Genomic DNA, 144,179 nt, shown 5'->3' on the forward strand with positions numbered 1-144,179 from the left:
GGGGGGGTTCTGTTTGGTCACGTAGAGGGAGGGAGAGGAGAGAAAGAGAGAAGGGAGAGGGGCTATTAAGTGGGGTTGCTTTGAGATTCGTGCTGTGTGGAATCCAAGGGTTGATATAAATTTCAAATTTTAAATTACAATCTTTAAGATCCGTGTTAGATTTAATCGGATGGTCCCAATAATTCAGCATTTCATTATGGTTTCTTTTAATTGGTTTTAATTCCGTTTCTTTCATAAATTCAAATCGAATTTTCGTAAAATTTTACAATTAAATTCGTATGTATATTTCGGACCTTTATTTGTCAATTTAAAATCTAAATAATGCATTATCAAACAATATATATATATATATATATCAAATCAAATATCTAAAATTCATAATTGAATGAAATTCATAAGTTTTATATTAATCTTATTGGTACAATAATTTTGTATATTTATTCTCCTAATTAGAACTCAATACAACTATTTATTTTATGTTTTAACCCTCTAAATTTTATTATACTTAATTTCATACACTCTTTATATTACGAAATTTTAGTTTCATTTTAGTCGGTCAGACAATTTCTGAACGATCGTTAAGTTAATTAAACTTTTTATTTAAGTCAAATGATCGTTTTATCCATTTAATCATGTTTTAAAATTTCGGAATGTAACAGCTAGCTTTACTCTTATATTGTTGTAGGTAATTTTTAAGTTTTCTGATTTTGTAAATACGTCCCTCAAGTAATTTAACATAAAAAATTTTCAATGTTATCTAACTTTCATTTTCAGTGCTAATATCCAAACATTTAAAGCTCTGTTTATAACATTTTATAATACTTCTGTAAATAACATTTTTTATATCAATGAATTGATAGTGCCTTTGGTACACTGTCCTTCAAAAAAAAAAATTACAATACTACTCGCAAGCATTTAAACCTCTATCTGCAAGCATTAAAATTTTAAATCTGTATAGTTTTAACTCCTAACTAATTTTGTTTTCAAACCAAAAACGGAAAGATTCATTTCACCATTTTTTTATTTTTTTCTCTAATCATTCTCATTCATTTTCTCGATGATCCGTGATGAATTTTGCGAATCTAAAATTATGAACTTTTTCTTACTTGATTTTCTCTTTTAAATGAGATCCATGAAGAATATCTTTCGAGTTATATTTGTGTCATAATTTTTTTTACCACTTTAAATCTCTGTGTCTTTTAGTTTTTTTTTTTGCTTCAAAATAATTTAAACCTCTGTTTACAAGCATATAAACGAGTTTGGTTAATATAACATTAGTGTCATTTTAGCCTATATAACACCAACTCTAAAACCCATCAAATCAACTTCGAACGACTAATCCAAACCGTTCAAACCGATTTACATTATGAGTGATGCGTTTACATACAATTTTTTATATTTTCGAGTTATTTTAGTATCAAATCAAGCGGTAAAAATATTGAAAAATGAATATATTAAAATTAACTTAAAAACTCACACATTTGACCGCTTGACTTAATACTAAATAAATTCAAAAAGTTATAAATTTTGCATGTAAACGCACAACTAATGAAGTAGATTGGTTTGAACGGTTTGGATTCACCGTTTTAAAGTCGATTTGATAGGTTTTAGAGTTAGTGTTATATAGGTTGAAATGACACTGATGTTATACTAGCCAAACTTCATATAAATCTCATGTACAAGCATATAAACCTCATTAATACCACTTTAAATCTCTAGAATAAAACATATAAACCTCATGTACAAAGAATTTAAAACTCAACAATAACATTTCAAAGCTTATAAACCTCAACAATAACACTGCATTTATAAAGCTCATGTACAAAGTATATAAATCTCATGTACAAAGCCTTGAAAATTTAAAGTGCTCATGAGTTTTACTTTAAAATTATTCGAAAGTATTTCTTCATAGATCTTATTTGAAAGATAAAATCGAATAGAAAACATTCGTATTTTTAGATTCATAAAATTCATCACAGTTCGTCGAAAAATAAATTATAATTATTAGAGAAAAATAAAAAAGAGTGGTTGAAAAAAATCTTTCTTTTTTTGGCTTGAAAACAAAAGTAATTGAGAGTTAAAACTGTATATCTATAAATGTTTTCAGACAGAGGTTTATATACTTGCGAGTTACATTTTAAAATTTTATAAATATAGTTTTAAATGTCTCCATTCTTTTCCAGCGAATTGACCAAGTCAAAAAAGCATGCCAGCAAATAGACCGATTTTTTTATTTATATCCAAAAAATAAATCAAATTACAAAAAATAACCGCCGTCGAAATCTATCCAATCCGGTTATTTCCGGTTACCCAATTCCCAGAAATGTGAAATGGGTCCGGTTATTGGTTAACCGGAAATGAGCAAAATTGGTATGGTATATGTCCGGTTAATGGTGCACCGGTTTTTTTTTGTATTAAAATATTAGAAATGTTGAGTATATTTCTTTGAAAATAGATGGAATACAATATAATTTGATTTACTAGAAAGACTGCAACAAATAATCCGGATCAATATTTTTCAAACCGGATTTTTTGCGGATGTAAGAAAAATTAATATATTTCTTTATGTGTTATTGGAAAAAAAATAAAAATGTTTAGAGTCTGAGTTATTGATTCCGGTTCAAAAGTCACTTCTAGGAAATCCAGAAAATATTGTGATCATTTTAGTACATTTAATTTATAAAAAGTTGTATTTATTTTTGAAAAAAAATAAAAACTTTAATTTATTTAATGATTGTTTTTCAAAAAAAATTCTCAAAATAGATACAACTTTTTATAAATCACAATATTTTCTAAATTACATAGAAGTGACTTTTGAACCGAGATCAATAACTCAGAATCTAAGCATTTTTTTTTCCAATAACACATAAATAAATATATTAATTTTTCTTATAGCCGCGAAAAATCCGGCCTGAAAAATATTGATCCGGGTTATTTGTTGCAGTCTTTCTAATAAATCAAATTATATTGTATTAAATCTATTTTCAAAGAAATATACTCAACATTTCTAATATTTTAATACAAAAAATAAAAAAATAGAAATTTCTATTTTCTTTTAAAAAAAATCCACAAATCCGGTGCACCATTAACCGGACACATAAACCGGTTAACCAACAACCGGAAATTCTCCTCTTTTCGGTTAACCATTAACCGATCCAATTCTCAAATTCCGGGAATTGGAGGACCAGAAAGAATGGATATTTTCGGTTATTGGATAACCGGTTTGGGTAGTTTTCAAATTTCAATTGGGATTTGGATAATTTTTAAAATTTTATTTATTTTTTAGATATAAATAAAAAAATCGGTACTTTTTGAATTGAATTGAATTGAATATTTGTCTTTTTTTCTTTTGTCTTTTTTCTTTTTTCCACTACTATTTTGAATACATACATACATACTTACATACTCTTTGGGGATTGATATATTTTTATGCACACTAACACCATGTTTGGTTGTGGCCTAAATGGTGGAATAAGGAGTTTAGGCCTCGTTATTCCACCAAACGTGTCTTAAATGAGCCGGCCTAAGATGGCATAAGCCGATCTTTAGGCCGGCCTAAATTAAGCCACCTCACATGGTGGTTTAATTTTTATTCCACCTCGTGGCCTAACTTGAATGATTATAATAATATTTTATTTGTATATAATTAGTATATTATTGTTAATAATTATTATTAGTATATAATTATATAATTAATATCTTATATTGTTAATATATTAAATAATAATTATAATAATATTATATAATTAATATCCTTTTATTAATAATTATTATTAATAAATAATTATATAATTATTATGTTATATTGTTAATATATTAATACTTTGTAATTAGTATCTTATTAACGATATATAACTATGTAATTAATATGTTATATTGTTAATATATTAAATAATTATTATAATAATATTATAATATTTTATAGTTATTATTAACATATTAATATTATATAATTAGTATCTTATTATTAATAATAATTATTAATATATAATTAATACCCTATATTGTTAATATATTAAATAATTATTATAATAATATAATAATATATTAATATTATATAATTAATATTTTCTTATTCATAATTATTATTAATATGTAATTATATAATTAATATGTTATGCTGTTAATATATTAAATAATTATTATAATAATATTACAATATATTATAGTTGTTATTAATATATTAATATCATATAATTAGTATCTTATTATTAATATATAATTATATAATTAATATTTTATATTGGTAATATATTAAATTATTATTTTAATAAGATTATATAATTAGTAATTATTACTAATTTATAATTATACAATTAATTTTTTATTATTAATAATTATTATTTATATATAATTAATATTTATATTGTTAACATATTAAATAAATTTTATAATAATATATAATATATTACAATTATTATTAATATATTAATATTGTATTATTAGTATCTTATTATAAATAATTAACCAATTTAGGCTTTTAAAACTTTAGTCCTCCACCAACTCTAACCAAACAAGGAATAGTTTAAGCTATGATTTAATTTTAGGCCTCAACCAAACATGAATAATTTAGATCGGTTTAGGTCTCCTTACCTTTAGGCCACAACCAAACATGGGATAAAGGACTACCCTGCTGATATTTTATTTAATGTTTAAAAAATCTATATTTAATTATGAGTGAGGCTAAAGTACTATGCATAGCGTTGATTGGTCCGTACTACAGATTAATTATTGTGGACAATTTTCAACCCGTAACAAAACATATGCATAATAAAATATTATCTTTCAATTTATTATAATTTGAATTATAAATCGCCATGTATACTCTATTTTAAATTAATTCTAAGCTGTAATATTAGCAAGGAAGTGAATGACTTGTTTTTTCTTACATGTACCGATAATTTGAGAATATAAAGTAAGGCTTACAGTTACATTATTTTTTTTTTCATATATAGTCAATTGGGAAGGCTTTCGAGACATTTCGTTGTCCAATTCGAATTTTATAAACCAGCACCAAATTATGCTTTGTGTCATCGCTCTATTTCTCTTTTCTGCCCAAGGCCAGAATTACGAATTGCAAAAAAATCAAATGATGCTATTAATTTTAGAGGGCGTTTGGTTTGCGCTTTCGGGAGGGGATTCCAGGCTATTGTGATTCCATTCCTGCGTTTGGCAAAAACAGTCGGGAATAGAAACGGGAATATAGGATTCCCTCTGTAATCACAATTCCCTGCTTAATGGCTATCCCGATAGCCAAAAAAAAGGTGGATTTTCTTGATTCCCGTCGGAAGGAAATAGCGTTAGCGCTCTTTCTTCGCTCTCTGTTATTACAACTCTCTCCTCTCCGTCTCCAACATCTCTCCTCTCCTCTCCGTGTCTCCAACTTCTCTGTGCTCTCCTCTCCGTCTCCGTCTCCGACTTCTCCAACTTCACAGGTTTTCTCTCTCTTCTTCGATTTTCTGTCTCCTGCTTAACTCCTCTCTAGTATTAGTAAAGTCACACCTTTGTTCTAGTTTAATGGTAGTTGCTCCTTCAATTTCTAATTTTTGGTTAATCTCTAGCGGTATATAACTTATTTCTCTCGGTATATAACTTATTTCTCTCATCAATTTGCCATCCGTCAAGGTCCCTTCTGATTGTGCACGCACAATCAAAAAAATTAAATACTGTAGTTTCTCTAAATGGGCTTGAATTTGCATGCACAAGGTCCATCAATTTCCTGTCTCATCAATTTCTAATTTTGTAGAGACTGTAGTTTGGACATGGACACGTGGTTGATACATCTCTCTGTTTGTAGTTTTCAATCAATGGACAAACCGACAAATCTTTACACAATTCCTGTGACAATTTCTGTTACCGCTTCACTTAAGAATAAATCAGGTAGCACAATCTAGCTACTTTGACAACTAATACTGTACTGTTATGGTTCGGTAATGTTCATGAATAGGTATCTATTCTTGTATTCGGTACTGTTCTGATTCAATACTGTTCTAAGATATGTATGTATTTGGTACTATTCTGATTCTGGTATTTGGTGCTGTTCTAAGATATGTATGTATTCGATACTGTTCTGATTCTGGTATTCGGACTGTTTTGATTTGGTACTGTTCTAAGATTTGTATGTGTCGGTACTATTCTAAGTTATGTATGTATTCAGTACTTTTTGATTCTGGTATTCGGTACTGTTCTGAATTGGCACAAGCTAGTACAATCTAGCTACTTTGACCACTAATACTTTTTTTTTGTCTAACATATATGTATTCTGGTGCACGAAAGGATTTCTATATATAATACTGATTTTGGAAGTAAATTTCCTTTGTACATACAATAGCAGAATAGCTCATTTATCTAAGATATATATTGTCTCTGTGGTATTATATCCCTCTTATGTTAATTGTTTAGATTTGCAAAAAATTGAACTTATTATAACACTGAATTTGTTAATTGTTTATATATCTCTCTTTTTGAGGTATGTTACCAGTAAGTTGGGCTCCTAAAATTTTGATAATTTTTCTGGGCATATATGTAAAAGTGCCACTGACCATGTAGTGCTTCCTTGAATAATTGTACTTAAATTCGTTTTGAGGCTAGATGTTTCGACACAAGCTATTGATGAAGCACACAATTAAAGCATGGTATGTTGATTAACTTAATTATCATAATTTTGTTTTATTCTTTCTTGTAGGAGGCCCCGGCTTTGGTACCCTTACACAGCTTGCCACCTGAATCCTCACTGGATGATGAAGAGATTGAATTTAAAGTCTCAAAATTAGTTAGTATACTGTAATAAAAATATATTGTTGTGTGTAAACAATTAAATATTAATATGCTAGTTTAGGAATTAGTATTTTTCTTAAGCTTGTGTCATTAGTAAGATCTATTCATGTATAATTTTACTGGTAAATGAAAGGGCCATCCGGTATGAGATTTTAGTATATTTCTTAGATTTAAATAGACCATATATAGATATCAGTAATGCATCAGATATAGATTTAACTTTATGGTCTAAATTTTGACTCGTGTCGACTGTATAATTATTCATATAGTATGTACTGTGTAGGCACATTTATAATCTTGTTATACATAATCTTCTAAAATTAAAATAACTTCTAAATTAAATTAATCTTTAAATAATACATAAGCTTTCACGTTATGTGATTTTTTTACATTAATTTAATTTATAATTTATAATTTATAATTTATAATTTATAATTTATAATTTATCTTTAACAATATATAAAAAATTGGTAAAGTAACGTTATTTAGTTAATAATTAATAAATAATGAAGTTATGTCCATTGTAATAGCTATGCGCGAACCAAACATGGGAATGACTCATTTCAGGGAATGTTGAAGCAATAGCCATGCGCGAACCAAACATGGTAATGACACATGCCCTGGCATCTCAATTCCCTGACATTACATTCCCTGGAATTCTTCTATTCCCTGGAATGACCTATAGAGACTTATAACGGGAGCGGAGTAGGTCTGATATTGTTCGTTAGATTCAATTTGGATTTGATGAGCAATTCTTTTTTCCGATTCATTTCAAGATATGTTCATGCTACTTAAATAAATACAGGGGCGGATGCACATGATGTCGGGGGTGCTGTTGTTGTTGTTTTTTTTTTTTTTAATTTTGAGTTTTAGCGGAGACTATTGGTCCCAACTAATTTTGTCATTCTTTGAATTTTTTTTTGTTCTTCTCTGAAATTCTAATTTGTAATTCGGTTAAATTTAGGATTAAAATTAAAATAGTTTTTTGAATTATGATTAATAATTATTATGATGAGTTAGAGCATCATAAATTATAAGTTAGAGTATTGAAAAATATAAGTTAAAGTATTTTTTTATTGAATACTCAATTAGTTAATGAGTTTAAATCTGATTAGGTATATTTAAATCTGATTCGGTATTATTTTACCCCTAATAAAAATTCTAGATCCGCTCTTGAATATATATATATATGAGGTAGTCTACGGTGAGTTGCGAAGTAAAACGCGTTTCTACTTCACGCTGTATTTTTATTTTTGAAAGTCCGAATTACCGATCCGAACCGTTAGATATTTAATCCATCTTGAAATGTGCTTGGAGACCAAATTTTACATTTTTTGAATTTTTTTTACTATTTATTAAGCATTTTTAAAAATTGCTGTTTTGCTGTGAACAGTAAAAAACAGTAAAATTTTCTGGACCATCAGATCAGCGACTTTCAAAATTGCTTAATAAATAGTAAACAAATTCAAAAAAATGTAAAGTTTGGTCTCCAAGCACATTTCAATATGAAGAACAAGATGAACGGTTCGGATCGACATTTTGAACTTTAAAATCGCAAAATATGAGCGTGAAGTAAAATAGTCGCTTTACTTCGCAACTCACCGTAGCCTAGCTCTATATATATATATATATATATATAGGACTTGGCTACGGTGCTATGGGTTGCATAGAGGCCTCCCGTGCTACGGCTCAATATTCGACTTTTCAAAATCAAAACGGTCGATCTGAACTGTTCATCTTGTTCTCCATATTAATATGTGTTTGGAGATCAAATTTTACATTTTTTGGAAATTTTTTACTATTTTTTTAGATTTATTGAAAATTGTTGTTTTTCAGACAAATCTGAACCATAAAAAACAGCGATATTCAATAAATCTAAAAAAATAGTAAAAAATTTCCAAAAAATGTAAAATTTGGTCTCCAAACACATATTAATATGGAGAACAAGATTAACGGTTCAGATCGACCATTAGGATTTTAAAAAGTTGAATATTGAGCCGTAGCACGGGACGCCTCTATGCAACCCATATCATATTAGCCAAATCCATATATATATATATATATATATAGAGTTAGGCTGGGGTGCTATAGATAGCATAGTGGCCTCTATGCTACGGCTCAATATTCGAGTTTTCAAAATCCAAACGGTCGATCTGAACCGTTCATCTTATTCTCCATATTAATATCTGCTTGGAGACCAAATTTTATAATTTTCTGAATTTTTTTACTATTTATTAAGCCACTTTGAAAATCGCTAATCCAACGGTTTTACTGTTTTGTGCAGCCACCGTTGGATCAACAATTTCGTAAAATACTTAATAAATAGTAAACAAATTCAGAAAAATGTAAAATTTGGTCTCCAAGCAGATATTAATATGGAGAATAAGATGAACGGTTCGGATCGACCGTTTGGATTTTGAAAACTCGAATATTGAGCCGTAGCATAGAGGCCACTATGCTATCCATAGCACCCCAGCCTAACTCTATATATATATGTACATATCTAGTTCAATATTCGTGCAGATCAAACATGCACATATCTTGAAGCAAATCGAATGAAAACTCAAGTTATTGAACCTAAATAACAAATAGATGACATCATGGTTAGACTGAGAATTTGAAGGAATGAAGAGAGATGACAGAAGAAGTGACTTTAGAAGTAGGGGTGACAACGAGTCAGAAATTTTGAAAATTAAATACAGGTATAAATGTATGTATGGCTAGTGGTACGAATATGATTTTAAATTTTAATTATGCATATTTGAATAGTAGATAATCAAATAATTTATATATATTATGAAAAAAATATGTTATATATCATTAAAATTAGATAAATATTATGAATATTTATATATTGTTAATAAATAATTGTATTAAAACATAATGGATATGTGATCTGTATCTGATTTAATATCCAATCTGAATTTGTAGCAAGAAAAAAACGGAATACAAATATCATTTTACCACTATCAGATCTGTATCCGATCCATTTTGACCAGTGTTTTTTTTTATAAATGACATACAAAATAAATAAATAAAATTAAATAACATAGTTTTCAATCATTTTTCAGAAATAACACTTCTGCTGGATAATACAACAAAATTGGAGCTGGAATTGCGATTCCATGGATTAATCAGTGGAATTGGATTTAACTTGTGCAATTTTATTCAATTCATTCGTAACTTAGAAATTCCGTTGGATTATCCTGCAGAGTTGCAATTTCGCTGAATAATCTAACATAATTTGAGCCAATTCAATTCCGCTGAATAATCCAGCAAAAGTATTATATTTACAAATTCCAAAAACATGATGTCTTTTTCTTTAATTTGATTGATTTTAATGTTATTACCAAAAATTTCAGCACCCCTGGTAGGGGTGTTCAAATGGTTCGGTTTATTTGGTTTTGAACCGAACCGGTAAGATTCGGTTTAAATGGTTCGGTTGTTCGGTTTAATTGGTTCAGTTCGGTTGATTTTGTGACTTAGTTCGGTTTAAATGGTTCGGTTCGGTTTTGATTTCTCAAAACCGATTAAACCGAACCGACCGATTTTATTGATAGGGTCAAGACTTCTAGTATTATTTTGGTTCATTAATCAAAATCGAAGTTTAAATTGGTTCATTAATCAAAACCAAAGTTTAAATTGAGTATTATAGATGTATTGAGTTTTGATTTTTGAGAAAGTTCGGTTCAACCGAACAAACCGAAGTTTAAATCGGTTTAAATGGTTCGGTTTTAATTTAGTTTGCTATTTTAGTTCGGTCGGTTCGGTTGGATTTTCAAACTTCGGTTTTAAGTTCGGTTTGATTATTTTAGTTCGGTTTAAACCGAACCGACCGTTTGAACACCCCTAACCCCTGGTGAGAAGGTACTTTGAGATATATAGGTGACGGATAATTCTATGAATATTGTTCAAAAGTCTCAAAATTATATATTTTTTCTTTTAAAATTGATAATATTATATTTGTCTTTGTAAATTTTTAATTCTAACAAATTTATATAATTTATTGTCTTTATGATAAAACTCATTTTAAATTTATAAATTCTCATTTTATTTAAACAAAATATATGTATTATGTTTAGATAAATATCTAGTTTTCTAATTGACTGAGTGAGAGAGCAAATAGTTTATTTTAAACATGTACTTAAATGCAACTTTGTATGCATTACAAATAGAATAATCTTCGGAAACCAATCAATTAGTAGACTGAATATTTTTCTAACACATAGTATATATTTTAATTTTTTAATAATGAGTAAAATAAATATTTTATAAATATAAAATATTTTTTAATAAAAAAGAAAATAATTGGAGTATATTCGTGAATTTTTATATTCAGGATAAAATACATAATTTTCGAAAGGTATACATAAAATTTCCCCATTGGAGAACACGGGACCAACACAGCGTAACAATGTAACGGCCACATGATATAAACTCTGATCGTTAAAACAATTTAGACGGAAAGGGATTAAATAAACTCAGGCAACAGACTGCTTGTCTTCGACAAAAACATAAAGATACGAACGCAATGATGTCATTGTCTTCGATAAAAACAGAAAGATACGAACGCCATGATGTCATTGTCTTCGATAAAAACAGAAAGATACGAACGCCATGATGTCATTGTCTTCGATAAAAAACAGAAAGATACTTACGCCATGATGTCATTGTCTTGGAGAAATGCAGGATTGAAATATTTGTTGATAACACCTGGCTTGGTTTCGAAGCCATACTTTCCTATATTCTCCTCCCTTTATATTACCCACTTCGATCCTCTCAAAATTACAACCAGTAATTCTATAATCACAGTTCTTCAGTTGTAATATACCCATAACCACAGTGAAAGATGCACCAAATATTTTCACAATTTGGATCCAACCCCAACCTGTGGATATGGAGTGTTTTCATAGGCGCATTTTCCATGATTCTCGTATGGGGAGCGACCCAAGTCCATTCAACGTGGCTTAGGCCGAGGCGCCTGGAACAGGCGCTTAGGAAGCAAGGTCTGCGGGGTACTGTGTACCGGTCCCTTGATGGTGATATAAAGGAGAACACCCGGCTCAACAAAGAAGCGCGCGCCAAGCCCATGCCATTTTCGCACGATATTATCCCTCGTGTTTCGCCCCTGCTTCATCGTAGCATGAAAGAATTTGGTGCGAACTGAGAATACCAGCTCATTTATTTTCTCTTACTTTTCATAGGTGAATTAGGAGGGAATTATCTTGTTCCTACTGTGCTTCTCCCATCTACTCATTTATTTTAGTCTAAAGAACCTTCCAAAAGTCAAAATTATCAATCAGTCTTCAAATTGCAATATCCCAAAATAACGGATGCAATATCATTGGCATAATCATTCATTGATACTCTTTAACCTGTTCAATGAAAATTGATTTCACTTTTACAAAATACAGGCAAACAGTCTTTTACTTGGTTTGGGCCCATCCCAAGAATTACAATCAGGGATCCAGAATTGGTGAGAGAAATTCTATCCAATAAATTCGGGCACTTTGAGAAACAAAAAGCAAACCCATTCAGTCGGCTATTAGCTGAGGGGCTTGTGAGTTATGAAGGGGAGAAATGGGCTAAGCATAGAAGACTTCTCAACCCTGCCTTTCATGTAGAGAAGTTAAAGGTAATTTATGCCATAAATAAAACATAGGAAAGTACTAAATTCTTTCGACATGTACCTGGTTCTTACTTTTGTGATATATATATAGGTGCTTTGCTGCTAAGTTAATGAAACCTTCCACATAAAATTTTTTCATTCGAGAAACTTTGGTTGGCACCTTTCTTGTACTTGGTGGGAAAAAAATAGGAGCAATGTTGGTGGATAGTATTAGGGTATGTTCGGTAACATGAAAATTTTGTGGGAATGATAACTTTTAATATAGAAACGGAAATTTATATTGTCAAAATCAAAGTCATTTTACCTATGAAAATTTTTAGAATATAGGTGTTCGGCAAATGCATGAGATATTTGTTAGGATGTTGGTTTATTTTTTTTTATAGTAGATGTAATACTATAATTTAACTATACTAAGTGTATTAATATTAATTGCTTATTATGATCAAAATAATTGTACATATCGTATTCTAAAAAAATTAAATGCGTGAACTGGCCACACACTGCAAGGTTGCTAGTTTAATTATGCTTGTTTAATAATTAATTAAAATTATCTTAATCTATTAAAATTAAGTGTTATTAGTTTAATTATGCTTGTTTAATAAAAAAATTTCCCTCATAAAATCTGAAGAGGACAAAGGAAATAAATCTATAGGAATTGGAAATAGGAAATAAAACTTGAGCACTGAACGGATCATTGGAAAAATACCTACGACCTTACTTTTTTCCAAAAAATTACTATGGGAATTGAGTTGCTGAACAGGCCCTTAGTGCCATGGGAACCAATAGTTTGCTCTCGGATTGGCATTGTAGTGGTTTATGATGTGTTCTATATAATTTTGTATTAAATTGGTACTGCTGGTCTCAGTTTATCCTTTGAGATCAATTAATATGTAGGAGACAATGTCAATTTATTAATGTCATTTTTAGCGATTCATGATTAAAAAAAAAGGTATGATATCTGTAGCAACCATTCAGTTTTAGGATGTCAAGTTTCACACCGCAAGTTTTAGAAATGGAATTATTAATTTGATGTTTTAAATATTGATTGTGGGGATATTACATTTTAATTATTCTTAATGGGAAGACAATAAAAACCTTTTCCTTTTCAGATGATGCTGCCAGCATTCTCTGCCTGTTGTGATGAGCTAGTTGACAGATGGGAGAACTTACTGGGGCCTGATGGATCATTTGAGCTCGATGTTTGGCCAGAGATGCAAAATTTAACAGGAGATGTCATTTCAAGAGCAGCATTTGGCAGTAGCTACCTGGAAGGGAGACGCATTTTTCAGCTGCAAAGTGAGATGGGTGAGCGTATCATCAAAGCTGTTCCAACCTTGTTCTTGCCATTCAACTGGTATGAGTCGCTTTACCTCGGTATTTTGGCTTTTATTTAGAAAATAATATTGTAATTTGTAATCAGTTTCGTGATTCGTGTACAAGAAAAAATGAAGTGCAGCAGTTGACCAATTTTCCTCTGCTGGATTATGCCTTTCATGTGTACTATTACTATAAATTTGTGGATATTATTTAACTTAAAAATAAACATATAGTATCTTTTTTTCTATGTTCTGATTTTTTTTCAGATATTATAGCAGTATTGTGTAACCAGGTTTAAGATCTAAATTAAAAACAAAAACAAATAAAAATGCAAACAAACAAACAAAAACAAGAATGGTTACCACTAAATATGCTCCTCGTATTTCTAGTTCCAGTTTAAGCCTTGCCAAGTTACCAGGGTAAGTGTCAATATTCTTTGCAAAATTATGAAATGATATTGGGTCTTGTTCACTGTTGTTACAGGTACCTACCAACTGAAAACAATAGGAGGATGAAGCAGATCGTAAGAGAGGTCCGAGCACTACTCATGGGCATTATTGCGAAAAGGGAGAATGCTATCCAAAATGGAGAGACCACAAAAGATGACTTGCTTGGTCTTTTGTTAGAGTCAAACATGAGGGAAATCGGGCAAAACGGAAAATCGGACTCAAGTCTTGGGATGACAACTAACGATGTGATAGAAGAGTGCAAACTATTTTATTTTGCGGGACAGGAGACCACGTCAGTGCTGCTGACCTGGACTATGGTCGTGTTGAGCATGCATCCTGAATGGCAAGAAAAGGCGCGTGAGGAGGTCTTGCAACATTTTGGGAAGAAAAAGCCTGATTTTGATGGCTTAAGCCGACTAAAAATTGTGAGTTTTAAATATTAATTATGATGCAAAGAGGTCATGTTTTCACAATATGAGAATGGCATTTACAATTATGATTCCATCCCTACAACAGTTTCTGATAATACCAAGGCATACGTGATACATGTATACCATTAAACCTATTTTATTATTTTCTTTGGTGATGGGTATTGGACAATTACGATACCTTGCCTTACAACAGTTTCTGATTGTGCCAAGGCATATGTGTATCCCAATAAACATATCCCAATAAAGTCATAATAATAATGGTTATGGACTAAGGGATAGAGTTGCTCTAACTGCAAGTTAATTGTCTTAGTTTTTTTATGAACTCAGAAGGGGGGACTTCTTACTATAATGATACCTACAATAGTTGCTCTAAGAACTCACCTTTACATTTTGTTATTCATGTTCTTAATTAATATCAATTTTAGGTGACCATGATACTATATGAGGTGCTTCGCCTCTACTCTCCCGTAATTATGCTTAACCGTCAAACATACAAAACCATGAAACTTGGCGATGTAACCTTTCCACCTGGTGTGCATCTAACACTGCCAATACTATTCATCCATCATGATCCTGACATATGGGGCCCTGATGCAACCGAGTTCAAACCAACACGATTTGTTGAAGGTATCTCAAAGGCAACAAAGAATGGGCAGTTAGCCTTCTTTCCCTTCGGGTGGGGCCCACGTATATGCATTGGCCAGAATTTTGCACTTCTTGAGGCTAAGATGGGGTTGAGTATGATTCTCCAGCATTTCAAATTTGAGCTGTCAGAAAAATACCAGCATGCTCCATACACTGTTCTTATGGTACATCCTCAGTACGGTGCACCAATTAAGTTCCACAGGATATGATTGAGACCGATTTTACGTATTATATTGTATAATGTAGGAATAGTTAATCTGGGTAGTTTGGAATAGCTTGTTGAAAATATAATAGTGGAATGTTATAACTCTGTACTAGATATGAAAATATGCAACTTTTTTGTCTCCCGTTTTGCTCAGTTCTCTTGATATTGGCCTCTATTTTTCATCCTCCAATGACCGCCCCAGAAGTAAATCTTCATTTAATAGATGAATAAAAAGAAGTAATGAGACTTCTTGATAATTGTAGACTTGTAGTGCCTAACATTTTCAAAAAAATTTGCAACTTAATTAAGAAGTAGAGCAACAGAAGTACTTTAACGAGGGATTGAATATGGTATTAGATATATAGATATACTAGTCAAGTGCCCACGCGTTGCTGTGGGTTGAAAGTTTGTTTTGATCACTTTTTTTAACGGTATGTTTGAATAATGAGGTAACTAATAGTGCTAATTCGGATTAACGACTATTCCAAACTACTATTTTATATTTGGATGTGTTTGAGTTAGCAAAAATGACTATTATTTGTTTGTCTTTTATGGGTTAGCAGGCTATTTTAATAAAAGTTGGGTTAACTCACTATCTCAAATTTGAATTAACTTATTATTCTCACTAACTCAAGCCTTTATCAAAACGCATCCTCAATGAGATTAATTTAAGAATTAATAGTATTACATATTATAATTTTTTACTTTCAAGAAAAAATTGATGACAATAGTTCAAGACATCTAATTTGGCAAAAAAAATGAACTTAATACTTTAGTTACTTTGTATTAGTGTGTTTGTTCGGTCTGAAAAATTACATAAGCTGACACATTTTCTTAGTTATTTTGTTGTGGCTTTCCTTTTCAATTTCTTTAATTTTTTGTTTTATTAGCATTTTTGCTATATGATGTTTAAAATAACATTTCTGTATCAACTGAAATGTATTTTTAAACACCAGATTTCTAGTGATGTATTGTCCTTTGCAGTTGAGAATTGAGCATTTCATAATATCAAGAAAGAAATATATGATCGCTTACAACAAATTGACGGTAGTGAATTATAAACACAGGAGAAGGCAAAGTACACTTATTCTCCTTAGCCACCTATATTATTAAGTATAAAAGCTTCAACAATACAAAGTTTGCTTTAGTTTTTTTTATCAAGAACCAAATATAAAGTGAACGTTGCTCTCATCATATGCTCACCCAAACTGGAAATGTATCACCTAAACAAAAAAACAAAATAATTGCCACACTTTATACACCAAGTTTTTCAAAGCTGTTCATGTTGCCACACTGGATCCCATTAATTTGTCTCCCAGTTCCTTAAGTTGTTTCTCAGTTTGGTACACTGATTCAGCCTGGTTCTTGGTGTCAATTTCTTCTCTCTTCTCCTTGTCCTCCTTTGCAAACTTCTCTGCTTCTTGCACCATTTTCTCAACCTACGCATTTTCATAAAATATTGTCAGCAAACAACTATCTAAAAGTTAAGGATTCACGAGCAACCTATTTGGTACAATAATCGACCTCTTCAGCTATACACCTGAATTTTCAGCTGAATTCACTACAAGAACCTCAAGAAATTCCAAATCAGCTTAAAAAAAAGTAAGCTGCTGATCTGCTAAAAGGCCCAAAACGGAAACCGAAAATAAGGAATGGTACTAAACAGTTAAATGTTGCAAGGTATGTGTCAATAAGAACCATCATTGTCAGGGCTACTACCATCCTGCTTTGTTGCCACAATTTTCATAATCTTATATTAACTTTAAGACATCATACCTCATCCTTGGGCAAAGTCCTGGCACCAGTGATGGTGATATCCTGCTTCTTCCCAGTGCCCTTGTCAACGGCTGCAACTGAGAGAATGGTTCTCTCATTGGCATCAATGTCGAATTTCACCTCGATTTGCGGCACACCACGTGGGGCTGGGGGAATGCCATCAAGTCTGAAGCTACCAAGGGACTTGTCTCTGACAAATTCTCTCTCACCCTGGAGGACATTAATCTCCACACTTGTCTGGCCATCATCAGCTGCAGTCGAGAAAACTTCTGACTTGGATGTTGGTAGAGTTGTGTTCGTCGGGATGATCTTTGTCATGACACCACCAAGGGTTTCAAGGCCAAGGGAAAGTGGGGTCACATCAAGCAGAACTATGTCACTTACATCACCAGCCAACACTCCAGCCTACAATTTTCATAAATAAACAGAGAGTCAATAACACTGCTAGAAATTTCATTTGCAAAATGAGGGACATTTCTAATAATTAGATGCAGTGGAAAACTCCCACACAGCACATTGAACAGTTTCATCCTACTCAACTAAACTGCTGCCTTATTTTGGGAAAGCTTACTGGTAATTGGAAGATTGTTGTATTTACTGGTAATTGGAAGATTGTTGTATTTACTTGTAATTGGAAGATTGTTGTATTTACTTGGAAAAGAAGCCTAATTCATATAATTAAGTGAAAATAATGCATGAGAAGCCTAATTTCAAACATTTCAGAGGCTTCTCTGCATAAAACCATGTTCTAACATTTTTAAAATTGATTTAAAATGATCAAGTTGATGAAATTTGAAGTCTGAATCTCTTTTCTTTGATTACTGTCACATAAAACAGTGATTAAATGCTTTAAAATAGGTTTAAAATGGTTTAAATGATTAACCACACCTTAACCAATGTACATGACCCCTTCAATTGACCTCTGGTACATTACCAAGTCCAAACTCAGCACTTGAATGCCATACAAACACCACTGGTACAGTGTTGTACATCAAAATGCACTGTTTTGACCTACATGGACAGATCAGCCAATATTGACAAAGGAAAGGACCAAATTGTAAAATAAAGTTCACAGTCAGATAGAGCACAGAAAAATACATGAAATAGACTCAAACTTTGCATTTTTCTGATTTTCCTACATTAAGATATGAATTTTCAAAGTTCAACTTTTAAAAATAGAAAAATACCGAGTTTTCTGACAAAATGACCATCTGTGCCCTTCACAGTGCAGAACCCTTTAGACTGGGAAATCATGCTCAGAAAATTATGAATTGACACAAAAATCCTTGATAAATTATGAATTTAGGCATAGACTCATTTTACATGTGCTTTTGGGTGGTTCTTGGATGGCACTTGAGTTTAGTAGTGTTGTTATAGTGGGGACATAAACCCAAGGCGGTCGGATCAATCTGACTCCATATGAGGTGTTTTAATGAAATGTTCTTCAGTGCAACATTAGGGTATTTCTGCCCTCCGATATTTACCAAGTATATCTAAATATATTCATTTATACATGCTTAGTCTGATCTGTTTAGTATGCAATTAGCACGACTAACTTTTTATTTGTCAGTAGCTGGGCATCTGTAATTACTGATTACTAAAGTAGATCAGTTAAATTAGTGTTCAATCTAATTTTTATATTGTACTGTTTTTTAACCATGAGTCTTGTTTGGTAGGGAATGTAATGAGGGTTTAAATGTCCGCCTTTCGTACTTCATTGTGCGTCACATTTTAATATCCTGTTTTTGAAGTCTTAACTATTGATTTGAATTTCTCAATGTGATATTTACATTAAAATATATTTGAAGACTGAATTATATATATATTTTATTAATTTTTAATTTTTTAAGATTTAAAATTAGTACACAATTATTATTTCTAGACCATATATAAATAATGATTTTGTATCTATTTCAAAAAATTATCTAAAAAAATAGTAAAAAAAAATTCAAAAAATCATAAAATTTGGGTTCCAAGCATATTTTAATATAAATATTATATTGAGCATTCGGATTAATTATTGAACTTTGACAACAGAGATACATTATGCATGAGGTATTTGATCCTATAGAAGGAATAAAAAAAAATAGTTCATTCTATGGGATTTTTATATTATTTAAAATTCTGATTCTGCAATTGGTCCAGAGTTCAAAATTATACAAGTTGCCTTCTCTGAAACTGCCAAGTTGACTGGTACGATATACTAATCAGTCTCCATCAAACAACAGTATGCTTTTGATAACATAAAAGGCAAAGCAAGTATAGGTCATGTCGGCCAGCTCAATCAGTTTAGTAACCCGACAGATAGGAACAGAAAGGAAAACAATATTGTACCTGGTGATCTCTCGCTTTGATGAAACAACAAGATTATTTTATGCTCTCTCAACTTCACCTTAACTCTGGTACAAAAAAAGAATGTCAAATTAGTAATTAGTAATATGCTAAAATGGGACATATTAGTACTGATGTTACGGTACAGCCAATCAATAAGGAGGTTTTCTGAAATTCACATTTTTTGGAAGAAAAACAATGAAAACAATAAAAACAATGAAAAAGGAATCTAATTTACTTTTTTGGCAGAAAAACAATAAAAACAAACAATAATAAAATGTGGAAAATTTACTTTGGCAGAAAAAATTGTCACTGACAAAACAACAGTAGAGTAATAACTTGATTAAAGTTCAACAAAAAAGGCATCCAACAAAAAAGGCATCCGACAAAAAAACTACCACATTTGAGAAAGGAACTAATACCACAATTATAATCTAATTCTATCTCCATTCAACCTTAATTAAAACCTATACAGAAAAGAAGGTTCTCAACAATACACATTTAAAAACCTGGTTCTTCCTCTATTCTCCCAATTAAAAAGCCCAACAGAGTAGAGGGTCTCAGCAACTCAACACTGGTTCTTACCCTATCACAATTGCAACCACACAAAGTTCATGCATTTTTTCAAACAGAACAGATTCAAACTCAGCACAGATCATCACAAATTCAGACCATCATTTAACACAAATAAGACCACACAATTAGGTTCAGCACATCACAAACTTAAAAAAATAGATTCAGATCAGCAATTAAGCAAAGGCCAAAACTAAAGAAATGGGAATAGAGCAACTGCAATTTGAAAGGGGTTTTGAACAGTACCAGTGGTTTTTAGTGAAGAAAGGGGAATAGAGCAAATGCAATTTGAAAGAATGGAGATTTCATTGATATATATAGAGTGTGATCTGTTATATTTTAAAAAAATTTGAAATTCTAATTGGAGGGAACATTTACCTTTCTTATCAATGCTGGAGGACATCCAGAAGCAAAAAGGAGTTTTATTTCATCCTTTCAAACAATTTTGACCATGGCAGAAGAATTGGAAGAGGAGTAATGGATACCTGTCCAAAAGACATATAAAAGTTAACTATCAGAAATTCAGAATTAACTTAACTTGAATTAAATTTCTAACATTCTTGAGACTGCCAAAAAAAACTTGAATTAAAATTCTACCATTTCAGGAAATACTAACATTTCTGTAAAAAAATCTTACATTTGAAAAATAATCTAGATAAATTAACATTTCTGTAAAAAATTCTAACATTTTAAATTAACATTACTGTTGACAGGAAATTCTAACATTTATGTAAAAAATTCTTACATCCTAGCTAGGGTTTACCTCTGACAGCGGAAGTTTAGGCATCGGGCGCGGAGAGAAAACGGCGACAGCGGAGAAGAGAGAAGAGAGGCATCTGAATTTACGCGGCGCCAGCGGAGGAGAGAAAAGATGATTCGGAAGACGATCCGCGCGGCGCCAGCGGAGAAGAGAGAAAAAAGTATTTAGCGCTAGGGGAGAAAGAAAAGGCATCTGGCGGCTAAGGTTTAGGATTCGAAGAGACGATCTCAGCCTCGAAGAGAGAAGAGAGGATCTGTTGTTTGAGGAAGGATATCGATTTAGATCTGAAGAGAGAAAAGAGGAGGTGATGGAAGACGGAGGAAGAAAATCCGCCAGATGCCTTAGCCGTGTGGAGAAAGAAAAGGAGAAAGAAAATTAGTAAAATATTTGCTGATTAGCGCTGGCTAGTAAAGGAGAAAGAAAATCTGTGTGGTTTTGTATGTAGCAGGTTGTATTACAATTAATTACAGACTTGTACACAAATGAATACATAGAATACATATATAATATCTCATATTCAACACAATAATTTAGAATGGTTGGATCTGATTATTGAATGGCTGAGATCGTCTCTGGACAGATACACCATTCAGTCTCTTTTATACCAAGGTGCTATTATAGGAGTCCTGGTATGTCATCTATATATCAAATACCGATTTTTTTATTTAATGGTTAAAATATCTATATAAATATGAATGAGGCTATGGTACTATGCATAGTGCAAATTGGTATGTAGTTTGTACTAAAAGTTTCAACAAGTATAAATTCTTCTGGAGAATTTTCAACTAGTATAAATTCTATCAAAATTTTAATCTAATTAAATAGGTTAATATTCCTGTGAACAAATTTTCTCTTCCCTTTTCTTCTATCCGAACTCAGAAGCAAGCATTTCAGATATGTTACCATTTGTTGCGCAAAAGAGTTTTACATACTGTCAAACTTAATTAACAATGATATGTAGTAATTAATTGGCAAAGACACGTCAAGAATCCAGTTTCTCTGTGTCTGACATGGACATATACCAAGAAACGGTGAACAAAACTATGCATGCTGATCCGCTACCATGCATGCCAAAATTAAGCACTACCGCAAGCTAATATTCTTTTGTCCAAGTAACAAAAACATATGTATAATAAAATAACAATTGTCAAACTTAAAAAATTATATTTTTTTTCAATTTATTATAATTTGAATTATAAATATCGCCATGTTTACGTCTATTATGTTCGTGAAACTTGAAAAATCACGTCGTGTTAATGTGTTATGGAATACTATATCTTTATCTCTTTCTTGAGCATCAACTGCTATGATATATGGATCAAGTAGATGTATTTCATGGAATGGGAGTAGATCTGATGCCCATCGGACATAGTTTCAGTTTATGGGCAGGGATACCGGCCGGAGCTATTAAAAGAACACGACTTGCCGCTGGGTCTATTTCCAAAAAATATAACTAGCTATTACTTTGATGTGAATACAAAAAAAATTACAGTCAACGTGCCCGGTATTTGGACGTCTTTGCGGTTTTCAAACACTGTTACCGGATGCCTTGAGAGAGGGAGGCTAAACCATATAAATGAAATACGGACGGAGAGTCTTACACAGGAAGAAGTTCATTGCATAGAGATCAAGTCAATAAAAGGTAAATTACACCTTCATTTAACTGGTAAAGTGGACAAACTTAGGCGCTTTGATGAATTTGCAACTCTCACTACAGCAATCACACTATCAGCGACCGGTTTTCCGTTCAATTTCATTAATATTTATGATGATATGTGAGAAAATTTATAAATCTAAAACCATGGACGTCTTCTACGTAATTTTCTCTTTCAAATGAGATCCATAATGACATACTTTCGGGTTATCCGTCGTGCAAGTATTCATATCTCGTCATACAAATATTCATACGTTGTCGTGTAAGTATTCATACCTCGTAATGCATTACCTGTGGGGACCGCTAATTAAGTGGGGGATCACTAACTACTTAGGTAACCACCTAATATTTGATAGATTTTACAACTGTCATGTGTAAATATGGATGCATATGCGCGCAGGTGTTAATATATAATATATCAAGTATGAATACTTGTGCGGCAGACAACTCAAAAGTACTTCATCATGGATCTCATTTGAAAGATAAAATTACGTAGAAAATATCTGTGACTTTAGATTTGCAAAAAAATTCACAGATTGTCAGAAATATGGGCGACATTGAAGTAAGAAAAAAAACTATAAAATGTGTAAAAAATGAGTATGTGATAAGAAAGATTGTTTAAAGAAATACTTGATATCTTACATATGAATACTTACTATATTAGATGTTAATACTTGCGTGTATAAGTATACATATTTATGCGCATCAGTTGTAAAGTTTTTCAAATATAAGTGGTCTCCCACATTATTAATGACTGATACACGTTTTCTTTTGTCTTTTTGTACTGGAAGTTGTGGTCTCCTCATATAATTAATGATTGGGGGATGGATGGGAAAAATAAACTGGGGGAAAAAAATATTTATTCTAAAAAAAATCAACTCAATTAGTGAGCTAAACTAGACACAAAGTTGTCATGAAAGAATAAGTATAAAAGAACAAATATGTACATATTGGTGCACTTATAAAAATTGCAACTCTTTTAGAAGTTTAAGAAACGGAACTTTTTTTTTTTTTTTTGCAATATAATAGCATTCTCAAACACAATCTTCCAATCTAAAGTAACATTTCCAAATCTATTATTTCTGCACCATTTTTGTCCACATAGGTCAAATTCAATTAGAACTATAGTAACAAGATTTGCGAATAATTCAGATTTGAGCTGTTGGCGAATCAATCTGCGTATTATTTAGTTTTCCGAATTCTTTCACATTTTTTTTTGCTCTCTTGTAGGAATTTTTTTTTCACTCAATGTATAATTCCGAATTATTCATGAATTATTCTCGAATCACAAATTTTTAACTCTGCTGAACCTTTTTCAAATCATTAAGTTGTCACTATAATTAATAATTAGAACCACTCATGGAGTCAGTCATTCATTGGACTACACAAACCCCAACATCAGAACAGAGCACAATTGGCAGTGTTGATTAAAGAACAAGCTCAACAAGAATATTACACATTTACACTGATGTAATAATAAAAGAAAAATACAATTGGTAGGGTTGATTAAAGAACAAGCCCAACAAAGAGGAACAAGTTAACCAATGCTTTCTTTCTCCTTCGACGCGCCAACGTATAAAGAAACCAAGCTCTGCTGCAACTAGGGGTGAGTAATGAGCGAGCATGAGCGAGTTAGGGTATGCTCGTGCTCGCTCATTTAATAAATGAGCGAGTTAAAGTGAGCGAATAAATGAACGAGTCAGAAATGAGCGAGTTATGAGCGGCTCACGAGTTATGAGTACTAAAATTTAATAAATTGTCATAATTCAATTAAATAGAATAATAACAAAAAAATCAACGGTATTAAAAAAATAGAATGATAACAACATAAACTAACAATAGCACACTAATAAGAATCCAACAAGTTATGAGTACTAAAAAAATGAATGTATAAACTATGAGGCGTCTGTTTTGAGGCTTATGTTTTAAAAAAATAAATAAATGTATAAACTATGAATATTTGGAATTGAATGTGTCGGCGGAATTAGATGTGACAAATTTTAAATGAGCGAGTTATGAGCGAGTTGGGACATGCTCATGCTCGCTCATTTAATAAATGAGCGAGTTTAAGTGATCATTTAGTGAGCGAGTTATGAGCAATCTACTCACCTAGATGCAGTTCAGTGCTCTTTCTCTAAGCCTACAGTCGTCCCCGAATAGAGCCCATAAATAAGATGGGCTTTTGTGGGCCTCCCGTGCCGAATTGAGGGGGTATTGATGCCCAACACGTAAAGCTCCATATATTAGCGACACGTATCGTGTAGGAAGTGGAGAACATCTTCTTACTGAATGGTGATGTAAAGTGTCTGACCTCATCATTGCTAGGTGCTTACTCAGGAGCCCGTGTCCCCCCCCAGGTACCTGATTTGCAATTGAAACAAATGAACGGTCTAGATTAATTTTATTCAAGTCCAACTCAATCCGGTGGCTGATGAGACCGTAGGGGTTTGCTTTAAGATTCGTGCCAAGTGAATAACGGTCCAGATTCATCACTTGCACCTCAGGTACCTGGGGTGATGCAGATTCCTTACTCATGAAGTCATCGGTGGATCGCGTGTGTTATCTTGTGCGTTACATATAAAGACCAGAAGTAAAATAATTTCTAGTCACCGACTTGAGCATCTTCGTTTGGACGGGAAGAGATGGAAATTTGAATGGGCATGAAAAAAATTAACTTAAGAGCTCTTTCAAATGTCATCTCTTTCACCATGAGATTGATTTTTTTTATTTTTTTTTCCATCTCTTTACAAATTTATGAGAAAAAAAAAATTAGATCTAACCAAATTATTTTTTATCCACCATCTCTTGTTTCATTTCTCTGCTTAAAATATTCTAATAAAAAATATTGTATGCATTAATACCAAATGTTGATTATTATATTTATTTATATTTGCATCCAAATCTTATAAATTATCACGCAAATCACTTAATTTAATTTTATAATCGTAAAAGATGTTTTTAATTATCGAAAATCATAATGTTTTTGTTATTATTTTAATGTCATTCATACACGACTAACCAAAGATAAAATTATAATTTATTATGTTTGTACAATTTTATTGTATGTTAATTATCACACTTTAGATTATTATAATTAATCACAAAGTTAGTACTAATAAAAAATCTTTAAGAAATACAGTTTCAATGAATATCTTTCTATAATTAGAATATTTTCACAACTATTTCTATGGTACAACCGAACACTCATTCCCTACATTCACATAATCATTATCGTGCGTACTTATGAGTATGAGATCTCGCAAATAAAAAAAAAATTGAGTTTTCAAATCTATCAATCTCACCCCACACAATCCCGTGACAAAACAAATTTGCTCTAAAACCACTCCACGCAAATAATTTTTCATTATGAAAATAAAACTAATTAAATAATATTGAAAATACTGTATGTTTTTATCAAGGTTCTAAATAGCGATTATAGCGGCATAGTGGGGAGACAAAAAAAAAGCTATTGCGAATAGCGTAGCTATAGCGGAAGCTATCATACATAGCGATTTTCCCTTTTCAAACTTTATATTATATATTTCTACTAATTATCAACATAATCAATATTAGAGAATTGATGTAACAACTAAATGACAATTAATCTAAATCTATACTTTTTATCAATTACGCAAATCAAAAGAAAAAAAAAATCTAAAAAGTGACATTATTTAATAGTTTATACTTCATAGTATTACATATTATAATAGACAAAGAGCAATTAATTTTTGAAGGTAAATGAAGTCAATATACACTTTTAACATTATTGAAATGAACGACAATAATTTTACAAATGAATACTATGCAAAGAGCAATCAAAATGAAGAATTAGTATTTGAATATTTCTCGATATAGAATGATAGAATAAATCACAAATAAAAATAGAAGCATATAGTTTGGTTTAGTATACTTATCGTAGAAGACCATGTAGCATTAGAAATAAGAATAGAAGTACAGAAGTCCATATAAATTGTAAAAAAAAAAAAAAAAAACCCATGTAGCATAGCGGTAGCTATAGCGGGTCTCATATAGAGGTAATAGCGGTCAGCTATTATAGCTATAGCGGTCGTAGCTAAGTTAGCGCAATTTTATCTCATAACTTAGCGTTTATGGTTCGAAAAAACTATAACGTAACTATAGCGCCGCTATAGCTAGCTATTTAGAACACTAGTTTTTATACTTGAAAAGAATCAATATCTATTCTATTTCCGAACAATTAATTCAAAATTCAAATGTTTAATTAATAAAAAAATATTAAATGAGGAGGACTAAAATATTGCATGAGAGACAAAGAAGAAACTACATTAAAATTTAGTTAATGGGTTGGAACAAAAACCAAAAACGTAAAAATATATAATTAATGTGGTAGGTGAGATTTTTACTCAAATATTTTACATTCACAACGAGTAATTTTAATTACTGGACTACAAGTACTTAGTATTTTACGAAGAGAAGTTGAATTATATATAAAAACTTAAAGAAAAGAAAATTTTAATTAAATTTCAATATACATAAGTAAAAAATGATAATCATAGGAATAACTGAAATATAATATTGAACGAAATATATATTATTATTTTTTAAGTAAAGGTCGGAGGTCTAGCCACCCACTATTTAATATCTACAAAAATTATCTCTTTCAGATTTTGATCTAGCAACTTTTCACATGAAGCATTACATTTGCCACTATACCAAAAAATAGTTATCGAATATATATTATTAATTAAGATGAAAAACGGTTAACTATATAGAATTAAAATATATTTGAGCGAATTAACGCTGCTTATCGCATTTGGTCAAGGCGTTGGTCTTCCATGCACTAAATAATGCTGCTAGTTCTAGCATCTGACTTAAACTAAATAATGCTTACATAAATCATAAACACGGTAATAAATAAAAGTGTAAGAAACCACATTACATTAATTGATTATTGCATGGACAAGATATTAGATTTCAACAACTTGAACTTGAAAATTAAAGCATAGCCTCACATGGTGAAAGAAATATTTGGAATATGATTTCTTCATTGATCCTATCCTAGAAAAATCCCTATATTTATAGGTTACAACTTACAAGTACTTGTATACCAGGTAATTTTTGTTGTCAAATAAGGTATCTGTCAAAAATCTCTAAATATTTGATAATTCGGTACATGCCTTCAAATTCTTCCCATAATTTGCTTCTTCAACAAATCCAGATTTGCTTCTTTGTACAAATATTTACTCAGGATATGTTCCGATTTTAGAGATACTTAAAATATAAAAGTTGTAGATTTCGTTGTCAGCTTTTCATAGAATATTTATTCATAAACCCCACTTGATATGAGAAAGATATGGCCAGAATACCATGCAAACATTCCTAAAACTATCCATATTGCATGATTTGTTTCCTTTTTCACCAAACTTCTTCATCTCTTTCTATAATTAAAAAAAAATCAACTTAGTGAGCTAAACTAGACACAAAATTGTCATGAAAGAATAAATATAAAAGAACAATTATGTATATATTTTGCACTTATCAGAAATATAACTATTTTTAAAAGTGTAAGAAACAAAACTTGAATTTTTTTTCCCAATATAATAGCATTCTCAAACGCAATCTACCACTCTAAAGTAACATTTACAAATCAATTTCTGCACCATTTTTGTCTACAAATATCAATTAGAACCAGTGTTTTAAATAGCGCGCTATAGAGCCGCTATAGCAGCGCTATAGTATTTTTGGACCATAAACGCTAAGCTATGGCATAATAACGCGCTATTTGAGCTACGGACGCTATAGCGGTAATAGCGGTCCGCTATAGCACATAGCGTGTAACGCAAATAGCGCCCGCTATGCAACATTTGCTGATTTTTTTTTTCAATTTATATGAGCTTTAAATAAATGCTCAGATTGAATTTTTACCGTAATTTTTTTTTGCAATTGATGTACTAAGCTTTATATTAAACTATTAAATATTTAATGAGAGATTCATCAAATGAAATCAAAATAAGGTAGCTACAACGCGCTATGCAACATAAGCTATTTTTATTTTCTTTTCAATTTATATGAGTTTTAAATAAATGCTTAGATTGAATATATTAAGATATTTCTTGAAGTAACAAAATGATACTTACTATACAGTAGTTTGAATATTTTGAATATATTAAGATAGTTAATTATGCCATGATGTCTAGGTTATTTTGAAATTTAAATAGAAAAAAAGATAGATTATGTCATGCTGAATATATTTTGAATAAAAAAAATTTGATAGTTTATGATATTAGTATTATTATGGATATTTTGAGTCGCAATTTGGACTTTGTATTAGTTCAATATGAATATTATTATTTTTTAATCAATTTAATATTATTTATTGTTCTATAAAACTTAGATAATGTTGATATTTAGTACAAATATATGATATATTTTTTATAAAAATAAGAAAACGCTATGTAACATAGCTTTTGTTATAACGACGTTATTCACTATAGCTTTTTTTATAGACTTCCTGCTATGAGACGATAAATGCTATTTAGAACCTTGATTAGAACCACCTATAGAGTTAGCGTCAGTCATTCATGCAATAGACTACACAAACCCCAACATCAGAACAGAGTACAGAAAACCCAGACTACACTTCAGCAGCTGGCCTATTGCCAGATACTACTGTAGCCAACAAACCAGATTACAAATTTATTCTATATCTGGTCTTTATACACCCGGATACAAAACGAACTTCCTAGAACAATACTTTACCAGGTGATGGAACAACACCAAGTCCATTCAATAGGAAGTGACCCAGACCAGACCACCACACTCCATCATTCATTCATTCATTCTGTGGACCTAATTGGTGCGGCTCCCGCACGTGCGAACAAGAGGCGCTGACCCTAGGCGCAGTCATCCACGCGTCACCCGATTGAACGCTCAGCGTATATGGGTAGATCAAATCACGACCGTATAATTTCCAACCTCAACCTGCCCATCCAATCACTACTGTTGGCCCCACTTATCATTGATAATTCTTCATGAACCATCCAAACACCGGGTTCATATGAAGATGTCAAATGTGACTCCCGATCTAGTTACCGACTCAGAGTTAATCATACGGATACATATGGTGTACAGGACCGTAAAGAATAATTCTCTCGGGACCCATATTAAAGTGAAACTCTATTTGATGGAACAAACTGGACCAGGTTTATATATGATCGAGATATTGTTTTGCGAAGTCTGACCTTGTCTTTCTTTTCTTCCCGACATAGGTCTTAAGAAGAAACCGTGCGGGATCCCAATACCTCTATTTCTCTCTCTCGGTTACCCTTCCCTTTTGTTCGATTTCTCCGTACATAATTTAACCTAGGTTTCTTCAACCTCGATTGAAGTTCAATTTTAGCTAAGTCGGCTAATTTCTTGAGTTGCTAAGTAGAGAATTAGAGCTTGAAGGAAGAGAGAAGGAAGTGGGAACTGCGCTTTATCGGTAATAATTTGTAAATTCTGTTGTCTGGATTTAGATTGAAATTTCTTCTTTTTTAATTAAATCACTTGATGAATTGATTTCTTTTCAGGTTTTAGGTTTTTCTGGGTTTTTGTTTTGTTTATTAGTTTGTGGTCGTTTTCATAGTTAGTGTTGTTGGATCGTTGGAATTCAGACTATTTTCGGTGAATTCTACTATAATTCGAGCAGTAGAATGTAGTTTTAGTTGAAACAAATCATTTCTCTTGCACTAAGTTAGGTTATTTGGGTTTTGGGTTTTGCAAATACGAATGCTATTCCACTGTAAATTTAGATAATCGTTCTTGCTACGCTCATCCATTGGGCGTAGATAGCAATATTGAACAATTCTTCTCTCTTTTTTTTCCTTTTTAGTCTATAATTTTTTGCCTTCTAATTTGAGTCTGTTGATAAAACTTGGCGAAGTCACTGATAGAAACTTTAATCTTAATGAATACTTTTTTGATGAATTAATCTACTGAAATATATGTTAATTTTTTGTTTCAATTTTTTTTTTTTTTTAAATCTAAACATTGATTAGTCCGTTTCCAATCAGTTATCGGATCAATTATCTACAGTTCTGTCGCAGATAAAATCCTCACCATAATTATTTTCCCCTCTTTTGGTTGGAATCTGTTTCTCTGTGGCACTTATCTGTGCAGAAACCTATGTCACATGTTGGTCAGCATGTGATTAGTTTTTTCCTTGACTCATCAGTAATCCACGGCACTAATTGCTGTACTGGATGCCACACAAAAATCTGGATTAATTTGCAAATAGGCTGTAGTAGGCTTGTGAAATAAAGAAATTTTAGTTAGTTTTAGACCAATTGAGTTATCGGGTGGCATTGTATTTTTATTTAGTAGTGAATGTCAAAAGGGACTTGTAAATTTTACATTTTCTTCAAAAGTAGGAATTTCGCAGTTGTTGTGTGCGAACTTAGTTTTGGTTCGGAAGCAATTTTACACATACAGCATAGGTTCGCATTCATTGAATGCGAACTTCTTATTTATAAAAATTTACACATTTTGCATCTCTCTCTCACTTCCTCAAATAATAGTACAAAAAGTAGACTGGTGCACTTAAACACTAGTACCAGAGACCAGAGCCAGATGTCTTTTTTGTTTGAACTATAAAAGATTGGTAAATAAACAAAAAAAATGACATTTAACATTTGTTCATTTCCTTTTTCATTGTTTCAGGTTTGTCAAATAAAGGTGCTTACTTTATCTGATTAAGTCTGATCATATGATGGTATGCATTTATTTCTCTGCAATTCCTTTTAATTTATAATCAAACAATCTGTGTAGTTTCCTGATTAAGTGAATACTGAAAGGTTATTTTGGGGATTCTTGATGTGTGGCTAGGGTATAGTTGATATTTTGTTCCCAAGTAAAACCCTAATCTGTACTTGCAACATCAATTTAGCTAAAAATAAGGAAAGAAGAAAGAGGATCCATGAAAATTGACTAGACATGTGGGCAACTAAACTACCTTTTCTTTGGGGTTGCTGTAAACCTCATGTAGCTTGCCAATATAAAATAAGTTTATCTTATTAATGATCTTGTCAAATACTTTTGATACCTTAGGATCCAATACCAGGCTACCAGTTCAGTCCTTCTAACGAAGAAACTATCTTCTCACTGAACTTTCAACATACTGATTCCCAGTTGAGAGCAATTAATGAGACAAGTTCAGGTAATTGCTTTTATTAATATATATTTTATTTATTTTATAGCTCTTAGACTTTCATTATTATGGTTATTTCTTTGTGTTGTTGTTGTTGTTATAATGACTTTGATAATAATATTGGTTCTGCTGTCCTCATTTTCTTTTCCATTTTTTCCTCTGTGGTGGTTTTGAAAATACCATTATTTAATTCTTTGTTTTAATGTTTGTTTACAATATTAGAGTGTTGATCATTCTCTTGTTATTAACCTTAGCCAAGAGTTCAAAAAAGAAAAACAAAATATTAGTAACCGATGATAAGAAAGAATTAAGGCAAAAGCAGAATCTTGGTATTGGTACTATTGTACACAACCTTGTCAGATGTACCAGCTGGTATGGTACGATAATTACTGTTTCAATAACTGATTCCTCCAATCTCTTATTGAAATGCAGTTCGAGACAACAGCTCAGAGCGGCCTTACCTCATCTCTGATGTTGGTGCTGACATCAGCATAGAAGATGCTTCTAGTAGCAACCCTTCCTCTTCAGATCTCCACATCTGCAGTGTTCTTGATTTTTACCTCTCTGAAAATGTCTCTGCTTTGCATTTCAATAGCCTTATGGGTTTTTCAAATGATACCACCTCATATCAATCATACCAGTACCCCCATTGGGATATGAACATGTTCTTCGACATGGATGAGAGAAACACCTTGCTCCCTTTCCAAAATGGAAATGGTTCTAGTGGGAATGAGGAAGGAGTCGATGACACGAGTTTGTATCTCCAAAGTGGAATTGGAATTGGAAGCGGAATTAGTGGTTATTATGGGGATTTGGAATTGATTCCTGGAGACTTGCCTGATTTGATGGAGGTCGACTCAGGTGCTAAGAGTGTGGGGGGGAAGCATGTCACGCTTGTGCTCGATTTGGATGGTGAGCAGATTGTTTTATTGTAGTAACCCACTTGTCTTTGTTTTTACCTTGGACTTGAGAAAGAAAAGAAAACAATTCAGTTTGTGCAAAAAAAAAGCAGATACTGCTCCCAAATTATATCTTAGCCATATCTTAATTTTATATTACTGTTATTTCTCGTTGACCATTATTGAACCCCTTACTAGATCAGACCTTACTTGATAATAATGCTATAAGCTTATTTGTTCTCTGCATTTATTTTTTTCTTTTGTGCAGAAACCCTAGTGCACTCAACCCTAACCCCATGGGTAGAGGCTGACTTCTCATTTGATGTAATTGCTGACATGAAGAAACACACAGTCTATGTGAAGAAGCGGCCCCACCTCCAGCAATTCCTCGAGAAGGTTGCACAAATGTTTGAAATCGTGATTTTCACTGCCAGCCAGAGTGCCTACGCCTCAAAGCTCCTCGATCAGTTGGATCCTGAGGGACGGCTATTCTCACGAAGAGTTTATCGAGATTCGTGCATTTTTTTCGGCGAGGGAAACTATACCAAGGATTTGACAGTATTAGGGGTAGACTTGGCAAAGGTTGCTATAATTGATAATCTTCCTCAGGTAAATAATTTTCCTTGTCGTCTTTTATACTTTTTTTGTGATTCTTTTGCAGTTAGATTTGCAGGAAGTTTGCTTCTCTAGTTGTTATGGCTTTATTGAGATAGAATTTTTTAATTTTTGGTGCCATCTGATATGTATGGTGTATTGTGCTGTGTACTAGTAGGAGCACCAGCACCGGCAACTGTACTGTGATAGAAAATATGCTTTACCTTACTTTTCTATAACATTTCTACCCTCCCCACCTATTTCAGGTTTACCGGTTGCAAGAGGATAATGGCATCCCAATAAAGAGCTGGTTCGACGACCCGTCAGACGATGCATTGATTCAGCTCCTCCCGTTCCTTGAAATCCTAGCTGATGCAGAGGATGTTCGACCCCTCATTTCCAAGAAGTTCGGTACAAATAGGCAACAAAATATCTAACAGAACAATCTCAACCCAACCTCTATTATTGATCATTTCTCGATTTATCTGATTATTTTCGAGCTATTCGATCATGCTTCAAAGAAGCCATTTTTCATAATTAAGTTTAGTTATATGATTAACAGCCAGCTGGCTGTTGTAGGTTAATGTGGTTGGTAATTAGGGATAATTAGTGCAGAGTTATGTATATAATTAAAATTATCATTATTATTGCTTTCTCAGCTGGGTTTAGATGTCTATGTATATAACAGACATAATTATTGAAATAAAATTGATGTGCTTTCCTGATCCTGATTTATGTGCAATTAATTATTGTGATGTGATGTGATGTGAATGGTTGAGCTTTGTTTGTGTAATTTTGGATGATAAGATTTTAAATTGCAATTAAAGGATCTCTCTCCTTTATATTTAAACTTGTGTAACTTGTGCAGTTACTGGCACAAGGGAAGTCATTTCTTGGAAGAAAAAGAAAATGACATTAATGTCCTTTGTAGAAATTATTAAGTTACAAATAAGTCATGGAAATGCAACAATTTCTAAAAAAAATAAGTCCAAAACAAATATAAGGAATTATTAATCCTCTAATGTTTCGTAGTTGTGACAATTATATTAGAAAGAATCATTTTCATCAAAGATGTTTTTTAATTAACTACTTTTCTTTTAATTTTTACTTTTAATTTTACGTTTGGAAGTTGTATTCTGAAATTAGCGCTAACTCATATCTTGGATGAGCGCTAACTCAGATAATAGCACTATTTTTTATGTGATCCAAATAAAGAATAGCAGAAAAAATAATGCACTAACCAGAATAACGCTATTCTCACGCACCAATTATTAGCTATAGTTGTTGCATGGAGTTTGAATTCAAATTTAATTGATGATTCATTTCATTTTTGTTTTTCGCCTTTTCATATTATTTTAACTCCAATTGGAGTAATTCGCATCTTGATAGAAATCTAGCGGCTGCGCTGCGTTCTTCTAGAAGATAACCGATAAGGATCTATAGCCAGTGGCGGAGTCACACTTGAACAGGAAAACTGGGAAAGGCACTGGCTACACTTTTGTTTAATTTAAAAAGATGTTTTAAAAATATTTAGTGAACTACGCAGCTTATGACTGAAAACGGAGCGAATTCGGAGCGGATAATGTCAATATCAAATTCGTATTCATTTTTTAACAAGTGGATATAAATTAAATGGATGTCAAAATATAAAAGTAAAGACGAGAATTCAAATATTTTTATTTTCTTAGATCTTCATCATGTCTTTATTTTAAAAAAGTTAAAAACTCAAAATTTAGGTCATAACTATCAAAATAAAACCGTTATATGTGATCTATATTATTTTCTCTATGTGCTCATAAGAAAATATCATATCTAGATTTTGTTTTTATGTGAGTCAATAAGTTGAAAAATCAACGTCTAAAAATTATCCACATTAGTACGTTTTTACAACCTCTTGATGACAACCAAAACAAAGTTGAAATGTCATAATTTTTTACACATGCATAGATAAAATAATGTAGGCCATATCCAACTGTTTATTTTGACTTTTAAGTTTAAAGTTTTGAGTTTTTAAAGTTTTAAAATATGGAGGCATGATAGAGGTACCAAAAATAGAACATTTGAACTCTCCTCAAAATTAAGTTTACATTAAATGGATATGTACATTGAGCGGATAATTTACGAATATGAATTCTAATACAAATATGCAACAAATAATTACCGGATAATCGAGTTATATGAATTTTAAGATATAAATATTAATAATAAAATTCAAATATGAAAATTAATAAATAATATAAATTTATAATTTATTAGTTTTTCCAAATATGAGAAACATGGACTCAGTTTTGAAATAGTTCGTATAGCATAATGAAACAAGTCCGGACCATTTATTAGTTTATTAGTTTATTGTGGACTATTTATAAAAAAAACAATAATCCGGTCCAGTTTTCAAATTAGTCCCCCAAAGTTGTCAACTGGCTTGCTGCCTTGTCCTTCTGGAAGAGTTAAAAAATTATAAAAATATTAAAAATAAGTTTTAATATAAAATAATTATAAAATTAAGTCTCATACTAAATTATTGTCCTCTCCGGAATAATTTCCTGCTCCTTCACTGAGTTAAAATAATGATCTGTTCTTCCTTAGTATGATGTTGCCTCATAATCCCAGCATCTTGTTATTAAATCTTAAATGGTCGCTGATTTTTTTTTTTTTTAAATGATTTCAAAAAAATTTAAATGGTCGCATCATCATACGTGGACACTTTTTTTTTATTATATTTAATTTTATTTTGTTTTGTTTAGGCCATGTGGTTTTTATGTGCCTCCTGTTTAGTTATTTAGTGATCGATTCTTTTAATCATTGTTTAATTTTATTTTTATCCGGATTTTTGCAGGGCCCTGTTTGGAGCAGTTATTTTTCGATTGAAATATATTTGTATTGAAATATTATTCTAACATAGGATTATATGTAGTTACATGAGAAATCCAATCTTTCATTTAGTTATATATAAAAGGAGAAAATATTTCCCACAACCTAATTTGTTTTCTAAAAAAACCAATACTAAATTTTCTAATATTAAAATTATATAATTGCGTCACTATTTGAACAACTCAGAAAAATAGTAAATTTTCAATCATTTTATTTATTTATTTATTTATATATATATAGAGCTAGGCTACGGTGAGTTGCGAAGTAAAGCAACTATTTTACTTCACGCTCATATTTTGCGATTTTAAAGTTCAAAACGTCGATCCGAACCGTTCATCTTGTTCTTCATATTGAAATGTGCTTGGAGACCAAATTTCACATTTTTTGGAATTTTTTTACTATTTATTAAGCAATTTTGAAAGTCGCTGATCTGATGGTCCAGAAAATTTTACTGTTTTTTTACTGTTCATAGCAAAACAGCAATTTTCAAAAATGCTTAATAAATAGTAAAAAAATTCCAAAAAATGTAAAATTTGGTCTCCAAGCACATTTCAATATGGATTAAACATCTAACGGTTCGGATCGGTCGTTTGGACTTTCAAAATAAAAATACGGCGTGAAGTAGAAACGCGTTTTACTTCGCAACTCACCGTAGCCCACCTCTATATATATATATATATATATGTTTCATCTTGGTAGAAAAAGGTGGCTCGTGGCTTAGAGTTCAAAACATGAGAGCCACGTGCGAGTCAACATTAGAGTTCAAGCTAAAAAAGTAGTTTGTGGCTCGTTCGTTTTCGGATCGAATTAAAAACGAGCGAGCCACGAGCTGTTTGTTTTTTCGCCACCTGGTTGGTAATGAGCTGAGTTAGATGTAGTTTGTGGCTCACTTATTTTTACAACAAATGAGTCACAAGTGAGCTAACATTAGAATTCAAGCTAAAAAAAAATGGCTCGTGTCTCGCTCATATTTGGACTGAATCAGAAACGAGCAAGTTTTTTTTTCTGAGCGAGCCACGAATTGTGTGCTTTTTTTGCCACTCGGCTGGTAACGAGACTAGCTAGACATAGCTCATGGCTTGCTCATTTTAAAAATAAAGGAGCCACGAGCAAGCCAACATTAGATCAAGCTAAAAAGGTGGCTCATGACATGCTCATTTTCAGACCGAATAAAAAACGAGCGAGCCACAAACTGTGTACTTTTTTGCCACCCGGTGATAAGCCAAGCTAAACGTAGCTGGTGCCTGGTGGCTCGCTCATTTTCAAAACAAGAGATCCACGAACAAGTCAATATTAAAATTCGAGCTAAAAAAAGTTGCTCGTGGCTCGCTCGTTTTCAAACAAAGCTTGAGCGAGCCACGAGCCGTGATCTTTCTTTATTTTCACCCCTATAAGTTGGAATTCGTATCCCCTCAGGTTACCTGACTGAGTAGACTTGAATCGGACGGTCCGAAAATGAATTGGCACGCATCTCAAAGCACAAATAATCATGCCCCCTCTATCATCCCACATCCCAACCGGCTGAGAGTAAATCTGAGCCGTCCGTTTCAATTGTCTTGAGTCAGGTACCTGGGAGGATACGGATCCTACAAGTTGATCAAGTCTTCCGTTTGAGCTCTACGGCTAAAGCTCTTGGCAGATGTTATAATCTGATTTAGATCGGACGGTTCAGAGCAGTTCCAACAAAGAACAGCGCAGATCACTGTCCCATTCTGATTCAATTCTCTAATTGCGGGAACTCAGTACTGATGAGTGAGGATAGTGAAGGAAATTAGTCAAAAGCGTTATTGCTTCCATTCAGGTACGTCATGTCATATTTGTTGTTCACGTGATATGATTCTAGAGGAGGGTTCAAATGCACCTAAATTTTTGTGCACCTAAATACATCATATCTTTCAAATCCTTTTTCTCTGTTTTCAAAGTCCAAATAGTCAATCATAATCATTAGATGCGATCTATATATTAAGATGTTTTTGGAGACCAAATTTTACAGTTTTTGGAAGTTTTTTACTATTTATTAAACCACTTTAAAAATCGTTGATCCAATGGTCCAGAAAATGTAAAATCAGTGATTTTCAAAGTGGCTTAATAAATAGTAAAAAAATTCCAAAAATGTAAAATTTGGTCTCCAAGCACATCTTAATATATAGATCGCATCTTACAATTCGGATTGACTATTCGGACTTTGAAAATAGAGAAAAAGGATTTGAAAGATAGAGTGCATTTGGATGCACAAAAATTTGGATGCATTTGAACCCTCCTCATGATTCTAAATCATGTATCTTAATTTCTTTGATCGAAAATTACACAGTACATTACACTACATGATAAGCCGTGTGACAAATTTTTGCAGCATTGTTTCTATATTTTAATTAGTTATATAAAAAAATTCATATCTTCTAAGAATTTTTTTTATTTTCTTCAATGAACTAATTTAAAATCCGAAAAAATAATTACATATGACTAGTTATGTTAGATGTGATGACGTCACGAATATTGTCATCACATGTGACGTGACATGATTATCAATTCGCTTGACGTTACTATATTCTGAATTTTTGTCCCAGTTGTAATTAAGCCTCCGGTATTAATTTGAATCAAATGTTGGAAGAGGAGGTTGAATTGAAGCATGCAGTTAATTCATAGTGTAGAGAAACATAATTGATGACATGAATATGTTATACTTAGCCTTATATAGTTGCAAGTTTATATCCAGTAAAACAAGAACTTTACTAAACAATAAAATTCCGACTATCATTTTATACATAATTTCCGGGCTATTTTTTGTTATATTAAATTAATTTACTTAGTGCAGAAGCAACGATCGATGAAATTAAATTCTCCTATTTGAAGGAAAATTCTTATTTTTATCGGGCCCACATAAGTTGGTTTAAATACTGTTTACAATAAAATTGACAAGCTTTTTTTATACTATTTTTAATGTTTGAATGAAAATAGAATAATTACTGCCTTAAATTCGAATCCTGGTTAACAAAAGATTATAGATACAATTTTCTTCTTTTTGAGAGGTATGATTTCCTTTGTATTGTACTTTGTATATATCAGTTATATTTCGATATTAATAATTAAGTTTATTTTTTTTTGATGAATTTTCCATTAACTTCTTTCCATTCTATTAGTAATTGGAAGCTGATGAGTATTTCTTGTTGATTTTCAAAAGTGCTATTACGTGATATATAGGTTGTGTGATGAATTTTTTTTTACATTTTAGCATTTTATTTTCTTCAATTAACTAATTTAAAACCCGAAAAAAAAAATAGTTACATGCAACTAGTCAAGTTAGGTTTTGATTATGTCACATTCGTTTGACATAATTATTCTCCGAATTTCTGTACCAGTTGTAAACCTCTGATATAATTTGCAACAAATGTTGGAAAAGGAGATTAAAGTGAAGCAGTTAATTCATAGTGTAGAGAAATCAATCAAAGGAGAGCTCCATTCTTATTTTTCCTCAAAAAAAATTCATAATATAGAGAAACATAATTGATGACTGTGAATATGTTATATATTAGCTAGCCTTATAAGTTAGCAAGTTTATATCAAGTAAAATAAAAACTTTACTAACAATAAAATTTCATACATAATTTTCAGACTATTTTTTGTTATATTAAATTGTATTACTAGTGCAGAATTAAGCATGCAACAATGAAGATTGAATTCTCCAATATGAAGAAAACTTCTTATTTTTATCGGGGCTCATATAAGTTACTTTAATTTTTTTTTTTGCAAAAATTGACAATTCTTTTTTTTTTCTATTCTATTTTTAGTATTTAGATTGAAAATATAATAATTACTGCTTTAAATTCAAACCCTGGTTAACAAAATTTCTTAAGATACAATTATCTTCTTTTTGAGAGGTATGTTTTCCTTTGTATGTTTGTGTAATAACTTTTCTGGAGAACTGGTTAGCACTTGGCAATGATTTTTGAGTCAATAATGTTTGCCTATATGTTTATAGTTTATATCATAATTTTTTTTTCTGAAGAGCTAAGGGAAATATTATGATAATTTAATTATCTTACTTTGGTACTTTGATACAAGTCTTTTGGAAATTTATTTACTACAGTCAAGATATCATGTAATTCAGTAATTAATCAACTTAACATTGGACGAACAGTCGTTGTGATAGATCCAAGGGGTATATATATACTACAGAATTCCATTAATTTAGCAATTTTTGTAAAGAACGCATATTAGAAAATTTGCAAAAAGCAAACTGAATTTTGAAATTTTGGTGCTTGAGTAATAGATCAATTACAACTAGAATTAGCTTACTGCTTACATGAGTGTTTGGAAAATTCGTTCAGATTCGTCACATCAACTCTATTAGCGTAAAGTGTGAACTCTGTATAATTTCCATAAATATAAATTTGAATTTTATACGTAATTTATATTTTTGGAAAGAAGATGATGTGACTTGATAGAGTTGATGAACGACCCTTTACGTTTAAATCAAGTAAAAATGTAAAATGTTTCCGTAAAATCCGAAAATTTTCGTATGGATATAAATCAATCTACTGGTTAAATACCAGTCTGAATCAGTTGAAATAAAGGTTACTATATATAGAGGTATAATTCAAATTGATTAAAGGTACATATTTTCTAGATTAAAGATAAATGAGTATAAATACTCAGTTCGGTACGTGGTACCAAGTACCAACAAGGTATATATTTATTCTTCTTTGTTTTTTTCATTTACGTATCAACCTGAGGATTGCATTGGTTTTAGGTTTCTATAACATGCTGGCATCATTTGCCCTCTTGCCTGGGTTGTGCCTCTCCAGTTCCAATCAGGATAAAGCAAGCTTTTGCCTTTTTATTTTTGTTTCGTACCTATCTACCGTTTGAGTTACAATATTGTGGGGAGTTGCAAAGTAAACAACTCTCTGCTTGATGAGATGTGCAAGTTATTTGAGAAAATGGTTTATAAAGGAATTCCTGTTTCAACATTTTTTTTTAACACTTCATTACATGGGTTTTTCGAAAATGGCCAGCTGGTTGATGAATTCATACTGTTTTTGTGAATTAAAGAAAAAGAAAGGGACATTTTGTTGATGGAAAGATCATTATACATCGTTGTTCCCTTTTTCGGGTAGTTTTGACTTTTGATGATGTAAATAAGAGTTCAATCAGCCTCAAAATTGGTAAGATATAGGTGGTGCCTCCTTAGATCAAGATCGGTAAAGGATGGATGATCTTCCCTTGCACAAAATGCAGAGGGGGTAAAAGAGTTCACGGATCAGGGTGTCGACATGGTCAATACCTATCTGTCGATATTTTTAATTAAAAGGGAGGCAATAGCACATACAACTCTTTCATGAGTTCCTTTTTGAAAATTTGAAATCAAACAGTGAAGCTCAGGTAATATGGATTTCACTTTATCATTTGATTCTTGAGTGAGTCTATGGTACTATGCATATTACGATTTGTTACCGTGCTATGGCTCTATATTCGAGTTTTCAAATCCTAACGGTCGATCCGAACCGTTCATCTTGTTCTCCGTATTAATATGTGTTTGGAGACCAACTTTTACATTTTTTGAAATTTTTTTACTATTTGTTTAGATTTATTGAAAATCACTGTTTTTGGATGGTCCAGAATTTTCAGATCAAGTGATTTTCTAAATATCTAAAAAAATAGTAAAAAATTTTCAAAAAATGTAAAATTTGGTCTCCAAACACATATTAATATGGAGAACAAGATGAACGGTTCGGATCGACCGTTAGGATTTGAAAACTCGAATATAGAGCCGTAGCACGGTAACAACCCGTGATATGCATAGTACCATAGACTCACTCTTTGATTCTTATATTGAGAGCAACTCATTTATCTTGCCATCTTTTCTATCTCTACTGTTTTGCTACTTGCCAGTCATATCTTCTGTTCTCCCGTTAACCTCAAAAATAGTATTGTGATTATTCTCCCAAAACTAAAGATAATTTTTAGGTCCATTATTCCCCCCTTAAATTTCATATAATATTTACAATGTTAAATGTCTTTTCTACTAAGATTATATTTCGGTATTCACTTAAAAATGATTATTTCCCAAATTTCAGTGTCATTCATCAGCTGCATTCATTCAAACCAGAGCATGTGACACCCTCAATGCTTGAAGAGTTTAAAAAAAAAAACCCAACTATGACCTAAAGAAAATATACTCATCAAAGCTAAAAATGAAAAGCTTCCTATTTGCCATGACATATAGTATAGACAAAATATAGTACTACAACTTTCGACAAACAAAAAAAATGCTTTAACATCTTAGGTACACTAAAACAGAAGGCATATACAGTGAATTGTATAGCTTTTAACAAAAAAAAGGTCAAAGAGAATTTTGTCTTCAATTCTTCATCACATCCTTTAGTTCGCCATGGCATGCAACAAATGAAAAGAAAATTCGCATTAACAAAATTAGTTTAAAATAAAGAGAGAAAACTTGCATAAATGAAAGTAAATTAACATAATCTTGTTGTTAATGATGGGAGTTATCACTTTCAACTGAGGGCAATTGCGCTTGTCATGACCCTCTTTCTTGCAAACCAAAGAAAGAGAAAGAAATCCAAAGAAAGATAAGAAAATGTACCATAAAGAGGAGATCCCTTCAAGGTTTTGATGAGTATAACTAAACACTTAGCAATCTGTACACAGTAAATAAAGAAAGAGACAAAAATACAATGTTAAATACACAAGTGCACAAAAAAGTTTAACAAACAATTAAAAAATAAAAGTACATACTTGATTAGCAGTAGATACTTGTGCTTATAATTCACAGCTCTTACTTCTTTTCTCTCCAAAAATATACTCTCCATGGTCAAAATCTTCATTTCTTTCACTATGCCTATCACATGACCTTCTTCAAGATTTTTATAGCTGATGGAGAGGAAAAATGATTTAAGAAGCTAGTAGTGTAGAAAACTAGAAGAACAGAAGAACAGACTTGTCTAATGAAAGAACTGAACCTGAAATGCAATCCACCAAAGACTTCACCATTTCACAACACAGTTCTTTGTCATCTTCCTATAAATAATTATCCAAGTTTTCTGTTATTTTAGTAAACTGGTGCAGTGAATAAAAGAAAATTATAGGAAAAGCCTTGTGTAACCTCATGCATAGCTTCAATTAGAGAATTAGATATCACACAGAGCAGTTTAACTGCCACACATGGTTTTTCCTTCTGAACCGCCAATTTGGCTGAGCATAGGAGCTTTGACATTGCTAAATGAAATGTTGAATAGAAAAATATCAGTCTACAAAGCAAGCAATTCAGAGAAATATAAAGATGAACAGGCAATACAAAAAGAACAAACCTGAAATAGTAGCTTTCCTGACATTCTTGTGGAATTTAATTTTCAGAAAAGGTAATAAGAGACGAGCAACCTGCATTTAAATAAAAACTATTAAGAGTAGTGTAGTATGCAGAGATCAGACTACTGTGCTAATTTGCATTAAAAACAAAAGAAAAAGGAAATAAGGAGAAAAACCTTGTCTATCCAAGGATAGAAATCCTCCTTGAGCTCATCAGCATAGCACCATAGCATGTAACATGCTGAGGCTTTTTCATCCAATAATTTTTCACCAGCACCTTTGCCTGTTTTAACCCTGTATCCATTTAATTGTATAATCAATATCTGCAATAATCATATCATCCATTATACCACCAATTGTGTATTTAATGTAAATATGAGTTATTGTTTTGTACATACTCAGTATTATCCATGTTAGATGAAGAAACAATTAGTTCTGAATCTGACTGAGCATACTGAAGCAAAGGAGGCATGACAAGCTCCATGCAAGGCAAGAAATCCCGGCCTAGACATTGAAGTAGTCTCGTCCATGTCTAGATAATATTTAAGTATATAGTTACATCATTATGTGTTATTAAGATAAATGCCACCTAAATCCTTTGACTTTTAGTTAAACAGAGGTCGGAAGGATTATATATTTCCCAAAAAATAGAATAAAACAAAATTAGAATTGACAGTAGGATTAGTTCCAATAGATAACTAGATTTTGTAATCCAGTAAGACATTTACTCCTGGTAATCACATGACGTGCTCTATTCAGAAAGTCAATTTATGTAAATATTTGGCAGAGATAGGAAAGAAAGTAACGGAGTATACTATGAGCAGGGAGCCTGTAGCTGGATCACGTGCCTCCATCTTAGCACCTTTGAATGACATCATCTCTTCCATCACCTGCAAGAAAATAGCACACTGGATTTTAGAATAATTAATGTTTGTGAAAAGAAGAAACTATGAACATAATCTGGCTGCATACCTCTTTGGCATCATTCCTGAAATGACCCATTCCTAGACCTGTACCAATATAATAGATGCATTGCCCTGAACTGGCACAAAGCCTTCTGTCGGGATCAGCTTTAGAGATTTCAGCTTTGAGAAAATGTTTCAGCTTTGGCATAATATATTTGTATATAGTTTCAACATATAGATGTGTGTGCTTTAGTAAAGTAGCAAGAAGTCCTAGAATCAGTAATGCATTGTGTTGCACAACCCTGTTTCCTGTCTGAGTAAAGCAAAATGGTGGAATACAATTATATTGTTAAGTATTTAACCAAAATGGAAAAAAACTCATAATTCTTCACAGAGTACATACCTGTATCACCGTATATGCCGTATCAAAAAAATTATGCAAGTAAATTTTCAAGATATCTTCACTGCACCAGCACATAAAATTCCAAGCAGCCCAGGTGGCTTCCACCTGCAAATATAACCGCTACTCATTATTCAGAAATATCATGAGTAGCACAGAAAAATCTTAAATATCACATGTCCAGGAAAAATAAGATTCGCCATTTATACTGCTTCTAAATAATAAGAGATAACAAAATTTCCTCAACTAACCCTCCATTTATGTGCACATGATGAGGAAGAGAAGAGCTCAATTTCTATTGTTTGCATTAAAAAAAAAAAGAGATTTTTTTAAAAAAATAAAAATAAAAAATAGTATGCAAATAGCCCACTAGCACATAGGAGATATTTGACATGTTGACATTTTACAGTCATGAAATAAATTAATTCCAATATACAAATGTAATAGCAGATGCAAAAAAGTATGGCACAACTACATTCCTGAATATGGGGACAATCAAATCTCATGGCTTGGAGTAAAGCGGGGAATATTTTTTCATGGTATTGGTCCTCCAAATCGGGTTTCAGATCTACTAAAAGTTCACACATCGCAAATCGTGCAGCCCGCATGACCCTCGGGTGTTTGTCTTTGAACGATGCCACCATCATTTTCACAATTTGTTCCAGGTTCTTTTTCAACGCCTGAATTCAAAAATTAATTTCCAACAGAAAATTGTTGAACTTTTGTACTTAGTAAGGCACAATAGTAATTAGTCACCCACCTAATCAGACCTAACACCATATCCAAATCATAGAACTACTAACATGTTACTAACCTCAACACATCCTTTAGCTATCTCCTTGAGGAAAAACAAAGCCGCGTGCCGCTTCTTCCAATCAGAATCTCTCAGGTATCCCGGCAACAACTTGATGAGCTCTAGTACAAGCAAATCTCCGCCCAGAGCAGCTGAAAGAACGTTGGAGAATATTTTGGCATCCTTACCTGTATCCTTATCCTCATCATCCTCCATGTCTGACAACATTTTCAATAGTATTGCAACAAGCCGATCCAGAAAATGTACTAACTGTTGTTCTACCATAACTGTTAGCCACAATAACCCCGCCAGAAAAAAATAAAACAAATATGTGAGAAAAGAGAAAGAAATGGGATGCTATCTGTCAAAGCAGTAAGCAGGCTGCTAAAAAGAAGAATGAGGAACAGAAATAACACCAACACAGAGGATGCTATCTTGCCAATTTGCATGGCTTCAGATGTGATTGGTACAAGAGAAGTGCAAATAGACATTTCAAGATAGTACAATTCAATAAGAGAAAAAAGAACAACTAAATTCATCACAAGAAATCACAGACACTTAATTTGCTGAGAAGACACTTAATTCATCACAAGAAACACATAGTTACAAATTACAAATATAAGCATGCAAGAGTTATATACATCATTATGTTTGTGAGATAAATCAGTCTACTGAATAATGAATACAACAATTAAATATGATAAACATCAAATTAGCAGTACCCGGTTCCTTCTTGACAAGTATAAAAACGAGCTTCACGGCCTCGCATCTCAATTCTTTGTTTACCTTATCAAACTCTGCAATATACAACATGGCCTCCAGGACCTTCGACAAGCAGGGAGAAATGAATTTGGGTTTTAAAGAGATTAAATTGGTCAACCCTATGACAGCCTCTTTGGCCAACTCTTGGTCGTTACCAGCAAATGCTTGTCGTAAAACAGAAATGATGTCCGATAACAGGCATTGTAACATTTGATAATTCTCATCATCAGGAGGTACAATACGAATCAAGGCAATAGCAGCAAGTAAAGCTGCGTCTCTCTCATTCGGTGCATCCCGACCGCTCAATTCAATTTTTAAAGAGCCGCGAATAATTGAGTGTAGCGAATCAAGGCGTGGAATAATGAAGTGCCATTTTATGAGGTGGGCAAGTTTGGAAAAGATAAAGAGCGCCGATTCTCGCACCCGGGGCGAAGTGGACTTCACCGCCCGACATATGTACGAGAACAGTTCTGGCCAAGAATCGCTAGGTAACAAATATGAACCGAGTTCAATCACGGCACCTCGGAAGTTTCCAAGAATACATCTTGTTTCTTCGTTGACCTTGTCGTTAACAAAATTGATGAGGTCATTTTTCAAGCGGGATTTGAGATCGGGGTTGAGGTGGGGCCAGAGTTCGGGGATGCGGCGGAGGTAATGGCGGAGGATGATAGCAGTCTTTAAGCGGAGGTTGGATTCCGCCAGAGAGCAGATGGTGTCAAGGAGACTTCTAAAGAATCCATCTGGATTATTTTTGCTCTCCAAATCTAAACGCGGCATCGGGAATGGTACGTCTACCCTTGACACAAAGTCACAAGTGAGCTCTTTGCTCTTTGCACTTGGCAGCCGATGATGAATTAAAGAGTTACTCTTGGAAGAGTGTTTGTTTTTAGATTTAAGTAGAGTCCGAATCTGCTGAGCTATTCCGAATATTTTGAGTTATCCGACCGTTGGTAGAATGCACGGATCCTTTAAATTTTCTGTATAACTTTTGTGTATAATTGATACTTTCAGGGTATGTTTGGATGTACTGAGTATAGCGAGAATAGCGCTCTTCTGGTATATTCAAACATATTCAACTATTTCTATAAAAAGTCGGAATAGCAATGGGTGCTCTCTCAAATGTTCAATCTCTCTATCGCTATTCTAAATGTTTAATCCAAACAATATTTTCGCTATTCCGAATAGCACCACATCAACATTATTTTCACACTCTTCTAAAAATCATTGTTCTCATCTACTATTCTCAAATAGTAACTGTTCTAGCTATTCTAGAGTGCATGTACCCTCAATCTTTTGTATAACTTTTGTTACACTTTTAACATTCTATACAGTTTTTGTTACGACCCTTTTATATACCAAACAATTTTTATAACATGTATCAATCGTCACTGCCAAAACGAAACGAGGCTCTCATCTAGTTTAGAATCATTTATGTCTATTTTTTACTATGAGAGCAATAATAAAGTAGGAGTGTAAACGGAGCGGATAATGTTGATATCATATTCGTATTTGTCTTTTAATGAGCGGATACGAATAGTAAATGAATATCAACATTCAAAATTAAATCCGTTTTAAACAGATACAGAATGAATAATCCACGAATACGAATTTGAATACGATCGGATAATCGAGTTATATATACATGTACTAATTAACCAATTTTAAATATTAAAATAAATAAATCATTTTAGTTAGTTTATAATTTAATTAAATACAACAATATAATTTCAATGATCCGCCTAAATTAAGTGCCACTGAAGCACTTGAATAGTATACAATAATACAAGTCTTTTTTGTGACCCATTCCAGATATGTTCTTTTTGTGTTAGTCCCACAACGGTAGAATAAGCAGGAGGCAAGACTATATAACTCTCCAATTAAGTTATTACCTTTTTGTTGTAGAGAATGGAGAGGAGAGAGAGTAGTAGTTGGAATTGATGCCTTTGTTAAAAACCCACGTGAAGCAGCTAAATAGTACACTCTATGTGAAGAGCCGAAATTTTTATTAATAGAAAAATAATTAAATAAATATTGATAATGGAGAAAGAAATTGTGTGTGTATTTTTTTTTTTTATATATCTAAGAAGAACGTGATTGTTTATCACGACCTTCTTAGCGAAATCTAATTACAAACTCATTAAACCGGGGAAAAAAAATTGGCATTCATAGACCATCATAGCCATGGAAATTCTGGCCTTCATACTCCATCACAGCCAAAGGGGCATAAACAAAACAAAATAAAATCACCGTCAGAGGTGTTCATGGCATTTGTATGCCGTGTCCAGAACTCTCTTTTTGTGCCCTTTAGCCATAATAGACTATGAAGTCATCTGACTGTGATAGACTATGAAGTCCAGAGTTTTATTTTTCCTCGCGGTTTAGTTAAGGGAAATTAGATTTTCGCTAAGTTGGCCGTGATAGTTTATAACGTTCTCACGTTTTTTCTAGATATCAAAAAAACACAATTTCCTTCTCCATTATCGATATTTATTCATTTATTTTTCTATTAATAAAAATTTCGGTGTGAAGAGCAGACAGAGAGTATCATTTTGAATATAGTACACAACCCACGTGAAGCATTTGAAGTTTGAAGAAGGGGAATGGATTGGGTAATGAATATATGCTTCGTTTAGTTCCGGATAGATTGGATATCCGCTCCGTTTGTGGATGGAAAACCGAATCCAGATCCATCTAAATTAGTCTTCTTTAATAATTATCTGAATCCATTTATCCAAATTTGAATCCGATCCGAATATGGAGCGGGTTCGGACAGAGTTTACCGAATCTGTTTTCACCCCTAATATTAATGACCCATTTTTCTTTGAAAACAAAAAAAAATGCACTTGAGATATGCAGAAAAAAAAAATTGGGATTTCATTGCTTTTAATATATTTTGTAAATATTTAATATAAAAATGTATACTTTCTAAATAAAAAAATCGGCGGATTAACACAGAACTTTAACTTATCCGGTGGAGAGCTGCATGAATTAAGATCACCTATGCTAACAGAAATTTCGAGTTTAGATCCAGATCGTCTGATATGCTTAGTCACGAATATTAAAGAATGTGTGCATTCTATTAACGGTCCGATCTAAACTCAAAATATTTGGTTACCTCAGCAGATTCTGACTCACTAAGAGTGTGCTCCACAAATTTCAAATAAAAAGAAAGAAAAAGAGAGAGATGGAAGAAGTAAGAGAGGAACTACTCTCTCCAAATATTCAATTATTTAGTTTTGTATCTTTGTTTCTCTTCTTTTTTTCTTCCCTTTCCTTGACTCACACACTCCTAAGGGCCTGTTAGGTGAGTTGATTCCCATGGTTATTATTTTAAAAATTACTTGTCTATAGAAATATTTTCTAATACTTGTTCGGTATATAAATTTTATTTCCTATTTCACTATAATATTTTGTCCTTGTTCTCTTCAATTTTTATGGAAAAAATACCGATTTTTTTATTTATATCCAAAATAAAATATAAATTTAAAAAACTAACCAACTAGCTAATGAAATTGCAAAACTACCCAAACCGGTTAACCATTAACCGGACTCAAATCAAATTTCCGGTTATTGGTTTCCCGGACCCATTGAAATAGTCCGGTTAACCATTAACCGGAAATTTGATTTGAATCCGGTTAATGGTTAACCAGATTTGTGCATTTTCCTTTTCTTTTTTTCTTTTTTTTTTAAACAGAAATTTTTTTTTTATTAAAATATTAGAAATGTTGAATATATTTCTTTGAAAATAGATGAAACACAATATAATTTGATTTATTAGAAAGACTGCAACAAATAGCCCGGATCAATATTTTTCAGATCGGATTTTTCGCGGCTGTAAGAAAAATTAATATATTTCTTTATGTGTTATTGAAAAAAATAAAAATGCTTAGATTCCGAGTTATTGATCCCGGTTCAAAAGTCACTTCTATGTAATCTAGAAAATATTGTGATCCTTCTAGGACATTTAATTTATGAAAAGTTGTATCTATTTTTGAAAAAAAAACAAAAACTTTAATTTATTTAATGATTGTTTTTAAAAAAGAATTCTCAAAATAGATACAACTTTTTATAAATTAAATGTCCTATAAGGATCACAATATTTTCTAGATTACATAGAAGTGACTTTTGAACCGGGATCAATAACTCGGAATCTAAGTATTTTTATTTTTTTCAATAACACATAAAGAGATATATTAATTTTTCTTACAGCTGCGAAAAATCCGATCTGAAAAATATTGATCCGGGCTATTTGTTGCAGTCTTTCTAATAAATCAAATTATATTGTATTACATCTATTTTCAAAGAAATATATTCAATATTTCTAATATTTTAATACAAAAAAAAATTCTGTTTTAAAAAAAAAAAAAAAAAAACCGGTTCACTGCTAACCGGACCTTCTTTCACGTGCCCACACCCCAATGCATGACCCCCACCTTTAAAAATTAAAAAAAAAAGGTCCGGTTAACCGTTAACCGGTTTGGATACTTTTCGATTTTCATAACCCGTTTGGTTATTTTTTTAAATTCCTTTTATTTTATGGATATAAATAAAAAAATCGGGAAAAAATACATTCACTTGGAACTCTATTTTTTTTTCCCCTGATGGTGCGCCTCTTGTGAAGAATCAAAATAATTGAAATATATAATAACTTTTTTTTATCAATATTTTGTATTTTTTTATCAATATTTTGTATTTTTTTTATTGAACTGCCATCATGTTCTTTGGGACCAACTCAACCCGAAATCAATTAGATTTTTCTGGTTATCTTATAAATTGAAAATTATAAGCAAGCTTTAAGCGTGCATATATGATAATCACCCGTATGCTATGATAGTTTTAAAGATTATATGCAAAAGCATTTAAGTCTTTTTATTAAAACAGACTGCTTAATATATCAGCGACATATGTTCAATTTTTGTACTGGTACGGAGAAGGTCCGGACCGGTACAAGGGCTTGGAACTAGTAACTAGTTTTTTTTTACTCGCATAAATTGTTTGTACGTTTTATCAGAAGAAGACATGAAGCAGTAAAATAAAATAAATTAATGCAAACAAGAAAACCAGTTAAAACCTGCAAAAGAAAATAAACATTCATAAATACAATTAGATGATTTATTACTATTTAATGAAGAGATATTGAGTTCAATCCTCTCTGAACAATATGAAACACATTTATAGACAGCCTCCTTTTTAATTTGCTTAACTAGTTGTGATATTCATGTATCCTAAAAATACTGTTTTAATTGGAGAAGGTCGCCACTTGATTATGAAGGCCACGATACTCACAAGCTTACAGTGCAGCGCAAAGAAAAATAAAAACAAACATGTGAAATCGGTGCAAGGGTCAAATATCAATTTAATACAATAAGCTGATAATCTTGTGGAGCGGAGAGAGAAATAAAAAAAAAATGTGAAATCGATACCAAGGATTAAATACCAATTTAAAAGATTCAAAAAAAAGAAAATATTGCTGATTTCTCATCAAAAGATTCTGACAAAAGCGTAATTTGATCAAAAGAAGATGAATAAGCCAGATTATTTGAAGAATGAGCTGAAAATGAGTGATATGGAAATTGGAAAATGAGTTGAATAAGTCAGATTCTAACAAAAAAAAAAAACTAATTTGTAATTAAAAGGTTATGAAAACGAGTGAAAAGACTAATTCCAGAATATGGAATGCAAAAAATCGACAAAAAAAAGTGTAATTCCGAGAAATTTTTTTTTTTGACGTGCTTATCATTATTGATTTCTTATATTACGAAGATTTTGAGGGACAATAATGTAATTTTTCTTCTCTAGCAATTGATGGTTGTATTCGTTTATGTTAAAAAAAGAGTAAGTTATTGGGTGCGGTTAGGACCGGTACCAATGCATTTAGGTATATTAGTATGCAAAGATTAATACAGGATTCATATGTGAATCTGTTTTTGGTTTTGAGGTTTATTAGCAAATAACCGAATTCGAGGTCATATCCAAAGTTTTAATGAAACAATGTTTAAGTTGTGTCTTTTTCTTAGTATATTCTTAATATGTTTAAGCACCAGGAAATATGTGTTTCTTTGACCAAATTTAACTCTTTACTAATTCTTAATTTCTTATCTTTCTGGGACTTATTCATAAATTATCTACTTAAAAGAATAAATGAGAGAAGGCTAGTGAAAAGTATGGGAGAGAGGCCCGTGAAAACTTTCCACAATTCATTTGAGCAAGGATAGGCTAGACATTTGCTAACGGGTAGGACGGGTAAAGGGGTAGGTCGGGTACGGGTAAAACCCGTAACGGGTAGACGGGTAATTTTTCCAAAACCTCTATCCGGTCCGTTTATTACCCGTACCCGTTGCGGATTGACGGGTACGGGTACCGCGGGTACGGATCCGGGTACGGGTCCGGTCCGCCCGGTTTTTTTTTTTTTTTTTTTTTTCTGTTTTTTCCCTTTTTTTTCTGTTTTTTTCAAAAAAATTCAAATTTTTTTGAAGTGAAACGGGTCGGGTACGGGTAACGGGTACGGGTATGCGGGTAGATGGGTACGGGTAACGGGTACGGGTAGACGGGTACGGATATAACGGGTTTTTTTTCAAATTAGGTTGTCCGGTCCGTTTATTACCCGTACCCGTCTACCCGTTTGTACCTGGGCAACGGGTACGGGTACCACGGGTAACGGGTACGGGTACCACGGGTAACGGGTACGGGCCGGGCAAAACGGGTTCTACCCGTTCCGGGTTTAGCAAATGCCTAGGATAGGCGGTCCAAAAATTATTGTTATAATAGAAGAACTAATTTAAACCATTGGATAAAGTTCAATGGTTAAGATGAGAGAAAAGTAGGAAGCTGTTTTTGTCAAAGAAAAACAGCGGAGTCGGATTCGTACAATCAAGTATTCAATTAAAAAAATACAATTCAATAATATAAAGGCTAAAATTAATTAAACAAGTACAATTTAATTATATAAAAAATTATTAAACAAACATAATTAAACTAACAACACTTAATTTTAATAGATTAAATTAATTTAAGTTAAATTCTCATTCTGACATCTAACATAATTATTTTATATTTACCTAACACTTATATTATAAAAAAGTTTCATAAATTAAACGATTTTAGCTTTGACAAATAAAAGTTCTCACTTTCATATAAAAATTCTCATTCTAATGAAAGTTTGATGTTACCGAACAGTCCTAAGAATTCATCGGGTTATAAGTGCAAAAGAGCTCACCTACTTGTGACTTGTCCCATTCAGTCATTATACGAAAATGTTAAGGTCAGAGAAACCACGGCCACCACGCCCGGCCCCGCCCCCATTAGACGTAAGCGACGCCAACACGGAGAGGCGTTTAAGTTTGTTGTGCACAGAAAATCCAAGTGGATTCTTTAAATACATCCTTGATATCATTTGCTCTCCGACGACTGACTCCCAACGCCGCTTCCAGGCTGCTGTCGCCCTCCGCCATTTCCTCCGCCCTATCCCCGAACTCTGGCCCCGCCTCAACACCGATATCAAATCCCGCCTGAGAGATGACCTCATCTGGATCAATTTTTTTAATGCCTTGGTCGAGGAAGAAACAAGATCTCTTCTTGGACCATTGCGAGATATCGCGATTGAACTCGGTTCATATTTGTTACCTGACGATTCTTGGCCAGAAATTTACTCGTCCTTGACTGCCACATCGCCGCGGGTGCGAGAATCGGCGCTCTTTATCTTTTCCCGTCTTGGCCACCTCATAAAATGGCAGTCGATTCTTCCACAACTTGATTTGCTACGATCATTGATTCGCTCCTCTTTAAATAGTAAATTTAGCGGTGTCGATGATCCGGATGAGAGAAATGCAGCTTTACTTGCTGCTATTACCTTGATTCATATTGTACCTCCTTCTGAGGATTGTAAAAAGTTACAAGACCTGTTACCGGACATGATTTCTGTTTTACAACAAGCATTTACTAGTGGCCATCAAGAGCTTGCCAAAGAGGCTGTCATAGCGTTGACCAATTTAATCGCTGTTAAACCCAAATTCATTTCTCCCTGCGTGTCTAAGGTCCTGGAGGCCATGTTGCATATCGCAGAGTTTGATAAGGAAAACAAAGAATTGAGACGCGAGGCTGTGAATCTCGTGGTTACACTTGCCAAGAAGGAACCGGGTACTGCTAATTTGATGTTTATCATATTTAGTTGTTGTATTCATTATTCACTAGGAGTTGACTACCATAGACCGATTTATCTTACAAACATAATGATGTATGTAACTATTGTATGCTTATATTTTGTAATTTGTAACTATGTGTTGATCATTAAGATACTCTTGTCAGAAAATTAAGTGTCTGTGGTTTCTTGTGATGAATTTAGATGTTCATTTTTCTCTTATTGAATTAACTGTACTATCTTGATTTGTCTAATCTCCACACACTGTATATATTTGCACTTCTCTTGTACCAATCACCTATGAAGCCATGCAAATTGGCAAGATTGCATCCTCTATTTTGGTGTTATTTCTGTTCCTCATTCTTGTTTTTAGCAGCCTGCTTACTGCTTGGAAAGATAGCATCACATTTCTTTCTCTTCCCTCACATATTTGTTTTATGTTTATGGCGGGGTAACTGTGGCTAACAGTTATGGTAGAACAGCAGTTAGTACCTTCTATGGGACGATTTGTTGCAATACTATTGGAAATGTTGTCAGACATGGAGGATGATGAGGATAAGGGTACAGGTGAGGATGCCAAAATGTTCTCCAACGCTCTTTCAGCTGCTCTGGGTGGAGACTTGCTTGTACCTGTGCTCATCAAGTTGTTTCCGGGATACCTGGAAGATGATGAGGATAAGGATACAGGTGAGGAGAATAACTTCAAATATGCCAAAACATTCTCCAACGCTCTTTCAGCTGCTCTGGGCGGAGATTTGCTTGTACCAGAGCTCATCATGTTGTTGCCGGGATACCTGAGAGATTCTGATTGGAAGAAGCGGCACGCGGCTTTGTTTTTCCTCAAGGAGATAGCTAAAGGATGGGTTGAGGTTTGTAACATGTTAGTAGTTTTATGATTTGGATATGGTGTTAGGTCTGATTAGGTGGGTGACTAATTTCTATTGTGCCTTTTGCTTTTAGTATCATAGGTAAAATTTAATAATATTAGTGTGCTGCCTTTTTGATACAGCAACAGTAAACCTTTTCTTCACTTGGTTTGAGATTTGGGTTTTCATTGATGATTGTATTTGAAATTGCATAACTTATCCTAATTAATTACTAAGTACAAAAGTTTAACAATTTTCTGTTGGAAATTAATTTTGGAATTCAGGCGTTGAAAGAGCATCTGGAGCAAATTGTGAATATGATTGTGGCATTGTTCAATGACAAACACCCGAGGGTCAAGTGGGCTGCACTAACCGCGATGCGTGAGCTTTTAGTACATCTGAAACCCAATTTGGAGGACCAATACCATGAAACAATATTCCCCGCTTTACTCCAAGCCATGAGATTTGATTGTCCCCATATTCAGGAATGTAGTTATTATCAAGTTCTCAGTGCCATGCTTTTGTGCATCTGCTGTTACATTTGTATATTGGAATTAATTTAATTGTGACTGTAAAATGTCAACAAGTCAATTATCTCCTATGTGCTAGTGGGCTATTCTCATACTATTTTTTTTTCTTAAAAATTCTCATATGTTTTTTAACGCAATCATTAGAAATTGAGCCTCTTTTCTTCCTCATCATGTGCACATAAATGGAGGGTTGGTTGAGGAAATTTTATTATCTCTTATTATTTAGTAGCAGTATAAATGGCAAATCTGGTTTTTCCAGGACATATGTGATATTTAAGGTTTTTCTGTGCTACTCATGATATTGCTAAATAATGAGTAGCGGTTATATTTGCAGGTGGAAGCCGCCTGGGCTGCTTGGTTTTTCATGCGCTGGTGCAGTAAAGATATCTTTAAAATTTACTTGAGTGAAATTTTTGATGGGTTATATACGATGATACAGGTACGTACTCTGAAGAATTATGAGTTTCTGTCCCTTTTGGTTAAATACTTGACAATATAACTGTAGTCCGCATTTTTCTTTACTCAGGCAGGAAACAGCGTTGTGCAAGATAATGCGTTACTGATTCTAGGATTTGTTCCTACTTTACTAAAGGAACGCATGGGAATCTCTTATGTTCAAAATATGTACAATTATACTATGCCAAACCTGAAAGTTTGTCTCAATCCTGAAATCTCTGAAGTTGACCCCGACAGAAGGCTTTGTGCCCATTCAGTGCAACGCCAATATTATATGGGTACAGGTCTCGGAAAGGATATTTTCAGGAATGATGCCAAAGAGGTACGCAGCCAGATTATGTTCATAGTTTCTTCTTATCACTAACATTAATGATTCTAAGATCCAATATGCTATTTTCTTGCAGGTGATAGAAGAGATGATGTCATTCAAAGGTCCCCGACAGAAGGCTTTGTGCATGGGAATCTCTTATGTTGAAAATATGTACAATTATACTATGCCAAACCTGAAATTTTTTCTCAATCCTGAAATCTCTGAAGTTGACCCCGACAGAAGGCTTTGTGCCCATTCAGTGCAACACAAATATTATATCGGTGAAGGTCTAGGAAAGGATCTTTTCAGGAATGATACCAAAGAGGTACGCAGCCAGATTATGTTCATAGTTTCTTCTTTTCACAAACATTAATTATTCTAAGATCCAATATGCTATTTTCTTGCAGGTGATAGAAGAGATGATGTCATTCAAAGGTCCCCAACAGAAGGCTTTGTGCATGGGAAAGGATACTATGCCAAACCTGAAATTTTTTCTCAATCCTGAAATCTCTGAAGTTGACCCTGACAGAAGGCTTTGTGCCAATTCAGTGCAACGCAAATATTATATGGGTACAGGTTTGGGAAAGGATCTTTTCAGGAATGATGCCAAAGAGGTACGCAGCCAGATTATGTTCATAATTTCTTCTTTTCACAAACATTAATTATTCTAAGATCCAATATGCTATTTTCTTGCAGGTGATAGAAGAGATGATGTCATTCAAAGGTGCGAAGATGGAGGCACGTGAGCCAGCTACAGGCGACCTGCTCAAAGTATACTCTGTTACTTTCTTTCCCATCTACGCCAAATATTTACATAAATTGACTTTTTTGAATAGACTGCGTCATGTCATTTCCAGGAGTAAATGTGTCACTGGATTTCAAAATCTAGTTATCTATTGGAACTCATCCTACTGTCATTTCTAATTTTGTTTTAATCTTCTATTTTTGGGGAGATATAATCCTTTCAACCTCTGTTTAACTAAAATTCAAAGGATTTAACTATTTAAGGTGGTATTCATCTTATACCACATAATGATGTAACTATATAATTAAATATTATCTAGACATGGATGGGACAACTTAATTGTCTAGGCCAGGAGTTCTTGCCTTACATGGAGCATGCCATACCTCCTTTGCTTCAGTATGCTCAGTCAGATTCTGAACGAATCACTTCTAACATGGATAATACTGAGTATGTACAAACAATAACTCATATTTACATTAAATACACAATTGATGGTACAAGTGATGATATGATTATTGATTATACAATTAAATTGATGCAGGGTTAAATCAGCCAAAGGTGCTGGTGAAAAATTATTGGATGAAAAAGCCTCAGCATGCAACATTCTATGCAGCTATGATGATGTTCCTCGGCATGTCTCCTCCACAGGTACTTTTGGCTTTCTTTATTTACTTGCACTATTCCCTGATCTGGTTCTTTAGCTTGCTGTCATCTCTTCTTTTGTAGATACTCCAGCTGCGTCAGTGTTTCGACAGTTGGCTGAGTTGAGGACAGCTTGTGCTCGAGCTAGGTTGCCCTTGCCCCCTGTGGATATCTCTCGAGTCTCATTGATCAACTCTGTCAGATTTGCTCCACAGCTTGCTGAGCTTGCGGGAAGTGATATAGCCCCCTGCTTAGTACTTGTAGGGTCGATCTCATGGCAGAGACTCAGGTCTGACTACCAGCTGCTGGGGAGGGCTTATTCCGAATATGCTCAGACCCTGGCTAGTATTGAGTTGGATCTTACACAGGCCCAACAGACTCTTAGTTTTCTCGAGCATCGATTTATCCAGGAGGTGACATGGCACTCCCACCTCGGGGCGGTCGGTGCCAGCCTCAAGGCTTTGGAGCATGCGGCTCGTTTGATCACTGTGCTTGAGCGAGACCTCGATGGTGCGTATGAGGTAGTTACCTTTTACTCATCTTTGCATCAGGAGTGCTCTCGTGCTCATGCGGAGGCTGGGGCCCGTTTTACTGCGATGTTGATGCATGATCGATCTCGCAGGGAGCGGATTGAGGGGCACTTGGGCAGGATAGCTAAGGTTCTGGAGGAGTTAGCTTCCTATTCTTAGGCTTGAGTTGTGATCTTGCTTTTGGATATGGTTTGTATTCGGACAGATTTGTATTTGGATGTATTTATTCACTTTTTTGCTTGTTTGGTTCATTTGGACGTTTTGGACTCATGTTTTTGGCTTGCATGGTTTTGGGGTTTTGTTTTTGTGAGTCTTCTTTGTATGAGTCGTTCTTGGTGTTAGGTGGTTGTTTAAGACACGCGGGCTGAGGCACAGTTCTAAGCCTAATTTTGTCCAGCATATATAAAGCTTGTTCGTCATTTTATGACTGTTTAGACGATGACAATTGTTTAAAGGCATAATTTTGAAAAAGCCTATTTTGAATGTGAGGCTTTAATTTTGGATCTCACATCTCTCCACTTGTGGAAACTTGTTTGTAATGTTGGAATTTTACTCGCTCCCCTTACACCTTGGACAAGTCTGTGGTTCTAGTTTTCTACACTACTAGCTTCCTACATAGATCATTTTTCCTCCCATCATTAACAACAAATTTTTGTTAATTTACTTTTCATTTTTGTAAGTTCTCTTTATATTTTAAACTAATTTTGTAAATGCAATTTTTCTTTTCATTTGTTGCATGCCTTGGCGAACTAATGGATGTGATGAAGAGTTGAAGACAACTCTCTTGACTTTTTTTATTGTTAAACCGTGGTATATGAAAATTACTGTATAAATAGTTAAAAGCTATACAATTCACTCTATATGCCTTCTGTTTTAGTGTACCTTGTTAAAGCAATTTTTGTCGTCAAAAGTTGTAGTACTATATTTTGTCTGTGCTCTATGTCATGGAAAATAGGAAGTTTTTCATTTTTAGCTTTGATGAGTATTTTCTTTTGGTCATAGTTGGGGTTTTTGAACTCTTTAAGCATTGAGGGTATCACATGCTCTGGTTTGAATGCATGCAGCTGATGAATGACACTTAAGTTAGGGAAAAATTTGTCAAAGTTGTCAAATAGAATCTTCATTTGGTACATGGGGAGACCATTCATCCTTTACCTCCTCTTGATCTAGGATTCAAATCTGCTCCTTTTCTTGAGAAAAGGAGCACCCTCCTATTCTTCAATCCGAACTGTTCAAAAGCGATCAAACGGCTTCAATTAATTTTTTTTATATCAATATAATCTATTAAAATGAATCATATGTAATTGAAGCCGTTTGATCATTTTTGAACGGTTCGGATTGAAGAAAAAAAGGGTGCTCCTTTTCTCAAAAAAGGAGCAGATTTGGATCCCTTGATCTAAGGATGCAGCACCTATATCTTCACCAATTTTGAGGCTGATTGAACTCTTATTTACATCATCAAAACTACCCGAAAAAGGGAACACCGATGTATAATCTTTCCATCAACAAAAGGTCCCTTTCTTTTTAAGCAGAGAGTTGTTTACTTTGCAACTCCCCACAATATTGTAACTCTTTTTTTGAAAAATAGTGGCATATATCACCGATTTCATTGAAATAAAAAACCATAGCATATTTGACCTGATACCAAAATCAAATATAACAAGTCTTTACAGCGGTTCAAAACAAAAACAACAACAAAAAAAAATACCAAAACATCATAACATGCACAAAACTAAGACACACAATATTGTAACTCAAACGGTAGATAGGTACGAAACAAAAATAAAAAGGCAAAAGCTTGCTTTATCCTCATTGGTACCAGATAGGCACAATCCAGGCAAGAGGGGCAATGATACCAGCATGTTATAGAAACCTAAAACCAATACAATCCTCAGGCTGATGCGTAACTGAAAAAAAAAAGAAAAAGAAGAAATATATACCTTGTTCGTACCTCCGAACTGAGTATTTATACTAATTTATCTTTAATCTAGATAATATGTTCCTTTATTCAATTTGAATTATACCTCTATATATGATAACCTTGATTTGAACTGATTCAGACTGGTAACCAGTAGATTGATTTATATCCATTTGAAAAATTTCGGATTTTACAGAGACATTTTACTTGATTTAAACCTCTATCAGGGTCCACCGAACTGGTAACCTCTAATGGTCACGGACATGACCTATTTATACTCATTTATCTTTAAATTTATTGTGCTATTATTAATGAAGAACCAAACGGATTGAAACTATTATTTGATGATCACTCTAAGAGACCAAAAACTGTCAATCATTTATTTATTTATTTGTTATCCATTATCTAACCACTTTAATTTAGAATTTAATCCAAAGAACCAGACCCTGCTTTAAGATCGGGTTCGGTCTGGAACATATATTAGATTTTTATGATTTTTGTATTTGTTAAAGGTTTGATAATAATCATCTCATTTATTCATTTATTCTGAGCGAGCAAAATTATTATTGTCTTCTTCTTTTTTTGGCAAGGTTTCTAAAGGTCGTCCATCAACTTCATCAAGTGACATCACCTTCTTTCCAAAAATATAAATTACGTAAAATTCAAATTTATATTTATCGATATTATACAGAGTTCACACGTAACGCAAATTTATATATATCGATGTAATTCAGTTTGCTAAATTATTGGAATTCTGTAGTGTATATATATACCCCTTGGATCAATCACAACTACTGTTCGTCCAATGTTAAGTTGATTAATTACTGAATTACATGATATCTTAACACGAATCTAAGAGCTGCGACCGAACATGGGGCCTAATAGTTGATACGTGAAGACAAATTGAATGGGCCGAAGCCCATTTGGTCTAATTGTGGCCCAAGTCATTTCCAAAATCTCCCCTGAAATTTTACTTTAATTAAAAAGCCCAAACCGTGAAGTTCACTCTCGAACTGCTCTCTCTAAACAAAAACTAAACATCTAGTTCAAGATATTTAAACTAGAGGGTGTCTATAGTACAATCGTTCATTTTATCTTTCGAACAGTGTAGATTAAATCGTCAATTGAACTCTCCGTTTGACTCCGTTGCACAGATTGTCCACTAAAAGGGTATAATAGTCAAAGAAGAGGCAAAGATTAGTTAGGACCAGTTCAAAAGAGCTGAAGAAAGTCTGAAAAGAGATGAATAAACAAGATGCCAAAAAGAAGAGGCAGGACCCATTTGTCAGCAATAACTGGGATGTTCCGATCAGACCTGTGGCGATGACAGACAAGTATCTCTGAATTTCAGCCCTGAAACTTTTATCATAAAGTGTTCCAAAATCTGATCGGATGTCTCCCACTTTAAATTATTTAAGGATAAAACAGTCTTTTTTTTCTGCTTCGTTATATCTTTCTCACGGCGGCCGATTTTTTTTAAAATACTCAAAAATAAAATTATTTTATTAAAAATAACCAAGTTCTGAGTGGAATTTTAAAATACTCAGGCCGCAGATTTTTTCCGCGCCCCGGAATTTTTATTCCGGGCCGCGGAAAAAATTCACGCCCCCAAATTTTTCTTTTTTTTAGATTTTTTTTATTCCGAGCGCGGATATTTTCCGCGGCCCGGATTTTTTTTTTTTTTTTTTTAGAGTTTGGAGAAATAAATCCATGGTTTGATTTATTTTTTTATAATATATGTATATGTATCTATAAAAAATACACATAATTGACACAAATTTCAATTTATTTGGATTTTTCTGCAATTAGTTATGAATTTCCAAAATTCTACTGCAAGAAAAAACTTTAAACATCCATAACTTTGGCTAGGAAAGTCGGATTTGCGCGTATGAGCACTTTTCGGAAAGGGGAGAACGAGACGGATCCAATTTTGTCTGGGTGGTACACCGGACATTGTCGCATCGGAAGCATCAGAATTTAAAAAAAAACGTCGTTTAGTGCCTCAAAAACTCAATTTAAGTTTTCGTTCGGCGGTAGATGTACAACGATCGGTATTTTGTTTAGTATAATTCAGGTTTTTGTAGTGTAATTATTAATTGTGGAATTTTTTAGTTTGCATGTAGAGTAATTTAGGTTTTTGTATAATTATATTATATAATTATACAAAAACCTTAATTATATATAATTATATGTAATTATATTATACATATATTATATTATATATACATACACATATATTATACATATATTATAAAAAAATAAACTAAACCATGGATATTTTATTTCTCCAAACTCAAAAAAAAAATCCGGACCGTGAAAAAAATCCGCGCTCGGAATAAAAAATCTAAAATAAAAAATAAAATTCGGAGTGCGAATTTTTTCCATGGCCCGGAATAAAAATTCCGGAGCATGGAAAAAATCTGCGGCCTGGATATTTTTAAAATTCCATTCAGAACCTGATTATTTTTAATAAAATAATTTTTTTTTGGTATTTTTAAAAAAATCGGCACGGAGGGAATAAGACATCGTTAGATCCCAGTTTAAAATGGGTCTTTAAATTATGATAAAAAGATGTAGACAAACATTATTGACTCAAAAAACATTGTTAGCCATTTTCCCTAGAAAAATTATTACACAAATACACCTAACCTAAATTTATTGTAATTTCCGTGGCTAATTCAGTCGCTTCCATATATTCTTGAAGCGATTTTGTTTCTGCATTTCTTACCGTCATCTAAGCGATTTTATTTTAACAGCTTTTTTCTCTGAAGAACCAAACAACCTTTTCTGCATAACCCAATCCTCGATCATTGCCTGAGCGCTAGATCCTTTGTCGGCCGGCACGAGATGCCCAGCACCGGAAATAACAACATGACTCAAATTCATAAATCGCTGCACGTACCCGAAAAGCTCCCCGTCAACCTTCCAAACCTTTCTCTCTGCCTCCAAGAACCCCTCCAATCCATCCCAATTCATCTCCCTAATCCATGCCTCGGTCGAAACCACGCCATCTCGCAAATCATATATCCCTTGGTACAACAAAACCCTGGTTTTCCTCACCAACTCCTCGACCATGTATTTCGTGCTCTTCATTATGTCGGCATGAAATGCTTCGGCAACTTGGTCGCTACACCCGTCCCAAAGTATCTTTTCAGTTACACCTAAAGCCTCTTGTACTTCTTGCTTGTTTAAAAATACCGACAACCCCTCCGTCTGGTACGGCTTTGACTTCGTCATGTCATAAAGTGTAGCGAGCCCTGTGACATTTTGTAAATAGTTTAAAATGGTTCCACGTGCATCAGAAGCCTCGTTCCACTTCTCGGCAAGTGTTAACTTAACAGCTTCAGCTTGTAGAATTTCCAAGTACACTTTTTGTTTCGCATTGATAAGGCCGGTGAAGTATGCCGAATCGGCATGGGTAGCAACTTGCACAACCGGGTGTGTTAACCCATTGCCTATCGCTACCCCCTTCAAATTGATTCTTAAACGACTTGGTACAATTGCATTTTGTGTTAGTATATAGTAACCGATGGAGGGAACATACTTTCCGGCATAGCTCTCGCCGGTTATATAAAATGGCCGGGAACGGAAGGAAGCATCTGAAGCAATGAAGGATTGGAGAACAGCCCAGAGATGAGATGCCACAGTTGACTGGTCATGAGGGATATCAGAGGTGCTTTTAGCAACACTGAAGCCTGAACCTATTGGGTTGTCGATAAAGAGCAGGCCGAATCGACGGTTCCATGAAAATGGATTCGGGTAGAGAGACTGTGCTAATTAAGGAGATATATAGGCATGAGATGAGACTAAAATTACATTGATTTAGGAAATGAGTAATATATATTTCAGGGTTACAGAGGATCCAATTTCAAACAGAATAGCTTAATTAAGTGAGCTGATGTCATCGAAAATTTAATTAAAAAAATTAGGCCCAGTGGTGAATAGTGACATATCTAATATCAGGATCACATTACTAATTTATTGGTATGGAGTTTATCCCGATTTTTTTTTAAATATCCAAAAAAAAATTATTTTATTAAAAATAATCAGGGTCCAACTGAAATTTTAAAAATACCCAAACCGCGGATTTTTTCCGCAACCCGGAATTTTTATTTCGGGCCGCGGAAAAAATCCGCACCCCAAATTTTTTTTTTTTTTAGATTTTTTATTCCGGGGCGCGGATTTTTTCCGCGGCCTGGATTTTTTTTTTTTTTTTTTTTAGAGTTTGAAGTTTGGAGAAAGAAAATATCCATAGTTTGATTTTTTTTTTTTTTAATATATGTATAATATATGTATATGTATATGTATATGTAGATATATTATATTATATATACATATAGATATATTATATTATATATACATATACATATAACATATAGAGATGGGCTACGGTGAGTTGCAAAGTAAAACGCGTTTCTACTTCACGTCGTATTTTTATTTTGAAAGTCCAAACGACCGATCCGAACCCTTAAATGTTTAATCCATATTGAAATGTGCTTGGAGACCAAATTTTATATTTTTTAAAATTTTTTTACTATTTATTAAGCATTTTTGAAAATTGCTGTCTTGCTGTGAACAGTGAAAAACAGTAAAATTTTCTGGACCATCAGATCAACGACTTTCAAAATTGCTTAATAAATAGTAAAAAAATTCGAAAAAATGTAAAATTTGGTCTCCAAGCACATTTCAATATGGAGAACAAGATGAATAGTTCGGATCAACGTTTTGAACTTTAAAATCGCAAAATATGAGCGTGAAGTAAAATAGTCGCTTTACTTCGCAACTCACCATAGCCCATCTCTATACATATATTATACATATATTAAAAAAAATAAAACCATGGATATTTTCTTTCTCCAAACTCGAAAAAAAAAATCCGGGCTGCGGAAAAAATCCGCGCCCCGGAATAAAAAAATCTAAAAAAAAAAAAATTCGGGGCGCGGATTTTTTTCGCTGCCTGGAATAAAAATTTCGGATCGCGGAAAAAATCTGCAGTTTGGATATTTTTAAAATTTTAGTTAGACCCTGGTTATTTTTAATAAAATAATTTTTTTTTTTAGTATTTTAAAAAAAATCGGGAGTTTATCAAATACATACTGAAATGGTCAATTTTCCTTTCTAAAAAATAACAAAAGAAAGGAATTAAGCAATAGTATTCTAATTCAAAATAATTGTGCCAAAATTTAGAATTTCTTACAGAGGAGAGTCTTACAGGGTAAGAGGAATTGGAAGAAAGAAGCCATGGTCCAAGCTCGAACAAATTTCCAGTCATGGAGGAACACCCGGGCCCACCTTGCAGCCATAGAAGGAGAGGTGTGGTAGCCAGAGATGAAATGGGTTGTTGGGCTTCATAGAAAGCATAGAAAAGAGAGGAAGAGATGGGAGGAGAGGGGGGCAGAGTCACTGGCAGATAACCAGATTTTGTTGGAAGTGCTTGTGTGGGGTAGAGAGGAGAACTACTACTTGGTTGAGTTGAGAGAAAACAGGTGATTATAAGAGAGAAAAGGAGAGAGAGGTTAAGGGAAACCATGGATAGAGCGAGGATGAAAAGAGAAGATGTGTGTATGTCTTTTGTTTACTGAGCTTTCGTCAAGAAAGTGAGATATCAGCTACAAGTGCTAGGAGATTAAGTAGAAGAAACCAATTAATTAGAAGATTGACTAAAGAAAATTCAATTCTATGTACTTGGCAGGTGAAGATCAAGCTAAATAGATATTAAATTATTTTGAGATGTTTGTATTTGGTAATCACAAAATAAGTTGACTTAACAGTATTAAATAAAAAATTATTAAACACGTTAATGAAGTAGTTAACAAACCACCTTTCCAAATATCTGTACCTTGTGTTAGGTAAATTAAATAAAGGGAACGACTAACAGTACCTCCATATCAGTCCCCTAAACGTCCCCGCACTAAAAGACAAACAACTTTTGACAGGGGACCACTAACTGACTCCAACATCTAATATGGAGGTATTTATACTATGAGTTAATAGTCAAAACGTATAGTATTCATACCTACGAATGTATAGTATTCATACTTATTATCAGAACCATTCGTCATATGTAAACACAAGCTGGAGGGGACCAGTAACGACCAGGGGGACCGTTGATGTCTTGTGACAGCCTGAATTGGGGACCGCAACCGTCTGAAAGCGATATTTGCCAAGATTGGGGACCACTACAGCAAATCTATATATTATTCATATCTAACTAAAAAAGTATTCATATCTAAACAAATGAAGTATTCATACTGACAATTACGAAGTATTCATACATATTTGAAATAATTTATACAATTCAAAATTCAAAGTTAGACCCTTCTTCATGCATATCTAACAAATGAAGTATTCATATCTAACTAATGAAGTATTCATACATGTTTGAAATAATTTATACAATTCAAAGTCAGACCCTTCTTCTTGAACACCTCTTCTAAGAAATATTCATATCTAATAACATGAATGCATATCTAACAAACGAAATATTCATATCTAACAAATGAAATATTCATACATGTTCGAAATAATTTATACAATTCAACATTCAAAAGTCAGATTCGTCTCTCTCACCCCACCTCTTCCAAGAAGTATTCATATCTAACATGAAGTATGCATATCTAACAAATAAAGTATTCATATCTAACAAATAAAATATTCATATGTTCCACTGTGACAACCTTTGCTGGGCTAGCATGGACCCCCTCAAATGGTGCACCACGCTCTCCCCGTCGAATCTCGACGATGCACCACGCTCTCCTCGCCGGATCTCGACGGTGCACCACGCTCGCCTCGCTGGATCTCGACCGCCATCACAACTGTCGGCGTGGGTAGATGGTGGCGAGCAGTAGAGGAGAAGAACAGAGTGAGTTTTGAGTTGTGTTGAATTTTTTTTTTCTTTCTAAGAGAATATTGAAGATGATAGGTTTTGATCACATGAGGGAACAAAAAAGGAAGGTTGTTAGGAGGACAGACAGGGGACAGATTCAAGGGGGACAACATCTTTACTCTTAAATAAAACATATATGCAATAGATTGTTAGAGCATTCCAACAGTGATTGCTTATGGATTGCTTATGCTGATGTGTCAATTATTTTTGTAATTGCTGGGTTGTATGGCTATTGCTTATTTAGCAATTGTTGGAAAGAATTGCTTAATAAGAAATCATTTTCTAAATATGAGTTGGCCAAATGTTTAATTCTCATTGATCAAGTGTTTAATTCTCAATTGTTTGGTTGATTGTACTAATGTAGGAGTGGATTGCTTAATTTCTAAAATTTTCATAATTGTTATTTAGTAATTAATTTTAAGAGAAATGTTATGGTACCCCGAGCCACTAAACCCGAGCCCGTCCCCGAACTGGTTTAACTGAGTTTGACCGTCTGCTAATAATGATAATTTATTAATTTGCCATTAATTAACGCATCGCTGTTTTAACGCATCGCAGTATTAATTTGATTGTTTTCAACGTTAGCTTTGCATGCTTTTGTACTGTGTTTTAATTTCGTGGACAGTTTGTTAGGAGCAGTTGTAATTACCAATCCCCGAGCTAGTCCCCCAACTTGTTAACGGTCTTCTAATCATTTGCTAACTACTTAAGTACTTTAACTAGTTAAACTAGTTATAAGTACTTTAAAGTACTTTAGTGTACTTTAAAGTACAAGTTTTAATGATTAGCTCGGGGACTAGCTCGAGGATTGGTTCTAATTTTAATGATAAGTACAAATTTTAATGATGCAAATTAACAGCTTTTGATATTTAATAACTAAAACAAGAGTCTCCATTTTGAAGCTCCATTTTGTTTCTGTTTTGCTTCGTTTCTTCTCTCTCTATTTTCTTCCTCTTCGTGCTTTCCATTGTTGAGCGATGTTATTTTATACAAAATTTTGACTTCTGACAAAAATGAGTTTAAGTGGGAATTGAAAGATGTGTGAACATTTGTTAATTTTGTGAACAATCTTTTTCCCTATTTGGTTCTAATTTGTGAACAGTTGTATATAATATTTTTTTGATAATGCAATTATTTTTTGTTTGTATTTTTTTTGTTTTGAAATAATTGATAAGTCTGCTAACAATAATTGTTTCGAAGTAGTAGTTTCATCGTTATTTAATATAGGTTTCCTTGGTTTCAAATTGTCATTGTTGTGAAAAATTATAATTTTGACAACATAAAATAAATGATGAGTCTGCTAAGAATGATTGTTTCGAAGTAGTAGTTTAATTGTTATTTAATAGATGTTTGCATGCTTATAAATTGCTATTGTTGGGAAAAGTTGTAATTTTGACAACATAAAATAATTAATAAGTCTGCTAACAATTGTTATTTTGAAATAGTAGTTTCATTGTTATTTAATAGAGTTTTACATGCTTAGAAATTAGCATTGTTGGGACAAGTTCTAATTTTATGATTGTTTCGAAGTAGTAGTTTCGCTGTTATTTAACAGAGGTCTGCATGCTTAGAAATTGTCATTGTTGGGGTTTTGACTAACATAAAATAATTGATGAGGCTGCTAACAATGGTTGTTTTATTGTTATTTAATAGAGGTTTGCATGCTTAGAACTAGTAGTTTTGACTAACATAAAATTCAGAGCTATAATCATTTTGGTGGGGGACGTGCTCGGGTATTGGTACAAACTTAGAGCTTTAAATTTTATGGTCGGGGATGCGTTCGGGTATTAGTTCAAATTTAGAGATGTAAATTTGTGCTCGGGGACGCGTTGGGGGATTCGTCTTTTAAAAAAAAAAAAAATTTAACTCATTTACAATGAAAGTTAAACACTAGAACGTAGTTGATTAAACGCTTTCTTTTACATGTTTAAATTATACGATTGTTTCACTGCATTTGGCGCTGCTTTTGTTAACTTTTTTAACAGAGTATTTTTCGCTTCATGCAGTGAAAGGTTATACAATAAAGAAAGATTCATACTGTTATCGTGCGGGTACTTTGTTTGAGGTACAATTATCAGCTTCCTTATTCTTTTATCTTCAATGAAATATTATTCAGAAGCACATGGTAAGAAAAAATTATTTTAGTTGTTCAAAAAAGCGCAACTAATTTACTTGTTTTTTTAACACCCTCTAGCTAACATTCTACCAAAACATTAACTTATTTAGCTAACCATAGCTTATGAAAAGCCATATATAGAAAAACCTTGACCTAACAGGTGCTGTAGTAGGTACGGACATATTCATATACGAATAAAAAATACAAGGGGTAATATAAAATGAGAAATGTTCCTGTACCCTGAGCCATCAAATCCGAGCTTATCTCCGAACTGGTTTAACTGGGTTTAACCGTCCGCTAATAGCGGTAATTTATTAATTTGTCATTAATTAACGAATTATTGTTTTAACGCATTGCAGTTTTAATTTGATTGTTTTAAACGTTAGCTTTGCATGCTTTTGTACTGTGTTTTAATTTCGTTGACAGTTTGTTAGGAACAGTTGTAATCACCAATCCCCGAATTAGTCCCCCAAATTGTTAATGATCCTCTAATCATTTTCTAACTAATTAAGTACTTTAACTAGTTATAAGTACTTTAAAGTACTTTAGTGTATTTTAAAGTACTTTAGTGTACTTTAAAGTACAATTTAAACCCAGTTAGCTCGGGGACGCGATGAGGGATCTGTTCTAATTTTAATTATGCAAATTAACAGCTTTTGATATTTAATAACTAAAAAAATAGTCTTCATTTTGAACAATTAATCTATTAAATGAAGATTTTTCAATGTTTGTAAACACATGTTTATATGCTTTAAAATGTGTTTGTAAACACAGGTTTATATGTTTGTAAACACAGATTTTTCAATGTTTGTAAACACAGGTTTATATGCTTTAAAATTAAAATGTGTTTGTAAACACATGTTTTATATGCACATGTTAATTTTAATTATGCAAATTAACAGCTTTTGATATTTAATAACTAAAAAAATAGTCTTCATTTTGAACAATTAATCTATAAATGAAGATTTTTCAATGTTTGTAAACACAGGTTTATATGTTTTAAAATGTGTTTGAAGAATAAGCTTTAAAATGTGTTTGTAAATACAGGTTTATATGTTTGTAAACACAGATTTTTCAGTGTTTGTAAACACAGGTTTATATGCTTTAAAATGTGTTTGTAAACACATGTTTGTATGCACAAATTTTCAATGCTTTGTTTATGTTGTTTGCTTGCCATTACATATTGGTTTACATGCTTTACTTATTCACATGTACTGTTCCTGACACATTCGTATACAAGTCTGCATTTCTTTTTGGCTTACAGAACTGACTCCATCCTCTTCGTGCCTTCAATATTTCTTATATTGAATCCATTATTTGGAGGTACATTATTTTCTTTTTCCTTTGTATTCCAATTTTCTTTCTTTTTTGTTCATATTTCTAGAAATATATATATATATATATATATAGGAGATGGAATTGTCAAAATCCGATAACATTCTTCTTGATGAAAACTTATGTACAAAATTGCAGACTTCTTATTGATACTTGTTCACAAGTATTGATCTTGGTGTTAGGCATGTCTTAGAACCTGAAACAATTCACAGGTATTGATATTAATCAGAGAATTTTCAATGCTTTGTTTATGTTGTTTGCTTGTCAGTACATATTGGTTTACATGCTTTACTTGTTCACAGGTACTGTTCGTGGCACATTCTGCACAAATGAAAAAAAAATGTACTGGGGGACGCCCTCGGGAATTAGTACAAATTTAGAGTTGTAAATTTCGTGCTCGGGGACGCGCTTGGGGATTGGTTCAAATTTAGAGCTATGAATTTTTGCTCGGGGATGAATTCGGGAATTCGTTTTTGTTTTAAAAAATAAAAATTTAACTCATTTACAATGAAAGTTAAACACTTGAATGCAGTTGATTAAACGCTTTCCTTTATATATTTAAATTATACGATTGTTTCGCTGTATTTGGCTGTGCTTTTGTTAAATTTTTTTAACAGAGCGTTTTTCTCTTCAGGCAGCGAAATTCTATACAATAAAGAAATATTGGTACTGTTATTGCGCTGTATGAAGTAAAACCTGATTTTTTTATCGCTAACATTCTAAAAGGTTGGGGAACGCAGACGGATACTTTATTTGGGATACAATTATCAGCTTCCTAATTTTAATTGAAGATGCTCTTACATCTCCGGATCGTGGATGTGACAGGGAGCGAGTCAAGATTCCACCCTTACAAACAAGTGGAGTCTGTGGAGAGGTGAGAATTGAGATCCAAAATTAAAACCTCACATACAAAATAGACTTTGTCAAAATTGTATCTTTAAATAATTATCATTAGTACATTCGTCCAAGCATTCATAAATTAAAGAACAAGCTTTTTATATTTTGTGTTGGAAAAAATAAGGCTTAGAACTGTGCCTCGGCCGCGTGTGCCTTAAACAACCACCACTTAACACCAAGACCGACTCATACAAAGAAGATTCACAAAAACAAAACCTCAAAAACATGCAAGCCAAGATCATGAGTACAAAACGTCCAAATGAACCAAACAAGCAAACAAGTGAATAAATAAACAAGTTCAGACATTTAAATACAAATCTGTCCGAATACAAACCAAATCCAAAAGCAAGGTCATAACTCAAGCCTAAGAATAGGAAGCTAACTCCTCCAGAACCTCAGCTATCCTGCTCAAGTGCCTCTCGATCCGCTCCCTACGAGATCGATCAAGCATCAACATCGCGGTAAAACGGGACCCAGCCTCCACAAGAGCATGAGAGCACTCCTGATGCCTAGATGAGTAAAAGGTAACTACCTCATCAGCACAAGCGAGGTCTCGCTCGCACACAGTGACCAAACGAGCTTCGTGCTCCAAAACTTCAAGGCTGGCACCCTCCGCCGCGAGGTGGGTGTGCAATGTCACCTGCTGGATAAACCGACACTCGAGAAAACTAAGAGTCTGTCGAGCCTGTGTAAGACCCAACTCAATACTAGCCAGGGTCTGAGCATAGTCAGAATGAGCCCTCCCCAGCTGCTGGTAGTCAGACCTGAGTCTCTGCCATGAGATCGACTCAACAAGTTCTAAGCAGGGGGCTATATCACTTCCCGCAAGCTCAGCAAGCTGTGGAGCAAATCTGACAGAGTCAATCAATGAGACTCGAGAGATATCCACAGGGGGCAAGGGCACCCTAGCTCGAGCACAAGCTGTCCTCAACTCAGCCAACTGTCGAAACACAGACGCAGCTGGAGTATCTACAAAAGAAGAGATGACAGCAAACTAAAGAACCAGACCAGGGAATAATGCAAGTAAATAAAGAGTTTGCACTGAATGGGAACATAGCCTTCTGTCAGAATCAACTTTAGATATTTCTTTTGAGACAAAATTTCAGCTTTGGCATAATATATTTGTACATACTTTCAACATAAGAGATTCCCAAGCGCTCCTTTTGTAAAGTAGCAAGATATCCTAGAATCAGTAACGCATTGTCTTGCACAACCCTGTTTCCTGTCTGAGTAAAGCAAAATGCTGGAATACAGTTATATTGTCAAGTATTTAACCAAAAGGGACAGAAATTCATAACTCTTCACAGAGTACGTACCTGTGTCGTCGTTATAGTATATAACATATCCAACATTTCATTCAAGTAAATTTTCAAGATATCCTCACTGCACCATCGCATGAATTTCCAAGCAGCCCAGGTGGCTTCAACCTGCAAATATAACCGGTACTCATTATTCAGCAATATCATTATTAAATATCACATATGTCCTGGAAAAACCAGATTCGCCATTTACACTGCTACTAAATAATAAGAGATAATAAAATTTACTCAACCAACTTTCCATTTATGTGCACATGACGAGAAAGAAAAGAGGCTCAATTTCTATTGATTGCATTAAAAAACACATGAGATTTAAAAAAAAAAAAAATGTATGCGAATAGCCTACTAGCACATAGGAGATATTTAACATGTTGACATTTTACAGTCATGAATTAAATTAATTTCAATATACAAATGTAACAGCAGATGCAAAAAAGTATGCACTGAGAACTTGAGAGCAAACTACATTCCTGAAAATGGGGATGATCAAATGTCTTCATGGCTTGGAGTAAAGCGGGGAATATTGTTTCATGGTATTGGTCCTCCAAATCGGGTTTCAGATCGACTAAAAGTTCACGCATCGCGATTAGTGCAGCCCACTTGACCCTCGGGTGTTTGTCTTTGAACGATGCCACCATCACTTTCACAATTTGCCCCAGGTGCTCTTTCAACATCTGAATTCAAAAATTAATTTCCAACAGAAAATTGTTAAGCTTTGGTCCTTAGTAATTAATTAGGATAAGCTATGCAATTTCAAATACAATCATCAATGAAAAGCAAAATCTCAAACCAAGTGAAGAAAAGGTTTACTGGATAGCTGTATCAAAAAAGGCAGCACACTAATATACCCATTAGTTAATTTCACCTATGATACTAAAAGAAAAAGGAACAATAGTAATTAGTCACCCACCTAATCAGACCTAACACCATATCCAGATCATAAAACTACTAACATGTCACTAACCTCAACACATCCTTTAGCTATCTCCTTGAGGAAAAACAAAGCTGCATGCCGCTTCTTCCAATCAAAATCTTCCAGGTATCCCGGCAACAACTTGATGAGCACTGGTACAAGCAAGTCTCCACCCAGAGCAGCTGAAAGAGTGTTGGAGAATGTTTTGGCATATTTTAAGTTATTCTCCTCACCGGTATCCTTATCCTCATCATCCTTCATGTCTGACAACATTTCCAATAGTATTGCAACAAACCCTCCCAAAAAAGGTACTAACTGCTGTTCTACCATAACTGTTAGCCACAATTACCCCGCCAAAAAATAAAACAAATATGTGAGAGAAGAGAAAGAAATGGGATGCTATCTTTCCAAGCAGTAAGCAGGCTGCTAAAAAACAAGAATGAGGAACACAAATAACACCAAAATAGAGGATGCCAATTTGCATGGCTTCATAGGTGATTTGTACAAGAGAAGTGAAAATATATATAGTGTATGGAGATTAGACAATTCAAGATAGTACAGTTAATTCAATAAGAGAAAAAAGAACAACTAAATTCATCACAAGAAACCATTAGACACTTAATTTTCTGAGAAGACAAGAGTATCTTAATGATCAACACATAGTTACAAATTACAAAATATAAGCATACAATAGTTATATACATCATTATTTTTGTAAGATAAATCAGTCTATGGTAGTCAACTCCTACTGAATAATGGATACAACAACTAAATATAATAAACATCAAATTAGCAGTACCCGGTTCCTTCTTGGCAAGCATAACCACGAGATTCACAGCTTCGCATCTCAATTCTTTGTTTACCTTATCAAACTCCGGCAACATGGCCTCCAGGACATTAGACAAGCAGGGAGAAATGAATTTGGGTTTAACAGTGATTAAATTGGTCAACCTTATGACAGCCTCTTTGGCAAACTCTTGTTGGTTACCAGTAAATGCTTCTAGTAAAACAGAAATCATGTCCGGTAACAGGTCTTGTAGCATTTGACAATCCTCAGAAGGAGGTACAATATGAATCAAGGTAATAGCAGCAAGTAAAGCTACGTTTCTCTCATATGGTACCTCCTCACCGCTCAATTTAATATTTAAAGAGCAGCGAATCAATGAGCGTAGCAAATCAAGGCGTGGAAGAATCGACTTCCATTTTATGCGGTGGGCAAGACGGGAAAAGATAAAGAGCGCCGATACTCGCACCCGGGGCGATATGGCTGCCATCAACGAGTAAAATTCTGGCCAAGAATCGTCAGGTAAAAAATATGAACCAAGTTCAATCGCGGCACCTCGCAATTCTTCAAGAAGAGATCTTGTTTCTTCCTCGGCCTTGGTGTCATCCCTCAGGCGGGATTTGAGATCGGAGTTGAGGCGGAAGAAATGGCGGAGGGTGACAGCAGCCTGGAAGCGGCGTTGGGAGTCAGCCGCCGAAGAGCAAATGATGTCAAGGAGGTTATTAAAGAATCTATCTGGATTTCTTGTGCACATCGAATTTAAACGCCTCTCCGTGTCGGCGTCGCTTACGTCTAATGGGACCGGGGCCGGGGGTGGTGGCGGTGGTAACATTTTTTCGTATAATGAATGAATGGGACAAGTCACAACTCACAAGTGAGCTCTTTGTACTTTCCAGCGGATAAATTGGAGTGTGTTTGTTTTTAGATTTTAGATTTAAGTACCGAATGATTTTTGAATTTGTATCACCTAAGGTAACAGAATATTTTTGTTTGTCCAATCAGAATCCGCACGACTATTAAAGTGATTCTGTGTGTTCCACCTCAGATCGGTTTGACTCGGATTACGATCGGACAGCCGTGATCCAAACTGAAATATTTTGTTACCTCATAGGATATGGATTCATGAATTCTTAGCAGAATCCGAATCTGCTGAGGTAACTGAATATTTTGAGTTTAGATCGGATTGTCGGTAGAATGCACGGATGCTTTAATATTCGTGTCTAAGCAGATCAGACGATCAGGATCTAAATTTGAAATTTCTGTTAGCTCTGATGTTATGAATTTATGCAGCTCTCTCAGCCAGATAAGTTCTGTGTTAATCCGCCGAATTATTTTATTTAAAAAATATATATTTCTATATTAAATATTTAATGCGTATTTTTTCTTTTTTCTTTTTTGAAAAATAAGATAGGGGTGAAGCCCCTAATCTTATATTTTATTGATAAATTAAATATAAGATACAATCAAAAGAGTCAAAAAGTTTAATGCGTATTTTTTCTATATTAAACTGGGTTGTTTTAAGATTCGTGCGTATTAGTCTCTATTTTGCTCAGATCAACTCAAAAGTTTGAGATATCTTAGAGGAATCAAATTCTCCATCTCCTAAAAGTTAAAACCCCAAGACGTGAGTTATCGCACCCTTTCAATTTCATGCACAAATATATTTTTAGGAGACTGAAAGGCTTTTAAAATTCATAATAAATTGTTTGGATGGATACTTGTGAGGTGTCTTGAAATTTTATTATTTCAATAATTCATTAAAAAGGGCTTTAAATAATCAAGATATTTGTAATCAAAATTTATCAAGTAATTTGCAAATAAAACAGATTAAATAATGATCGAGATAAGCCTCAAATATTTTGATACGCGCCGAACAATCAAATCAGGTCGTGTGTGCTCATTGATAAAATAGTGTCCTGCACGCAAGTGCCCCTTATCCACAACGTAATGAAACTTAATTAGCGAGGTACTTGTACATCAAATATTAATCGATATTCCTAAGTAAAAGTTTCAAAACTTTTTTTTTTGAGGATTAGTGGAAATCTTCCACTAAGATGTATTGATGCTAAAAAAACTGTACATGATTGTTCCACGAATTAAGTGATCCATGTAACCATAAAATTACTTACAATCCCCGTCAACTATTAAACAGCTTCGACAATAAAATTAAAAAAGATCCCAAAATGTCCGTGCCTCCCCTCTCGCTTTTACCTCTAACTAAATAAAAGTCAATTATGTATATCTGTTGATGCATCATTAATCAGAATATCCTCTGACTTTCTCTTTTGGATGAAGGTCCTTATGTTCCTTTCCTTCCATAGCGTCCATGAGCCTGCCGCCCATGTCACATCCCATCTTTCTTTGTTCTGCCCCGTCAGTCAGGGGCAGAACTAAGGCTTGGACCAGCCTAGGCCCTGGCCCCCCCTATCAATCAACAGATTAATACAAGATTAATACAACAGATTTATATGAAACGCGTCTTGCAAAATCAAGCATGTATTAATCTTGCAAAATCAAGCATATATTAATCTTATTTAAATGAAAGACCAATTTGTTTTTAATATATTTTCTAATATATTAATCTTATATTAGTTGTGCCGTGACTAATATGTCAACGAGGACACGCAACTGAGAAAAACTAGTTAGGCCTCCCACCAGATATCAGTGTGACAACTACCTGGTGTTATCGGGAGGTTTTGTTGTACGCATAAACCCCACCAGAACTTCCCTGCATACGGTCATGTTCTCATTAAGTGCTCTGACATCTCACTCAGGCCATTGTTGCACAGTGCGCATCTCTGAGTTACCGCGCATCCCCTCATGACAAGAACCTCCTGAGTTAGAATTTTGTCATTCATGAGCAGCCACATGAAAACACGAGCTTTCATTGGCACCCTCAATTTCCAGAGGACCCGATGGTAAACCGATCGCACCCCCAAGTCATTCATCATCCGATATGCTGAAGAGCAGGTGAAAGTCTTGAATGCCGTCCATCTCCATTGCATTGTTTGGGTGGCAGCATCTAGTTTAACCGAGGAGTCAAAGAATGGAACTAGCAAAGCAAAATTCTTTTAGGAAACTGGTTCGGTCCGTGGATTCACCCAGCTGTGCATATCCAATAGAAACGATTTAACCCTTCTTAGTCTTTCGATTAAAAAAAAAAAGTTTAGTTATTTTATGACCAACTACAATTCTTCTTTTAATTTTTTTTCTTTAATTTAAATATCGAGGTTAATAAATGTAATTGTGATGGATGAAAATTCGACAAAAAAAAATTTAGCTGGATAAGGGACGGATGTAACAAGTGATACGTAGAATCTACAATGTGAAGTCCACATAGTGAAAGATACTAATCTGAGCTGAATCAAGAAATAAAACAAAAAAGTGTCAATTTCTCAATTATAAGACAACAACACAAGCCTACGACGTCACAAGCTATGAAGTAATAAATTCATCAAATCTCTCTTTCCCGCTATTATCACCTTAACCACACAACAATGGTGATTTCTCATGTCTGCTTGCTCTCTCTTTTCATTCTTTTTCATCTCCATTGCCATCATCTTCAACCTCTATTTTCCCTGAATTTGCGCGCCCCACCAAATCCGGCTACCTCCCCATCAAAGCTTCTCCATCTCCATCTCTGTTTTATGCGTTCTATGAAGCACAAGAGCCTGTGTCGCCTCTCTCTGACACTCCTCTTCTTCTCTGGCTGGAGGGTGGGCCCGGAGCCTCTTCTATGCTTGCCAACTTCTTTCATTTTGGCCCTTGGCTTATCTTCCCAAAGGATAATTTAGTAAGATTTTTCAACAAACTTTTGCATTTTTTATAAGTTTGTTTTAGAATCATGTTTTAATAAACTAAAAGGAATTTGTACAACGTTCATTTTCAAATTTGACGATCAGCCCGAAAGCCACATTGAAAGCTTGAGCGAACTGTTTGGGTTTATTTAATAATATATTGTTTTCATAGTTTTTAGGAACTGAGATATGAGAACACGGCACAGTTCAATCCGTGACCGTGAGCTAGCTGTTGTTGTCCAGATTATCTGTGGCATATTACTACAGTATTCAAGTGGATTATTGTTTATAGGTTTATAATGGCAGAGTTAGCAGGCGTATTATTGATAGTATAACAACATATTATGCTACTGTTTCAAACGACGAATTATATTGAAATTGATCTACTGGTATATATAGGGAGGAATGGTTAGCTTTGCAAAATAAATTCTTTCTTTTTACTCTATCTGACCAATTAGAGGATATGATTATATAGCGCTGGTCCACAGATGATAACTTTATTGTTCATTCCTTTTATCAATGGTTAGAATATGGAGGAATGCCTAATTCTTCCTATAGCAACATATGGAAATCCCATATACCATTAAAAATTAAAATATTTTTATGGCTTGTCCGAAAAGACAAGATTTTGACTAAGGCTAACTTAGTAAATAAAGGTTGGCAAGGCGATACAAAATGTGTCTTCTGTGACCAAATAGAGAGTACAGAACATTTTTTTGTTCAATGTTCTTACATTAGCTTAATAAGGAACTAGATCGCCGAGCATAATAACTTTAGTTATAATTGTTATACTTTAGAAGATTTATGGTTGATAGATGCTTCTATTCCTTTTAAGGATAGATTATTAGTTGAATTATTAAGAGGGGTTGTCATATGGATAATTTGGTTAGAACGAAATAGATTATGTTTTAATGATAGTACCCCTTGTTCTATTAAGGTTATAGGTAATAAGATTATTTCTTTAACTCAATTTTGGTGTAAATCTAGAGGTGATGATTCTTTCCTAAAATTAAATCTTATAATGCATTTTGATGTTAAGGATCTTCCAGATCTCCTTCTGTTGGAAGTGGACAGAAGTCCAGAACCGACCCAAGCTTTGGACCTTCTGGTGCAGGGTTCTGGGGATGGCAACCCCTCATCTCCAATGTATGGCGACGAAGAGGATGAAGACTTATTAGATAAGTAGTGCTTAGTTTTATGCATATTATTGTTGCCTTCTTGTGTTGTGGACATGGAATTTTGTTTTGATTTTTGTTTTCTATTGTTTTTGCTTATGTTTTGAACAGATGTACAGACTTGTCGTATTTGATTTGGTACCAATTTTAGGTACTATGTCAAATATGCTATGGTTCTTGATTTCAATGAAATCGGTGGTAAAATACCACTATTTTTCAAAAAAAAAAATATTTACATGTTATGTATATAAATTTTTGAATTTATTTAGAATAAAATTAAGCTATCAAAATATAATAAAAATAAATAAATGTATTAAAATTAATTTATAAATATCTTTTACTGTTTGATTTAATATTAAATGAATTCAAATTTATAAATATCGCATGTAAACACATTATTTATGAATTAGATTGGTTTTAACAATTTTAATTCTCCATTTAAAATCTATCTGATAAATTTTTATACGTAACACGACATGTTGATATACCATTAATAAATTCTTCTAGCTTCTAGCCATAAAAGAAAATACTGATGAAATTAAAAATATATATATATATATCATGAATTTGTTCTTCAATATCTATGTGTGCATTAAGTTAAGGCCAATTTTAAAACTCAAAGCTCGTTCATCAAATGATTTTAAGTTTTTACCATTTAGTTTTATGATTGATTTCATCAAATCTATATTCTATTTTTTTTAAATATCAAATTTATATACTATAAAAAATCGACGTATATATACTTGAATTACCTCAATAAAAGAAATTGATTAAAAATAAGACTTGACTTCTAATATATATCTTATTTAAAATCATCTTCCTTCAACATAAACTAAGATTCATCATGAACTTTATTATTTAAAAAAAAAAACACTTAATTACATGTCTCACTTAAGTCTTAAACCCTTTTGATACAGACTCTGTACCGCAATCCTTTCACATGGAACCGGCGTTTTGGCCTCCTTTTCATTGACAGTCCTCTCGGTACCGGTTACAGCATTGTCAAAAACACAACTGAAATTCCTCATGACCAATTCACCATTGCCTCTCATCTATTGGTAGCTCTTCAGGTATTTATTTCATCAAACAATTTATTCCGAGACCGGCCGTTTTACATCACCGGTGAAAGCTACGCAGGAAAGTTCGTTCCATCCTTAGGCTACCGCATTCTGAAACAAAATCAATATGTTCCGAGTTATCTAAGGATTAACTTAAAGGGTATTGCCATTGGTAACGGATTGACACACCCGATAGCTCAAGCCACCACCCATGCCAATTCATTCTATTTCACGGGACTCATAAATGAAGAGCAAATGATGTATTTCGAAAACCTACAATCAGCTGCGGTGAATTTAATTATTGCTCGAAAATGGAAGGAAGCATCTGATCTGCGTGCTTTTATTTTAGACAAATTGCAGAATGTAACCGGGTTGGCAACCCTCTTTGATTTTACTGGAAAGACCGATTACCCGCTTGAAATGATATCAGAATTCTTGAACAATGAGGAAGTGAAGGAGGCATTTGGAGTGTCGAAAGATGTTCAATTTCAGTCGATTAGTGAAGATGTAATGAAAGCATTGCACGATGATGTAATGAAGAGTGCAAAGTACATGGTGGAGGAGTTGGTAAGAAATATTCAAGTGTTGTTTTACCAAGGGTTGTATGATTTGAGAGATGGTGTGGTCTCGACCGAGGCGTGGGTGAGAGAGATGCATTGGGAAGGCTTGGAAGGGTTTTGAAGGCCGAAAGAAAGGTTTGGAAGGATGGTAACGAGCTTATCGGGTATGTGCAGCAATTTGCAGGTTTGAGCGAGGTTGTGCTGTATGATGCCGGCCACTTTGCTGTGCATAATCAGATGCGCCATGCACAGGAAATGATAGAGCACTGGGTCTCTGAGAAGGGGTTGTTTTGTGATAAAGAGGAAATAATAATGAAGTCTAGGTATTGACAAGTAAAGTAAAATAGCATGGATAAATAGTAAGTAGATTTTGCAAAATAAATTCATGTTGAGTGAATCATCAAGTTTTCTGATGGTTGAATTATGATTTGTGAGTTAGAGGTATTAGTAGTGTACGTTTTTGCTAAGTTTTTTTCTCTCTTAAGAGAGTGAAAGATTGTGTTAAATTTTATAATTTTTCATTTTTTATAATTAAATTTTACAAGGGATTGCCCAGTTGAATCGGGAGTAGTCGAGTAGACCTATTTTTAATTATTCAGTGCCTCTGCCCGTACGATACAACGGTCTGGAACGAAATTATCAATTTCATTTCGTTGCCAGCTCAGGCTAGGGTGTGTAGGCAAGGGACTGTCAAAAATGGAGTGGGCGTCAACTGGTAGGTTCTTATGCACATGCTGGCACATATGGAAGTAACGCAATGTCAGAGTATTCAGTGGAAATACTGCACAGGCAGTGTCGCTGGCTGAAAAAAATCGTAGGGGAAATTACACTAATGCAGAGGACTGGAAACAATGTAACATGAGGTCTAGCTAGTAAGTGGTGTTTGTTGTAAAGTTATCCTTCTATTAATAATACCTTTGTAGCCTCTGCCAAGTTTTTCCAAAAGAAAAAAAGAGAACAATTTTAGATGATACGAAAGCTCTTCTTTTGATTTTACTTCAAGAAGAGGTATACTACTAAAACAAACTAAATCAAGAAACCCAGAGGAGGAACCAAGTGTGTATCATGAGAAGAAAGAAAGAAAGATAACTTTTATTATTAATATTAAGAGAGTTCCTGTACAACAAACTACTGACAACTTGTCACCCCTCCCCCTGCTGCCTCCCTCTCTCTCTCTCTCTCTATTTTCTTTCATTCCCTCTTCCAATTTGTGTTCTCCCAAAACTAACCTAACAGGGGTAGAGGTAATATCATCAAATGAGACCAAAGAAAAAAAAAATTAGCCACCAATTCCCCTGATTCACCCTTCTTTTTTTTCACCATGCAGTGCACCCACACTCGTTTCTCTTCCCCTGATTAAAATCCCCCTTATCAGAGAGTAAACCACTAATACATCCTTGAAATTCCGAATGGGACCATGCCTACCTTTCGGTGGGCCCCAGCAGCAGCAGCCGCAGCTGCAGCAGCAATTCCTCCATCCTTGGGGCCAGGTGAGAAGTGATGGAAGGGTGGGGCCCGCATGTCGATGGCAATGTCAGGTGCAACCTTGTTGGTGTTCATTGAGTAAGAGTTGGGGAGGCGCCTGTCAGAGACATCTAGCAGGTGGTTGTGGTGATGCAGGTCAGAGTAGTCGGGTTTGATGGGCTGAGCCTGGTAGTAGTATGATGGGGGCGGGACCGCCGGCTGCTGAGAAAGTACAGGAGGGTTCCGGATGAACCGGCGAGGGTCATAGGGGTCTTTTACCATACCATTCTCGTATGGTAGAACTGGGCCAACAACCTTTCCTGGTCTAGCTGGAATTTATTCAAAGTATTGTTTGTTAGCCTTACATTTTTCCCCCAAACAATAAAATTTAACCAAATTTAACCAAACTGATCTAACATACCACCTCCACTGAATACACTGTTACAAGTATCATTTTTTGCTATAAAAAATTTAGTGGTCCTAAGCCATACTCATCAGACCTTGTGGCTCATCAGACCTTGTGGTAACATTACAAGTTATTAATTAACTATATGAACATCCTCTTCAAGTATACTTCATTTGACTTTGTAAAATTTTGGTGGTGCTAAACAGTAACCATAAAAAAACAATCTCATGGACTCATATTCCACCTTCAGAAAAAATCTAAAACAGTAACTTACATAAAAGTTAACCAAAGGAAAAAAATTGTTTAAACAATTTACTTTTAGTTACTCAAAACTCAAAAGTATACCTGCTGGGGCCCGCTGGGATTGCTGGGATGACCGGGAAGCAGCAGCTATACTCCTAGACTCATCAGTCAACATTGGCCTATCTCTATCACGGGACGGGCCCACTATCTGTTGCTGCTGCTGTGGTTCCTTGGCTGGCACCGTATTAGAGTGAACTACAGTCGACCTGTCATAGATATAATGTTAAATTATCTCAATCATAGCTCAATTGAATCCTTTCAAAATAATAAGAAAAAACGCCAAGCCATTAAATTACCTGGGAAGGGAAACGTGCTTTCTGTCTAAAACCGAGTCAGTTTTACTCCCATTCTCCTCTAAATGAGCAAACTGTCTCTTGAATTGATCAACCGCACTGCCATTGCCAAACCATTTCTTGAGAAAAAGAAAATGCAAGAAAAGAACATTCATACACCAAAGAATAGAATAAAAGAAATATATACCTTGGATAGAGAAAGTTGGTTCTCTCAGTGCCGTTGATGTAGTCTTTTAGCAGCTGGGGGTGGTACTCCAAGATTTCCCGGAAAATGAGTTCCCGGATATCCTCTTTTGTTACTCTCCTACGCTCAAATTCAAATTCCATTTTAGTGATGGGCTGACACGACGGCTCTCTCTCCACCTTTGCCAGTCCCTTGAAATATGGATCTGCCAATGCCTAAAACAACCAAGAGAAAATTATTATAACTTAAAAGATACATACAGTAAAATTTAGCAGTACAGTAAATAAAAAATAGTAAAAATTCAGTGTTTTTCAGAAAATTATTAGACCTAATTTTATATTTTTGGAAATCTTTTTACTATTTCTTACATAGGTACAAGATCACTGTTTTTCGGAAGATTCTGGACTATCCAAAAACAGTGATTTTGTACTGTATCCAAAAAAAATTGTAAATTAATTTCCAAAATATATAAAATTTGGTCACCAAGCAAATTTTAATATGGATATCATGTTGAGTGATTCGGATCAACTGTTTGGACCCTACTCATCAATGTAAGGATGTGAGGCACAATTGAGGCATGAAAGACAGCAGGCATTTGAACCCTACTCATCAATGTAATTCTAATACAGGAACTTTTTCCTCCTCTTTTTTTTGCATAGAGTAGTAGTTTGATCACTGCAACAAAAAGCTGTATGGAGCCCATTTTGCAGGAAATTGTGCTTTGCTTTTATATTGAAGAAAAAGGAAGTACCTCTTCGGCAGTGGGTCGATCTTTAGGATCAAATGCTAGAAGCCGTTCAAGTAGTTTAAGGGCCAACGGATCAGCATTGGGGAATTTCTGAGAAAATGGAATCATCGTCTTTTTCCTCATGCTAGTCAAGTATCTCCTCGCCTTCTCATTTCTAACCTAAAATCAATAAATTTAATGCATACACAATATATAATAAGTCGTGATCCTTGCATAAATATAATGCTCGCTGGAGAACTGCACGAAAGCTAAAAATAATGTATGAAATTATTGTTATTCCCCCTTGTCCCCATAACTAAAGGGATGCAAATTATTTTCATATGGAATGAGCATAGATATTTATCTTAGATCATGTTTGATTGGTACTTAAATTTAAGGAGGATTGAGTTGCTTACTCCATCTTACTCATATTCTACACCTCATTTGGCAGCTTAAATTAATCCACCTGAGAAGTAAGATATTCGAAAATGACCCTCTGTCTATGACAGTGGGGCGTACAAGTGGAGTAACTTACTCTAGATTAACTCACCTCTTACACGACCTTACTCCTATTTAATCCTCGTACGAAAGCTTAAGTGTGGAGCAAGGGGTTTACTCCACCTCTTACTCCACAACCAAACATGACCTTAGAGCCTTATTCTAGGCAAAGTAAAAAGGACCAACCCAATCACCTCTTAATCCACCTTTTGTTCCCTTTTGTTTTTTCAAACAAGCGGGTAGTATAAACAGGACCAACCATAAAGGATATAGTAGAGAAAATAATATACCCGAGAAATGGTATCCATGGAAGGGGTGCCAAGTAAATCAGTCATCAGGTCTAGTTGGTGCACAACATTTTTACCAGGAAATAGTGGTTTTCCAGTTAGCACCTCCGCAAAAATGCATCCAATACTCCATATGTCTATAGCAGGTGTATACTGCAATTACAAAAAAAAAAGGAAGAATGAAGGGAACACAAAAGGAAACTATCAATTTTCATTGCTTAAACAGCAGTATTTTTCAATTATTTAGAAATAATGTACCTTAGAAAAGAATGAGCCACAAAGCTCTGGAGCTCTATACCACCGGGTCGCAACATAATCCTGCATTAAATTATTGTTATTCAAGCGGCCTAAGTTGAATTTCTGAAAACAAAGCGAAATCTATTTTTTTTCTTATTTTTTCTCAAATTACTCCTCTTACCGTCCAAAAAATTGTAGTAGGGGTGTCATTGAAGGCAACTCTTGCAAGGCCAAAATCGCATATCTTTAGCTTACAGTTTGAATTTGCTAATATATTTTTCGGCTTCAGATCTCTATGATATACATTGGCTGCAATTCATATAAATTTGGCTATTATCACAAAAAAAACAAAAAAGGAAAAAAAAATAAAAGAAAACTTTCCTATCTGTTGTAATTGGAATACCAGCCCCATTGATACCTAACCCACATAATATGCTTCCGTTGGTCCAATAAAGCTCTACCCTAGCAAAGACTCGTAATGTCATAGTACTGAAAATTGTTAATGATTTAAAAGCAAAGTGCGGACCCAGCATTGATGGTGATATGCCTCGCCTTTCTATGAAGAGACGCGTGTTCAATTAGTGCAAGAGACCTCCAAAAAATGCTGGGGTTAACCAGACCTCATTTTATTCTTAAAAGATTAAAAAAAAAAAAAACAATGGACCTGGTACCAAACTACCGATCAGTACCAAAAAAAGAGGCAAAGCATCTCAGGGATCAAATCAATTAATATAAAGAGACCAGGCATACTAAATAGAGATGAGATGATAAACTTTATTATATATAGAGAGAAATTTCATGTACCAGTATGGATATATTTTAGTGCGCGAAGTAGCTGGTATAGGAAGAATTGGTAATGCTCCTTGGTCAAATCATCATTGGCCTTGATAACCTGGTGCAGATCTGACTCCATTAGTTCAAAAACAACATAAATGTCCTTGAAATCCCTTCTAGAAGGTGGCAGCATGATGTGCTTGATCTCGACTATGTCAGGATGGCGCAACAGCCTTAGAAGCTTGATTTCCCGCAGGATTCTCGCTGCGTCAGAGATGTGCTCAAAGATGTCGTGAATTTTCTTTATAGCGACTTTCTCACCGGTGTGGGTGTCGATTGCAGAGCACACGACCCCATAACTTCCTGTTCAAAATTTAACAGGGGTTATGAATTATTATTGGAACAATTGTAGACATGTTTGTTCCCTATTTTCTTCAAAAGATACCTAATCAAATCAACCCCTGTTTCTCCATGTATAATTCACACAGATAAAAATGGAGGGACATTGTGTTATTTTTTTTTTTGAGAACTTGGTAGTAGCTACCAAGGGGAGTGTATTACATTGTAAAAAAGTTATTAGGTACCTTTGCCAATCACTTCTTGGATCTTGTACCGGTTCGCATCCCCATACTCAGTGAAGAAGTCCATCTCCGGTGAACTCTGCATAAAATGTTGGGGAAAATGAGAAATAGAAGAAAGAAATTAAGAAGATAAATCAGAGAGAGAGAGATAGAAGTAATAACAAGATAAAATTTACAGAAGTGAGAGTTTGACATCCTTGAATAACTTAAGGAATAGAGATATTAATACGAGAAAATGACATTTTATCATGAGTGGGGTATTTCAACTAATTTTGTACGACATCGAAAGCTGACATGATTTTCTAACCAAAAAGAAAATAGCAGAAATGTCCATCGAACCTTCTAACTATAGTAAAATTTCTAACATGAAGAAAGAAAATAGCAAAGAAAAGAAAAGACGCAAGAAATCAAAAGAACAGTGATTTGATTTCTTGGAGAAGGCCTAAAGAGGTACAGTATTTGTTATGCACAAGAATTGAGACATGCCATAATTTGCTTGAAGAACACACAAAGTAGACATCATTTTTTTTTTTGGCAGAAGTGGATATATTCCACCTGTTTCATTACGAAACACCATTGTTCATACAAAAGTAGTGCACACGCACCAAATACACAAAGTAGACATCATTAGCTTTGCAATTTATAATAATTGTAATAGAGAGGCTACAATTATCAAAATACGCACGTATTGAAATAAGTCTCGGTAATTAACCCGAGTGGAAGAGAAAGTCGACATCTTTGGAGAATTTAATAAGCCCAGGTTCTATCTTTGAAGCCGATAATGAGAAACATAAGCTACTTAAAACCTCTTAAAATAATAACACAGACATTGATAAATTAGTAACTCATCTCCCATGGTAACATCCAAAGGAGAAGAAACCAAACATGCATATCATACCGCTAAAACCAATAAATGCCAATTGGGAAACAGTTCAACCCATAAAGTGCCAAACTAAAACCAAAAATAGGGTATACTCCAGCTAAGCATAAATTAGAAGGTACTTACACGGATATAATAACAGCCCCTAATAATGGGCTCTATTTTTGAGGACAAGAATTTCTGAAATTTATACATAATTAACAAACATGAGAGAGAGAGAGAGAGAGAGAGAGAGAGAGACCCTTTTTATATATATATTACTGAGATTATAAGATTAAAAACAAAAGAAAAGGAAACAGAAAGATTGCTCACCAAGAGCTGTTAGAGGGATTTTGATTAGGATTTAGGAAGGGTTTGGAATTACAGGATTAATTTTGTACCAAAAATGACCTTGGAACAGGATAGACATGAGAAATTACACTGATTGATAGTGGGTATAGAACCTGATTCATCAAATTTGGACCGTACAATAAACATGGAATCTACCAAAATGGAATCAAAGCTGAAATTGTTTATTATTCCCTTCAAAGGATAGATGCATGATGAAAGAAAGGGAACAAAGATGGCACCAAAAGGGAATGTAAAAGGAGCAAGCAACCATATCCATAAACTGTAGATATTTTGAACCATTTTGAAATCTTGTGCATAACTGAACACAAGATACGAAGACTAGTTATCTTTTTAATAAAAGAAACGGATCTACCAGCAATAGAAACAAAACTAGTTAGCAAATTTGGGCATACAAGGAAAAGAGTGAAAATATTGCAATTGTGGGAAAGACAAGATATCAGAAATTTACGAAAGAACCAATAACTGGAAAATCTTAAACAAATTTCCGGGTAAAGATTTTAACAGAGCAATTTTGCTTTTTGCACTGCATGAAACCAGAACTGCTCTGTTAAAATATTTACCCAAATTTAGTACCAACTCCGAGCTATTTTCAACCTGAGCTGCTTCGAGCATTCAATCCCCCGTTTTTCAAAGATTTTAACAGAGCAGTTTTGGCTTCATGCAGCGCACGGACTATCGAATTAAAACAGATATGCATATGCTTTGTGCGCTGCATGAAACCAAAACTGCTCTGTTAAAAGACAAAAACTCAAGACCTCAAACAAAGTACCCAATAACCCACAAAAACGCTTAAATAAAAAAGAAAAACCAGATCTGGTATAATAAAAAAAGAACGTACCTTTTTTCTTTGATCTTGCTGCATTCTGCGCGGATCTCTACAAAACTTCTTTAGTTAAGCCTGAAAACCGTTTGCTAGGTTTCCTTCAGATCCGCACCTCTTTCTAGCTCCTGAATGCTCCAATTGAAAGCAAAAACACACCAATGCGCCTTTAAATTACCGCATTTCGCTTAAATTACACGAATTCACGATGCAAAATCCAAAATCGTTCACTATATCCGCTGCTGTACTCCCAATAAAAAACCCAGGAGAGAAATGGATCAACTTTTGCTTGCTTTATTCCGATTTATAATTGCCTCCCCTCTTTTCTCCCTTTTTTACGAAGAGGAAAGAAAGAGAAAGAGGTGGAGGCGAGAAAGAGAGAGACAGAGAGACCAGAGCCGAGAAATGAATGTATGTGGGATTTGTTTTCCTTTGTGTTGGATATGTTTCTTTCCGTTTGTTATTTGTTGACTAAACTGCCCTCGCGTGACCACTTGGCAGCGAGCCAGCGACACCTCAATGCAATGGCTGAAGTTGTGATTAAAACCAACTTCAAGGGTGGATTAGGAAAAGGTTTCTCACTTATATTATTCAATTTATAGATTATTTTACCGCTTAGTTAACTTTATTCTAACATATAATCTCTCCTCCTTATTAAGGAGCTTAATGTCTAGATCGTGCAAGGGTTTTGATTTACTGTTTTTTTTTCAGAATGATACTCAGCCGTTGAATTTTTAGATCGCACATAGATGAATTTTTCACATTATGAGCTTCAACACTTAAGTATGCACTGGTCGCGCCGTATATAATCCCAGTGTCCGTAGACCGCGCGCCGCACCCGTGGAACGCGCCTCTGAACCACGCACGGCACCTGCGGACCGAGCCTGTGCACCGTGCACCATTTTTCTTTTTTTCTGCTGAAGGCAGAATAACTGAGTTCTGTTGGTGTCAAAATTCTTACCACTACACTAGAGTTCACATGTGTTATCTTGTAGATAAATATAGTATTTAACTATTTTTCTCTACAAATTTAATTTAAATTATCTCTCCTCCTTATTAAGGAGCTTAATGATTTCTACTACATAATTTGCTCCCGTTGCTATGCACGGGCACGATTACTAGTTATATTTTTATATGTTATATTTATCCAATTATTTATGATATTTAAAGAATTATTATAAAAATAAACAAACAAATATCTAACTATTTATATGTACAAAATCATTCTGGTACCAACTACAGTTTCCAGTAGGCATTGCTGGTGACCGACGGAGTCTGAGTCTGGTTTGGTTGGCGCTTTGCGTGCATGTGTGGTTCAGACTAATTGTTGCTTGGACTCGGTGTACCATTTAATGACCAAATTAAATGCATCACCACTTCCTCAACTGCTCTTTTATGAGCAAGCCAGGATTAACTCCAATTAAATTAAAGTAGTGAACTAGTTATTTATTGGGATCTTCGATTAGCGTTGGAAGGTTGTTATTACTGCAACTACGAAAAAATATATATTATAATTTTTAAAGCACGTGCTTAATTTTAGCTGTGCAAATATGATTGGAAATGTTGTATTAAAAAGTGAAAATATATAGATTTCTATAGATTAACGGTGGAACGAGAGCAAGGAAGGTTGTATATTTGGATATGTTTCGCCCTGGAATCTTCTTTACCGTTGGGATGTAAGATGAAATTTGTCTTTTTAGTTTTCCTTTCTTTTGGTTTTTTCGTAATTTCTTTGCCCTTTTTATGTTTGTTGGTTTTGGTGCTATTTAAGCAATGGTGAATTTTAAATGATTTCTGAAAATGAAATTTCAACTAATTTGAAAATTAGTCTTGCCCTATAGGCATATCGACACCACACACATTTATATTAACACAACATCTTTATAAAAATTTAATGTATGGACAATTTTAACCCTCATTAAATCTCGTTCTAACTAACATATTTTTTCATAATGTAATTAATATAATGATCATTAAATTATTTGGTTTCTATAACTGATAGATTTTTTTTTCTTTTTTTTTATATTTTGCATTCATGTTAAATCAAAAGCTACTTGTTGATCTTTATTTTTTTTTCATGAAAATATAGCTATATAATTTACACAAGAAAACATTCAATTCAATTAAGGTTTTAAGCAGTCAAGCCAAAATATGCATTAACTTTTTTTTTAATATTAAGATACACTCGCTTTAATATGTGATATATTCCAACTCAAATATATTTTAATTTTTTATATATTTTTTCTTAATTTTGATGCCTATAATCTATTAGTCTATTTTAATTAAAATTTGTTAGAATCTTTTTATTGATGTTTTGTAATTAATTTATTTTTGTTAATTGAATAGATGGATCAATTCCCTAACCTGCCAGAAGAAAACCTTGAAAATCAAGTTTTGAATTTTGCAAATGAAAGCAATCAACTTCTTAATTTGAAGTTTGAATATTCTGATGATATGCTTTTTTGCATTCAATATATTTTTTTATGTAAGTAATCATGTTGTTTTATTAGTGTTATTGCGTAAAAAAAATTAATAGACAAAATAAATTTTTTATAGTAGAATCTTAAAAACAATTGTGAAGTTTTACAAAATAAATTGATATATACAACGTTGATAGATTTTAATAATATAATAAAATTAATTCACTGTTGTAATTCACTTAAAAAACTTAAATATTTGATTAAAATAAATAATGAATACTTATTATATGATAATATAAAGTTTATAAATAGATTTTCTAGTAACTTTTAAGTAACAGATTTTAAAATAATATATGACAGAAAAATATATTTTACATAAAATAACATACTTTATAAAACATTAACTTTTAAGGAAAAACAATAATGTGTTAATATACGAGAGAATTAGCTTTTAAAGGAAACACTTAATGAAGAGTAAAATTGTCTATATAGTAAAATATTTTGATGATGTTGTGTTAATATAAAATTGAGTTGTTTTAATATCTGTTTTTTGAAAACTTGGTAGTAGCTACCATGGTTTGTGAGGGGGAATCGAACTCTCGATCTTTGGGTATAACAACTCTAGGACATATTCTTAGCCAATTGTACTACCTCCTCTTTCTCGAGTTGTTTTAATATCATTACCCCAGTTTCATGCGTACTAATTTTGAAAACACATTGACTTCTATATTTACAATAACTATTCCTCATAATAGTCTTTTCCTCTTGAAAAAAAAAATAACAAATGCAATTCATATTTGTCAAGCTTTTAAAACAAGAAAATTCCCAAACGGAAAATAATGATGCACTGTCATTAGAAAGATTAAAGATATGATAACGATGTTAAGCAATTGAATTAGACAAACTTTACATTGGATAAGGTTCAGAGGAGCTATCAAAATTTACTTCTAGATCCAAGATCAAGATCAAGATCAAAAACCAAACAAATTAATGGAACTTACTGTGGGGTGATGATTTTTCTGTTGGTTGGGTAAAAAATTAGGTAAGTTCAAATTAAGCAACATATATCACGTTTTTTAATTAAAATATTATAAATGCTGTTCGCTAGTCACCTCCCAATTATTGAACACCTCACAGCATATTGGAAGACTAAGCACCCCATCATGATAGCAACCTTCTTTTGTTTCTCTCAAAAGTTTAATTAATTAATTAATATGCATCTATAACTTTTCAATCTCAATTTTTGCAAAAATTTCCATATTTCTTTTTTATATATATTTTTTTAAATTTATCAACTCTAACTCGACCTTTGTAAGTTTTAAATTCTAATTTCCATTATAAAATATAATTAGGTCAATATGCATGCATAACTTTTTAATCTCAAGTTTTGAAAAGAAAAAAAATATATTTCTTTTTTTATATATTTTTTTAATTTATTAACCCTAACTTGGCCTTACTAAGTTTTAAATTATGATTTCCATTCTAAAATATATTTGTCATTGCAATCAACTCGTAGACTCCGTGCCATGAACTCATATTGTTTTTGTTGAATTCTATACTTTGATTTTTAAAATAAAAGGCACCAAACATATTTGTCCAGATCAGTTCATGGGAATTTTTTTCAAATTGTGTGATCTCATGCGTCGCTTGCCATGCTAAATTTTAAATTGTTATTTTAATTATAAAATAAATTTCCCATAACAATCAACTCGCATAGGTGTCCTAAACGCCATTTTTTTTTTGTTAAATTATGTAATTTGATTTTAAAAATTAAAAACACTAAATATATTTTCCCATACTAATTATGAATATCTGAAGAGAGTTGACTTTTCAAGCTTCTAAAAATAGTTACATGCTAATCTCCTCATTTATTTATCCTAATTGAATGATTTATATTTTTACATGTTGATTTTCTCATTTCAAGGATAATTGTTTGTTGTGGTTATCGTTTCGAACAAGTATTTATTTGTGATCGAAATGTACTAAATGTAAGATTGTTATATATTAGTTATTTTATTATGCAACAAAATAGCTTTTCTTCAAATAGAAATTTCTCTTTTCAGAGTGTAACTCGAAAAACAATATAATAATAAGATATGACTAATAATAATATATGACTGCACGAAATCACTCACGTTTAAAAATCACGTGTAAAGAAATTTTAGGCAGACAATGAATTTTAAAATATTTATTTTTGTATGCAAGGATAACAAAATTTAAATTTTATAATCTTATGGTATATCACGATGTAAAAGAAATGGATCAAAATCTCTCGGAGTAGAGGAATTAAAAAATGAAATATCAGTCTAAAACTTCTTAAACAAATCTATCATGTAAATATATCTTCCCCTTTGAAATGTGGCCTCTCAAGAAAACCGTCTAATTTAATTGTTGTCTAATTGTGTTTTCTTTTTTTGTTTTTGAATAAGAGCACATATTCTCCTCCCTGATTTTTTTTTTAGGGAAAATTTTATAATGGCAATAATAGTTTAATTTTAATTTTTGTTATCTTGTATTTGGAAAGGTAAAATTTTATGATCATGAGTGGAAACTAGTGACCTTGACGTTAAACAAATCAGTTATAAAGTAATTTATGTAACAATCTTACTTTCAGTCTATTTATATAGGGTAAATTTCGCTGGAGGTCACTAAACTTTGTTATTTGTCACGAATTGGTCACTCAACTTTGATTTGTCCCTTTTGAGTCACTAAACTTTGTTATTTGTCTCAATCAAGTCCCTCTATACTTTTCCATCCAAAAATTTAACGGAATATTCCTATTCCGTCCAAAAAATTAACGGAATATACTCATTCCATCCAAAATTTTAACGGAATTAGCATATTCCATCCAAAAAACTAACGGAATTAGCATATTCCGTTAAAATTTTGGATGGAAAAAGTTGAGTGACTTGATTGGAACAAATAACAAAGTTGAGTGACTCAAAAGGGACAAATCAAAGTTGAGTGACCAATTCGTGACAAATAACAAAGTTTAGTGACCTACAGCGAAATTTACCCATTTATATAAGAAGTATAAAAATCAAGAGCAAAGCTAGGGTGTGATGTGCTCACCAAAAAAATTTGGTGAGCACAACTCCAAAAATTATTGGATCGATTTCAAAAACCGAATTCAAACCGTTGAAATTCATGTACTTCATGAGTGATGCATGTACATGTAAAATTTTAAAAGTTCTGAGTTTATTTACTACAAAGTCAAGCAGTCAAAGAAATGATAAAAATTGAATATATAAAACAACTTGTAAATTAACTTAGAAAATGTTCATTTCTTTGACCGCTTGACCTTATAACAAATAAACTCAAAACTTTCAAAATTTTGCATGTACATGCATCACTCATGAAATACATGGATTTCAACAATTTGAATTCAACGTTTGAAGTCGATCTGATATACTTTTGGAGTTGTGCTCACTAAACTTTTTTGGTGAGCACATCACACCCTAGCTTTGCTCTAAAAATCATAGTCAATAACTTTTATGAAAAATATGATGTCAATTTTAATTTTCTTACAAATTTTGTACTAAAATGAGAAAGCACTACTTCAATTATTTTAATTTTGAAAAAGAAATGGAGATAAGTTGACTCCATACCTAACATGTAGTATATGCTTCTACCTAAATATTGCATAAATTGATAGAAGATCGATATGTCGAATATTCTATCTATACACCTTTTTTTCTTTTTTTTTTTTAAATAGACCTTATTTAAATTTATTTACGAAATATATGTTGAGATTACGAGGTTAATTAATTCTCAAGAATCTTTGTCTTTATGACTTTATATATACAATTGAGATTATTGCATATTTTAATTTGTTCGCCAAATAGCTAGCTGTCAGTAAAGCAAAACCAAATTATGGATAATCTCTCTCTTTTTTCTTTATTAGAAACCCGTAGGTGACTATGGATGATCTCACTCGGGAAGAAAAAAAAAAAAAAAAAAAAAGAAAAAAAAAAAGAAGAGAAAATGACAAATTAGAGAATCAGCCCAAAAGACCAAAATATCGCCAAACTTTATTTTTTGTTTTTGAGTAGATGTTGGAGTTAAAAGATTCATATCTATTTAATATTTAAAAACGAATTCTCTCATTTGAATTTTGAATCTCTTGTACGGAAAATATTGTTTTTATCACTAGATCAATGGATAGCTCTCCGAGTAAAAGTTAAAAATCAAACCAGTCAACTATTTAATATCTCCAAAAAATTATTTCATCTAAATTTCAAATCTACGACTTCCCACACAGAGACAATACATAGAGAGCATTACCTTTGTAACTAAATCAAAGCAAATCTTATTTTTTGTTATCTATTTTTTTTTGCTAAAGCTCTAATTTTGTATTTCTTTTTTTGTTTACTTTACATACATTGTATCGGGTAAAGATTTAAACAGAGAAGTTTTGACTTCATACAACACACAAATCATTTGAGGCGTTGTTTGGATTTTATAAGTTTTGTGCTGCATGAAATCAAAACTGCTCCGTTAATTCTTACCTTATTTTATCAATTTCAACGTTTATAGTAGAAAACACAGTCACAATCACACCATGATACGCTCCTTAATTTGTGTTTGTTAGGTACAATTCTAGCAAAAATTTAAGTCAGGGATCTATCTAATGTACAATTCAAGCCTTTGGCATCATAATTCAAACGCGTTTTGAAATGAATTATAATAAGACAATTGATTTTTGTCCTTCCCAAAGTGAACTAAAAAGTTTTGAAACGTTTATTTCAAGCATTACTTATGAAAGTAATTCAGTAATTGTTCAAAATTTAGTCTTTGAGTTAAATTAAAATCAAAGCGATAAATTGAATATGATAGAAAGAAGTTATAGGCATTTTATTCTTACTCAAAGTACAAAATCCGGTTAAGAAAATAAAAACAAAATACAATTTTTTTGGTCACAAAATTATTTCAATTGATATTTTTACCGGCAATTTTATATGTTTCGATGACATCTATTCCGTATTAAACTTAATCAAACCGATTGATTTAATAAATTTAACCTTGCATACAATTAAGCAATGCATGTCAATATTTTTTATAAACCCTGTAAATATTTTTTTATCAATGAAAAACCGTAAGATAGCAAGTTGCTACTTTACCCTCTAAAAAAAAATTATAAACAAAGCTAGAACATAAATCTTCTAATTTAAAATATTTATAAAAAAAATCAGCTGAAGATGCTATTTTATACACAAAAGCTATTATTTTAATTATTAGATTTAAAACTAATGTTTCGTACCAAGTTTTGTAAGCTAATACTAATGCATATCATAAAACATGTTTTCAGCTGCCGATCAAAAAAATAATAACAACCAACTTTTTTATTTGTAGCATTAAAAAATAATTAAAAAAGTAATTAATATGGTTTTTATGAAAATTCCGGTTTTGATATAAATTCAAACTGGATCTGCGGTTCACTCAAAACATAAAATGTATTTTTGCGGACTTGTTAATGTGTGTTTATACTAGAATTATAATTCTTTCCAACTACGTACTAATTTTAAAATTTTAGTTCTTTAAAATGCTACAAATAAAAAAAGTTGGCCTTGCGAAACATGTGAAAGTAGCTGGCGTATTATTCTCTGGTGGGGAACGGAGATAGATATTTTAGCGACACATCTGAACACAGAGAACTAATTAAACAAGCATATAGCCAAACGGCAAAGCTGTTCTCAGTTTATATCTACCATGCATGCATGATTTGTAAAAATCATTCCAATCCAAGCCTGGCACCAGCTAATATCACCAAAATAATGATACATACACATCAAAATAGTTTGCAACGATGACATTTTAACTTCAACATTAATCACAATCTACAAAATATAATCATTTCTTTAGTAAAGGATGGAGATCAAATTATTTAACTATTTAATATCTACAAGATATTTTTTAATCTGGCTTTCCGACATACGACCTCCACAAAATTTAATCATAATTAGTGCATTTTTAACCATGACATTTTGAAAAAAATGTGTAATTTTTTTCTTAAGTTTTAATGGTTCACTGATCAAAATTGTATCAAATTATTAATTAGTGCTTATGATGATTAATTGTCTTTTAAATTGAATCAATTTTAATGGATAATCTATATCTAATTTCTTAGTCATGCTATGGTGCTTTTGTTGGTTCTACAGACGGCCTAAAAATGAAGTCAATGGATAACTAAACCAAAATCCAATATTTTTTTTTTCTTAAATCGAAAATTAAGGAAAATCCAAATATTAACAAAAAGAGCAAGGAATATGCAAATTTGTTAATGTAGTTCGACAAAATTAATTTAGATGATGATCTAGTTAGACTTGTGTTAATGTGAAAGGAACAGATAAAGGTACTGTTACGAAAGCTACGGTGGGAATATAGGATGTAGGAGAGAGGAAATAAATCTGTTGTTATTCTCAAAGAATGACACGAACCTGGTATTCCGATTCCATCTGTTGATTTTTATTGATATTTGTACACACTGCTACAAAAAAACGCTTTTATATCGGTTTCGCCATCGGATTTCGAACCGTTGCATATCGCCCCGATAGAAAATATGTACCCATACGTCATCGGTATAAGCCGATGGCGTTAAGCTCCAACACGATCAGTTAGAAATTAGAGACCGATGGAAATATTAGTTTTTCGGCCGTTAAATATGCCATTAAAATAGAGACACCATCGTCTCTGGATGTTATTAGCCGTTAGTAAAAGTGTATTATACCATCGGATGTATTTGAGTTGGCGTTTGCATGTCGTAGTTTGTCATCTGTTATTACTTTGGACCGTTGGTGATTTATTTTTATATATTTAATTATATATGCATGTATATTATCATCCCTAATTACATGTGTGTGCGTATATATATAGGAACTGCCAACAACAGTTTTGTCGGCAAGACTCCTACAATTTCATAACTTGAAGGTTTTCACTGTTTTCATTTGTACGTATTCTATTTTACAAATGGAAACTTGGATTATAAAGAGCTGTCCAAACTTGACAAAGCTCACAATAGTACAACATGAGAATTGTGTAAGTACATGTATATTTTTCCAACTTGTATAATATATAGCTTCAATTCCATGCATCAATTAATTAATTGGTGTAAGTTAAAGTAAATTAAGATCTACTTATATATTGATCAATTGTTAATTTGTTGTAGTACTGTGAGGCAACACTGCCACTTGAGGATAGAGTTGTACATTTTCTAGCAACAATTCCAAGGAGGGTTCAAGCATCTCCAAGAACAAATATGGAGATGGTTGAGGTCAAGTACTGGAGGTTTGATACCATGGTGTGGCGAGTGATGCAACATCTAATGCTTGGTTCAGGAGAATTGGAAAATTTTACGAACTATCGTGTAATGAATGGTTCTTACGATCATCCATATAAGACGTATGATGGAGGAAAGGATAGTTATAGTGCGTGGGATTGGGGAGTTGTACAGTTGGAATGTGTAGGACTCGGCACTGTACATGTCGAGAAGAGCTTGTTGTTATACTAGGTAGCTAGATATGTTTAGGATCTAATTAATATATTTTTTTTGGATTACACATGTTTCATGTACATGTATTTAATTTGTGCATGGATATATTTTGTGTATGCGTGTATGAATATATGTTGCATGCATGAACATTAAATATTTCCAGCCTATATATATATTCATGAATGTTATGTACAATTAGTATTTTCTTGAAATTTGGATGGATACATGTATATATAGATATATGTTTCAGTATTTCTGAAATTATAGCAATTAATGTTTAATGATGAATCTGAATTAATTACATGCATTTGTGCATGCAATGTGTGTTATGATTGTTCTGTTAATGATTACAACACAAAAGATATTAATTAGGAGCAAGTTAATATTTAGTTAATTTTCTATTAAGTTGGTATATGTCACACCCCGCGGCTACAGGTCGCAACAGTACCCCGTCGTAAGCATACAACACCGTGTATACTTACAAGGCAATTAACATTTAAATCAGGCAATCAAGACAATAAATAAATTAAAACAAGTTTCTAAATATAAATCAGAGTACACAGTCTGGTCAAAGTATCATACATCAAAAGTATCTCACCCGAATACTAACCGTAAGGCCTAATCTAGATCTATACAACAAAATATGTCTAGGGTCATATAAGGGTAGACTACCAAGGGCCTACTACCTGCGTGCCTCCCCGAAATCGGTCGCACCAGAACCTGTAAAATAACCCGAAGGGTGGGGGTGAAAATAAATTCTCAGTGCGAATTTGCCACAGTTAGATTATTGGACTTGCAATCAAACTTCATATTCAAAAATGAAACCCATACAATAGCAGTTCAAACCAATTCATATTCATAATAAAAGGAATGCATATGCTCGACAACAAATAATAAACCGAATCACAGTTTACGGAATTTCCAAGATGAATTTCAAAATAAACACGTAGTTGGCTTAACTCGACTCATTAGGGCTTGTAGCAACTACAGATGTTCTTTCGAGCTGGACCCTTTATCAAACCCTAGTCTGTAGGATTACTGACACCTACAAACGTCTCACCAAGCTAAACCCTTTATCTGACACCCATATGTAGTTGTTTGGCTTAACCATTTCTTAAAGTTTGGTTCCAAGTCACCTATACAGGTCAACTTGACAAAATGCAGTCACATAGGATCAGAGCCACCTATACAGGTCAGCCCCGCAATTTCGTTCGAATAAGATCAAGCCACCTATACAGGTCGGCTAAACAGAACTTGCAAAATTCATTAAACAGGTCAACGGATAGGTCACTGTCACCTTATCCCAGCTACCTATACAGGTCAGCCGGGCAAATTCTGAAACAGGTAAACGGATAGGTCACCGTCACCTTATCCAAGCCACCTATACAGGTCATCCTGGCAAATTCATGAATAGGTCAACGAATAGATCACCGTCACCTTATCAAAGCCACCTCTTACAGGTCATCTTTGCACAATTCATTCACCTATGAAGCAATTAATAGAACTAATCAATTAATAACCATACCAACATGCCAAATAACCTTAACCGAACAATTCAATCCTAATCTGATTGGGTTATGAACAGAGATTCAAATCATTCTCATTTATGCAAGAATCAATATACAGCATGAATTTCAAAATATGCAACAATTAAGCATTCAACATGACAAACGAATAAACAATTTAATTCCTGAAAATAAAATATCAAACAAGTCCAAGAATCCCGCACCTGTTTACGACGAGCGTACCGCTTAGTTATGGTTCATTCGTCTCGAAGTGTCCCGCAAAGTCTTGCTCGACCGAGCCTACACCTATATTACAAATACACTTGATTTAACCATCGTTCAGCGATCGAGATGCTCATTCGAGTTATATTAGGGATTATACCTTACTCAATTCCGTATATTTTGGTACCGATCTTTCCTATTCCTCTTTCTCGCTTAAGAACCTCTAACCACACACAATTTCCACTTGGGTCTTCCCAACCATACAAAATCTCAATTTGGTAGCAATTTATTTACCGATTTCTTAAACCCTAATGTGGTCGAAACTCAAATTAACCGTCACACGTTCTAGGGTTTCAAGATTTAGAGATAACCCTATCGATTACGAGTCTAATTGGTTGGATTAAACTAAACAGTTCACGATTATTCCTAATTTGGTTTTGGCACGAAAACCCTAAAAATCAAAGTTCAAAATCAAGAGGGAATCAGGAATAGAATCGACAAATAAACAATCAAGGAAGCTCAAGGAGCTAGTATGCAAGCAATCCGGACACAAATCTCGGGTTTAAAACAAAAACCCAAGAAATGGAGAAATCCGAGTTTTCGAGCGAGAGAGAGAATGAGAGGAAGAAATACCGAATAGGAGGGCTATGAGAGATCTACGGCCAACTTCTCGACTCCACCTTGAATTTTCCGAGCTTTGGTACGATTTAGAGGGAGGGAGAACTCTTTCTCTCTTTCCTTCTCTCTTTGGGCGGCGCACACACAGAAATAGGGAAGGGAATGAAGTGGGAGAGAAAGAAACACAAAAATTATGCAAATAAACTCTCAGAATCATCTAGTGCGGGTGGATCTGAGTGCAGACGCACTCAGTACTTAGTTGATATTTTGCAGCGCTTCGCAGGGAAAATGAACTGGTGTCGGTGCGGGTCATCCACCTGCACTCACCATCAGTGCGGACGCACTCAATACTTAGTGTCATTTTCAGAAAAATTTGAAAAAGTCCGAGCCTAGTGCGGACACACTGAGACTCCAGTGCGGGTCAGCTCATCCGCACTCAGTACTTAACCGATTTTTCAGGAATTTCAAATCAACAAAAGAAATTCATGAGTGCGGACGCACTGATATCCAGTGCGGGTCAATCCATCCGCACTCACAGAAATTCAGAAAGGAATTTAAGAAAAACAGAAGCCAGTGCGGGTCAGTCACCCGCACTCACCACCAGTGCGGACGCACTGAGACTATAAAGTGTCAAATCTCAAAATTTCGACGTAGTTTCGATTAACACTTGTCGTACTTGTTGTACTTATCTAGAGAAGCATAATTTAAGATTTAAATTTCTATTTCGTTAGCATGATTTTTCATTCTTGCCTTTTAAATATTTAGAAATTAATTGTTAAAATTCCGTAACGTAACAGTATATCATGTACATGATATTAAATAAGTATCTCATTATTTATAATTGCACCATATATTATATATCTCTGAATTAACTTAATAACATGATACACATAACCATCAGTACTTGAATACATGGAGAAGAAATTTTTTACCTTTTGGTCTAGCTATATATATATATAGTTAATAATTAATTAGTTCTAAGTTCTAACAGTAAGTACATCACTTTTGAACATCCCATTGATTCAAAAAAACAAAAAAACAGAGTTGGTATTGATCAAACTAATGCTAATGGCCCATCTACATTACTGATAGTAAAGTTTACCACATCCACACCATCAGTTTAATAGCCCAACCGATGTGGAAGAGTCAATCAAAATCAACGGTTGGTTAAAAATTAACCGATGGAAAAGAGGGGGCCATCAGCGCCATTGGTTTATTAAACGCCAACCGATGATAAAAAATTCAACGTAATTACAGTGTTGTCACTCGTGACGAACGCCATCTGTGCAGAAGCACATCCAACGGTAAAGGGACGATGGCAAAACTATTTTTTGTAGTAGTGACATGATAAGATTTTTCTGTTGAAATTTGAAAAAATTAAACGTAACAACAGATTTATTTTCGTAGAGAAAAGACATGAGAAATCTAAAAAAATTATCTAGTAATAAAATAAATTTTTTCTCCTCGTAAAATATCTGTAGTTTTTCTCAATTTTTTTTTTTATTATTAAAGAGTTTGATATACCGAATCTCGAAAATTGAACCAGACAAAAACTTATAAATCAATTGCCACCATTATTTATACAGCAATGCGAATTTATTTGTTCAAATTAATATTCATTTATGCCAGGTGTTTCATTGATATTGAAGTCTATTATTTTTTTACAATTCATTTGTGTGTAAATCTTAATTTTCACAATTCTAAATGATTAATTCAAGACACTGAATGTGATCTAAATGTTAAAGTCTCGTATGAAATTAAATTTTATATTCTTTTGGAAACTTCTTGTCATATTTTCGATATAAAAGGATTATTGATATTGAAGTCTATTATTTTTTTAAATCAACAAGCAAACTTTTTTAATTACTCAAAAATCAAAATCATTATAATTACTCGAAATATTTATTATAACTACCATACTATCTACTTTTTCATTTGTCTGATAAATATTTGAGGGAAAAAAATGATAATCTCTATAATTTTTTTATTAGATCCTTCAAGTAATATAACACTGGAAGAACAAAATATAGCTTTTTAAAAATAGTCTCTTTACATCAAAAGGAATTCTCTAATATAGTCGGAGTTAGAAAATTGAGATTGAAAATGCTAGAGATTATATTAATATATATGTAAAATTATAAAGTTTAATAAATAAAATTATAAGTTTTCAATTTATGAGATGAGCTTGGTATTCTTTTTTCCTCACTGTCGTAGGTCCCAGGCTACGTACCAACCTCTCAGCTGACAAAGACATCACAAATTATATAATCAATTTTAGTCTTTTTCATTAACATAAACAAAATAAATGTATTCTTTTATAAAAAGAAATGTTGTAAATCTATCAGCCTAGCAAACCATAGTAAACATTTGGATATGAAAGAATTATTGAATAGTCTATAATTCACATGCAAACTTTTTCAATTACTTAATTACTCAAAATCTTTATTATAATTATTAGCCATGGTTTCTTAAATCTACTTATTTTTCTGTCCGAATGATAAATTTGTGGGGAAAATTATAATAATATACTTTTTCTTAGTAATAACAACTGAACAAAATATAGCCTTTTTTTTTTAGGAAAACAAGATATAGCTTTTGAAAATTAGTCTCTTTACATAAAGAAATTTCACCAACTTGCAAAAGAAAGCCTCCAAAAAATTATAGATGCAAATATTTGTCTCTTTTTCTACCAGGCAAGGCTAGATAATCTAGTGTAATATAATTTTCTCTAGAAGAAAATTTAGAAAATAATCATATATGCAAAAATTATAAATTATATAGATAACAGAGGAGGATTCAAATGTCTTATTGGTATCTTACATCCTTATTATTATTTTAAAAGTCCAAATAGTCGATCCGAACAACTTAATATGATCTCCATATTAAAATGTGCTTAAGGACCAAATTTTATATGTTTTAGAAAAAAAAAATTTACCATTTTTTTAGATAGATATAAATCACTGTTTTCATTCAAATTTATGAGTGGGACTTAAATCTCTTTTTTAGTCGGCTGACGAAAACAACACAAATATTATACAAACATTTTAGTCCTTTTCATTACCATAAACAAATTATAAGTTTATTTTCTTAGAAAAAAAAAATGTTGTAAATCTATCAGCCTAACAAATCATAGTAAATATATATTGACTAAATAAAATAAATGAAAAACAGGAGAAAATAAAAGAGGGGAGCAGATAGAAAGAGAAACAAGTGACCGCTTTGACCAATAAGAAGTGGCCAAAACTACCACTTCAATTTTGTACTTAAATTAATTAAAGAACCTTCCAACCGATTTTTATGGACACATGACAGATCACCATCTCGTATTTATTTTTAATTTATTTTTGCTTGCGTCACTGGTGCTTGGTTATGGTTAGGTGGTTCTTCTCAAGTCAACCTCCTGCCTCCTAAATTATAAAAAAAAAATATATACAGAGAAAAATACCTCCTACCTCCCAAGGGAATTCGGATCCTCTCCAGCCTAGTCAGGATCAAATCTGTCCAACTTTACTAATATATTATAATTTCCGAAGTTATGTTTAATAGGAAGGTAAAGTAGTGAAAAAGAAAAAGAAAAACAATTATTATTAATACTCTTATATAAAATAAGGAATTATTTTTGTATTTCTTCATCTATAGAACATAACTATAAAATATACTGCAAAATATCTAGATTTTATTATTTCAAATTGTGTAGTATAAGAGTCGACATTTATTTTAAAACTTTATGCAAAACATCAGCAAATTCAAATTTGTATAAGAAGTTTGATTTTAGTTTAACCACACATATATGTATATTTATATTTTAGGGATGTTATTTAAGTATCTTAGATGTAAATATTTTTCACATGAACTTTAGGTTGTCAATTTGAAAATAGGAATAATAAAAGAAATATTTCTTGAGTAAGGCTTGGGTGCTATGGATAGCATAAGGGCATCCGTGCTACGGCCTCAAAAATATATCGTATAAATTTCAAATTTTGATTTAAGTAGCTCAATAAATTGGTTATATAATAATCTTGTAGAATACTAATTTTTACTATTTTTGAAATTCTTTTACTATTTTTTATGATTTATGAAAGATGACAAAAAATAGCCTAAAATATTGACAATTTTCTTTTATTTTTAGGCCATCTTTCATAAATCATAAAAACTAGTAAAAAAAATTCAAAAATATTAAAAATTAGTATTCTACAAGCTTATTATATAACCAATTTATTGAGCTACTTAAATCAAATTTTGAAGTTTATACGATAGGTTTTTGAAGTCGTAGCACGGATGTCCTTATGTTATCCATAACACTCAAGCCTTACTCATATTTATTCTAAATGGACAGATGAAGTAAAAAATTGTAGAGGAGTCAAAGTTGTATATCTCCGGCCATTTTTTTTAATACCCTTACAAAAAGAAAATTTTAAAAATGCCCCGACCGCTGGGCTTATGGGCGGCACAAAAACCAAGCGAACCCCCCCCCCCCACTCCACAGGCGGTCCGCATTTTTTTTTTTTAGAGATCCTAGTATTTGATTTAAATAATTTTGTGAAGAAAAAGTTTTATTGTTTAGAGTGTATGCCAAAAAATAAGACATTTGATATATTTATGAATTGATGTCGTAACTCTTTAAAACTTTGATTTTTTTTTATTTGGTGAGCTTTGATTTTATTTTGTCGGTTAGATATCACAAGTCTAAATATAACACATATATACATATATATATCTACACATATACACATATTTACATATACACATATACATACATATACACATATACATATACACATATACACATATAAACATATACACATATACATATATACAAATTTTTTTTATAAACTTATTTTTTTATAATATATGTATATATAAATATATACATATACATATATTATATATAGGATTTGGCTAATATGCTATGGGTTGCATAGAGGCCTCCCGTGCTACGGCTCAATATTCGAGTTTTCAAAATTCTAACGGTCGATCCGAACCGTTCATCTCATTCTCCATATTAATATGTGCTTGGAGATCAAATTTTATATTTTTTTGGAAATTTTTTACTATTTTTTTAGATTTATTGAATATCGCTGTTTTTTATGGTCCAGATTTATCTGAAAAATAACGATTTTCAATAAATCTAAAAAAATAGTAAAAAATTTCCAAAAAATGTAAAATTTGGTCTCCAAACACATATTAATATGGAGAATAAGATGAACGGTTCGGATCGACCGTTAGGTTTCCGAAAACTCTAATATTGAGCCGTAGCACGGGAGGCCTCTATGCAACCCATAGCACCGTAGCCAAGTCCATTATATATATTATATATAATATACATATATATACATGGAGATGGGCTACGGTGAGTTGCGAAGTAAAGCGATTATTTTACTTCACGCTCATATTTTGCGATTTGAAAGTCCAAACGACCGATCCGAACCACTCAAAATGATCTCCATATTGAAATGTGCTTGGAGACCAAATTTTACATTTTTTGGAATTTGTTTACTATTTATTAAGTAATTTTGAAAATCACTGATCCGATGTCCAAAAATTTTTACTAGCAAAACAGCAATTTTCAAAATTGCTTAATAAATAGTAAAAAAATTCAAAAAAAATGTAAAATTTGGTCTCCAAGCACATTTCAATATGGAGATCACATCTAACGGTTCGGATCGGTCGTTTGGACTTTCAAAATGAAAATACGGTGTGAAGTAGAAATGCGTTTTACTTCGCAACTCACCGTAGCTCATCTCTATATATGTATTATATTATATATACATGTATTATATTATATGTACATATATATATACATGTAGAGTAAGGCTACGCAACTTCACGAATTAAACGGGGTATTTTAATTCGCGCTCATATCTCTAGTTTCGAAGTCCAAATAGCCGATCTAAACCGTTAGATGTTTAATCTATATTAAAATGTGCTTGGAGACTAAATTTTACATTTTTTTGAATTTTTTTACTATTTGTTAAGATGGTTTGAAAATCGCTATTTTTTAATGCCTACCGTTGAACGAAACTTAAACTGCATTTTTGAGACACTAAACGATGTTTTTTTGAAATTATGATGCTTTCAATATGATGATGCCCGGTGTGCAACCGGGGCAAAATCGAATCTGTCTCGTCCTCCCCTTTCCGAAAAGTGTTCATACGCGCGAATCCGACTCTCGTAGCCAAAGTTATTGTTGTTTAAAGTTTTTTCGAAAACTAAACTTTAAAAATTCATAACTAACTGTAGAAAAATCCAAATAAATTGAAATTTGTGTCAATTTTGTGTATTTTTGAATGCTCTACATGCTGGTGTAATCACTTTTGTAGTTTGGTTCCTGTGTTAGTCTAAACTTGCTAATTTACTAGCAGAGGTCAAATTTGATTTTTTTAGTGCATTGCACTATACCAGTGGTCTTTGTCTAGTGCTTGGCTGTGGAGTTTGGACTTGGTACCACACCAGAGGTCAGTCTAGGCTCTAGGGTGCTTTGCGCATGGACAGAGCTTGAAATTTTTTGAATAAAGATCAAGTCCTTAATTACTGTTACATTTAGACTTGTGATATCTAACTGACAAATAAAATCAAAGTTTTAAAGAATTACAACATCACTTCATAAATATATCAAATGTCTTATTTTTTGGCATACACTCTAAACAATAAAATTTTTTCTTCGGAAAATTATTTAAATCAAATACTAGGATCTCTATAAAAAAAAAAAAAAAACAGACCGTCCGTGGGGGGAATTCGTATCCTCTGAGATATCTCAAACTTTGCGTGACTATGGAAAATCCTAACCGTCTAAAGACGTTCTGCACGAATCTCAAAGCCCACATGACACTGACCCCCTACATCACCCCCGAATAGGCACCGGACACGTCGGTCACGCAAAAGTTGAGATATCTTAGAGGATACGCACTCCCGTGGAGGGCGATCCGCTTGATTTTTGGGCTGCTCGTAAGTCCAGCGATCCGGACATTTTAAAAAAAAAAATTTTAAGGGTATTAAAAGTGCGGCTACAGTAGCCTTTTTCAGATTCACGGAACGAATCTACGGCTGTTAGATCTGTCAGTCCACGTGGCACGTGCTGGTTGCTTTGTTCGCACGTGTGACACTAATACCTACAGTATCATTTACGCCACGCAAAGTTGCATTCTGTCAGTCACTGTGAGTCCTTTTTATATTGATTTTGTCATTTTCCACCGCTTTCATTTTGACCTTGAAAATCTTCTCTCAACTCTTCAAAATATGACATCAACGTTAGATCTTCACATTTGTTTATTTGTAGAAATTCATTAAATGTAATATAGAAAAATAGATAGACTGTCTGAAAATTTTGATTCGATATAACAAAGTGAATTATTTATTAGAAATTAACTAGGATTTGATTCACTTCCGGAGTTCCGGTTAAATAACTAATAAAGACTGAAGAGGTCAATAAAAAAAAAAATTAACCTCATTCTCTTCTCCATTTCTGTACTACTATTTTTTTATATTTTTTCTTTATTACACTATCTCTCACTCTAGTATAAGTTTTGTTTTTCCTTCAAAATTTTATCATGGAAGAAGAGACCTCTATTGTCGACTCCCTCTTCATACACAAACAACCTCCTGCGATTCGTAGAAGACCAGGATCGAACGATGGCGAGGATGACAATGACGTATAAAGGGGAGGTAGCACAATTGGCTAGGAAAATGTCCTAGAGTTGTTATATCCAAAGGTCGAGAGTTCGATTCCCCCTCGCGAACCTAAAAGAGAAACACGTGTCCAGAGTTGTTATACCAAGTTTTCAAAGAGGATGACAATGACGTAACACGTGTCCAGAAAAAGAGAAACTAAACGGCAATAAACAAGTTTAAAGTGATCGTTGCTAAAGCCACAGCTGGGATCGACGTGAATGATCTACCACTTTAACTTGATTAGGTCGAAAAAAAGAAGTTTTCATACTTAAAACTCTTATAGCAAATTGTAAATATTTTAAATTTATTATAACCAAGTTTTTAAGTATAAAATAAATAAAATGTGGAGTGAAACAGTACAACAAAGGAATCAAATCATTAATTCGATTATTTGAGAAATAAATGAGATATAAAGGATTTTATGTGACAGGACATGTGGAGTGAGACAATATATCAAATAAATCGAATCATTGTCTCATTGATACATTTTTTTTTAAATTGCATAAAAGATTCAAATTAAAGATTTTTTTTCTATGACATTGAAATACCACTGTCGTTTATCTATTTTTATATTATTTTAAATAAATTTCTATAAATAAAAAATTTATATGGATATTTGATATGACACATCACTTATATTATTTTGGAAAAATAATATTTTAAGTTTACGCTTACTTTAAAAGTGGTGAGATGGTATAAAAATATTAATTTTCTCATAACAAAAATATATTGTAAAATTATTTTATTCTATAATGTATTTTTGACATTAATAGAAGATTGATAAATCTTCAAAATAGTATCTGTCTGTATTAAAATTCGAAGCATATATATTAACTGTTGCTGAGGTATCAATGTATCATAGGATATAATAACAAGTATGCACGTTCCAAAAAAAAAATTCTCTATAATTTAAAATTATGAGATTATAACATGAACATTATTATTATTCATACTTTCATAACTTTTACAACTGTCTTCTATTTTGTAATTATTTTAATTATGCCAATATTTCACATAAAACAACGTGGCAAATGAATCGTTAATTTCCTTTTAGTTCACATCTTAAGTTACTCTTATTTAATTGTAGTAGCTATCAAGATTTTATCTTTTATAATAATCATATTAACATTAATTATATTTTACATTTCTTGAAAATATTCAATATGAAAATTTTGACTATATAATTTGTAAAATAATGAAATATGTCGAGTGTATATTAAAGTGAAAATGTTAATTAATTATTTTTGACAACCAATTATTGTGTAATAATTGGACAATCAACCATATCGACAGCAAATTAAATAAGAGAAAATCTTGATATCTAGCACAATTAACCATGACATCGCTTTAACTAAGATCTTCATATTTTTTTTATTGTAGAAATTCATTAAAAGTAAATTAGAAAATATATATATTGTCTGCAAATTTTGATTTCATAGAAGAATATGAATTTTATTGGAAACTAACTTGGGTTATGAATATAGCAGAAGAGATGAGTTGTATAAACTTTATTTTATTATTTGAATAGCTCAAAAGAATAATATTATTCTCGGGTTAGTGTTATTCTTACTCCATCCAAATGCATCCAAGCCGATGTATACATCATAGTCATGGTTATAAAGATTTGAAGTAAAATAACCATGACTATGATGTATATATTGGTTATGAAATTTTCTAGATTACATCTGTTATTTCTACTACCGACTTTGTTAAAGTCGATTTTCTTGACTAAGGTATTGAACGACAGTGACAAAAACTAGTCAATGGTGAAGAAATCAACTACCAACAACAATGTTGTAAAATGTGATTATGTTTATGTATGTAGACTTAAATTTGCATATTTTTTTATTAAATATTTAATATTTAATATGCATATTATATAAAACATTAAAAAAATTCAACGTTTTAGTTAATTTAACAAAACCCATATAATATAAAATATTAAATTGCACAGAGGAGTACAATATTAATGTTCTATTTTAATTGTTGGTTTGTTGGGAGCTCACTTAATAAATTTCCATGCAGTTCATATTAAATAGAATGTAAAAAGTGATGGAGAGCTATTCGTCAACTGTTGGTTGTTGCTCCAGTCCGGTTTGTATTCTTACATTAATCTCACAATTTCAAACCACAATAATCAAAGCGCTAAAGAAGCTATAAAATAAGCTGGGAGGCTATGGATTTTTCACTTGAACGAATCCAAAACCCACATTATGGATTCGGAACCTGAACGGGTCTGTGGATTCAAATAATGGATATGTCATATGCGGTAATGGGTTTTGAATATTTTTGAACCGTTTTTAGTCTAGATTATATATGCAGTCCTTATAGACATATTTTATGTATATACGGACACATATGCACCGCATTTTATTTTATTTTAAGTAGAAAACCGCATTTTATAATACTAACTGTCTCCAAATCAAACTCCTATTATAATCCATACATGAATAAGACAGCAGTCTTAAGAAGGATGGAAGCATGATCTCCAATGAAAATGACATTCATAGCAAAGAAAAAGTAGTTGAACTTGCGTAGTAATTTTTGTTTCCTCTTTGCCATATTATTTATTTAGCTGATATACTTGGTTATTTTTTTTGAAGTATTTTTTTTCTTTTCTTTTCAAAAACTATTTGTCACAAATAAAAATATGTAGAGCTCAAATAGTATATTACTTCTTTATACAGCAGCTTTAATGATAAAAAGTTTATTTGAAAATATTCTCTTTGCTAATCAAATTTTGTCATCAACTACGCGAGGGGTGCAACTTTGGAGATGCAAGTGGGCTCCAAAAATATCTCCGCACGTGATGCTCTCATTGTCGGTGCTCTCTGCACTTGCTTGAACGAGCATTGACGCATCTCTTATCATACGTGTCGAATTTTTAGCCCATCTATTTGTCTTCTGGTGCGTGATACTGTTGCTGTCGAAGTGTCGAGGTAGCGGGTTATACACGCATATATAAGTACTAAATGCAATCGTTAAAATATCCACAGATATTTTACAACATCAAGGACCTGTTCCACTGCAGCAACGAGTGAGAAAAAAAATTTACTCGGATTGAATTTTTTTTTTCCATATGAACAGTAATTTTCAGTTCAAAAGTTTTGAAATCCTATACCTATTTCCTTTCCCCTCATACCGCCGAACAGGCCCCAAATGAGTTTGACATTCAGTATCCAAAAGTATATCGTACATTGTATGAGATGCTGGAGCAGATTTAGAAAATCTTAATAGGGGCTAAAAATTAAAATATAAAAATTGTGTTAGCGGGAATTGAATCCAAGCTTTTTCTAACACTAGATAAGCTCTTATCATTAGACTAAAGTTAACATGTGATCAATTATGAGGAGGGCTAGACTATATAAAATATTTCAAAAAAAATAAAATTTAATTAAATCTTAGTATATATTTCAAAATAATAGGAGTGACTTAGTCGCCTTTTGATTGACTTAAGATCCGCCCTGATGAGATGTGACAACATGCATGAATAAGTATGATTATAATTTACATATATAAAAAAATTAAGTAAAACAGAAATTTAAAAATTAATATTTAGTCTAGCAATAAAAAATCATTATGCTAGGTTCGAAATTCAAATAAAATTTTAGAAATTTAAAAGGGTTAGACCTTCATTTTCTAAATAAATAGATAAATAATATTTTGAAAGTGAAGGAACAACGGTTAATGATCATGTTTGATATTTTGGCAGCAATTTACTTCAAATTCTAGATTTGTCATAAGTGTACAATTCATATAGGATATTGAAAAAGCATATGCAACCATGGATTATTTATTTTTATTATTTTTTACTAGCTTGTATATGGTTTATATTGGGCAAAATTGGTAGGATGTTACATCATACCTTCTAGACAATGCAAACGACATTTATATTATTATGAATAATATTCATACTAATTGAATTAGCACCTTTTACATATTATATTCATAAAATAACTAATATAGCACAATTCGTTGACGATTCAAATGCACTCTATGCCTCATGAGTGTACAAAAAAAAAAGTTCTTTTTTTTTTTTGAGGAAAAAAAAAAGATTCTTGTACGGAAATAAATGAATATGGGGTGAATCAGTGCTTTGAAAACGATTGACCCAGAAAGTTGTACAATCAAATCATCAATGAAGACCTAAATTAATTAAACACGGTTCTTGACATATTGGGTTCATTTTAGCAAAATTATTTTTTAGATATACCTCATATATAGAACACTTGAACTCCTGTCATTACCCCATATGCACAAAAATGCAAACACATTGTTGTTTTTTTAATCATTTTTTATTTTCCATTTTTCTAGTTTAATGATTCAAGAAGATTTAGTGCACTGGCACTATTTCTCGTCTCTCTATAAAGAAACGCATGTTCAATTCTCGAAAATAACATATAAAAAATATTAAAGTGTATTAAAAACCTTTAATAAAAAAAAATACAATATATGCCGCTCTTCGTATATATTTTGAAATCTAGGACAGTCACACAGTTGACCTACGAGATTTTAAAAATTGTCGACACAAATCTTGATAAGAATATATCAACTCTGACCGAACATCAAACTGAATTTCGTCTGATACCATCTACCACCCCCATCCACCCACACACACACTCCACACATTTTCACCACCTACAAGTTGTATAAAATTAGATAGCTTAATGCACGAATCAACAAAAACTATTAAAATTAATAAAACCCTTTTTGAAGTGCTTAATATGTACATACTTTAATTTCATGATTCTCAACCGACAATCAGCAATAGTCAAATATACTATTTAAGGAAAAGTTAGCTTCGTTGCATGCATTTATTTTATTTTTGGGCATGAAAATTACTAATCACATCAATTATTTGAATCGGTTTGATAATTTTTATTCAATACAAGTTTCATGCATACTTATATAGATGTTTGTTTGTTTTATTGCCTATAAAATACTAATCTTGTTCTAAAACAAAAAATCACCAACACACATGTTTTACCTTTATTAAATCGTTTAAAAAAATGTAAAATGATGACAGAAAAATTGAAGTTTTTTTATTAAGAAAATTAAATATCACGAGTTGATGTATATTATTTTCTAGAAATATTTGGACACGTCAGTTTGTGTAACTTTCTCATAAAATGTTAAATGTGTACCTGTAATCTAGTAATTGTAATTGTAGAGACTTCAATTCAATTCCACTACCACACACAACATTATGCATTTTATGTTTAGGTCTATTTCAATATAAATTTTCTAATTTCATCCCTGAACGAATCCGATTAAAATACTATTTAGATTTCGAACATATATCTTTGTTTCATTGGCCATTTCTTTAGGCTTAGTTGAATGGTTGTAGCATAAGCAATATTAATTATATGGTGCTACATTGCGTGCCATCCACTAGTCGTTTTTATATATAGGTTTAGTTGGCACTAGATAATATCAGGTTTCATCATGTACCAGTATTATTCCGAAACAGGTAAGTCAATTACCAGAATGTATTTCGATGAAACCGGAATCTGCCTAAATTGTGCGTGACGGAACGAAGTATTTCGGGGTGATATACACCTGAATTCAGGTGAAATGACATTCATGCTTGGTACCATCTAATAAGAGATACTTTTCTGAATGATAGAGTAATTATAAAGCTACATAACAAAGTTAATATTTATCATACTTTCCCTAACTTTTTATGTAAAATGAGGGGTCCTGTAGCAAGAATTTTGTTTTCTTATGTTTCTTTAATTGTTACCAAATCAGAAAAGAAGAAAGATGTCTGGCAATTGCAAAAATTTAGATAGGTTAGCCGCTTTGAATTGTCGCTTGTCATTACAATTATTTACTCTTTATTGCAAATTTTAGTGTTTTTAAAATCAATAGTGGCCACTATTGCATTTGAATGACATAAATTAAATGCCATAAAGAGAAAAGTGGGCCATGTTGGCCCATATTCCTTGGATGATATTTTAAGTCTAAAAGTGAAAATATTATTAGTTTTAAATTTGCAAATACTCATCTATCATTTTCAAGTTTACTTTGTTTTGCCTTTTGTTCTTGTTCTTGTTTTGTTTTGGGGCCATATCTTTTTGGAGATTATGGGGTCTTAAAAGATATCAGTTCTTGTTTCTTAAAAAAAATATTAATTTAGTGTATATGATAGTTGAGTTTCATATTGCAAATTAATAGATATTTTGAGGGCTCTTCATTTATTTGCTCATCCTAATAGAACATATGTAAACTTTTTTATGAGGCATTGAATGCCTGCCTTCATTTTGACAATTTGAGTCAAGTTTCTCTTAAATTTACAATTTAGTGATGTATATTGCATTTTAAATCTACAATTTTTCATACAAAAAATTATGTCCGGTATGACTATATGAAATATGATTCTCACTCCTTGCAAAATTTAGGTAACCAACTTGGTCGTACAAAATTGCAGACACATAGCAATGCCCATATACAAGTTGATTGTGGCAATTTATAATTTGACAGCAACGATAATGACCAACCAATAGTAGATCTTATAATCATTGCTTTATAAAGTAAAAGCACTGCTAACAATTTATTGCATGCATGATGCATCTAATCTCCATCTATTTGGCGGGGTATCCAACTATCCAAGTGGAATCCATGTAGACCAGTTCGCCTTATTTTTTAGATCTAAATATTTGATTGCCATTCAAACGGTTTAATGATTATGATAGAGTGAAGCTATGGTAATATTACTTGAAGACCGAATTTTATATTTTTTTTTAGAATATTTTTTAGATAGATAGAAAATTAGTATAAAAAATTTAGATCGAGTAATTTTTTACCTATTTAAAAATATAGTAAAAATATTTAGTATTCAAATACATTTTTTATGAGAATCATGTTTATTGTATGAATTCATTGTTTGAAATTTAAAACTAGAGATATAAATTCATAGTACAGATCAATTCGTAATATATATATTACCATAGCCTCATTCATAGAGGTGCTATCGAGTCGGGTCGAGTCCGGATCCAGATACCTATCTACCCATAGATATTTCGGGCCCAGTCTTTCGGTTCCGGGTAGATAGATACCCATAACTTGTTTGTAGATTATCGGGTCCGGTTCGGATACGGGGCAGTTCCGAATCCGGAACAGGTATATGTCACAACTCCAAAGCATTTGAAAAAAAAATTATATTTAAATATAATTATAATTTCTTAAACATCTCATGTCATAAATCATTATAATATAAATTAAAAACTACTGCAAAATAAAAATTATACTATTAATCTTGTTCATAAATAATAAAATATATCATGCTACATAACACAATAAAAATAATAACTCTAAATTATTAGTTATCTATCTAAATTAAAAAATACTATCCTATTGATTCAACATTTGTAAGTACTCCTTCCATACTACAGATTTTTTTTTTCTCATTAGAGTCTTCAATAATATTTTGTGGAACTTGGGTAGTATTATTTTCAGAATTTAATTGTTGATTATTTGAAGTACTCATGGTGTAACAAAAAATATTGATTTTTTTTTTGTTTTTTGTTAATAGCTTTTGAATTCAGGAGGATGCAGAGAAATAACTTTTGAAAATAAAAATATTGAAGAAGAGATATAATGTTTAGAAAGTAAAATATTAGAGATGACGATTTCTTTTTCTATGGTTCAAAAAAAATCTATGAATGAAATGCTAATAATTTGTAGAAATGACATATCAATGAGAGCAATAAATTTTCATTATTATGCAGAGGATATTAAGGCAAATATTGAAGGATGTATTCATAGCAATAAATTTTATTTAAAAAATTATTGCGGCTGTTACGGAAAGAATAAATTTGGTATCCATCTGTGTATGTAAATAGCGAATATGTGATTGCATTATATTTTCTCACATTCAAGTTGTGAAAAAGTACTAGGATCATCACCACTTATACAAAAATTAATATGCAAAGTTGTATTTTTATATATTAATAGTTATTAATATATGTTTTATAGGGTATTTATACGGGTATCGGGTCGGATCAGGTTGGGTTCGATTAATAACTTTTTACTGTGCCAATGGGCCTTCTTTCTTCTGGGACTTGTTTTCGTGAAATAGTTCTTAAAGAAAAAAAAAGAAACCAAGAAGAGGAACATTTTTATTTAGTAAAATTATTTTGTTCGCCTTAAAATTCAGGGAGTGCTACAAAAATATCAAAGGGATGAATCACAATCATTGCAAATGCTAAACTGTGATAATATTTTTAATTTTTTTTTTTTAACAAAATCAAATATTTCGCAACTTTGTTTTTGGTCGAAAAGGCAAGACTCTGGCAAGTGCTATGTCCTTGCGCCTTGCCACGTCATTTTCAGTGAAATCAAACATACCTTTAACTTAAATAACTTACAATATCTTATAATAACATTATAGCACATTTAATACTCTGTGATCTGTGTTGATTCCGCATTTGTCGTCGTAGAACAGATGGCAACGATGTATCATATTCATAATTTGAAGATGGACCATTAAATTGTAATCAAGTAAATTTAATTAGGGGGGATTTCATGTATACCCCTCAAAAACTCCAAAATTATATATTGCCCCCTCTAAACTTCGAAATTACATACTCCCCCTCTAAACATTCAACTTTTACATATTTTATTGTCTTTTATATTAAAACTCATTTTAAATTTATAAAATGCCAAATTTACTCTTTAATAAAAGCATAAATTTGATGTTTTTTTATAAATATAAAATGAGTTTAATATAAAAGACAATAAAATGCGTAAATTTCGGCTTTTGAAAGTTTAGAGAGGAAATTAAGGCCCAATTAGAGCCGGTAGTGCACAAATATACTCCTCGCCAGCTTACCAGATGAAGGGGGACTTTCTTAGGGCTGGGCAGATTTATGACCCTAATAAATACGTAATTTCAAAGTTTAGAAGGGGCAATATGTAATTTGGAAGTTTTTGAGGGGTATACATGAAATTATCCCATTTAATTATATCAGATATAATCAAACAATGTGTTGTTGTATGTAGGAGGTTGTAAGTTTGATCAATTTCGGATGAATTTTTTTTATTCAAAGTTCAAAGACTTATCTCATCTTTGCCTAAAAAATATATCGGATGAAAATTTTGTCAAAATAATTAAGTATAATAAATGTTTAATATTTGATCGGACTTGTCAGTCCCGATCGATAAATAGGAATGCATATCTCGTGCAGTAGTGCATGAGATAGAATAAAGTCACAACCGAACCATAAGAAATTCAGACCTATTTAGATTTTAGAATATATAGACAATAGCTGCAGAGATAAATTACCAGAAACCAATCTGGCACAAGAATGTTTGAGCAAGATATGAAATCTCACTCTAAAAGCCTCTGTTGCCAGTAATGCCAGGAAGAAACAGGTCATATGTCAGCCTTAATTTAAGTCCACTGTAGAAGTCTCCTTGCCTTCTTTCAAGTTGGAATTATGTTGCTATCAATCAACCCCACCAAATTACCCATGAAATAGATGTTCTTTATTATTTCCATGGGCCACACATGAAACAATTAATTGAGATATACCAGACGACCACATTGTTTTGGTTTCTTTTTAGGTCAAACAGGAGATGAGCATGGAATATGTTCTTCTAGATGGATAGAACGAATAAAGAACAAAATCATTTGTAGCCGGTTTCATACCACATATGGTGCAGCGAGTCATTTAAATGCATATAATATGCACTTTTATTAGTATGGTTAAACATATTGTACGCGGGGCAGAGTCAGAAAATAAAATAGTACACAGAAAATTTTTCAAGGTTAAGCTATAATTGTATACTTATTTTAAATACACATATTTTGTATTTTTTTCCCAAAAATAGAATGGAAAAAATATTTTTTCGAAAGAAGAAGAAGTTTGGATGAGTACATCTCCTGATTGGGAAAAGTGTTCATTCTATGGATATTGAACTCACTTTTGAGTCTGATGGGCTACTCTGCCGTCTGATCCACTCTAAGATCCGTGGATGAATATTGAAGCGGTATGCATGGATCTTAAAGCGGATTGAACAGAGGAACCCATCAGACACACTCTTTTCCCCTCTTGACCTCATGTGTGGCTCCACCGATGTAGTAAGTGCGTTGATATCGCTTCAGAGGATCAAGAGATAAGCTACTCCAATCTTTTCCCTTCAAAGGATGCTCAAATGCATGGTTGGTTTCTGGTGTGCCTCCTTTGGTGGGTTCTCTACTCCTGTTACCACTAAAAAATTAGTGAAAAGTATTAACCAAGGTGACAAACTTTTTTTTCTCTTTTCTTTAAGATGTGGCCCTTTTGTTTGGCACTTGCATGCTTTATCTTTATATAAATGCCACCTGATGAGATGGATGTATGCATATGTCTTCTGAAAAATGTGCAGTGGATAACACTAGATATGATCCAAAGTCAGAGATGTGGCTTAGTTCTCATCCTCATATTTGCTCAGTACAATAGCATTACAGGGACACTACATGTGGTATATAAAATACAAATGCACTTCTCATTAAGAGTCTTGATAAATATATATTGAAATATATTTATCAGTTCAATTACTGCATGTAAGTGATGGTCCTCTCCTCAACCTCCATACTATGTCCATCTCCATATTTAGAAAAAAAAAAAAAAAAAAGCTCTAAATAAGTACATGTTGCACTATAGTATAGTGTTGTCATCCTACAGATGAGCTGTCCATTATATACGCTAATTTCATAATGAAAAGCTCAAGAAGTTTTTATTCTTATGTGGAGAAGAAACTTTAACCCTGCATTTTAGAGAAAAATAAATAACCAAAGGAAATAATAACAGCAGCAACAACAACAATAATAATAACAATAATAATAATAATAATAATAACAATAATGGGCTAGGCTACTATGACATTGGTGTTATTTGAAATTAAATAACACCAACTTTTAAACCCTTAGATCTGCCTTGAGATTCGTACAAAATAAAGTGCTTGAACAGTAAAAGCGGATATTACGAATCTCAAGGCAGATCTAAGGGTTTAAAAGTTGGTGTTATTTAATTTCAAATAACACCAATGTCATAGTAGCCTAACTCAACAATAATAACAACAATAATAACAATAATAAATGGAGTGAGGCTATGATACTTTGAAAAAAACGGATTGGTTCGTACTATGGATCTATATTTTTGTTTTTAAAGTCTAAATTTCAATCCGAATAGCTCAACATGATCTCCATATGAAAATGTATTTAGAGACCAAATTTTAAAATTTTGGAATTCTTTTACTATTTTTTTGAAGTAGTTAAAAAAAACACTACTTTCAAATGGTTCAAAATCTTTAGATTGGATAATTTTCTACATATCTAAAACAGAGTAAAAAATTCAAAAATAATATAAAATTTGATCTCCAGCCTCCAGATACACATCATTTTGAACAGTTCGAACTTCGGACCGATTGCTTAAGCTTTTTAAAGAGAGATACTAATCCATACCGTAGCCTCGCACTAATAAAATGAAAAAAGAAGCTTATTTAGAAGGAAAGAAATCCGTGCTATTCTCTTTCCGTGAACAATAACTCTGCTATCCTTACTTTTCCGAATTCAACCATTCAATTTTTTTCGGGAACAAATCTCAAAATAATTTTTTTCAAAACTTTTCTGTGCATGCATCTCGAAACAATTAAATGACTGAATCTGAAAAGACAGATATAGCATAAACACTGTTTATGCAAGAGAACAACATCAGATTTTGATCCATTTAGAAGCCGAATGAAACTTTCTAGCTGGTACCTATATGGGCCTAATTGGTTCCGCATGGTTACACTTCCAAAATTGTAAGTAGAAAGGCGCCAATATATATACCCCCAATTACTTAGAGAAGTGTTTCTCTTATTTGGGCTTTAATGTTGGCCTATTTTATTGATGCACGGTTGATGACGAGCGCTTTATTTCTATGGATCAAATTAGATTGTTTAGATCATAAGAACGATTATAGGCACAAAAATACCAGGAAAAATTTAGGGATTGACTGGATCCGGGATTAATTTAATGTCAGATCCCATAATATAGATGTCAGGAACCAGGAGTGCGTCCTCTATGATTCATAGGGGTGTAAACGGATACGGATCATCCGCTCCATATTCGCTCAGTATTCGGAGATTATCTGTATTTGAATTAAACAGATACGGATAATTACGGATACATATATTTTTTACATATGGTGAAATAATGGTGAATATGGGTACAGATAATTTCATGAAGATTAATATCTATATCAGTATCCGCAATCATCCGGATCCAAAATTGCTCTCATCCGACTCCGATTTTACTGCTCCGGATAGAAGTTGTTATATAATTATTCCATATTTATTTCAATCTTGGTTGTGGGATAAATGATAATATGATATAGTTTCCAATTTAATTTATTTTTCACTGGTGATGGTACTACAATAACGCTATTTTCTTTCCTTTTTAACTTCATTTCTTCAATCTCCATTCTTTTCCATTCAAAAGTGTTCCCATGAATATAGTATTTTTTAGTCTCTGTTAAATTTGTTTTAGCTATTGTTTCAAGATAACAACAAAGCACTCTTCTGTATCTTAAAGTGTATAACTCAATTATCCGACAATTATTCCTTTTATATCCATATTTGAATCCGTATTTGTAAATTATTTGCTCCATATCCGTATCCGTTTAAGACGGATTTGGTTTTAAATTTTGATATGCATTTACTATTTGTATCCGTATCCGTATCTGCTCATTGAAAAGTGGATACGGATATGATATTAGCATTATCTGCTCCGTTTACACCCCTATCTATGAATCACATTATTCTGATATTTTAAATCTATTCCTTTTTTGTTTTGAGATTCGTGCAAAAACAACAGTATTTGAAATTTGTGCATTTTAAAAAATAAAAAATTGATTTAGAATAATATAGTCATGTGATTTTCAAAGAATCACAGCAGATTTATTTCCTAATTTTTCGTGACCAATGTGTACAGTGCCTATTTGGGGATAGCACAGGGGCCAGCATTATTTGTACTTTGAGATTTGTGCATAACGTATTTGAACAGTTGAGATTTTTCAAAAAGTCACGCAAAGTTTGAGATATCTCAGAGGATGCGAATTTGAGAATCAAGGTGTTCCATGACAATCAGATTAAATCATCAAATTCAAATTGATGTCCGATCGAAGCCGGTTTATATGCATTAAGATTTGTGTGCACAACTTCATAATTTATGCGGATTAAGTGCGTGTGAATCTTAACGCGCATTGAACAGTTATAATCAGGCGTTAGATTGAATTTGATCTGATCGATGCCCATTAGACCGTCATGGCTAAATCGACTGCCAACAACAACATGCCCATTCTTAGGTCTTAATAAAAGAAAAAGAAAAACTAAATTTCATTTTGAAATTTCTTTTAAAAAAAATAAGAAAGAAAGGGACAATACAAATGCCTTTCCATGCCATTTATTAGGCAAACAATTGCCTTTGAATGGGAAACTGTGAATTACTGTTTTTTAACGACAAAATCTGTGCCAAGACACCTCTCTGACAGGATTTGTAAGGTGCCATGTTAATTTGAAATTGTGTGATAGCGATTGTCTAATCAAATGTTTCAAATATTTAACGGATGCGGATTGCGGAATGAATTGAATTTAGATTTAAATGCTCCAATTAAATTCAATGTACTCCCTTGTACGATTCGGCTGTTCATCAGTCTCAGGATTTTCTGTGGTCTATCCTCTGTTGTCATTCGTGTAAATCATAAGGATAATCTTATCTAAGTTTTGAGTCAATAGAAAAAGAAAAATGTTTAACTAATAACCTTCACCTTGATACCTCTTTTCATTCTTATCAACTTTTAGTTTTACTTTAAGGATGATAATTAATTTGCTTTCCCCATCATTTGTAATACAATAGTAATATTAATGGAATTATTTTTTTCTTTATTATTGAATCGTAGTAAAATTTGAATTCAAAGTCTCTAATATTGGTATAGTAATAACAAACTATTTACTAGATACTTCAAACAATAGCTACAGAAAATTGAATAATAATTTATATCTAAATATGATGTCCAGTTGGAGCAGTCTGATATGCATTAAGATTCGTATATATAAGTTCAAGATCCGTTGAGATCAAATGCGCACGAATTTTAATGTTAATCAAGCGCTCTTGATAAGAAATTAGACTGACTTTTACCTGATTCCCATCAGACCGCTCTTACTCTAGAAAAAAATGGTATTAGAAAATTTGAAGAAAATTTGAAACCCATATCAGAAGACATAAAAAAAACATCATTTGATAAAGAAATAAATAAATAGTAAGCATTGCCACACAAAATCAAATGAGCGCGTAAAACGTGGAGGCAGCAGTACTGACAAGTAATCGACAATCGCAAGTAGTGTCCCATGTCGGTTTATCTATGCAACCTGGTGTGGCATCATGTGGTTACAGTCAGGACTCGGGACTCAGGATTATGCACATGCACACATGCACACTTCAATCGAGAGAGAGAGGGATATCCTTGTTCATCCCTTAAATATATTGTTGCTTCGTTTGATCGTGCCAGATATACATATGTGTAACAGTAGCTTCTGACTAGGTGCATGTTACAACGAGTCCTTGGTGTCGTTTGCATGTTTATAAATTAAGTTGATGTGCCTCTGCTGTAAACTGTAACTTAGCAGATCATCTCCACTCAAATAATTAATTAATGTGCCTTTGACGGTATTCTTAATATTAATTGTCAATGATTATGTAGTAAGTGTACGTATAACTTGAAAGGAAGATATATGTACTGACTCATTACATTTTAGTAGCGTTAATTCGATATTTTTTAATAATAAAGTTAAAGATTCTTAATATTTTTTACTATATCTCTTATATCTTTTAGATAAATCATGTTATGGTATTGTAGAATTAATCTCTATTTGTAGCATGTAAATTTTTATATGATTGATCATTATTCACGTTTGATCTTGTAGCTTCAAACTCTAGCTCTGCCTCCTGCGCTATATTAGAATTATTATATGTTTGACCTTTTAATTTGAAAACTTCGATAAAATTTAAAAGGAATTTGGTGAACAAAAGAAAAACTGAAGGCCTCTTTTCTTCGAGAATGCCCCAAAAAACAATTCATTTTTCTTTATATATATTGAATAAAGAGAGTTTAGATATTTTTATATTACTCATATTTATGATCTAATACATAATGAGGCCTAAAATTTCAATAGAATTTCTCGAAAAAAAATATGCAAGGATAATTTTTAGTGATACTATTATGATTAATTACTGCGACTACATATTATTGTGTTATTATTATCATAATTTTCTTTATTGTAATTGTTGTTTTTATTATTGTTAGTGACTACTTTACTCGCTTGACGTATTTCCTTTTTTCATTATTACTTTTTATTTTATAATTTTGTTTAATTACAGGGTAACTAACTTAATAATAACAACAAAATAAAATAGTTTACAGTGAGAGGTCATGATATATAACTTTATAACATATTATCTTCCTTTTAACCCAACCTTAAATTTAACATCATCACTATATAAAGTGAGAATTAGTTATATAGATACAACTGAGTGGGTATCATAACAAATTGGAAAATCATCTAACTTGAAATTCAATGATCAATTAATTAATAACCTAAAACAAAGTGTGATTGCATGCAAGATTTTTACCCTGTTTTACTTTATTTTAACAAATGCTTCAGAAAGTTGCTTCATGCTTTGGGGATTGGATAAAAATGATATTTGACCTTAGTATTAAGTCAAGAGCTATTCTTATCCACTAATTATATATCCATGGAATTATTCATTGTTGCAGTGTTGCCCTTTGCGGATTGGATGCATATGCTAACTCTGTTTGGATTGGAAGAAATAATGAATGCATGCGCGTAGAACAAGGAACAGATAAGGTCTCTTCTCTACAATGCCACAATCTACAATTGAATTCTACAATACAGACCCTCGTTCCTTTCTAATTTTTTTTTAACAATCTGTGAGCAAAATATCAGAATTTATCGCTTAGAATTTTAAAAGTAATAACTTCTATTAGTGTACAAAAATATAATTCTCTCAAAGATACATTTTCCTTTTTATATGGCATATGGGAGACTAATTTTTGTTGTATTTTTGAAAGAAATTTTACATGCCACTTATAGTCTAATTATTTGATCGAAATTTTTTCCTCTTGCATGCTAATTAATTTTTTTTTATCAATGTTTAGTATAAAATAGGTTAAGAAAGCTTATAATAAAGGATTTGAATTTGTATATGTATATTGGTTGACGAATTAAATTAGCTTTATCATTCTTACACTGTAACAAATGTTATGTCACATATCACAATATTTTGGATAAACTGATTATGGTCTTGGATCGAGTGTGAATAATATTTCATTACTTATATTGCGTCAAATTAAACTGAAAATAATAAAGCTACCTCAATTTGAAATTAACATATAATAGTATAATACAAAGAATCATATCAAGGATTCTAAAATATTTCATACGAGTTATTGCAGAAAAGAGAAATGCGGATAGGCAAATGTGGTAATGTCACAATGCTGCAGTAGTAGTACTTACGTGGCAGGTCATAGAAATAAAAACCTATGTATCCCTAACATGCTTCCATGTGCTTAATTCCAGTGCCCCAAGAAAGAAGAAAAAACAGGTCTAAGAGTTAAAAAATAAGAGAGAGAGAGAAATAAAAAGAAGAAGAAAAGAAGAAATAAAAGAACACTACCAACTAACCAAGTAACTTTCAAAAAAAAAAAAAACAGAAATAAAAGAAGATAGGAAGGAAGGAGGGAAGAAATGGGAATGAAAGCTCTTTAAAATTGGAAGGAAAAATAAGCAAAAAGATGAAGTTCTTTCTTATGGTCTTAATTATTTATGTAATCAATTAAATTGACATTTTTGGTACAATGACCCTCAATAAATTTAAAATTATAACAAATTAGCTGTTTTTCAAACTTTCAATAGTAAAGTTAGTTAATTGACTATATTACATCATGCTGTACACTAAAAAAAGTGTGTATTATTTCAACTTTATTTTAGTATACATAAGAAGCTCAAAAATCAAACTACCAAATTTAACAATAATTTTTTTTACAAATACTTCAAAATTAATTAATTAATTTTACATCCATAAAAAAAAAAAGACGGACAAAAATACAGAGCACTTTTGCTCTTTTAAAAGAAACGAGGAATTAAGGAGAAAAAGAGCTTTGATCCTTCCTAGCTAGTAGCTACTGGTCAGTGTTGTGAATCCCAACATATATGAGTTCCACCAATCAATCCACTTTGTCTCTTGTATACTGTCCAAATCTTTAACTTTACTCCCCAAAAAAAATCTGAAAACCAAAAACAAAGATACTTTGGTTCTTGCAATACTTCAATCTTACAAGTGTTCAAAGCACTGTTGTAAAAATCGGCTGTTTAGTTTAATTAATCAGCTAATTAGTCGTTAGTTTGGTGATCAAGCTGTTACAAATTATCTATTTTTTTTATACAACTAATTAGTTGGTCACTTTTTTTTTCTTATTTATTATATGTATTATAGTTTATCTTGTCTTATCTAACATTTTTTTAGGAAGAAACAATGATTATGCCTTCATTCTTATCTGAGTTTTTCTAAATGACAATTTTATAAAATTTAATTAATTAACATTAAACTAGGTTAAAATAAATTTATTAGAAAATTTTGATTATTTAAATTAATCATTTTTAATAATTACAAATATATGCACATAATTTCGATGAAAATACAAAATTATTTATACAATTTTGATTAATTAGCAGCATGCCGATAAATTATTTAACGATACTCTGTCCATACGACAAGATCATACAGTTATTTATAACATTTTAAAGTAGAATAACCAGTATCAATTAAGACAACGGCTAACATTATAAAGAACCAGCGGAGAAAGGAATTAATTAATTATAATGATAGGACCCATTTAATTTTTCAATTAATTATAGCTGGTATACATGTTGAAACAATTTACTTTGCATTACTTTATATTTTTTCTGTAATTATGCAACTTTTATAGATAATTTGATCATCACAAAAAAACATATACAAATACAGTTCCATCACAAAACAAAACGGTTGGTGCTAAACATATTTATGAAAAATAAGAGGGAGTGTTGCATGTCAAATGAATGTGGCCCTTTAAAAAAAATGCAAAATAGATATTTTAACTAATAAATAAAACTTAATGATTAATTAAATTTAAATGTGTCATATTTAATACACATAAAAAATAAAGAAAGTGTTTTAATTTAATATGGAGAAATAAGTTATCAAAGTGTTTTATTTAACATATTATCAATTCTCCTCTATTATACAATTATAATAGAGGAGGGTTCAAATGCCTCTATTTTTTGTGCCTCTACCATACCTCTATTTTAAAAAATGTTAATAAATCAAAATCAAAATTCAAATTATAAAAAATAAAACCATTAATCTATGTTATTTCCTCTACGTGCTTATAAAAAAAATATCAAATTTCAATTTTGTTTTAATGTGAATCAATCATTTGAAAAATCAACGTCTAGAAATTATCAGCATAGGTATGTTTTTATAAGCTCTTGATGACAATTAAAATAAAGTTGAAATGTCACAATTTTTACATGTGCATAAATAAAATGATATAGATGATATCTAACAATTTTAGTTTGACTTTTAGATTTTAAATTTTGAATTATTAAAATTCTTAAAAATAGAAGTACGATTGAGATACAAAAAATAAAGACATTTGAACCCTCCTCATTATAATTTGCCTCAAGATATTTTCTAAGTTATAAGCACAATTTCATACTAAGGAGTATTTAATAGTGAGTAAAGCTAGGGTGTGATGTGCTCACCAAGAGAGTTTGGTGAACACAACTCCAAAAGTATATTGGATTGACTTCAAACGTTGAATCCAAACCGTTGAAATCCATGTACTACATGAGCGATCCATGTACATGCAAATTTTTGAAAGTTTCGAGTTTATTTGCTATAAGGTCAATCGATCAAAGAAATGAACTTGTTATAACTTAATTTATAAGTTGTTTTATATATTCATTTTTTATGATTTCTTTGACCGCTTGACCTTGTAGTAAATAAGCTCGAAACTTTCAAAATTTTGCATGTACATGCATCACTCATGAATTACATGGATTTCAATGGTTTACATTCGGCGTTTAAAGTCGATCCAATATACTTTTCGAGTTATGCTCATCAAATTCTTTTAGTGAGCACATCACACCCTAGCTTTACTTTTTAATAGTTAATACTTGCTGTTTACTGAAAAGAAAAGATATATTTTAAACAAGTCTCTATCTCTCTTCTCTGATTCTCTCTCTATATATAACACATCCGACCACCCCCACAGTACACAAACCAAGTCTCCTTCAAATCAGACCCAATTTGCATCCAAAAAAACCACCAAAAAATAACAAAATATATAAAACTAAAACCCCTGATCTCCATGGAAAACCTCCTCTCAAATGCATCTCCCCACTCTGAAACCTTAATTGAAGAAAGAGGAAAGCGCATAAAGATTGCGGCCGAGGTCGGCCTTGCCAGGTCATCAGGTGGTCGTCTGTGGGCCAGAGCATTGCGTCGCCGCCTCCACCGCCAAAGAAAACTACCTCAACAAGCATGCATTGTCAAAAATTCAACACCTCCTTTAATGAAGGAGGTTCCATTGGTAGCTGACGTAGCGGAAGAGAAAGACGAGGTCGAGGACAGAGTGAGGGCATTGCAGAGACTGGTACCGGGTGGCGAGGAGATGGAAGTCGAGAGACTGTTCGAAGAGACAGCTGATTATATCGAGGCATTGCGAGAACAAGTTGGTGTCATGAGAGCACTTGCATGTCTTCTTGATGGCATTGAGAGCACAGATGGAGATAAGTTGTAAGCTTCTAGCCTTGTGCTTTGAGATTCGTGCAGAAACGGGGGAGGGGGTTAGTTTGTTAGGTTTTCTTTAAATATTTTTGAATGCTTTTGTTGAATTTTTTTTCAGTGAAGAAATAGAAGTAGAGTTGGTAAATATGTGTTGCATGGATCTTTTATTTTTTGTGTTAGAGAAAAAATGAGAATGTTAGGAAAAACAGAGACATTTTGCATCTTGTTTGGTTGACTTGGCACAAAAGTAAGGTTTTTAAACAATTTGAATGCCATTTAATTTGAGGTTCTTAGTTTGATTAGAAGATTTATCGTGCATGAATCTTGTTCATTACTATTTGTGTTATTTTTTGTTCTGTTTCTTTTGAAGATGCAGAATAGCAATGTTTATGTTACTCTGTTGAAGACTTTAATAGAGCAGTTTTGGCTTCATGCAGCACACAAACTATAGAATCAAACAAGGTTGCATATGGTTCATGTGCTGCACGAAGCTAAAATTACTCTGTTCAAATCTTTACACTTGTAAGGATCTACAATACGTACTTTTTATTGTAAATTAAATTTAGCCAAATAGAGGGGGCCAAGTGGAAACATGAGAGAGAAATTCTTTCTTTGGGTGGATCAGAGAAATTTGAAGGATCTTAGTTTTGGTATCTTTTAGAGAGAGGAAAGTGGAGTTGCATGTGAGTTCCAGTTGCATCAAAGTGTGTCCAAGTGGTTTTACTTTGAAGTTTGAGTCGTTTCAACTCTCAACTCATTTTTAAAATTTGGAAATTTCGCCCGAGTTGCTTCCAAATTTACAGTTGTATATAAAACTAAACAGTTATATACAGTGTTATGAGGAGCAATTTGTACGGATCGGTTGGACAAGAAAACAGACCAGTAAATAAAACAAAAAGAACATGTCATTCTCTATTTTTTTCGACGAATACTGATACGGATTGAATCTCTCTTTTTCTTATAACGGTGAATAACATAATTTTTTGTAAGATGTATTAAATTATATGGTATATATCTACTATTCATTTAAATACAAAAAAATAAAATTTAACATTATATTTGTACATATATTCGGATATCAAATATATATATATATATATATATATATATATATATATATGAGTAAGACTAACAATATATTGTAATGCATATGTATTTTTGTACATTGAACTATAAATCACCGGATTTAAAGTCCAAATAACCGATTCAAATCATTCATCTTTTTCTCCATATTAATGTGTTTGGAGACCAAATTTTACATTTTTTGAAATTTTTTTACTATTTTTTTAGATTTATTGAAAATCATTATTTTTTAAACAAATCTGAACCATAAAAAAAAAACAATTTACAATAAATCTAAAAAAAATAGTAAAAAATTTGGTCTCGGAACACATTAATACGGAGAACTAGATGCATGGTTGTGCATGCAAGATTTGGTGTAAGAACAATTTGCACCCTAGTTGTGCATGCAAGATATCTGATCCGTTTGCACGCTAGCTGTGCATGCAAGATTTCGTGTAAGAACAATTTGCTTAAGGATAACGTCTGTTGCGATATGATTTAGACTTCGTACTCAATTTCTTTCGGATAACTCTCACAATTAATGTGTTAAAATATGATTACTTTATAGTACAATTTTTATATTAGCATGTAAGTACTTTTGTTTGAAAATATCAGCATTTGAATCAATTAGTCCACCCATTCAATCAATGATCGTTGACCTAAAGCTTGATTAGGTCGTCGTCTAGTTCAAATTTGACAACATTAATGTGTATGTTACAGTATTTTTTTTTTTTTAAGTTTACGTTTTAATGTGGGCATTTCAGCAACTGGAGTCGTAATTAAAATGTTAATTATGTTGATTTAGAAAAATATCATAATCAAGCATTCTTCATTCGGTTGTAAATAAATTTATCATTGTGGATGTTGTTGTAGAATTTACTTTATCTTTGTATTGTATTGCTTTGTGATCTACTAATGACCATATGAAAACATCACAAAATTATTACAAAACTTATACTAAATACAAAAATACAGGGGACCGTATTGTTTAAAGGTAATGTAACGGTTACAGAATGCATTTTGCAATTTACATTAATTTACTTTCTTTTTGAGAAATATTCACCTAGTACTAGTAGAGATTTATTAATCACATGAGTACTGTGTACCACGCCACCACATGTGGACACATTGGACTACATACATTTATAAATAAAAAAAAGTATTCATTTGGACATTTTTTTTTTGTTTAATTTGATTACCTTCTTTTTAGGCAATTTGATTTTTATACTGTTCACATGGACAAGAAAATGCACAAAAAGAGTACAAGTGAAGCAAGGTGGAAATCTCCTTGGAATACAGAGGGATAGTTTATGTTTCGCTAAATTGAGCTATAATTTGTTGTATTTCTTATAAAATCATTGCTTTAAAATGAGGTCAAATGAACTGCATGCATAAAAACCTAGATCACATATTCAATAACAATCTATTTTTTTAATCTTATTATGTAAATTAATGTGATGATATGACATATATAATTTAATAAGATAATAGATCACTCCACATTCCACAATGATTATTTTGACAATATAAACAGTTGATTTCCAAAAAAGATTAAAATAAAAAATTAGAAAATTTAAATTATTGGCCATACTGATAACCTAACAATAAAATTTCATGCAATTAAGTATTATAAAATATTCTAGCAAGGGCAGTTATTTCATACTGTTCAAATTTCAAACCACTTAATTAATGATAAAACATTTATATACCAAATGTCATCTAAAGATGACATGTGAGAGAGACCATGTCAAATTTAAGTTGCTATTTTTGAAGTGTCAAGATTTTTAGAAAAATATTCTCAAGTGATATCCACTCATTTAATCAATTTAAGTTTACACTAGTATTTTATTGTATTTCTTTTACAAAAAATCTTTAAAAAAATAGTTCATAAATTTGAAATATTTTTTGAGTAGAACTAGTGTTCTTAAGTTCACCAATCCCTTTGTGAACTCAACTTTTAAAACCTATCAGATTGGCTTGACATGACGAATTTGAAATGTTGAAATCCATATATCTTACGAGTGATGCATCTATATAAGAAGTTTTTTAATTTTCAAATTAATTTTGTATAAAGTCAAGTGGTAAAAAAAGTTCAAAAAATAAATGCATTAAAATTAATTTATAAACCTTCCAATTTAGACTTCATGGCTTTATACTAAATTAATTCGAAAATTTAAAATTTTCATATGTAGACACATCACTCGTAAGATAGATTAATTTTGACTATTCGAATTTTATATTTTAAATCAATCCAATAAATTTTAAAATTAAATTCACACTGAGACTTAATGAACTTAAGAACCCCCAAGTTCTAATCATATTTTTTATTTATAAAATACACGATGACATATATTCTACAATACTTCACCAAAATACATAATCCACTAATCAATGACACGCTTAGCAAAACTGAATATTAAAATTTGACAAAAGAAAAAAAAAATTACGTGCCACCAAGGCGCCAAATCCTAAATTGAAGTTTCTCTTTACAAAATTAGCGAAATGAAAAATTGAGAGCAATCACATGGGTAAAGTGCACATTACACATGCCTCGAACGAGTCACCTGTCCTCTGCACATGCGAAGAGAAGCACACGCCACTATCCCTCTTCGCTCTTCCCATGCAAACGGGCCCACCACGTGTCGACCCAGGAAAACAGAGACGCAAAGCGGGACCCATCCCAAAGCCAATAAGACAGCGCCGCAGAGGTGGGGCCACAAGTGCCGGGGTGGCGATCCCTAGAGCCGCGGGGCCAGCCCCAAGCGGCGGGAAACACGGGCCCATGTGTAAGATTCCTCTCTGGATTCGCTGTTGCTATCTTATTGTTTGAATCTGTGTAGCTGTCGGTGGAGCTCATCACCTGCATAGCAATAAGCCAATAACCAATGAGGTCTTCAAATGGAAGCGTCTAATTGTCCACAGCTTTGACTTGTGCGAATACTGTAAAATTACTTCTAAATGCTGTATAATTATACAATATATTCCATAAAATATATCAGTTAATCATACAACATCCAGCAACTATTTGAACTGGTCCCAAGATAATTAGAAAAAGATTGCAACTTGCACAACATGACAAAATAAATGTACTTTCAAACTGTACTTTTGGAAATTACAGTTATAGGAAGTTATTGGCAGTTAGAGTTAGTTATTAGCGGTTATTAGCGGTTATTGGCAGTTAGAGTTAATTATTAGCGTTTGCACTGGGTTGAATCTTGTATACTGTAAAATTGAATCTTATATACAGTAAAATTGAATCTTGTATACTGTAAAATTGAATCTTGTATACAGTACAATTTTCAATTGAATCTTGTATACTGTAAAATTGAATCTTCTACACAGTAAAATTTACAGTTAAATCTTGTATACTGTAAAATTGAATCAGCAGAACTATAAAATTGAATCTTGTATACAGTAGAATTTTCAATTGAATATTGTTCGCATGAGTAAGAAGCCTCTCTATCATCTCTTTCTTCCAGATTTTCACAAGATGAATACTGTAAAATTACAAGATGAATATTATAAAATTACAAGATAAATACTGTAAAATTAACAAATCAATAGTCCATATCGCATTTCTATCGTCTCTTTCCTCCAGATTTCCACAAGATGAATACTGTAAAATGACAAAATGAATACTGTAAAATTAACGGGGCAATACTATAAAATTAACAGATCAATACTCCATATTGCCTCTCTATCATCTCTTTCTTCCAGATTTTTACAAGATGAATACTGTAAAATGACAAGATGAATACTGTAAAATTAACAATGCAATACTATAAAATTAACAGATTAATACTCCATATCGCCTCTCTATCATCTATTTCTTCCAGATTTCCACAAGATGAATACTGTAAAATGGCAAGATGAATACTGTAAAATTAACGGGGCAATATAGTAAAATTAACAGATCAATACTCCATATTGCATCTCTATCATCTCTTTCCTCCAGATTTCATTTGAAATGCTAGATCTGTTACTGCATACAACGAAAACAACAAATTCAACAGAAATAATTTACTAGATTTGAATTTTGCCGTGCTCTTCAACAAAAACAACTTCTATTCGATCGCGCTCCACGATTGAAGGTTCCATTGCGATCATGTATAAAAAATCGAAGACGCTGTCGAAAATAAACATATTAAATAAAAAAATAAAAGATTTATTAATACAATAAAATTTGTGTTCCTTACTTTTCTCTGATATAGGTGGCATTGGCGAAATAAATGGCTGATTCAACCTTTAAGATCAGAACTCCTTGCGAAATAAATTGCGATCAGGGAAGGAACGTAGCGAAATCAACTTCTATAAAGTCGTTCACCGATCAGGGAAGGAACGTAGCGATCAGGGAAGGAACAACTTCTATAATCGTCCAGATCCATCTATAAAGTCGTTCACCGATCCATCTATAAAACGTAGCGAAATCAATTTGAATGAACTAGCGAAATTGATTTGAATGAAATCGTGCAGATCAGGGAAGGAAGAAAATCGCCTCAGCAAGGAAGAAAATCACCTAAGAAAGGAAATGAATAATCGGAGAAGGTTTAAATAGGCGGAGATGAGAGCCCAAGGTGGGACCGGTTCGTTAAAATGAGTTAAGAGACGGTGGATAAGACTTTGTGGACAAATGGTGGACAAAACTCAGTGGACATAAACCTTTTCTCCTTCAAATAATATTTGTATTATATATTCTATTATTCCTTTTGGATACAGTTAACATAAAATTTATTCAATTTAAATGAGAAAATTATTACAAAAACATCGAACTATTTTCGAATTACATTCGGGCGGGACCCAATTATTTTATATTACCAATTATTCTTAAATCAAGAAGTCTTGCTATGGTCTGGTGCATAGCATAGGAATATGATTTCCGAATAATATCCATATAATAAATGGATATTTTGTATATTACAAAACCATTTATTTATTTTGCAGAAATTTCTGTGAATTAATATATTATTTGTGTTTTAAGAACAACAAACTATTATCAAATTATATATGTATTATAAATGAATGTCGAACTACATTTTAGTGAATTATTCTAGAATAAAAAACTTGTATTATTCGAGTAATATCTTGCTTTGTTCATCTCGATAACACTTTCACTTTTTTTTTTTAAGAATCAACATTTTGATATATAATTTACATTACAAAGTGATAAATTATTGTCAAATTATACACGTATTATACTCAAATTATTTTCAAATTTGGAATTTGTTATTATGGTCTGATCGGGGTACGTCGTACTCTTATTTTTCATTTTCAAGGGGTATTTTATAATCAAAGAAAATATATAAAAAAATCGTAGTATATATAAAGGAAAACAATAATGATAAGCAAATTAAAAAATGACTTCTTAAGAAAATTAAAGTGTGGAAGTTTTTCTAAGAGGCAAACATGATTAAAGTCTTAATAATGCACTGAGAAAGTTAAAGAAGGATCAGTTTAATTCTCACTAAAGCAAACGATAATGTTAAGCAAAATTAGGATACTAACGATATCAAACTAAAAAATACTAACGAGATCAGCTTGCCAAACAAATACTTCAAAATTAGTAACAAAAATATAAAATCAAAATAGTTGAATGTCTTGGACTTCAACATTTACTTAAAAAAATATGAAACTTATAAGAGAATATTAACATAAATTTACATTTATAGTAAATGTAATACTATTGAGACCATAGTGATATAATTCGTGAATAATTTATTTTTTGGTGTTAGCGAACTGAATGTTGTATTATTCGTGAACTTTACAAAATTTTCTCGAATTTTACCAATTATTTGCGATTTTTTTAACTGAGATCTCCACTGACTCAATCTATAATTTCGAATAAATCCTGAATTATATTCGAATTATTTTCGAATCATGATTTTTTGACCTCACCAAACCGAACCCGAATAATTCATTTGTCACATTAGGGTTGCACAAAAAATTTGTAGTTTGTGATTCGATTCGAGTTTGATTCGAAAAAGTTCGTAAAAAATTTGATTCGAAATAGTTTGAAATTAATTCAAACTGGACATGGTTCGTTCGAAATAGGTTCACGAACTATTCTAGCTCGAATGTCAAAGTAACGTGAACCATTGATTTCCGCTAATGACTTAAAAGTTAAAACATAAAGCCGTCCAGCCATAAGTCATAACTCGTAAATCATAATCCTCACTCTCAGTTCTAAAATCCTAGACGACTTTCATCTCTTGCTTTTGGCGACTACAATCGCTCTTCCTTGTCGTAAAAAAGTTCGTAAAAGATTCGAAATTGAGTTCATAAAAAATTTGATTCGAAATTAATTTAAATCAAATTTAGTTCGAAATTAATTCAAACCAAACTCAAACTGGGATAAGTTCGATTCGGTTCGATTCGTTTGCAGCTCTAGTCACTATGATTGAATCTCCCCATGATTCAACAAAATGTGCATACGGAAACTGTTGTAGGAGATCCGGTTGGGAAGTGTTGGGCATGTGGGGTGCCATGTGGGCATGGATCAGCGCTTGTTTCAGGCCAGGGAATCCTCTTGTCTACCCTTACTATGTTAAAACACGCTAAGTCACAAAATTTTACATTTCTACCCTGTTATTGTTCCCTATTCATCTGTATATATATATACATGCCATTTTAAAGTTGGTAGTTGACTATGTACTAGTATGTATATTTTAATCTAGCATGGCCATGGGCCATTAATATGTTCTCTCGCCAACTACATTTCATACTTTTAGTCGCAGAAAAAAATCAGTCTGTAACTTGACGTACAGCTGCATAGAACATCCCACAGAGAAAACAAAATACTTGTTTTTTGGTTGTAGAGTTGCCTCTTTTTATCATTAATGCAAATTTGTAGGAGTGAGACCATCAGACCATGTGATATGCAACTATGAACTCATATTTTTATTTTTAAAGTTTAAACATATATGATATTCATAAGAAAATGTATTTGCCACCAATTTTTATAATTTCTTTAGAATTGTTTTACTATCTTTTTAAATAAACAGAAAATTGCATGTCTAAAAATTCTGAATCATCAGAAAGTAATGGTTTTCTACTTATTTAAAAAAAATTATAAAATATTCTAAACAATATAAAATTTTGATCTCCAAATATATATATTATATGATCATTATGCATATGTCTAACGGTTCGGTCGATCGACTGTTTAAATTTTAAAAATAAAGATATAAATCCATAGCTAGCGCGGATCTATATCTGGAATATGCATATTACCATATAGCCTCTCATTCTTGTTTTGCAAAGACATTATGGTATTGGTAACTTAAGGAAAAGGTAAGGAAAGGGAAAACTTACAAGTTTTGAGTAAAAATGTCACAGTATCAGCAGTGAAATAGTCCAATATGGTAAGCTAACAACATGCAAACAAAATTGGTCCCATGTGTTGATCACTTTTGACCAGGGACCATAAGTTGGAGTGAGATTTATTGGTGTCTATACATATACATGTCCATATCAATCTCAATCAAAGCTTCTCAATTTGGGAAACAACAAATGGAGAGAACCTCACTTTTTATTTATTGTAATTTGGTACTCCTCTTCTTAGAAAACATTTTTTTTTTGATGTTGTCAGTGCATGCATATATGGTTTAAATAATTTCTTCTTGTATACCTCCTATTCACAAAAGAAAGTGCATGCATGATGGAGATGTGTCTTTGGGCATGTATGGTTTTAAGGGGATAAGTTTGGAGGGGCTATGAAACTAAAGAGATCTTGACATATCTACAGTACTACCAATCATTAATTTCTCTCATGTGAGAATAATATTATTTTATAGTACTTTGGATAAGCATTATGTATCGATGAATTATGTACCAATTTTATAATTCACATCGACCTTTGCGATAAGTTATTTACATGAAACTTTTCTGATTATTGCAAAGTATTTTGAATTTTCTAAATGATTTGATGAGGTTATGGTGTTATGTTTACCAGTGTTTTAAATAACATGATGTGGTTATTGGACGGACAATACCGTCAAACAATTAATCAAGAATAATCAAAAATAATTTATCGATTAATTAAGAAAATTCGTAATCAGCTAAAACAGACGTTTTTTACAACACTGATATTGTTTACCATTAGTATTATACTATATCTAGTATAAAACATACATCTTATAATATTCGGATATCTTGAATTAAAAGTAATTAACGAAGGACAAAAAATCTTGACGAAATATTTGAAGGACAAAAATAAGTTAAAAATATAAAATATTTAATTTCTCAATATATAATAAAATATCAAGTTAGTGTTAATTATGGATATCTTATATTGGGAATAATGATGACTAAATTGAAATATATTAAAGAAGTTAAATATGCTGATCTATCATTTAAACTGCCGATATTTTTTAGTTATCACCTAGAAATTCAGACTTATCATTCCTTTATGCAAAATTAAAGATTACCATGTGCACACCGTGGTGTTCCTCATGACAAAGGAGTTTTGCGCACCACAGTACTACGTATGAATTTCCAGCTCAAATTAATTTGCTCAGATTGAACTGAAACAGAGAAAAACTCATGCGCATGACTCTCAAGTCATGCGCAAAACCATATTATGGATATGCTTAGTTTTGAATTATTCAGAAATCAATGATAATGTAAGAATTTTAAAATATTGAGGTGGTAACTAAAAAAAATCGGTTTAAACTATTAAATTAACTATACATAATTCTCCGACTGCATGCAGAATCTTATGATTTGAGTTGATTTTTTTAAACAAAATATATATGTCCTGGTTTTTGGAAAAAAAAAAATGTATCTAGTTTTCCTTGCATGTGTTGCACATGCTGTGCTCCCAATCAATTTGTAGATGGTGCATGGTATTTAATAGAGGCCATGTTCCTCTAAGTATGTTCTAATAATACTAGTGCACCGTTGCCAGTTCACCCCAGGCATGCATGCAGCATGCTATACAGCTTGCAACCAACTAGTTAGCTGTTTGCTAATTAGAAGAGAAGAAGTAATTGGATAAATTGCTTGTTAATTATAAGATAATTAATTAACCTGAAATTATGGAGTTGCATTGTTTGATAGTGCTGGCGAGTTGGGGTCCCAATATAATTAAGTAAACAAGGGGCCATCATTATATGGAATGATTTGGAACTTTTTATCCTTATATTAGACTAAAAAAAATTAAAAAGCATATATAGGAAACTTATGTTTCGTCGGAGACCAAATTTTTCTGTTGGGTTCAATTTCGAAATGAAAAGAAAGGAGTCAAACCACCCAATACAAATACAAACATACAAAATACGTTGTAAATGCATTTTAGAAAAATTATATATAAACTTACGTTATTCTTTTTGTCTTCGTTTGAGTTTTGAAGAAATAAATAACTTTTTCGGCATGTGGAGGATATGTATTGGATATTATTTGACAATTTCAATAGTCTCTGAATCGTAAATGTAGTTGCAATTCATTAAAAACATGAAGAAACAAAGAGAAAATTCAGAATTAATTAAAGAAAGGCTAAACCACAATTCTTGATGTACCCGTTGTAAACTTGTAATTTGAGTTTCTATTTTTTTTTTACCCTCAAAGATTAACAAAGGGCGAAACTACAATTAATAAAATACCATGCTAGCTAGTGTAATTATGCAACATCCATATTAAAAGCTAGATAATGCATTTGTGTAATCGACATGCACCTCTTAACGAAACAAAGCATCTCTACTTGTACTTGAAGTAAACAAACAAAATTATCTAAACAAAAGTAACCAGATTTTAGTTACCAACTTTTGTCTCTTATCTCTGTTTTCCTCACCTCTATATTTTATTTGCATCTCCAAGATATTAACACGTCATGGGATTAACAAGATATAAAATACAGCACCTTTTTCAGTACAGCTTGCATGCAACCAATTGTTCCATCTACAATAGAGCCTATAATGAAATCATGAGAAGGCATTGCCTATTTGCCTTTTATCCAAGGTTGTTAAGCACTCTATTAATCATCTATAATTGGGGAATAGGTGCTGTTAATCAATCATTGTGACAGGTGAGCCCAATTTATAGTTGATTATATAAATATCAGGGTGAAATTGTTGATTTTTTTTTAATTTTTTTTTGGAGAAAAAAAAAATGAAAGTCGAGCCCTTATTTCATTCATTAATAATTGCTAATTGTTTCCGTGCCACAATGTGTTTGGTGATCAAATTTTATATTTTCTTCATTTCTTGAAACTTTTTATTATTATTATTTTAAATAAGTATAAAATCATTGTTTTTCAGAAGATTTTAGACCATCCAAAAACAATAATTTTCACCTATATAAAAAGTAGTAAATTTTTTTGCAAAAATATAAAATTTTGGTCTCCAGACACATTTTAATGTGGTGACCATGTTGAGTAGTTTGAATCAATTTTTCAAATTTGAAAACGAAAACAAACATGTAAGACATGATCGGAGCACATAAATAATATGACATTTTAATCCTAGTCTTATATGAATGTTGCTGATGTAAATTTATCATCAGCAGAATAGATAATGTTGCAATTTACTGGAACGTACAAATTGTGCAAGGCTTTTTTCACAGCATTTAAGCGGGTGCAGTGCATGTGAGAAATACATCTGACCAGTAAACCCAGTTGACTCAAAATGGGCCTTCTGGGCTAAGCCCAAGTTAGATTTGGTAGAGTATTATAAAGGTCAATCACAGAAATATTGTTTTTATTGTCTAGCATTTTCAGGCAGCTGTCCTCTATTGTATGCCAATTCAACCGTATACAAGTTCCTTTCCAAGCACATCTGTGGTAATATTTATACTATGGAGCGCGGCTCGTACTATAGACTCTATATTAAAATGTATTTCTAGATCAAATTTTATAATTTTCAGAATTTTTTTGTTACTTTTGTAAATAGGTAAAAAGCCCCTTGCCCCTCTCTCTCTCTCTCTCTCTCTCGGTATTGCTACTTGTTATTTTTCCATGCCTCAATTGAGGGAGGCAGACAAAAACATAATCAATTAATGAGATAGTCTAAAAATCCAAATTTATCGAATAAAGAAAATGACAAGCTTCGAGTATATACAGAGTCAATAGATATACTAAAAATGTTCTTTGATTAGGAGAAAACATGATACAAACTTGAATGATTTATTGGTGGACAAAATAATGTATTGCCTTCATATATTATATGAATTTTACAGATTTTATGCTCTGCACTTGTTGTCTTCCAGAATGAATCAAACCCAAGGATTTTACTTTTACATTTCCACACCTTACTGGTCAAGTACATTGCGCGATAGTTCAAATGCATTGTATTCTGATTTCTGATGAAAACATGTTATTAGTATTACTTAATTATTACCATGCTTGTGTTATCTTGAGTATATATATATCACTTAGACTAGGATTATCTAGAGCTATCTAATGCAAGTTTAAAGTTTCATCAGCAAACAAATAGATATTTAGGTTAAAGAAGAAACAGATGAGATTAATTTTAAAAAGTTGTGAGCAATCCTTAGTTTATGATTAATGTGCAGTATACAACAGATTTCCATACTAAAAAAAAGCTGATTTATCTTTCCTGTTTGTGCTTTTGTAGATTTAGCAACTAAATGCTTCAAGGCTGAAATCTGCAATAGAGCAATGTCGAGGGTAAAATAAACAATTGAGAACGGGTTTCAGCAAAAGGGTATTTTTTTTATTTTCTATTTATTTTAGTTATGCTTGTTGTTTTGTGGTTGTGTGTCCTTGCTATATCTTCCAATTTTTCATTTTCTTTTCTTTTTCCTGTTATTTTTGGTAAAAAAAGGAGCTTAGTTATGAACTCTCGGTTCGGTTGTATTTCCATATTTTAATAATGGTATGCGGTCGTCGGACAGACAGAGTACCGCCAAACGATTAATCGGAAATAATCAATCAATTAGTTAGAAAAATTCATGACAGTTTTAGTCACCGCCAACGACTAGTCAGCCGATTAATCAGTCTAAAAGGACGTTTTTTACAACACTGGTTTTAACATCATTGGCCACCAAATTAATACAAATAACTATATACTGATTGTTATTTTATTACTTCTTATGCGTCATGATTGTTATTTTAAAAATAAGTGCTCTCAAAATAATCTAAAATATTGAAGCAATATTTGTAGTTTTGCTCTTAACTAACCATCAATACCTAAATCAATTTCTACTACAAAATGACAGAAAATTACTTTGTGGATCAAAATGTAGCCTACACTTGTGTAGTTATAGTGGTACTTGTATACAAATTTAGTCAAAACTGCTCTCGAAATGGATCATTGCTACAATATTTTAAGCACAGTTTTAGATTTATGTTATTAACCTACATAATATGATCAGCACATTATTGGTACTTTTACTACTTTTAGTAAAATATCAGTTATCCACTTATCCAAGTTGTCTTATTCCAATAATGTTATACAAGTATAAATTCAATATTCCTACATTTAACTAAATATACCACATCCAATTACAATTTACAACAATTATTTACTTAAATTTAACTAACTAATCTATCCTTTCTAGATTATATATCACCATATTCTCAAGCGCAGTCCTAAACTCACTCTCCGGCAAACACTGCAAATTTTTTATGGCCAAATTGCCCTTCTCTTTTGCCAAATCTTGCGCTCTTTTAATACCACCACAACTATGCACCAATTCAATTGCCTTCTCCAAGGAACCTTCTTCTATGAACTCAGAATCAATTATCTCTCTCAATTTGGGTTCTTCTTGAAGCGCAAATATTACCGGTGCAGTTAAATTACCTTTTCTTAAATCACTGGCAGCTGGTTTTCCCAACTGCTCAGCCGATTGAGTAAAATCCAAAATGTCATCTACCACTTGGAAAGAGAGACCGAGGTTTTTACCGTACTCATACATTTCATTGCATATATTGGGGCTTGATGAGCTGAAAATTGCAGCGGCTTTTGTGCTTGAAGCAATGAGAGAGGCGGTTTTGTAGTAACTCTTTAGCAAGTAGTCGTCTAGGGTTATGTCACAGTCAAAAAAGCTCGAGGCTTGTTTTATCTCGCCACTTGCAAAATCCTTAATTACCTGTTTATTGGATAAGCAACAGTCAACAACAAAAACAAAAAAGCAACTTTGATTTCTCCTGTTGTATCAGTAGTGTTAGACTATAATACTATGCATAGCGCATAATGGTCTGTACTTACAGATCAATATTTTCATTTTCAAATTTCAAACAATCAATCTGAACCATTCTATATGATCTCCATACAGAATGTACTTGTAGACCAAATTTTACATTTTTTTGAATTTTTTTACTATATTTTTAGATGGGTAGAAAATCACTTGATTTAATAGTGATTTTCTACCTATCTAAAAAAATAGTAAACACATTCTAAAAAATGTAAGATTTAGTCTACAAGTACATTATTATATGGAGATCACGCTCAACAGTTCAGATCGATTATTTCGACTTTGAAAACAAAAATATTAATCCGTAGTACTGACCAATCTGTGCTATGAATACCATAGCCTCACTTTAGACTATTACACAGGATTTTTAAATCCTTATAGCTGATTAAATTTAAATCATTAACAAACTGGTGTGGGTACTTCACTGATAAGGCGAAACAACTGGTAATGAAGACTATGATTTTTGGTACCAAAAAACACTTGAGACATCGGGTACTGGTCTGGAATACCAGGTTTTTTTTCCCCAATACTAATCTAGTTTGAGATTACTGTTTTTCTGGTATCAACTTGTGTAAACAAAAATAAATGTAAAAAAAATAGAAGTAAATAATATCTTACTTGGCTAATGAGTTTAATGACTTCAATATTTTCAAGGTTTGCAAGGAACCAAGATGACTGTGCAAACATAAAATCTCCTGCAAGGACTGCCACTCGGGTCCCGTACAATTGATGGATTGTTTGTTTACCTGTGACACATAATAATAACGAACGTAATTAAGCATTAAAAAAAAAAAGATACTCGATCAAGTCAAGATCACCATAAAACAAAATACCAAACAAAAGAAAACAAAAAGGTAATTAGAAAAGCGATCAGTATCTTTGGTGGGTGGGTAGCATGAAGAGTAGAATATTTGGATCATTGTACCATTCAACTTTCACTACCCGAAAATAATTGTAGTGCTCAAAAGAAGTGTGGTATAATATCAAGTCCATACAGCTTAGTAGCAAAATTTTGGTCAGTTTTCTCAGAAGGCGTCGGTAATTCAAATTTTGCTCAAACAAAATGGGATGTCAAGCTATAAAAACTACCCTTTTGCTAGAACGAAAATTAAAAAATAAGCTATTCTC

General features: G+C 32.4%; 10 protein-coding genes, 3 long non-coding RNA genes and 1 pseudogene across 17 annotated transcripts in view; 7 read left to right on the top strand and 7 right to left on the bottom strand.

Moving 5' to 3' along the window:
• The first annotated feature begins 5,015 nt into the window (after positions 1-5,015).
• On the top strand, positions 5,016-6,931 carry LOC144546980 (uncharacterized). The gene is made up of 3 exons (XR_013508930.1): positions 5,016-5,435; positions 5,747-5,880; positions 6,686-6,931. It is a non-coding gene; the product is annotated as an uncharacterized LOC144546980 (long non-coding RNA).
• Positions 6,932-11,492: 4,561 nt separating this feature from the next.
• On the top strand, positions 11,493-15,595 carry LOC144546678 (cytochrome P450 CYP72A616-like). Its single transcript, XM_078295215.1, has 5 exons — positions 11,493-11,933; positions 12,192-12,412; positions 13,516-13,760; positions 14,207-14,597; positions 15,029-15,595. Exons 1-5 carry the CDS (start codon positions 11,627-11,629, stop codon positions 15,455-15,457), a joined length of 1,593 nt encoding a protein of 530 aa, XP_078151341.1. The 5' UTR covers positions 11,493-11,626; the 3' UTR covers positions 15,458-15,595.
• Positions 15,596-16,661: 1,066 nt separating this feature from the next.
• Positions 16,662-18,515, bottom strand: LOC144546874 (stromal 70 kDa heat shock-related protein, chloroplastic-like). The gene is made up of 3 exons (XM_078295460.1): positions 18,118-18,515; positions 17,230-17,634; positions 16,662-16,892 (listed from the first exon to the last, which is right to left on the bottom strand). Exons 2-3 carry the CDS (start codon positions 17,545-17,547, stop codon positions 16,734-16,736), a joined length of 477 nt encoding a protein of 158 aa, XP_078151586.1. The 5' UTR covers positions 17,548-17,634; positions 18,118-18,515; the 3' UTR covers positions 16,662-16,733.
• Positions 18,516-19,558: 1,043 nt separating this feature from the next.
• Positions 19,559-21,215, bottom strand: LOC144547055 (uncharacterized). Its single transcript, XR_013508979.1, has 3 exons — positions 20,897-21,215; positions 20,512-20,618; positions 19,559-19,628 (listed from the first exon to the last, which is right to left on the bottom strand). It is a non-coding gene; the product is annotated as an uncharacterized LOC144547055 (long non-coding RNA).
• Positions 21,216-29,757: 8,542 nt separating this feature from the next.
• Positions 29,758-33,934, top strand: LOC144546688 (uncharacterized). Its single transcript, XM_078295223.1, has 6 exons — positions 29,758-30,009; positions 31,227-31,278; positions 31,614-31,722; positions 32,146-32,625; positions 32,881-33,221; positions 33,473-33,934. The coding sequence occupies exons 2-6, from the start codon at positions 31,273-31,275 to the stop codon at positions 33,641-33,643; spliced, it is 1,107 nt and encodes a 368-aa protein (XP_078151349.1). The 5' UTR covers positions 29,758-30,009; positions 31,227-31,272; the 3' UTR covers positions 33,644-33,934.
• Positions 33,935-42,162: 8,228 nt separating this feature from the next.
• LOC144546690 (uncharacterized) lies at positions 42,163-47,074 on the bottom strand. Its single transcript, XM_078295225.1, has 13 exons — positions 45,523-47,074; positions 45,181-45,388; positions 44,712-44,809; positions 44,376-44,621; positions 44,219-44,293; positions 43,802-43,935; positions 43,580-43,697; positions 43,406-43,475; positions 43,201-43,313; positions 43,058-43,115; positions 42,834-42,968; positions 42,682-42,736; positions 42,163-42,456 (listed from the first exon to the last, which is right to left on the bottom strand). The coding sequence occupies exons 1-11, from the start codon at positions 45,784-45,786 to the stop codon at positions 42,940-42,942; spliced, it is 1,413 nt and encodes a 470-aa protein (XP_078151351.1). The 5' UTR covers positions 45,787-47,074; the 3' UTR covers positions 42,163-42,456; positions 42,682-42,736; positions 42,834-42,939.
• Positions 45,887-75,341, top strand: LOC144546693 (uncharacterized). Its single transcript, XR_013508859.1, has 2 exons — positions 45,887-45,960; positions 74,358-75,341. It is a non-coding gene; the product is annotated as an uncharacterized LOC144546693 (long non-coding RNA).
• On the top strand, positions 54,856-58,839 carry LOC144546886 (uncharacterized). Of its 2 annotated transcripts, XM_078295473.1 has the most exons (11): positions 54,856-54,967; positions 55,088-55,269; positions 55,551-55,758; positions 56,138-56,235; positions 56,323-56,574; positions 56,657-56,887; positions 56,970-57,176; positions 57,259-57,333; positions 57,627-57,754; positions 57,849-57,955; positions 58,034-58,839. In XM_078295473.1, the coding sequence occupies exons 1-11, from the start codon at positions 54,871-54,873 to the stop codon at positions 58,636-58,638; spliced, it is 2,190 nt and encodes a 729-aa protein (XP_078151599.1). In that variant the 5' UTR covers positions 54,856-54,870; the 3' UTR covers positions 58,639-58,839. The 2 variants fall into 2 exon arrangements, with proteins under 2 accessions (XP_078151599.1, XP_078151600.1); XM_078295474.1 differs by lacking the exon at positions 56,970-57,176 and having other exon boundaries at positions 58,034-58,835.
• SCPL50 (serine carboxypeptidase-like 50) lies at positions 63,116-65,998 on the bottom strand. 2 transcript variants are annotated; one of them, XM_078295226.1, is made up of 2 exons: positions 65,595-65,998; positions 63,116-64,165 (listed from the first exon to the last, which is right to left on the bottom strand). In XM_078295226.1, the coding sequence occupies exons 1-2, from the start codon at positions 65,925-65,927 to the stop codon at positions 63,128-63,130; spliced, it is 1,371 nt and encodes a 456-aa protein (XP_078151352.1). In that variant the 5' UTR covers positions 65,928-65,998; the 3' UTR covers positions 63,116-63,127. The 2 variants fall into 2 exon arrangements, with proteins under 2 accessions (XP_078151352.1, XP_078151353.1); XM_078295227.1 differs by having other exon boundaries at positions 65,610-65,996.
• On the bottom strand, positions 71,894-75,515 carry LOC144546689 (uncharacterized). The gene is made up of 5 exons (XM_078295224.1): positions 74,663-75,515; positions 73,915-74,195; positions 73,414-73,624; positions 72,948-73,051; positions 71,894-72,857 (listed from the first exon to the last, which is right to left on the bottom strand). The coding sequence occupies exons 1-5, from the start codon at positions 75,477-75,479 to the stop codon at positions 72,708-72,710; spliced, it is 1,563 nt and encodes a 520-aa protein (XP_078151350.1). The 5' UTR covers positions 75,480-75,515; the 3' UTR covers positions 71,894-72,707.
• Positions 75,516-78,121: 2,606 nt separating this feature from the next.
• On the top strand, positions 78,122-81,802 carry LOC144547024 (serine carboxypeptidase-like 50; annotated as a pseudogene). The gene is made up of 2 exons (XR_013508956.1): positions 78,122-78,440; positions 80,537-81,802. The product of XR_013508956.1 is annotated as a serine carboxypeptidase-like 50 (transcript).
• A 494-nt stretch (positions 81,803-82,296) lies between these two features.
• LOC144546694 (mitogen-activated protein kinase 10-like) lies at positions 82,297-89,460 on the bottom strand. Of its 2 annotated transcripts, none has more exons than XM_078295229.1 (11): positions 89,061-89,460; positions 86,995-87,070; positions 86,441-86,773; positions 85,818-85,945; positions 85,658-85,717; positions 85,403-85,552; positions 84,639-84,794; positions 83,891-84,102; positions 83,707-83,802; positions 83,453-83,616; positions 82,297-83,030 (listed from the first exon to the last, which is right to left on the bottom strand). In XM_078295229.1, exons 1-11 carry the CDS (start codon positions 89,082-89,084, stop codon positions 82,624-82,626), a joined length of 1,806 nt encoding a protein of 601 aa, XP_078151355.1. In that variant the 5' UTR covers positions 89,085-89,460; the 3' UTR covers positions 82,297-82,623. The 2 variants fall into 2 exon arrangements, with proteins under 2 accessions (XP_078151355.1, XP_078151354.1); XM_078295228.1 differs by lacking the exon at positions 89,061-89,460 and adding an exon at positions 87,677-87,868.
• Positions 89,461-128,326: 38,866 nt separating this feature from the next.
• On the top strand, positions 128,327-129,174 carry LOC144546896 (transcription factor IBH1-like). Its single transcript, XM_078295484.1, has one exon. The coding sequence runs from the start codon at positions 128,425-128,427 to the stop codon at positions 128,854-128,856; it is 432 nt and encodes a 143-aa protein (XP_078151610.1). The 5' UTR covers positions 128,327-128,424; the 3' UTR covers positions 128,857-129,174.
• A 13,103-nt stretch (positions 129,175-142,277) lies between these two features.
• Positions 142,278-144,179, bottom strand: part of LOC144546707 (solanesyl-diphosphate synthase 2, chloroplastic-like) — a 4,719-nt gene continuing 2,817 nt past the window's right edge. The window contains exons 5-6 of the mRNA XM_078295247.1: positions 143,670-143,797; positions 142,278-142,946 (exon numbers count right to left, since the gene is read on the bottom strand). Of these exons, the coding sequence (XP_078151373.1) occupies positions 142,398-142,946; positions 143,670-143,797 (677 nt within the window). The 3' untranslated portion in view covers positions 142,278-142,397. The remainder of the gene's footprint in view (positions 142,947-143,669; positions 143,798-144,179) is intronic.

This window comes from Carex rostrata, chromosome 30 (genome assembly GCF_964058835.1).
Source record: "Carex rostrata chromosome 30, lpCarRost1.2, whole genome shotgun sequence".
In the NCBI taxonomy this organism is placed as follows: domain Eukaryota; kingdom Viridiplantae; phylum Streptophyta; class Magnoliopsida; order Poales; family Cyperaceae; genus Carex; species Carex rostrata.

Excerpts from the sequence above, each read along its gene's own strand:
- LOC144546678 (XM_078295215.1), top strand. The coding sequence starts at position 11,627 with ATGCACCAAATATTTTCACAATTTGGATCCAACCCCAACCTGTGGATA. Across the intron at positions 12,413-13,515 it reads TTCATGTAGAGAAGTTAAAG|ATGATGCTGCCAGCATTCTC; the intron begins GTAATTTATGCC and ends TTTCCTTTTCAG. Across the intron at positions 13,761-14,206 it reads TTGTTCTTGCCATTCAACTG|GTACCTACCAACTGAAAACA; the intron begins GTATGAGTCGCT and ends CTGTTGTTACAG.
- LOC144546874 (XM_078295460.1), bottom strand. The coding sequence starts at position 17,547 with ATGACAAAGATCATCCCGACGAACACAACTCTACCAACATCCAAGTCA. Across the intron at positions 16,893-17,229 it reads GGACTTTGCCCAAGGATGAG|GTTGAGAAAATGGTGCAAGA; the intron begins GTATGATGTCTT and ends GAAAATGCGTAG.
- LOC144546688 (XM_078295223.1), top strand. Across the intron at positions 32,626-32,880 it reads GCTTGTGCTCGATTTGGATG|AAACCCTAGTGCACTCAACC; the intron begins GTGAGCAGATTG and ends TCTTTTGTGCAG. Across the intron at positions 33,222-33,472 it reads TAATTGATAATCTTCCTCAG|GTTTACCGGTTGCAAGAGGA; the intron begins GTAAATAATTTT and ends CACCTATTTCAG.
- LOC144546690 (XM_078295225.1), bottom strand. The coding sequence starts at position 45,786 with ATGGTAGAACAACAGTTAGTACATTTTCTGGATCGGCTTGTTGCAATA. Across the intron at positions 44,622-44,711 it reads CGGCATATACGGTGATACAG|ACAGGAAACAGGGTTGTGCA; the intron begins GTATGTACTCTG and ends TGCTTTACTCAG. Across the intron at positions 43,476-43,579 it reads TCTATCCTTGGATAGACAAG|GTTGCTCGTCTCTTATTACC; the intron begins GTTTTTCTCCTT and ends ATTTAAATGCAG.
- LOC144546886 (XM_078295473.1), top strand. The coding sequence starts at position 54,871 with ATGGTAGAACAGCAGTTAGTACCTTCTATGGGACGATTTGTTGCAATA. Across the intron at positions 56,888-56,969 it reads TCAGGAATGATACCAAAGAG|GTGATAGAAGAGATGATGTC; the intron begins GTACGCAGCCAG and ends ATTTTCTTGCAG. Across the intron at positions 57,177-57,258 it reads TCAGGAATGATGCCAAAGAG|GTGATAGAAGAGATGATGTC; the intron begins GTACGCAGCCAG and ends ATTTTCTTGCAG.
- SCPL50 (XM_078295226.1), bottom strand. The coding sequence starts at position 65,927 with ATGGTTTCCCTTAACCTCTCTCTCCTTTTCTCTCTTATAATCACCTGT. Across the intron at positions 64,166-65,594 it reads ACCCTGTAAGACTCTCCTCT|TCTCTCTACCCGAATCCATT; the intron begins GTAAGAAATTCT and ends TAATTAGCACAG.
- LOC144546689 (XM_078295224.1), bottom strand. The coding sequence starts at position 75,479 with ATGTTACCACCGCCACCACCCCCGGCCCCGGTCCCATTAGACGTAAGC. Across the intron at positions 74,196-74,662 it reads GCTTGCCAAGAAGGAACCGG|TTATGGTAGAACAGCAGTTA; the intron begins GTACTGCTAATT and ends TGTGGCTAACAG. Across the intron at positions 72,858-72,947 it reads ATACTATAACGACGACACAG|ACAGGAAACAGGGTTGTGCA; the intron begins GTACGTACTCTG and ends TGCTTTACTCAG.
- LOC144546694 (XM_078295228.1), bottom strand. The coding sequence starts at position 87,727 with ATGTCGACTTTCTCTTCCACTCGGGTTAATTACCGAGACTTATTTCAA. Across the intron at positions 85,553-85,657 it reads GTGGCTCATTCTTTTCTAAG|TATACACCTGCTATAGACAT; the intron begins GTACATTATTTC and ends TTGTAATTGCAG. Across the intron at positions 83,803-83,890 it reads ACCAACTTTCTCTATCCAAG|TGCGGTTGATCAATTCAAGA; the intron begins GTATATATTTCT and ends TGGCAATGGCAG.
- LOC144546896 (XM_078295484.1), top strand. The coding sequence starts at position 128,425 with ATGGAAAACCTCCTCTCAAATGCATCTCCCCACTCTGAAACCTTAATT.